This window comes from Rhinolophus sinicus, chromosome 17 (genome assembly GCF_057876585.1).
Source record: "Rhinolophus sinicus isolate RSI-liver-muscle chromosome 17, RSI-T2T, whole genome shotgun sequence".
Lineage (NCBI taxonomy): Eukaryota > Metazoa > Chordata > Mammalia > Chiroptera > Rhinolophidae > Rhinolophus > Rhinolophus sinicus.
The window spans coordinates 198,215,640-198,359,818 of NC_142517.1; the positions used below are offsets into that span (position 1 = coordinate 198,215,640).

Genomic DNA, 144,179 nt, shown 5'->3' on the forward strand with positions numbered 1-144,179 from the left:
TCCCAAGGGAGAGATAACTGGCGAAGCAAGAGAGTAAAATTCCTTTGAAGATGGACCACCACCTGGTCAGAATGCAGTATGTGAATCAGTACCTTTCACTCTTTCAGATTCAGGTGAGGAAAGGCTAGAAGGGAGGAAAGAAGATAAGCATAGTCTCCCCTTATAGACCAGGGTGCACAATCACTTAATCAATGAAAGGCAGTATAGATAGCCTCATGGTTACAAGCACCAGCTCTTTGACCTGGGTTTAAAGCCCAGATTCTTTGCTTATAATCTGTATGTCACAAGGCAAATTACACAACTTTTCTGGGTTTTAGATTCCAGACTTTACAGGGCAGACAATACTACCCAACTCATAGCATTGCTTGGAGGATTAATTGAGAATAGGGATGTGTAAAATGCTTAGAACAGTGTCATGTCACATAGTACGTGCTCAGTAAATGATAGCTATTAGCATTGATTGAGTGCTTATTATATACCGGGGAACGTACTAGATGCTGAGGATGCAGAAATAGGAAAAGTAGAAGAAGTCCCTGTGCGTACAGAACTTACCGTCAATTGGAGTCTTATTTGTACAAATATCCTCATGGCATATGTGGTCCAGAGGCAAGAGATACTGTTTCAGAGCTGTCCCAACTTTCACTTCCCCTGTGGTGATGGGGAGTTTATTTATGACAAATACGTGGAGTCTGAATGCATGCACATAAAAGTCAAAAAGTGATTCTCAAATGTGGGCAGAATCACGGCTGCCCAAATAAATCACTGTTACTGATGGGAGTCGTTAGGGGTGGAAATAAGTCTGTAAATCACCGGCTTTAAACTCAGGAGGTGCTGAGTGTGCCAAGATCTTTGCTCCTGGCTTGGGAGTGGCTATCCCAGGAAAGGGAAAGAGTGAGTTGAGAGGCAGGTTTTCCACAGGGAATTCTAGCTGTGGTGGTATTGGGTTTTCTTTCTCCTCTCAGTCCCATTGTTTCTTTCTCTTTTAACCCCTAATAGAAATGGGGATTTAGCATCCCAATGCATTTTTAGTATTTGTCAGGAGAGGATTGACAAGAAGGAGGTTTAATGATCTGAAAAGCCAGGAAGATCTAAGTCTACTCTTCTGAAGGGCTGAGTTACTACTACTAGCAAAGAATCACCCCCCATTTTGGAGCCCAGAGTGAGTTTCCATGATCTTGACCAATAGCCTTCTCTGCTAGACGGATGGAAAGGTCACTCAATAGAGAAAGTAATTATTTTCTGCTGTCCTCTAGACTCCACATGTATTTCCCAACAAATACTGATATGATTAATTTCTTTAGGATGATATCCTTTAGCTTCACACCCCTGTTATGCTGGGGGAAGGATGAAAAAGGTTAATTCAAATCTTGATTGAAATTCTATTGGCTGCAACCTACTATCTTCTGCCAGTCCCAATCTACAGAAGTTGAGTCAATTACCTATGATTATTCTCTGGCCCTAAGGAACTAGACTCTGCCTTGAAAGGAATAGTTAAAAACAAACCAGAAGCCCACCCCTGGTAGAGTATGCATTAATTCTGAAACAGTCTGATGTACGTGTACGTAGGAGTCCCTACAGAGCTAGGCTCTCTGGCGACTGAAAATGTAACTTTCTGGGACATCAATTTATCCCATCACACAATGGGGAGCAGAACATTATCTTATTACGTTCAGCAGGAAGCAGACTGCTGGGTTCCATTCTTACTCATTATATGGCCTTGGACATATTCTATCACCATCTGAGACTCAGTTTTCTCAACTGACAAATGGGGATTCTAATACTTACGGGATTTTTATGAGAATCATGAGATGTATTTAACTTGGTAAACTTTGAAGGAGCATACAAACGTAAGGGGTTGATATGTGTCCTACACAGTTTCACGCTCCTCTTACTCCCAACACGGTGGCTGGCAGCCAGGGACCACACTAGTAGGGTGAATTGAATAATTAGTGTGATCTGATTTAAGCATTAATTTTTTTTTGTTTCTTTCCTCTCTATTGCCTCTTTTAGAGCTATCATTTATTACAGCATGGCCTGAGTGATTCATCTAAATTATAAATTGTAAATGTACCCATGCTGTTCCACTGATTTAAAAATCATCAATTACTCCTAATTGTGCACTGAAGGGAATTCAAGCCCCTTACCTGCCTTTTGTCTCGTATCTCTTATTCTGTGGCCTCACACCTGAGGTCTACTGGTACCACCTTGCTTCTATTCTGTTCCTGCCCCATCTTTCCCTACCCTGACACCAACCCTAGAAACACAGGGCGTTTGATTTAATGGTTTGGTGGAGTTAACACATGATACTCTCTCTGTCTTCAAGGCCCTTCCAGCATCCTTTCAGCTGGCTATCATCTCTTAAGGTTCAACTTAACTATCACCTCCTCTGGAGTGTCTTCTCTGAGCCCCAGACCCAGCTAAGGGGCCAGTTTCAGTGGTTCCAGGGCCGCCTGGCCTCGGTCTTCTTGTAATGCTTGCCACGTAATCTTGAAATGATCTGTTTACTAGACTCAGACCTCCTTGGTGCAGGCACAGTGTCTTATGCATCAGTCTCCCTGCTATGTAGTGCGATGCTTGGTAGGTGCTCAATAGGAACTGAACTGAATTCTTGAAAACTCTTTGTATCAATTAATGCACAACCAAAAAAAAGAAAAAAGAAAAAAGCGGAAGCTACTCTGATTATCAACAACAGAGGTATGATAGAAGAGCTGAGAACAGGGGACAATGAGGCAAACCAGACAGTAGCAGCAGCAGAAGTTGCTACCACCCTAAGGAGGAGGTGGAGTTGCCAGAACAACAGGGTTGGGGGCCTCCAGATAGAAGCTGGAACCAAGGAGGTTCTAATTGGAGACAGAACTGCCAAAGATGATGCCCAAAGTAGAGAGACCAGGAGAGGAATGCCTGGTGTCTCCCTTCCCTCGGCCCTCCATTCTTCTGCCATTTGCTCTCATTGGCTGATTCCAGCTGGAAGTCAGCCTCATGATGCAGCCCATGGAGGGCAGCCTCCCTGTGATGGAGAGCAGGGCAGGAGAAGGGTGATGAAAGGATCAAGGGCGAACAGGCCTGTGGGACCACCTCACTCTGGAAAGAAGTGTGAGGCAGAAAGAAAAACTACCTAAAGTACCATATGTATATTCATTTATCCCTTTGATCAGTGTTTAGTGCAATTGTTCATGACTGTTTTTGGGCTGTGACATATATATAAAATGATGGTGATTTGCTGACACGTCCCCCTGAATGTCACAAATGTGCCCAGAGTTATCAGCCATTGCCAGTGCACATCTCTCTTCCTTTCCAACTCAAGAAGGACACTGGGATTCACAGGCGTGAAAGTGTCATTGTTATGGGAGACAGAAAAGAGTAAATTGGTGCAAATAAATTACCTGTGACAGGGGCACATTTCATTACCAGTCTAACTGCCACGAAGGGATTCAGAACCACAGGCATGGTTAGAATATTCTTAGATCATATATAAATGGGGCAAGGCAAAGTCTAAAATTGGAGTGAGAAATTGAAGGAGGATTCCAGAGAATTCATGTGAGAAGGACTTTTGTCTCAACTATTTTTATGTTTCGTCTTAAAGGATTCTTTTTCAATGGACAGTTGCCTTAAATATGAACCTAAATTTGTCTGTAGAGACATTGTCTATATCATACAAAGATAAAAAATTTCAAGAGAACAAAATGTTATGTGGACCTTATGTTCCATAAATGGTTCAACCTACACGGATATAGTATGTTATTCATACTGTGATTCTGACGTGGTCTGGCACCCATCCCCCCATATTGTAACTAGTTCTTTGAAAACATAGAAGAATCCCTATTTTTTCAGTATTGGACAATCCACTTTTTTTCTTTTTTTTTTGGATTAATCTGGGCTATTGCGGAATTCCACAATCATTATGTTTAAAAAGTTAAATCTTTTAAAATGATCCACTCACAAACAATGCCCTTCCCTCTTCAGAGTTGGCGTTATATTTTTAAAATTTGGGGAAGAAAAAATATAAAAGTAACAGGATCTTGCTGGCATTGGTGATTATGTAATCACGTGGCTCCTGAGTACATAAAATATCTCCTATTGTTGAAATCCTTGTTTGCCATTTAAAACTACAGAAATTCAAGAGCGCTCCATTTTATCTTCAGCACGTTGCATATCAGAATTTTAAAAAGTATTTATTTGTTTCCGTGCCTGTTGGCATTCTCCACCCCCAGGGGTGAGGAGGGCTGTGGTCCTTCTGTGTTGTTCTTTGCTCTAGAACAGTACCTGGCACACAGACGTGGCTCAATAAATATTTGTTGATGACTCACCGCTTTCCTTCTTGCATTCCTCTGGAATGAAATACGAGAAAGCTGAAGAAGCAATTGACCTTTCTGACTAACACTTTCCTAGGAAGATGTTGTCTAGACCTCGCTCTACTCCGCTGAGTGGGACCAAGCCAGGAACAACCTCTAATGTGTGCAGACAATCAAAGAAGGGGGAGCCTGTTAATTGCAAGCTGTTTTTCAGTGTTGCCAAAAGGTCACCACTATCAATTATGACATATATTTGAAGAGAAGGAAGTCCTGTCTATATGGCAATATATTCCACGATGCCTAATTTGTTTGCTGTAATAAGGCCAGGCTCAGTTATTGATGAATCCATCATCCGGGTCTTGTATGCTGATGACACCTCCTAAGTTTCTCTCTCAAGATAATGGTATTGCATACTGAGATTGGTGCTGGGCCGTATATTATTAAGCTCCATAAACACGTTGAACATTAATTGCTACTGCTGTGCAAGAAAATAATTTTTTTTTCCTCTTTGTGGTGGAGAGTTAAGTAATTTATACAGGATGACTCAAGCCGTGTCTCTAGGCAGCCTGCGAAATGCTGCTAAATCAATCCATATGGCTGGTCTCTGCGAGAGAATCAATTCTATGACCTGCATGGGTGAATGATACGGGGCTTCGCAGCCTCACTGAATTCTTTCTTGCTATAAATGGACTAGCCCTTGAGGTTATGTCTCTACATACCTCATGGGGGAGAAAAAGTAGAAACAATTACAGGGTCAATTGAAACAAAAAATAAATGCTCATCTCAATTAATTCAAATGAATGGAACTTTTCCTAGGTTTTCTTTTCTGTGTGTGTTCCCCCTGCAGGATCCAAATAATGGTCTTAATGCTCCATTTCACTTTTCTGGCACCAACACAGGCTTGGTTCAGAAGACTAAACGGCTTCTTATAAAGGCAGGGGGTGGGTTCTGGGACACGGGGACCTGAGCTGTCAGTTCCCTGGAGAACCAGTCTATGAAGTCGATGCCAGCCTTTGATTACTTTCTCTGTGTGTCTTAGGGCCTTGCTTTAACTCTTTGACTTCAATTTATTTTCATTATAGTTTTATAACTAATTTATCACCTTTAAAATTGTTTCAAAGGGCAACTTATGAAGAATATGATCAAGGAAAGCAACTGTTCTTTCACTCCCTCTCTGTCCCCCCGAAGTCCCAGCTTTGCTCCTGGCTTGGTTTGTTTGTACTGCATTGGCAAATAATAATACTCTCTGAAGTACAAGGGCTCACCTATGTTTTCTAGACAAAAAGACACATCTTAAATGGTAGATTCAGAGTTTAGCTTTCCCAACACATCCACAAATGATGTTTATATAGACTGGCAGACTAAAGAATAACCTGATTTACATAGATTTATCAAAATTTGATAACCTTTAGTTTTCAGCAGAAGCCAAATTGGACAATACCTTGGATTTCCCTTAATGGGCAGTGGGAAAAAAAAAAAAAGATCCAGTGAAGGCAGTGCTGGCTCAAGCCACGTGAAATTTTCAGGCCTTGAGTTTCCAATGGCAAGTGTGAATGGAAAATTAGGGCAACCTAAATTTTGACTATACCTTGTAGAGGGCACTTGTTTTCCTCTCAGTTCCTTCATCCAACCCTGGTATCATCATTTCTCCTTTTAATGGGAGGGTGTGAGGGTTCTTTGTATATTATTTTATTTGATTCTGGTTTGGTAGACAACTGCAGTAACCATTATGCATGGACATGGTCATGTGATCCAGGCCTGACTAATCATAGAACCCTCTCCTTGGTTATGGTGATTGGCCCAGGGATGGGTTTGTGACTTGAACCTAGTCAATGAGAATTTTTCCATGGCACTTTATATATATGGACACACTCTTTTTCCTCTCTCACGTTCCTAGCTGAGATGATATAAGCCTGCAGTTGTCTAATTGTACCTTCCCTAGGACTCTGGGCCCATCCTCACTCATCAAGGAAACAGGCTGTAAGGAGAGAACAAGGGCAACATATCATGCGAAGCAACGGTGGGGGGGGAGAGAGAGAGAGAGAGAGAGAGAGAGAGAGAGGGAGAGAGAGAGAGAAGGAGGGGAGGGGGAGCAAGAGTGAGATTGAGCTAATGAAAATGTTTAAGTGACCATATACCAAACTTCCTGGCAGCCAGCTCCTCCTCTGGATTCTCCTTGTTGTGTGTATCCATTACCCTGCAGCTGACTTTGAGTCAGTTTTTGGTCGTTTGCAACTAGAGAAGTTCAGGTTAATATATTCACCCCATGTTAAGCACCAATCACTGCTTTATTTGCCTATGGAGTACCATAAAGTCCCAGATTCTTGGGAGAGCCAGGGCTCCAGAGAAAACAGAATGACTCGGGGGCTTATCCTGATGGCGGAGAATTCTAGACAGCTCTGAAGCAGACAGTGAGGAGAAAATGGCAGGAAGTTACATTTATACATCAACCTTAGACCTAAGTAACTTGTCATCTCAACTGACCCCCTGATATTCTTTTGTCATCCCCTCAGTCTTTTAGGACATGACTTTTCTTTCCCTCAATTCCTTTTTATCTCTTTCTTTCTTTCTTTCTTTTTTTAATTTATTGAGGTGACAATTGTTAGTAAAATTACATAGATTTCAGGTGTACAATTCTGTATCTCTTTCTTTCCATATGTAGCTGTCTACAGTTGCTTCTTTAGTTTTTGCTTGTGTCTCTTATTTCTGTGTACCATATTTTGAGAGATATATACATGAATAGTAATTATTATGAAGCATGGTGGCTATTGCCTTTGAGATACTGGGTAAAGAGTAGGAGAAAATATAACTCTCCTCCCTCTCTATGAATGGTGGAGAGCTAGTCAGCCATGCTCATTTGCTCATTTAGTGATCAAAATCTTTGTTTTTCTTTCCCCTGACCTCTGACTTCTGTAGATTTATAACTCTGCTTTGGGAAGAAGGTTAGCTGCCTTCTCTGCAGCAGTCTCAAGGTCTGACCTTCGGCTTGCAGGGTGGCCTTGGAAATGTGAATCATGGCTGAGAAGACTTGACAGAGAGGTGAGGCGGTAAGCAGCTTCTTTCTCTTCACTCTCCCTCAGGAACTATATCATCATCTTTCCGAGGGTTCAAGGTCCTCTCTGCTGTGTGCTGGCTCATTTCTTGGATATGTGGCCATTTTCGAGAGCTAGAGAGAAGGCACGCAGAGGACAGGAGCAAGCCCTTCAAGGTGATTTGAAGTCTGAGGTCCTCCACGTATCACTCTTGTTGCCAGAAGTGCACTTTCATCTTAACTTTTATTCAGGAGGGTGTGGCAGAGAGTGGTAGGAGGGCGGGACTCTGAGTCTGAGACAGGGATGTGATATCAGATTTGCTCTAACTAGCTCTGAGCCGCTGGGCATGTGCCTTTTATTTCCTGACTCTCAGATCAAGCATCTGTGAAATGAAGGAGACGGCAGTTCCTGCTTGTTGTGTGAATCAAAATAAAAATGAGGCAATAAATATGAAAGTAGTCTGTGGATGGAAGAGAGTAGCTCAAGTACAAGGCATTGTTCTTATTAAGATGCCATAGTTTAGAAATAGCATCTTCTAGGAGTACATAACAAAATGAAAATCATTGTTGGGAGATGTGTATTTGGAAATATTCTTTTTTTTTTTTTTTTTTTACTGGGAAGCAGCAGTTTGAAGAGGTAGAAAATGCTGCATTCAAAGTCTTTGTGCAGTTTTAAAATGAAAAACTGTATGTCTATGACAGTGGGACAGATGAAACCTATAGTTTGAGCTAGCATGTGCATGCATTTTTAAAGAGTAATCATTCTACTTAAAAATATATATTTATTAGCTTGACACATTCTGAATTATGGATTCAGACTGTATAATTTCAGAAAGCTCAATGTCGCCAGGCAGACATGTGCAGTTCCACTGGTTATTGTGGCCACACTTCAAAGTTTTTCCTGGGGAGGAATTGGAACATTGGTTTTCCACTTTGCCACACGTAGATCTTTACACCACACACATGCGTGTACACACATACATACACACATAACACATGCACCCACTTGACAAATGACAAGAGAATTGAAGTTTCTGTGATATGGACTAGGGTCATTATGAATCATCTCAGAATTCGCATACCCAGGAGTTTAATTTTGCGTCTCCGGTGAGGATTGCCACGGCCCTTGGCCATGAGGTCAGATGATGAAGTTGATCACGGGCAGGATAACTGGACATTTTCAAACCCTCGGGGACAATGAGGCCAGGAAAGGATCGTAATGTTCAGATTGAAAACTTCACAGGCAAAGACATGCCCTGTTTCACAGCCCTGCTGATCTATCACAGAACTGCTCAGAGGTTGTGGGCATGTGATGACCACTGTGATTTGCTAGGATTCTCTGCCTTTTTCCATGGAGGATTTTAAAAATAGCTCCAGGACAGTTAATTAAAAAATTTTTAAAAATTCTTTATGCCAGAAGAGTTCTGCAAACAAAGTTCTTTTGACTCAGCTCCTTTTCCAGATCAGTCGAAGGCCAGGAGATAACCACCTGAGAACAGGTTATAAGGGGAAGTCAGAAGACATTTGAGATCTAGAGTCCACCAATTTTTGCACATGTGTAAAAGATGGTTCTATCAACACAGGGAAGCCAGGACATTCATTAATGCAGAAGAATTTTAACTAGTCAATTACTAAGAATTCGGTGGAATTATTTGGCAAAAATAAACATAAATACATGGTAGACCACAACAAATAATTAGATGTGCACAACAACACGCAGTCCTTTGAGTACTTCCCTAAAAAAGGAAAACAGCAAAACAAATGTATACTTTACTGGCTGAATCTGGTTAAGAAGGAATAAACAAGAGAATTCCATGGCAGGCAAATGCTCCTGTTGCAAATTATTTTTGTTTTCTGAGCATAGGCTTAAAAGCTCCTGGGGTTTATCAGCTCCTGGGGTGAGAAAAGGGAAGGAAGGAGGAAGAGCTGGGCGAAGAGATGGAGAGAAAGGGAGTAGAAGGAGAGGAAGAAAGAAGAATGGTGGAAAGTTGAAGGGAATACTGAGGAGAAGAAGGGAGAGGGGGTGAAAGAGAAATGCAGGAGCTGAGGAAGATGGGTGCCATGAGGCCACCTCTGTGTTTCACCCCAGAGAGAATGTAAAACCCCTTTGGAGGCTGGGGTTGTTGGGTTTAGCATGTTGGGTTTAACAATGGGTTTAGCATGTTTCCTCTCAGCATATACACTGGGGGTGCCAAAAAATGTATACAGGTGTACACTTTGGTCAACGTTGCTTAAGCAGTAGTTCACCGTAATCAGAAGTGTCTGGATGCTGATGGTAACTGCTTTGAACACTTCTTTTCTTTTTTTTTTTTTTTTAAAGATTTTATTGGGGAAGGGGAACAGGACTATACTGGGGAACAGTGTGTACTTCCAGGACTTTTTTTCAAGTCAAGTTGTTGTCCTTTTAGTCTTAGTTGTGGAGGGCGCAGCTCAGCTCCCTGCCCAGTTGCCATTGCTAGTTGCAGGGAGTGCAGCCCACCATCCCTTGGGGGAGTTGAACCAGCAACCTTGTGGTTGAAAGGACACACTCCAACCAACTTAGCCATCCGGGAGCTCAGTGGCAGCTCAGCTCTAGGTGCCGTGTTCAATCTTAGTTGCAGTGGGTGGAGCCCATCATCCCTTGTGGGACTCAAGGAGTTTAACTGGCAACCTTGTGGTTGAGAGCCCATTGGCCCATGTGGGAATCGAACCGGCAGCCTTCGGAGTTAGGAGCATGGAGCTCCAACCACCTGAGCCACCGGGCTGGCCCTGAGCACCTCTTGTAATTGCAGAAGTCAAACTTGACTTGTATTCATCTTTTGTTATTGGTATATATTGAGTATTACAATTTTAATAGTTTGTCTTTCTTAAAATGTATATACTGTATATTTGTTTGGCACCCTCTGTACATCTCCCTCTTTAGCTTCTGAGGGAAGCCCAGGCCTCAGGTGGAACCACATAAACTTCCCTCAGATCTGTACCCTGCACTCCCTCAGGAAGCTTTTGCTCAGAGAGAACCCCCTACCCCTCCACACCTTTCTAATGGGTGACGATGGGGAGACCCTGAGGGCAGGGCTTCATGTTGAGTTTGGTCTGTCTTGTATGACCCCTTCAGAACATTTTCCATGAGCAGGAAAAACCGGAGCTTAGATTACAGGTCTGAGCCTAGTAGGAATCTAGAGTGGAAGCAAATATCCAAGTTTTATCATGAAGATCTTCTGGCTGTAAAGCACACTGGAGACGTAGATCCTAAAGTACAAGCTGCAATCCATCCCTTCATCTGTCTTGCAGAATAAAGTAGACGAAGTGAGATACATATGCTCACAAGTGCTTTCAAAGGGTACGATGCTTCAGAAATGCAACTTACTACTATTACTGTTTTGTGTGGAAGATGCTGTACTTCGGTTTTTACCTGGTTTAATCCCATTCATCTGATTTGATTGTTTGACTATAAACCATTAACTGGAAACATGGAAACTCCTATTCTTTCCACTCTACTATTTTGTTATCATAGGCTATCAGGCCTCAGTAATGGACATTTATTCTCATGTGGTCCTAACGGAAGAAACTGAGTTTAGAGCTCAGAAACTGAGGTCCAGGGAGGCTAAATGGCCTGCCCAAGCCCAAATTTACAAAGGTTTGACTCTCTGCTAAGTGTCCCTGACATCATACCGTCATGCTGCTCCGGAATGATGCTTGTGTGCGTAAGACTCTGCACTTTGTGGAGCTCACCCCCTGGACCCCATCTCTGCTTTGTTGTGGGGCCCAGGATGCATCACATGTAGGTTGGCTAGTATGGACCATTTAGTGTTCTCTGAACAACAGGTTCTAGAGGATTTTGGAAAATGAGTTGAGCCCACTTTTTACATGAACCCAAAGAGTTAAGGTCTAGCTGAAAGGCAAGTGTTGAGGTTATTGACAGTATACACAGGCAGGTAGGTGGCTTTGGAGGGGATCTTGAGATAGCCGAGTGACCGTAGAGCTGGGTGGGCAGTTCTGTGCCTGTGGGAGCAGGAAGGGTCCTAAAAGTCATGCAACCAGGAATCTGGAGGAATGTTCCATGAAGAGATGGAAAGCCTGGGAAGAAGCTTAATTAAGGGCTGGGAATTAAGCCTGGAAGAATTTAGAGCAGTGGTAATAATCTTGAACCCCCACAGTATTCAAACTTTCAGGCATAGGGTATAAGGACGGCCTTGTGGAAACCCAAAACTCTTCTGAGCCTTCATCTTCAGGTTGCCCGGCAGCTCCCACATGCACAAAACTTCAGGAGGTGCCCAGGAACTGCACAGGTGGCGACAGTGTACCTGCTGGCTAGAGGAAGAATAATTCCTCCTCTGCTTGGCCTGGCGAGTGTTCTCCTTTGTTTCAGAGGCAGCTTTTCCAGGCAGAACCATGGTTGTAGTTGGATGAGGAAGAACGTACCCTACCGATCTCATTTTAAAAGTCTTGGGAAATCAGAACTATAGAAAGAGGTTACTTTATGGAAACCATCACAATATATTCTTGGCAGATTGCATACGGAGACGAGAATTCCCACACAATATCAATCTTTTGGATATCACCCCACATCACTCACTGTCACTAGCATGGGGGCAGGGTTTTTTTCCTTAGTCTCCTGCTGCGTGCTATGTGCTGTGTTCAGAGGAATGGATACTTGCTACCAGTCATCTCAGTCTCACTAAGGACACTAATCACTAAGGATGCTGGCCGGCCGTTCTGTTTCTATGGGCAGTGGAGTCTGGACCCATGATGTCCCCTATGGCCTCAGGACCTGACCTTGGCCTTTACCAGCATTCTACTGGAGTGCTTTCCCCCTAGTTATGGATTCTGTGTTTCTCCTCCTTGGCATAGGCTGGTCCTTAGTGACAATGTTCCACATTGGCCATTTGCTCGCACTTCTGCCATTCCTGTATCTTCTCAGCTTCCTTCCTAAAGAAAAACCTTCATTAGCCATTATCACCAGAAACAAAAATTCTTCCTCCTTTGTGGGGTCTTCCATTCCAGGACGGGTTAACGTCCAGCTGAAAGTTCAGAACACGAGAAAAGTTCTTCCTACCAATCTCCATTAACGACCCTTGAACTGACTAAAAACTGGGATGGGAAGTCTAGGACACATGCTCTTCTGTTTGCAGTCTCCCCCTGTATATACATATCCTGTTCTCTTTCATTCTGAGTGGGTGCTTTGCCTGGAACTGTCTTGGGAGATCCTTCTCGTTACGTTTTCGTAACCCAGTGAGGCCCTTCCTTGTTCATGTCTTTTGATGAAATAAGAGCCGATCTCTGAAACTGAGGTTGGCTCTTGAGGTGGCCCAGACAGCCTCCAAGAGCCAATTCCATTTCAAGTTTACTCTTCCTTACAGACTGGGGGGTTTGAGGTCAAAAAGGTCAGGAAGGCTGCGGATTGTTTAATTAGTGAATTAATGGAGACCACTATAGGCATTTTAAACAGGAGTGCATTTAATAGAGGGAATAAAGGGCTTATAAAGGCCCCTGAGCAGGTAGGCACTCCTAGACTGGATTCTCAGAGATGATTCCCAGAAAAATATGGAACTGACCCACCCGGGAGGGAACCCTGAGCTCTGTAGCTACCACTGTTGGTATATTCAAGAGCACATCACATATTTATGATTCAGGAATCAGGAAGCTGGAATCAAGAAGCTGCCATCCCTGCTGCCGCTGTGTAACTGCCTCTCTATGATGCCCAATAAACTGGAGGATGGACCCTGGAATGCTGTTGTAAAAAAAACATCATGTTTTCTGGACCATGTTTGCCAGGAGGAAAGCAGCCAAGAGGAGCAGGTAGGTGGTTGCCACCTCCCTCCTGTCTTTAAAACCTTACAGGAGTGCAACCATGCTTCGTGCAGAACCCTCACTGCAGGAGACTCTGAGAACACTGTTTTCTGTTTTCAACCCCTCTCACTGAAAGCCTGGCGGCCTAAAGGTCTAGGGAGCTAGATTACAGCATCTACCTCAACTGTTGATGGGCTTTTATCACCTGCTGCATCAATTTTGAAAATTATGCTATCCTTACAGAGAAATATATTACAGAAAGAGACTTTGACAATGGTATATGATAATGTCATTTTATAGGTGGACAAACTGAAGAGAACAAAAGTGACTCCTCTAAAAACTACCCAGATAGTTCTTGGCAGAGTCAGGGCAATAATGCCAGCCTCTTGGTTCTAGGTTGTTTCCAATTCAGTGCTTTGCACAGAAGAGTCTATGGACCTGCAGGGAGCACATGGAGATGTGCTAACAGTAGAAGAAATCAGGGCAAAATGAGGTTAATTCAGTATTATTATACTTGGAGATTATGGAAGAAATGCTATTATTTGTATTAAAACAAAGAGCTATGTCATGTATACACATTTGTGTTAATAAACATGGAGTTCACTGTAAGGATGAGATGGGAACAGACAGCTTCAGGATTTTCTTCTCATAGTACCTCTTTACTCCCTGTGCGGCTGGGGAGCATTCTGGGAAAGGGTTTGAGGAGCTCTACAGCACCCCATGCTGCCTTCTTTTCTCAGATATTGTCCTACTATACTTTGCTGAGTGACATGTAAAAATTAGTTTCATTTCCACTCAAATAGTGCTTCTTTTGTTAAATCTTCTCTTAGTCCTTGTTGTAATTAATTGTTCCCTTGGCACTCCCCAAACCCCACATTTATTGCTGGATTAGAGTACAAATCACAGTGTACCTTGTTTCATGGTAAACTCTGTAATTCCTGTCTCCTCGATAAGGGTGTGAGCCCCTCATGGGTAGGGACAGTGTTGAGACCAGCACCCAGTACGGTGCCTTTGCATATGGAATAACACGGGCAGTGCTTCCTCTGGTTCTCCCCTCATCCTTGGGGAGCTTCAGAGGAGACTTCCCTGCCCCTTGCACTTAGGAAGGGCCATGTGATGAAGTCCTGCCAATGAAATGAACAGAAGTGACATGTGTTATTTCTAGGCTGAAACAATGAAAAGGTCTTGTGTGACCCTACAGCTTTTTCTTCTTTGCTGTGTTGACTCCGAAGGATGTTGAGAGGGCAGAACCAGAAGGGGGAAAAAAAAATAGGAGAGCTGCCTTGGAGAGATGCTCCAACCAGAAAAGAACTTTGCATAAGCAGGAAATAACCATTTTCTGTATTTAGTCACTGAGACTTTAAGATTTGTTTGTTTCCCTAACACAGGATAGACCATCTAGTATGGAATTGCATGGAAAGTCTAGATAGCTACCGATGCATCTCCTAGAATGATACAGTTTATTTGCAACTTCCATTGTCTTTCACATGTAACTTCTCTTAGACCCTGAGAATTCTGAAAGTACAGCAAGTTGTTAAACTCTGTAGGGTTCATGGAAACAAGTGGGCAGAAGTCGTCACCCAGTTCAGTTGTGCCTTGAAAGGTCTAAGGCCATTTGGAAAGTCATGAATATCCCCAGCAGGTGGGAAGGTACCATATTTCATCCAGGAGTTGCTGTCCCTTTGACACCTCAGGGAAATTTACAACCCCAGTAGCTCACCTTCTCCACCTTGGCACATGCTAATTTTCCTTAATGGAGTTCTATGGATTCTAGAAGCCCAGTGAAATGCTGGTTTGCTCAATGACTTTTCACTCCGTGGGTACCAATTTTACTTTGTTTATGTGTGATTGGCAACATAATGTATTTATTACAGATGTGCATTTATTTTGCATACATACATTGTGATCATATATATGCAACATTTGCAGATTATTTCCAGGAACTTAAAAAAAAAGGAAGACAGTAGGTGTTTCTAAATGAATTTATCTTTTGCCGTATAATCTCTGACAATATTTTGCCACAGCTGATAGGGATTTTTATTCCAGCGAGACCTCAGGCAAGATATTTCTCCTCTCTGTGCATCCATTTCCTTCTCTGGAAAGCCGAGTGGTACTTACACTTCACGTTACGTGGGGATTGAAGAAAATGTTTGTAATGGATCTAGCTCAGTGCTTGGCAGTTTGTAGGTATTTAATAAACAATAATTGATAATGGTTATGTACTACACTTATGTAGAACTTCATTGTTTAAAAATACTTTATATTTTTTCAAATTTCAATTCACCCTCACAATGGCTTTTTTGGGGGGGGTAGAGTTTATAATCTCCATTTTATAGCAGAAGAAAGTGAGGCTCAGAGAGGGCAAAGTGACAGACCAGGAAGTGAATAGGCTGAGACTGAAAACTAGTTTCCTGACTCTGGTCCTGCTGCTCTACCCGGGAGGTACCTTGAAGCAGTGCTAAAGAGCAGAGCTGGGCGGAACGCATTCTGGGATCAGGAGCACGATGCATGGCCAAAAGTGGGAGTTTGACCACTTTTGTGGCCGCTGTAATTGTATTATATGTACCAATGGCTATCACTTGTGCCTCCAAGTTACCTATTTTAAAGTGATCCATCAGTGACCCTTTGGCCATATCCAAGAGACTTTTGTAAAATTGAAGCTGATGTGTTGTTCAGACTACACGGTGTAAATGACTATCGATAATCAAAGTATTGGCACAGAAGAGGAACAAGTTACTGAAAACTATACATGTAGTTTTTGTATAATCACCCACTGGACCAGAGGGCCATTCTTTGCATATGGAAATGTTAGCAATAAAATATGGTCCTTCTTTGCAGCGTCATAGGAGAACCAGAGGTTTGTTCCTTGAAGTTAAGATGCATCACATCTCACTCATGTGCCTCTCTGTTTTTCTGCGATGCCAGACAGCCAAGATATTAACTTAGATCAGGATGGAGCATAATTGTGCATGTCAATATTTATCCTCCCTCCACACTCAAATTAGCCCCTCTAATAATCAAGCTGAAAAACACACCCTCCTTGTTACCTACTCTCTTGCACCCAACAGTTTTCTGATATAGTTATGCATTGCAATCAATGCAAAAACACAGGCGTTTGAGTTGCCCATCCATTTAGCAAGGGATTTGGGAATAGGATCAAAGTTGGTTCTATTTCAATAGGGTCCCTAGTGAGCTGTTAATTACTTGGGTTTCAAATCAGATGGCATTTGAAATAGAATATTGAATTACACCTGTGTTTGGGGGTCAGTTTATCTTCTGATACGAAGATAGATTTGTGGCAGGAAGGAACAGGAGGAAATGAAGTTAGTTTTCTTCCTGTGTTTGATGGCGAAGGTCTTTGTTGCTGAAATATTCCTCAGGGCTTTGCATACTGGGTTAAACCAATGGGGAAAAATTCCGTTTCAGGAACTTGGAGCAAGAGCAGACCTCCAATTATCCCTCAAGCAGATTAAAAAATGTAATCTTAGACTTGTTAATATGAAATACGACTTGCATACATATATATGTGTGTGTATATATATATGGTTTTGAGTACTTAAGATGATTTGAAAACCAGTTTGGTGGCAAGCAGAATGGTGGAATTAATGTTTCTGACCTCAGTATTCTAATATTTATCTCAAACATTTAGATTTTAATTTTGGTGAAAATAAATATTTTTGTTTGCTTACTAATTTATGCTTGTCAGAAGATGCTATCTTATTTTGGAATATGTCACTTGCTCACTAACCTCCGAACATGCCCACCTCCTTTCCATTCCTTAAGCGCCCAAGCCCTCCCCTGACTCTCTATTGCATCTGTCTGTGGTGCTCATTTCCTAGCTCTGTGTGTCTTACCTTTCAGGTTTACACTCCAATTTCACTTCCTCCCAGGGGCTTTACCTCCCATTGACTCTGCCTTAGCACTGTATTTTTCCTTCAAAGCATGGATCATGGTTGGCATACATCTTACTTATTAGTCACACATATGGTCTTCTTGCTCATGAGAACAGCCAGGGGCTTGTGTTGTCTCACGTACCCGCACATCTGTAATACAGCACTGTACCTGGCACACTGAGAGCTGAGTGTCCATATTTATTTAGTGAATGAGTGAATAAACAGATGACTGAACAAATCGTGGCTAACCTCTCCTTTTCACAGAGCACTGATCAAACCATTAGGGGAGTATGACATTCAGGTTCAATCCTTCTAACTTAAAATATAATTTTATGAAACTGGACAGTAACTGAAAAACTGTAACAAAGCTGTATTTAGATTCCACCATTTTGGCTGGAGAACATTCTGCCAGTACCATGCACTGAACTGTTAATGCAATAAAACTGCTGTGGCTTCTCTCTTGGTTTCACTCAGTGTGGATCTTTGTTTCTACCTCCTTGTGGGTTGCTCCTCTTGCCTCCTGACACCCTTGTTTTTATATCCCACCTTTTGCTTTAATTTCTGTCTCAGAAAAACTGCTGACAATTTCCTCATGGGTTAGCTACAAAATAAATACAAGCTATCTTTCTGTTATCAAATTCATAATGGCTATGACTAGTAGAACTGATCACAACAAAATAAAACTGACGACTAAAATGGCTCATGGTAGAATTTGTTATTGGCTAAAAATTGATGGCAAAATTAAATCTTCTTGACAAAATTTTGACATGCAAAATTTGATCTGGGAAAATTGAACTTTATGGAAGTAAAGAAAATTCAAAATGGCAGAAACCATAACTGTTAAAATTAGATATGGCTAAAAAAAACCTGATTTAAAAATATTTTTATAAAATTTCTAAGGAAAAGGATTGATGCTGACCAAATAATATCAGCGAAATAAAAATAAGGACAAGATAAAAGCATTTATATTATTTAATCAAGGGAAGATACGGCTCAGGGAGCTTAGTCAATAAATCTTAAAGTACCGGAAAGGCGATTTATTGTAGTGAAGAATGGACAGCTGTTCTCCTTTTTCACTGATAGAAAAAGAAAGATCTGAGAATACAGCAGGGAGTTTAGAAAGAACTTCCTGTCCAAAAGGGGTTGGGGGGCCCTGGAATGCATTACCAGAAGAGCAGGGTGGTGTGGGGGAGTGAGGTGGGAGAGTAGAGTGTACTGGAATGTGTGTGTGTGTGTGTGTGTGTGTGTGTGTGTGTGTGGTGGGAGAAGCTGGGGAGCCCTCTCTGAAGTTTCTGGAAGAAGGTGTAGTGGAGAGCTATCATTCTAAAGTGGTTTAAGTGCATTCCTTTCTGACTGAAAACACAAAGATGAATTAGGAGTTTTTCTCTCTGGAATACCCGTTTGGGCCCATATTTCTATGACTCTATGACATTTTAAAAATTCTGTTTTGCTCGTTGGTAATACAGTGAAATGATGCTGTTTGGAAAATAGAATGATAAGGCCTTGTTGAGAAGTTACTTTGTATCTCACTATTAAAACTTTTAGTTTTGTTTAAATGTTCTAAAAATTGGTGTTCTTTTTGACCTAGGTTTTGTAGCTCCAATACCTTTTGGGAATTAGTTTTATGTATGTGGAATTCTGTGAATAAAATGGTCATTGTAATGGCTATTAAGGATCATTGTTTTAAATCTGGAATAATAGAAGTGGTCATTCCATAGGGGGAAAAAATCTAAGGATTGAAGAAATAAAAATGATCTATTGTGATACCAAAAATGTAACTGTTAGTTTTATGAGAGAAAACATATGGGCCATGCAGGCAAAGAATCTTTGACGAGAGCCTCATATGTAATAAAAGAAAGATGCAGAAAATTAGATGACTGATTGTGATTGCTAGGGCTACAAGTTTGTAATAAAGGGTTGTACCATAAAGTTGGAGTGGGAGACTGAATGGGAAGGAAGGACCCGTAGAGTATCCCAGAGGATAGGCAGTAACTCTGATCAGGATGGGAAAAGTCATTAGTGTGAATGGAAACAAGATGGCGGCTGTCAACAGTAGGTTGAGGTTGACCTCCCTTGATTAATGGAAGGGTCACTGACTTTTCTGCTTCTAGTGTGTGGGCATCATATATGAAGCAATAACTGTAAGAAGGAAACCATGGCATTCAAAAAGAAAGAAGAAAAGATATCTAGTAAGTAGAAGGATGCTGTTGATTAAAGAGGGCTTGAGAGGAAATTCTAGGGTTGTTTCCAAGTCATTGAGTTCATTGAAATCCCGGGAAATGCTGGGAGATTGAAAATAACAGTGAGTGCACCCCAAGCTAACCTCTCAGAAAAGTTATAAACCATCAGTGGTAGTTGACATTACTGGATTTTTCACACTGAAGCACTAGAAATTCTAAGTTATTGTTCACTACATCTTGGTCTGATGTTAAGTATAAATGATATAGCATATTTCTTTTTTCTTTCAGTTTTTCTTCTTTTACCATACATAGTTACTGAAAAAAATTTTTTTTTTTTTGTGATGAGAGCTTTTAAGATCTGTGCTCTTAGCAACTTTCAAATATACAATACAGCATTATCAACTATAGTTGCCATGCCATATATTACATCCCCATGACTCATTCATTGTATAACTATAAGTTTGAACCCCTCACCCACTTTGCCTACCCCCACCCCCTGCCTCCTCAACCACCAATCTGTTCTCTGTAGCCTATGTGCTTAGTTTTTCTTTTACTTTTAAATTGTTATAATTTATTATTATTATTTTTTAGATTCCACATAAAAGTGAGATCACACAGTTTTTGTCTTTATCTGTCTGACCTTTTTCAATTACCATAAAACCTCCAGCTCCATTCATGTTGTTGCAAGTGGCAAAATTTCTTTCTTTTAAAAAAATATTTCATTATATATACCACATTTTCTTTATTCATTGATGGACACCTTGGCTCTTTCCAGATCTTGGCTATGTTAAATAATGCTGCAATGAACATGTGGGTGCAAAAATCTTTTTGAGTTAGTGTTTTTGTTTTCTTTGGAAACTACCCAGAAGTGGGATTGCTAGATACTATGGTAGTTCTATTTTTAATTTTTTGAGGAAACTCCATACTGTTTTTATAGTGGCTGCACCAATTTACAGTCTGACCAGCAGTGCAAAATGGTTCCCTTTCTTCACATCCTTGCCAGCACTTATTTTCTCGTATGTTTTCGATAGTAGCCATTCTGACAGGTGTGGGGTCATAGCTCATTGTGGTTTTGACTTGCATTTCCCTATAGATTATTGATGCTGAGCATCTTCCCATGTGCCTGTTGGCCATCTGTATGTCCTCTTTGGGAAAATCTATTCAGATCCTCTGCCCAGTTTTAAAAATCAGGCTGTTTTTTGCTATTGGTTGTATGAGTTCTTTATATATTTTGGATAGTCACGCTTTATCAGATACATGATTTGCAAATATTTTCTCCCATTCAGTAGTTTGCCTTTTATTTTGTTGATGGTTTCCTTTGCTGTGCAGAAGCTTTTAAGTTTGATGTCGTTCCACTTGTTTATTGTTGTTTTTGTTGCTGTTGCTTTTGGTGTGACATCCAGAAAATAATTGCCAAGACCAATGTCAAGGAGCTTACCACCTATGTTTTTGTCTAGGAGTTTTATAGTTTCATTCAAGTCTTTAATCCATTTTGAGTTAATTTTTATGTATGGTGTAAGATAGCAATAAAGTTTCACTCTTCATATTTTTTAAATATAACTTTGTGGGAAGAATAATTGTCTTGTATTTCAAACACAAGGAGTACAGGAGAATTAAATATATGCCACCTGTTGATATTCTATGAAACAGACTACCTGGGGAAATCATACCGGTTTGTACATGTTATGGTACCACACCAGGAAGACAATGAATATTGTTCTCTCTGCTAGCTTAGAAAATAGTCACATATTTTATTAAAAAAAAATAGCAACTATTGTGGTGATGATACTGGTTGACGACAAAGTCTCCTGGAATTGGATTAAGCTATTAGTGCTATTTGTTGAGAATTAGGAATTACTAAGGGAACCATATGGATATATTTATATGTATGTATATATAATTTGGCTTTTTCTTTCTACCTGGTTCTACTGAGTTTCCTATAATGATTAGTAATAAAGTTGAATATTTATTTATTTGTTTATTTATTTATTTGTTTTAATAAAAGGGTTTGATAATGATTTTATATTTAAAGCCATAATTGAGTGGATTAGACTTTTTATTTGATTACATTGCTATTTAGACCTCAGGGTCATAACCATGACCTATCCATCTGGTAGTGATACCCTATTTTAGGCCACGTATCAGTATTGCAGATCTAGGTTTCTAAATTAACAGTTTATGCTATGGCATCTCTTTTCTTCTTTGAATAAGTAGTGTTTGATCAGGCAGGAAAAATGGAGAATTGACCTGAAACAAAATGCTTTAGTACTATGCGTTCTTACATTAATTATGCATCTAGCAGAGGTCTGGCTCATCAAGCTAGTTTTGCACAACATTTAGAAACGTTTATTATGGACACTCACTGAAACTAAAGGTGAATTTCCAAAATATTTATATTGGTCAGATTAAATTGCCTTATCTCTACTTCTTTTTGAATAGATTTTTTTCTTATTTTATTCTTATTTTCATTTCTAAATTGTTTGAAGATAGTTTCCCCCCCCCCCCCCCGCCTTTGAAAAGCAATGTTAACAGGTCAATCTCATATAAATAGGATTACAGCCTATGAATATTTTTGAAAACTAGCATCCTTATCTGGATTTTCTGTTGTCTCCCGAAACACTGCTCTCTGGGAAATTTCAACATGGAAGAAAGAAAGTTTTAGCACCAATTTTGTGCCTGAAACACAAGAGAAGATGAACAGACGTCTGCTGCATTAAAAAAGGACATAGGCATGCATTAAACCCCTTATGTCTTACTTTTTAATGATGCAATTGTGAATTATGTTCTTGTTGCATTTGTAATTAGAGGCTGCAGCAGATGGTGAAGACTTATTTTAAAGTGATGTGTCTATTAAAATAAGCCACACTGCCAATGATTGTTCACTGTAACAGCATCTTTACGCCCCTAAAACACTCCGACTCTTTGTTGATGTGCAGTTGATTATCACAGCTGATTACATATGTGCACATATTTGCTTGAAAATGTATCAGGGATATTTGATATGTGCAATACTTTATTTTAAAGTGTGTGTTATCACAATTATAGATAATGAAGCTTTCAATGAATTATTCAGTCGCACCATGTACAAAGGGAATGCACTGATTTCCCTTTTCAATAAAATTAGACATGAATCTTTCTAAACTATTGAGGCTAATTCACCCTACACAGTGGGAGAAGCCTTGAATGGAGAGTGGGGAGTTTTTGCGTATTCAAAGATTCTCTTCTGCACATTTTTATAAAGAGCAATTTTGTTTTGGGTGAACTCAGTCCACAGTTAGTGACGGAACCTCAGGCTTAAAGTGGGGGTGGAGAGAAATAGGCACTGAGACAGGTCGAGGTAAAAATGGAATAAAGTAGGTTGTCAAAAGGATGGTACGTATTTGCGTAGTTTATTTAATCTGTGCTATAAACAACACCCACATCTCACTGGCTTACATTTACAAAGATTTATTTCTCTCTGGTTACATGTGATCATAAAGGGACTCTGCTCATTGTAGTCCATAAGGACCTGGCTGATGGGGGCTCTGTCTCAACATAGGCTCCTCACTAATGGGAGTAGAGTGTGGTCACTTACATACCAGCTTTTAAAACTTCTTTCTGGAAGAGCCTCATGACACTTCCACTTTTGCAATAAGAATATTTAATTGGCGAGAGCAAGTCATATGACTTAACCCAACATTAAGAGGGCCGAGAAGTGCTGTCCTACTGTGTGTCTGAAATATTTGGTGAACAATAATCATGACCACCTTGTGATGTAATTCTCTGCAAGGCTGTGTGCTCTTGAGACACTTTCTCTGCTTGGCTATTCTGACTACTCTATTTCTATCATCCGGGTCCTGAAATATCATCAGGTCACCTTTTTTATGTTCAATAATGTGTGGAACTTTTAGAAAAGGGCGTGTGTTCCCTGGAGGGACAGAGGCATCTTCCAGATTAAGATTTCCCAGAGTCTGTTCTCTTAAGAGGTGTTAATGAGAAATAAGGATTCCATGGTCAATTTAGTCTGGGAATCTTTGGGTAAGTTATACAAATTTCATTACTTCTCAGAGCCTATAATATGTTAATGTGAACATCTATGAGGCCAGCACAAACATGCATCATTTCTCTGTTCCACAGACTCTCTTTTTTGGAGAGCTTCCCATGGGATGATATTTTGTGGGAACACGTTTTGGTAATGCTGCTCAGGTTTCTCCCATTGGTCCCTGATTGTATATTTGGTCATCATTTAATTTCTGGTTTGATGAACAGATCAAGGTACTGGGAGGGTGACATGCCTAGAGAGGACATGGCAGCTCCATGCCACCCCCACCCCCATACCTTGCTCTATTCATCTACTGCATTTGACTGTTCCTTAGTTGTACCCTTAATAATACACCAGCAAACATAAGCAAAGTATTTCCTGAGTTCTGTGAACTGTTCCAGAAAATTATCCAAACTGTAGAGGACATTGAGGGAAAACTTGATTTATAGTAATTGGTCAAGAGTACAGGTAGCTCAGGACTTGCAACTGGCCTTGAAGTGGGGACAGTCTTGTGGGACTGAGCCCCTTTAACTTGTGGGATCTGATGCTAACTCAAGGTAGATAGTGTCAGGATTGAATTGAATTTATTTGTTGGACATCCAGTTGGTAGCTGTAGAATTTGAGAACTACTTGTTGGTATTGGAAAACATTGCAGAATTGTTGGTGGTTATCACCTGGAAGATGCAGAAAGCTTCCAATGCCACACCTTCTTCTCTAGCCCTCACCCTCTTCTTAGCCTAAAAAGGAAGGAGCATGATTCTGATGGATGTGAGGGCAGAGGGGAAATTTTGCAATAAGAAAATATTGTGTTTGACATGAAGACATGAGTCGGCATGACAGGGCTGAGCTAGGACTAGACGTTCTAGGGTGGGGAGAGCTCTATGCCATGATTCTGTACTCAGACGATCATTATAATAATTTCTGCCGTGTGTGTGTGCGCGCGTGTGTATCTTAATGGCAGAAATTATTTCAATGGAATTATATTTCATTTTTATATTATGTTGTTTTTTTTTGTATATATATAAATATATATATCGGGGGTGACAAAAAATGTATTCAAGTGGACACTTTGGTCAATGTTGCTGAAGCAGTAGTTAGCTGTAATCAGAAGTGTCTGGACGCTGATGGTAACCACTTTGAGTACCTCTTTTAATTGTAGAAGTCACACGTGACTTGTATTCATCTTTTGTTATTTGTATATATTGAATATTACAATTTTAATACAGTTTATTTTTTTTTTACCTTTTTTTATTTATTGTGGTGACAATTGTTAGTAAAATTACATAGATTTCAGGTGTACAATTCTGTATTACATCATCTATAAATCCCATTGTGTGTTCACCACCCAGAGTCAGTCTCCTTCCATCACCATATATTTGATCCCCTTACCCTCATCTTCTATCCCCCACCCACCTTACCCTCTGGTAACCACTAAACTGTTGTCTGTGTCTATGAGTTTTTGTTTCTCATTTGTTTGTCTTGTTCTTTTGTTGTTTTCAGTTTATATACCACATATCAGCGAAATCATATGGTTCTCTGCTTTTTCTGTCTGACTTATGTCGCTTAGCATTATACTCTCAGGATCCATCCATGTTGTCACAAATGTTCCTATATCATCTTTTCTTACCACCAAATAGTATTCCATTGTGTATATATACCACAACTTCTTTATCCATTCATCTATCGAAGGACATTTTGGTTGTTTCCATGTCTTGGCCACCGTAAACAAAGCTGCAACGAACATTGGAGCACATGTGTCTTTATGTATAAATGTTTTCAGGTTTTTTGGGTAGATACCCAGGAGAGGGATTGCTGGGTCATATGGTAATTCTATTCGTAATTTTTTGAGGAACCTCCACACTGCCTTCCATAACGGCTGCCCCAGTCTGCGTTCCCACCAACAGTGTATGAGGGTTCCTTTTTCTCCACAGCCTCTCCAACACTTGTTACTATTTGTTTGCTGATGATAGCCATTCTGACTGGGGTGAGGTGATATCTCATTGTGGTTTTTATTTGTATTTCTCTGATGTTTAGTGATGTTGAGCATTTTTTCATATGTCTATTTGCCATTTGTACGTCCTCTTTGGAGAAATGTCTCTTCAGGTTGTCTGCCCATTTTTCAATTGGGTTGTTTGTTTTTCTTGTTGTTGAGTTTCATGAGTTCCTCGTATATTTTGAATATTAGCCCCTTATCGGAGGCACTGTTTGCAAAAATCTTCTCCCATTACGTTGGTTGCCTCTTTATTTTGTCGATGGTTTCTTTTGCTGTGCAGGAGCTTTTCAGTTTCATATAGTCCCATTCGTTTATTTCAGCTTTTAATTCCCTTGCCTTTGGAGTCAAATTCATAAAATGCTCTTTGAACCCAAGGTCCATAAGTTTAGTACCTATGTTTTCTTCTATGCAGTTTATTGTGTCAGGTCTTATGCTTAAGTCTTTGATCCATTTTGAATTAATTTTGGTACATGGTGACAGATAGCAGTCCAGTTTCATTCTTTTGCGTGTGGCTATCCAATTCTCCCAGCACCATTTATTGAAGAGGCTATCTTTTCTCCAGTGTATGTGTTTTGATTCTTTGTCAAAAATTATCTGTCCATATTTATGTAGTTTTATTTCTGGGTTCTCAATTCTATTCTATTGGTCTATGTGTCTGTTTTTCTGCCAATACCATGCTGTTTTGATTAATGTATCCCTGTAGTACAAGCTAAAGTCAGGGAGTGTGATACCTCTAGTGTTGTTCTTTTCTCTTAAGATTGCTTTGGCTATTCAGGGTCTTTTGTGGTTCCAAACAAATCCAATGAATTTTTGTTCTATTTCTTTAAAAAACGCCATTGGATTTTGATGGGGATTGCATTAAATATGTATATTGCTTTGGGTAATATGGCCATTTTAACTATGTTGATTCTTCCAATCCATGAGCATGGAATGTCTTTCCATTTCTTTGTGTCTTCTTCAATTTCTTTTAAAAATGTCTTATAGTTTTCAGCATATAGGTCTTTCACATCCTTGGCTAAGTTTATTTCTAGGTATTTTATTCTTTTTGCTGCAATTGCAAAAGGAATTGTTTTTTGTATTTCTTTTTCTGAGATTTCATTGTCAGTATATAGGAATGCAATGGACTTTTGTACGTTGATTTTGTAGCCAGCAACTTTACTGTTTTCGTTGATTGTTTCTGATAGCTTTTTGGTGGAGTCTTTAGGGTTTTCTATATATAGCATCATGTCATCTGCAAAGAGTGACAATTTAACTTCTTCATTCCCAATTTGGATGCCTTTTATTTCTTTCTCTTGCCTGATTGCTCTGGCAAGGACTTCCAACACTATGTTGAAAAGCAGAGGTGATAGGGGACAGCCCTGTCGTGTTCCTGAACGTAGAGCAAAGGGCTTCAGTTTTTCACCATTAATTATGAGATTAGGTGAGGATTTGTCATATATGGCCTTTATTATTTTAAGGCATTTTCATTCTATACCTATTTTATTAAGTGTTTTATTCATAAATGGATGTTGTATCGTGTCAAATGCTTTTCCTGCATCAATTGATATAATCATGATTTTTGTCCTTTATTTTGTTTATGTGATGTATCACATTGATGGATTTGCGGATGTTGAACCATCCTTGTGCCCCAGGGATGAACCCCACTTGGTCGTGATGAGTAATCTTTGTAATGCATTGTGGTATTTGATTTGCTAGAATTTTGTTTAGGATTTTTGCATCGGTATTCATCAGAGATATTGGTCTGTAGTTTTCTTTTTTTGTGTTGTCCTTACCAGGTTTTGGTATCAGGGTAATGTTGGCCTCATAAAATGAGTTGGGGAGTACTGTTTCTTCTTCAATTTTTTGGAAGAGTTTGTGCAGGATTGGTATTAGATCCTCTTTGAAGGTTTGATAGAATTCACTAGTGAAGCCATCTGGTCCCGGACTTTTGCTTTTGGGAAGGTTTTGGATGACTGATTCAATTTCGTTACTGGTGATCGGTCTGTTTAGATTTTCCAGTTCTTCATGGGTCAGCCTTGGAAGGCTATATGTTTCTAAGAACTTATTCATTTCTTCTAGGTTGTTGAATTTGGTGGCATATAGTCCTTCATAGTATTCTTGGATGATCCTTTGTATTTCTGTGGTGTCCGTGATAACTTCCCCTTTTTCATTTCTGATTTTGTTAATTAGTGTCTTCTCTCTTTTTATCTTCATGAGTCTAGCCAAGGGTTTGTCAATTTTGTTAATCTTTTCAAAGAACCAGCTCTTTGTCACATCAATTTTTTTCTATTGTCTTTTTGTTCTCTATTTCATTTAGTTCTGCTCTGATTTTTGTTATTTCCTTTCTTCTGCTGACCTTGGGTTTCACTTGTTCTTTTTCTAGTTCTTTAAGGTGTAACATGAGGTTACTTATTTAGGATTTTTCTTGTTTCTTGAGCTAGGCCTGTAATGATATAAATTTCCGTCTTAAAACTGCTTTCGCTACATCCCCAATATTTTGGTAGTATGTATTTTCATTGTCATTTGTTTCTATGTGTCTTTTGATCTCTCCTCTAATTTCTGCTTTGACCCAGCCGTTCTTTAGAAGTATGTTGTTTAATCTCCATGTATTTGTGTTTTTTCCTGCTTTCTTTTTGCAGTTGATATCCAATTTCAAAGCCTTGTGATCAGAGAATATGCTTGGTATGATTTCAATCTTCTTAGATATGCTGAGGCTGATTTTATGTCCCAATATACGATCTATCCTTGAGAATGTTCCATGTACAGTAGAAACAAATGTGTCATCTGATGTTTTAGGATGAAGTGCTCTATATATGTCAATTATGTCCATTTCATCTAATGTGTCATTTAGGGCTGCTATTTTGTTATTTATTTTATGTTTGGATGATCTATTGATAGCTGTCAATGATGTATTTAAGTCCCCCAGTATAATAATGTTTTGGTCAATTTCTCCCTTTAGTTCTGTTAGTAGTTGCTTGGTATATTTCGGTGCTCCCTGACTGGGGGCATAAATATTGATGACTGTTATGCCTTCTTGTTTTATAGTCCCCTTCACCATTATGAAATGTCCATCCTTTGTGTCTTGTTACCTTTTTCACCCTGATGTCTGTTTCATCTGATATCAGTATGGCTACACCTGATTTTCTCTGGATACCATTTGCTTGGAGTGTCAATCCCCAGCCTTTCACTTTGAGTCTATGCTTGTCCTTGTAGCTGAGATGTGTCTCTTGGAGACAGCATATGGCTGGGTTTAGTTTTTTGATCCAATCTGCTACTCTGTGTCTTTTTATTGGTGAGTTCAGTCCATTTACATTTAGGGTGATTATTGATATGTGAGGATTTCCTGTCATTCTATCTTTAGTTTTCTGGTAAAGCTGTGTCTTCATTGTTTCTTTGCCTTTTTGTCGTTGTCTATTATTTCTGTGTGGTGGTATTCTATGATGTTTCCCTCTGTTTCTTCTTTTATTACAGTATATGTTTCAGTTCTGGATTTTTTTTTTGAGTGGTTACCCTTAAGTTTATGTAAAAGAAAGTTTGATATTTAGAGTATTCCATTTTTTTCAGCACGCTTATTTTCTCCATTCCCATATTCAGGTTCACGCCTTTACTCCCCCCCTTTTTATGTTTTGGTTGCCACAAATTGTCCCTGTTGATGGTGGTCGATAGCTTCCTTTAGTATTTCTTGCAGTGCAGGTCGTGTATTAGAAAATTCCCTCAGCTTCTGTATGTCTGGAAAGGTCTTTATTCCTCCTTCATATCTAAAGGATATCTTTGCTGGATACATTATTGTTGTCTCATAATTTCTCTCTTTCAATAGTTTGAATATTTGGTTCCACTCCCTCCTGGCTTGTAGAGTTTCTGCTGAAAAATCTGATGATATTCTAATGGGCTTTCCTTTGTAGGTTACCGTCTTTTCTCTGGCTGCCTTGAGGATTCTTTCTTTGTCATTGATTTTAGACAGCTTCAATACAATGTGTCTTGGAGAAAGCCTGTTGGGATTGAGGTAATTAGGTGTTCTATTTGCTTCTTGGATTTGAGGATCCAGTTCTTTCCACAAGTTTGGGAAGTTCTCATCGACAATTTGTTTGAATATATTCTCTGTTCCCTTCTCTCTTTCTTCTCCTTCTGGTATGCCCATTATTCTTATATTGCTCTTTCTGATGGAGTCAGAAAGTTATTGTAGAGTTCTTTCATTTCTTTTAAGTCTCTTTCTTCTTCCATCCATGTAATTTCCAGGTTTCTGTCTTCTATGTCACTGATTCTTTCCTCCATCTGGTCAACACTACTACCTAAGCTGGTTATTTCATTCTTAATTTCTTCTATTGAATTCTTAATCTCCAGAAATTCTATTTGATTCTTTTTTAAAATTTCAATCTCTTTCGTAAAATGTTCATGTTGTTCTTCGATTGTGTTTCTGAGTTCATTAAACTGCCTTTCTGTGTTTTCTTACATCTCGTTGAATTTTTTCAGAACTGCAATCTTGAATTCTCTGTCATTTAAGTCACATGTTTCCATATCTTTCAGTTCCTTTTCTGGAGACTTTTCACTTTCTTTCTGAGCTGTCTTGTTGCCTTGGTTATTCATGGCAATTACTGATTTATTATTTCTCTTCCGAGACATCTACAGGAGTGGCTTCTGCAACAGGTTGATTGGAAGAGGTCTTTCTTTTGTTTTCCAGTACTTGTGGGTAGAATGTTTATTTTCTCTTCGACTGTAGCCTTTGTTTCTCTCTCACACGGTAGTGCTATGTTTTCTTTGCACTATTCCAGCTTCTCACACAATGGTGGGATTCCCTGGGAGACGGGCTTCTCCTCTGTTAATAGTTCGCCTGGGTCACAGGACGCAGTGTCCGTGTGGGTATGCAGAGAGCTTTTGAAGTTCCAAAGCTCTTCCTGCACCAGATTCAGAACCCGTATGTTTCAGCAGTTCTGTTTACTCTTGCAGGGATCCGCCCAGATAGGTGGGGCCAGGGTGGGGTGAGTTGTGAGAGGTGGCCCAGAGCAATGGCAGCGACCATCACCACAGCCAGTCCTGCTTCCATAGCTCCCTCCCCTTTGTCGGAACTAGTTGGGCTGTGAATTTGTGTCTGTGGTCCACACCTCTCAGAACATCAAATATTCTGTTCTTTTGATCTGACACTGCTACTTTTCTGTTTCTAGCACCGGGCAGGTGGGGGCGGGGTGAGCTCTTGGAGGGTAGGGAGGGGGCGGCTAGTCTCAGTGCCTAAGGCTTCCGTTTTCTGCTCGGCAGTGAGGGCTTAAACCATAATTTTCAGCCTTTTTCCCTCAGTTTTTTCTCCGAGGTCTCTGCCGTGAGCGCTGTTCAGCCGTGTTATATGCTGCCCCCTCAGCCCAGTGGGCCGTAAGCGGAGCCCTAGCAGTCCTAGTTCTTCCCTCTCCCAGAGCTGCGGTAGTTCCGGGATGCAGCGAGCTCGGAGCACTGAGCTAGATCTGCGTCCTGCGCCCGCGGGGCTCTGTCTCCGCACTTCTCCCTTCCCTCCTCCTCCCACTTGCGCGAATCTTCCACCTGTAGGTGACTTTGGTAGTCGGTCTCTTCGTCTTGCCTGTCTGCTGTGCAGGGAGTCCTTTGTGGAGTTTTTGTTGTTCGATTCATTGTAAATTCCAGGGGAGATTTACAGAGGCGCACCTCACGCCGCCATTTTGATGACGTCCGACTTAATTTTTCAATATGGGGAACTGCTAGTTTTGTTTTCTAAGTAGTCTTCCTCAGTTACACAACTTCAAGGTCCAACATTTATAGACACCTGTATCTGCTCAACGAAAGTCCTGAAAAGGAATAGCTGTTATCATATCAGCTGGTCCAGTGTGAGTGACAAGAGCCACTGGAAGAACACCAGCCAAGGCAATTAAGATTTTCGATAATAACTTTTAAAAAGAAGAAAAATTACAAACGCTCATGGCCACAAAGATTTAAAACATCATTTGTTTGTGACTTCCGTATTTTGCCATAGGTAGAAAGAATAGGACCATGGAGAGAAAGGGGGGAGGAAGGGAAGGAGGAAGTGCAGAAAACAAAGGAAGGAGCTGAGATCATTCTTAAGAAAAGGTACAGCTACCAGACCAGCCAGAACTAGATTTCAGTGGCTGAGAGCAGATCAAGGATGCCATCTTGCCCCTCAAGGTGAACTTTAGCTAATTATAATGGATGACAATATTATTAGCATTGCGGTTGGGGAAAATCTCCACTCCCTGTGTCACCATGACAGTTCTGACGAGCCAAATAAGACAAAAATCCCACTTCCCGATGGAAAGTGGTCAGTGAGGACCCACCGAGGAATGCCTATAACGCTACTCCTAAAACTTGAATATTTCATGCCCTCGTTTTAGAATAAACGCCTAAGCCTCTTTGTTCTTCGGAGCAGTTGATCTTCTCCTGGCCTGTCTACTTCCACCATTTGGGGAGTGTAGTATCTTCTTTTCTTTTAATAAATTCACCACTTGTTTGGCTCATTTGGTGCATCCTTGAATTCTTTCCTGTGTTGATACCAAGAACAGTAATTTTTTGGCAACACACAGGCACTTTAAATTCTGACTTGGATCCTGACCCTATTCCATGGGAGAAGGTTCAAAGAGAATGTTTCCTGCTTTGAGGTCAGGATCTTGATTTCCATCACTCTCTCCAATTTCTGCACCTTGTTTTCAAATGCCCCTTGATGCCATTTCCACATGGGGCTTTTGCTGCACAAGCACCCCTAAAAAGGTCCTCCCTGGGCTCTATTGAGAATGAGGCCTGGCTAGAAGAGAGGCTATGAAATGACGTGCTTTTGTCAGCTGGAGTATCAGAAAGGTGGACACGGGTCTTGTAAGCATATGTCAGCTTTGAACACATCCTGTAGGACCATATAGCACAAATGTCCAGGGGGCATGACTGGCCATAGGTCCATATCAACCCAAGTAAGGGCAGGGTTCAAGCCTGTCCCTCCACACAAAGGCGATTTGATTGCAAATTGTGAAATCATACTTCTATTGTCAGCACTAACCATTCAGACGAATTCAAAAACATAGTCAGAAACAGCTGTCAATGGATGATAATGTGTTTAACCTATTAATAATGTGTTTAATGGATGATAATGAATTTAACCTATTATTTTTGAGCAATTGATGGAGTCTCCACTAATTTTTCCAGGAATAGATCAAAGAAAACCAGCTTACTTAAACTGATAAAAGGTGATCCACAGAATACATATAGTAAATACTTAGTTAAGAAAACAGAGACGCCAAATGACAAGTATAGCCAGCCCGCTGGAGATGATACCGCTTCTCAGAAAATACCTAAGAAGGAAGCCGGAGGAGAGGGAAAGAAAGAGGGAGGGTGAGAGACTGCTCCCATCAGCAGCATTACCTACTACTTGAATCATTAGACCTCCTTCTCCTCTCTTGGTTCCATCTTTCCACTTTAAAGAAAAGTGCTTGCTGGAGGATTAGGCCAACTTTCCTATTTAATAGAAGAAAAAAGGAAAAACAAAGGAGAAACACCAAATGCATAACAATGATGACCTTCAAACAAGCGAGCTTAGAGGTCCGGCCTTTGCTCTGTGCTTGTAGCAATCTCTCAATAACTGATTAAAGGATTAACCACCCAATTTGTTCAAAAGAACACAAGATTTATATACTTATAAGGTCCGGGAAGACAGACACCTGAATTAGCATAACAATAACCTGCACCGAGGAGTCAGATAGAAAAGTAATTCACATTTGTAGTTGGAATTTTAAAACGAACTACAAAGTAGAAAATAGAGGCTACCTTGTCACTAAGTGCAACAGCATGAGGAAGCACGCGTTGGTTTTATCTGTAGTTCTTGAGCAAACCGGTCTAATTAGAAATGACAATCGTGCAGGCTAACAACTGACAGATCTACACATGTTCTATCTGGCGATCGTAAAGGGATACCATCCAATTCTAACCAGCATGAAAAGCGGTGAGTTACCAGATGCAGCAGAGCAGAAAGGATGGTGAACACCACCCAGCATTTGGAAGCGGGAAGGTGGTGCAGGGCGGGGGCAGACTGGACTGGAAGTGTGTCATTACGAGCAGTGAGCTCACCCTGGGGAGGCAGGTGTTCGAGAAATAACATAATCCCAGACTATTGTTTTAAATCTGTCCCCACCATCCATTGTGCAGAACTGTTTGCTCAAAAGGACAAGAACACATTCCTTGTGTCAGTACAAGTGAAACACGCCCTTTTGGGGAGGGTTAGACGACTGGTTCAGGTATGGGAACTGGGGTGTTGGTCCCAGAAGAGCTCTTCCCGAGCAAGTTCATACAAGCAGATGTGCCCCTGGGAACAGGAGCGTGGCTTCAGGCTACTCTGTCTGCAGATGTCTGATAGTCCCCACACGGAGATGAAAGGGCAGGAGAAGCCACTGTCACTATGACTGAAGTGCCACAAAACCCACCTTAGGACCAGCCTCTGGCTGCTGGCTCTGCCCCCTAAGCATGGTACAGGAAAGGAAGTGAGGGAAGGAAAGAGGAATTAGGATTTTAGTATCAGAGAGTGGGACCCTAACAAAGGAAATTTTATCAGGTTTGTCTGACTTTCCTCAGGGCAAGGAGGTATTTTGCCAGTTCTTAACGTGATCTTACATTTTGGCTCTAAAAGCATGTCTCCTTCACAGGATTTCATCATCCTCTGCCCTTCCAAGCCTTCCCTGAACGCCCTCACCTCCTTCAGAGTCCAAGTTCATACTCTCTGCTCAGCTACTCCAAACTGGTTGCTCCTGCCTGGGCTTCCCCCGTCTCTCTCTGAACCTGCCCCCACCCACGGCTCTGCTGTGCGGCCTTTCTTCTTCTTCTAAAGCCTGCTTCAAGTGCACCTCACAAAGAAGCCTTTGCAGAAATTTCTACCACACTCTAGTACAGTAACTTTAACCAACTCCCCTGAGTGGCTGCCCATTCGTCTGACACTGGTTGGGTTGTGTCCTTTCACTGTGTCGTTATTAGCGATTATTGTGTGCCTCATCATGGGATGTCCCCGCCACACACCCCACCAAGGGCTCTTTCCTATGCTCTAAACTTCCTCCGTCTCCAGCACTGAGCACTGCCGGAGCTATAAACTTATACACGCCCTGCCTGTCTGTCTGGGCCTATGTGGGGAGATCAAGGACACACAAAAACAAGCAAATCCAATTAATAACAAGCTCAACACACAATCATGCTCATCATCTAACCCACAGGGGAGGAGCTTACCCTAGTGACTGAGCTTTTGCTCTTTCTGTTCTTGCTTTGGTTCTGATGGAGATACGTAAACCATGTTGTTATACCCACCACTTCTTATTTTTTTTTTTTTAAACTACATTTGAATCTTCTTTCTGTGCTATCGAGATATAAGCCTGTAATCATAGGATTCCCAGTTTCTGAAATCAGAACCCAATGGCGCAGTCTAACAAGAGAATTTTTCCTATTTGTAAATTAATGTGAGAAGTAGTCTAATGATAGAAATTAAGTCCTCTTTATTTTACATCAAGCAAATCATCTTTCTAGACAAGAATAAAAATTATATTAATTTGAGCATTTAGAAAAATTGATGACATGTGATCACCAAAATCAAGAACAAAGAAATCCTGTCTAATTCATGTAATTCTTTCAGTGCTAGACGCCATAGTCATCCAGAAAATAAGTCCTGTGAATGGTAAATAGCATTCTGAGATTAGTGAATGAAGTACTCATTGATTGTTTATTCTATTTTTCTGACCCACCCCCTTTGCCACAGAAGAAAAATATGAAAGTGTATCAGTCTTTTGGAATGAATTCCTGGCACCCCATCAAAACTAACCAAATACCAAAGAGGCTTGAGACTGTCTGAGAGTGGACCAGAGCCAGCCAAGGGAACAACTAGAATCAAGTCGAGAGCTTCAATGAATGGAAAATAATCTTGGGGTGGGGGTGGTAAAATTCAGAGACTGTGCCCACCTAGCAGCATCATTCTAAAAGACGTTACAATACCACTGGGGCTTCACAATATAGGAATAGCTCCCAAGGGATCTTTTCGGTGTGCTGATCAAAGTGATTTCCCAGTAGGGAAGCTTTGAAAAGCATCACAAAAGTGAACAAGATTCTCAAACCCACCTTCTCTTCAAGCTCCCCAGCCTCTTGGTAATAAGTTACCAAACGGGGCATTCATACAGCAGCTTCAATGTCAATGGTGAACTCTATGGAAGTATTTGCTGTTTAGCACTTGTCTCAGACACAAATGGATTTCGGCACTTGGGTTCTATAAAGCAGTGGAGGAGAGGTCCCAAAGAAACATATTCATGCTTTATAATATGAAACCATTCTTCTGATCATGTTCCACTAAAAGGAAGAAAGAGATTCACTGGCATGAAGTAATTTCCAAGGTCGGCTCAGTGACTTTTCAGCAAACAATATTCCTGGCATCATAGAATGTTAAAGCTAGGCAGGGCCTTGGAGGTCATCTCACCAACTTCCACATTTTCCAGATGAGGAGCTAACATCAGAGATAATCAGCCATTTTCACAAGGTGACATAGCGTTATAGGCAAAGCCAATGTTAAAATAAAGGTCTCCAGACTCAACATTATATATTCAGCTGTATGCTGCTGCCTTCTTCCTGTTAGCTAGGAAACCACCCTGACACATCATCTCTAGGGAAAATATAATAGTCACTGACTTAAAGAATCAAGACTGAGTGAAGGTCTTACAGAAACTCACCTACCTCAGTATCCCCAGTTAGATTAATGGTTTGACTATTTCGATTCATGGAGGCACAGGAGTCTTTTACCATCTAAAGTTATTCATTCCTGTCAAGAATAAGCAGATAGATTCAGGATTGTTCTAAACACTGAAATTATGAAAGAACCCACCAATGGATCCCCACTTCCCCGCTCTGACCAGAAACCCCTCACAAGCATTTAACAGCCACCCACCAGCTTACACCAACTGTCTCCTGGACAAAGAAGCTACGTGGAGAATGCATACATGCTAAATTAGGCATTCGCAATCAATTTTCACAAACACTGATAATGCAAACAAAAGATGTCTTCAAAATCATCTGATGCGCTGTGACCCCGGGTGCAGCATTTCTAAAACAATTCTTCGACGCTCAGGTAATTCAGTCTATTACAAAAGAAACTTCATTATTCAAGTGAAGGGATGCAACTCTAAAGAACCCTAGCTGTAAGGCCTTCAGGCTCTTCTATTTCTTGAATGTTCCAATTTGACTATGCTCACTGGTGCTGCCCTGCTCCTCAAACACACTGACCCAGGACGAAGAACAGCTGTCAGCTAACCCTGCATTAAACGTTGTTGGCAAATGCTGAGAGTCCAGGGCTCTCCCTTTCATGTTGTCATTTGAGCAAAAAGACAGCTGCTCACTATTACATGCAAGATGCCCTTCGTCTACGTGGAGAATGCGGTGAAGTCATTCCCTTATGACTTCATGCCATTCCCTCCAGCATGCACCCGCATTTGGCCTGCAGAGGTGAAAGGGACTAAAATTCCACTCAGTGAACCATGTTTATGTAGGTCAACAGCCTGTCCTTTTCACACTTTTCCATGGTCTCTGGAACTTCCCGTCCCATTTCCCTATACTCCCATCTTGACCTTTGTTTTTATTTCTTGGAAAAAGAGTGACAAAGGGGAAGTTATGAAAGACAGAGAAGACATGGGTAGAGTGATCTTAGCTGTTCAGACTCTCTTTAATTCTCATCTGAAGGGGTTTGTGGCACCTAAATTGGTTGATTTTTTGTTGGTGTTGGTATTGGTGTGTGTTCGTATGCACAGGCACATGTGTACGTGTGTGTGTTGGACATTGTTTGATAATCCCTAAGACCTAACACACAGAATGTGTTGGGTAAAATTTTATTAAATTAAATGGAATGCAGTGGGATTTGCATAAATTTATTGTGGGCTCAGGTGACCAGATTCGTCATTTGCAGTTTATATTAATACCACCCTGGACTTTTTTGTGACTATCCCAAGAAATCATTTCCTGGTTGTTCACATGCTGCAAATCCAGATTGAAGGATGGAGGAAGAAGGGAGAAGAAAATCAGAGAAACGGGAATAAAGCTGAATAAAATAAAAGTGGAAAACACAAGACCCATAATAGGAAAAGAATGGACCAGAACTCAAATTGACTGCTTTTAATAGAAGGCTCACCAACTCCTTGAGATTCAACTTCCTTATCTCTAAAAATAGAGAACATGGCATCAGACTAATAGTGTTACTGTGGAGGAGAAAGGTATAATCTCTGTATAAGTCATTTAAACACCATAGAACACTAACAAACAAAAGGAATAATCGTTACAGTCACAGAGTGGTTAAGAACATGGTCAAACTGCCTAGGTTCATCTAATCATAGCTTTGCTTTTTATTAGCAAATAAAAAGTTGTGTGTCTTTGGACAAATATGTTAACCTAAATGAATCTAAGTATCCTCAGCTATAAAATAGGAATAATTACAGTAGCCACTTCTCATGAGGGTTTTTCTTGACAAAATCAGATAATCCATAAACCTAGCACAGTGTTTAGAAATACTTATAAATTATTCAAAACCATTAACTAATTTTATCATCATTGTTGTAGTAAACTAACAATAATATAATAATAACAAACACTTGCGTAGTGCTTACCATGTGCCTGGTTTTCTCTCTCTCTCTCTCTCTCTCTCTCTCTCTCTCTCTCTCTCTCTCTCTATATATATATATATATATATATATATATATATATATATATATATATATATATATATATATATATATGAGCCTCTGTAAATCTCCCCTGGAATTTACAACTAATCGAACAACAATAACTCCACAAACAACTCCCTGCACAGCAGACAGGCAAGATGAAGAGGCTCACTACTGAATTCACCTAAAGGTGGGCGAATTGCGCGAGCGGGGGAGGAGGGAAGGGAGAAGTGCGGAGACGGAACTGCGCGGGTGCAGGACGCAGACCTAGCTCAGTTCTCCGAGCTCGCTGCATCCCGGAATTACCACAGCTGAGGTAGAGGGAAGAACTTGGACTGCTAGGGCTCTGCTTATGGCCCACAGGGCTGAGGCAACAGCATATAACATGGCTGAACCCAATGCTCACGGCAGAGACCTCAGAGAGAAGACTGAGGGAAGAAGGCTGAAAACGGTGGTTTAAGCCCTCACTGCTGAGCAGAGAAAGGAAGCCTTAGGCACTGAGACTAGCCGCCTGCTCTATACCCTCCCAGAGCTCGCCCCGCCCCCACCTGCCCAGTGCTAGAAGCGGAACAGTAGCAGTGTCAGATCAAAAGAACAGAATATTTGCTGCTCTGAGAACTGTGGACCGCAGACACACATTCACAGCCCAACTAGTTCCGGCAAAGGGGAGGGAGCTGTGGAAGCAGGACTGGCTGTGGGGGTGGTGGCCGCCATTGCTCTGGGCCACTGCTCACAACTCACCCCACCCCTGACCCCACCTATCTGGGTGGATCCCTGCAGGAGTAAACAGAACTCCTGAAACATACGGGCTCTGAATCTGGTGCTGGAAGAGCTTTGGAATTTCAAAAGCTCTCCGCATACCCAAATGGACACTGCTCCCTGTGACCCAGGCGAACTATTAACAGAGGAGAAGCCCGTCTCCCAGGGAATTTCCTCATTGTGTGAGAAGCTGGAATAGTGCAAAGAAAACATAGCACTACTGTGTGAGACAGAAAAAAACACTGCAGTCGGAGAGAAAATAAAACATTCTACCCACAAGTGCCGGAAAACAAAAGAAAGACCTCTTCCTATCAACCTGTTGCAGAAGCCACTCCTGTAGGTGTCTTGGAAGAGAAATAATAAATCAGTAATTGCCATGAATAACCTAGGCAACAAGACAGCTCAGAAAGAAAGTGAAAAGTCTCCAGAAAAGGAACTTAAAGATATGGAAACATGTGACTTAAATGACAGAGAATTCAAGATTGCAGTTCTGAAAAAACTCAACGAGATGCAAGACAACACAGAAAGACAGTTTAATGAGCTAAGAAACACAATCAAGAACAACATGAAAATTTGACCAAAGAGATTGAAATTTTAAAAAAAGAACCAAATAGAATTTCTGGAGATTAAAAACTGAATAGAAGAAATTAAGAATGAAATAGCCAGCTTAGTAGTAGGGTTGACCAGATGGAGGAGAGAATCAGTGACCTCGAAGATAGAAACCTGGAAATGACACGATGGAAGAAGAAAGAGACTTGAGACTTCAAAGAAATGAAAGAACTCTACAAGAACTTTCTGACTCCATCAGAAAAAGCAATATAAGAATAATGGGCATAGAAGAAGGAGAAGAAAGAGAGAGGGAACAGACAGTATATTCAAAGAAATAGTCAACGAGAACTTCCCAAACTTGTGAAAAGAACTGGATCCTCAAATCCAAGAAACAAATAGAACACCTAATTACCCCAATCCCAACAGGCCTTCTCCAAGGCACATTGTATTGAAGCTGTCTAAAATCAACGACAAACAAAGAATCCTCAAGGCAGCCAGAGAAAAGAAGACGGTAACCTACAAAGGAAAGCCCATTAGAATATCATCAGATTTTTCAGCAGAAACTCTACAAGCCAGAAGAGAGTGGAACCAAATATTCAAACTATTGAAAGAGAGAAATTATGAGCCAACAATAATATATCCAGCAAAGATATCCTTTAGATATGAAGGAGGAATAAAGACCTTTCCAGACATACAGAAGCTGAGGGAATTTTCTAATGCATGACCTGCACTACAAGAAATACTAAAGGAGGCTATTCAACCACCATCAAAAGGGACAATTTGTGGCAACCAAAACATAAAAAGGGGGAGACTAAAGGCCTGAACTGGAATATGGGAATGGAGAAAGTAAGCGTGCTGAAGAAAATGGAATACTCTAAATATCAAACTTCCTTTTACATACACTTAAGGGTAACCACTCAAAAAAAAATACAGAACTGAAATATATACTGTAAGAAAAGAAGAAACAGAGGGAAATATCATAGAATACCACCACACAGAAATAATAGACAACAACAAAAAGGCAAAGGAACAATGGAGACACAGCTTTACCATAAAACTAAAAATAGAATGACAGGAAATCCTCACATATCAATAATCACCCTAAATGTAAATAGACTGAACTCACCAATAAAAAGGCACAGAGTAGAAGATTGGATCAAAAAACTAAACCCAACCATATGCTGTCTCCAAGAGACACGTCTCAGCTACAAGGACAAGCATAGACTCAAAGTGAAAGGCTGGAAATTGACACTCCAAGCAAATGGTATCCAGAGAAAGTCAGGTGTAGCCATACTGATATCAGATGAAATAAACTTCAGGGTGAAAAAGGTAACAAGAGACAAAGATGGACATTTCATAATGGTAAAGGGGACTATACAACAATAAGACATAACAGTCATCAATATTTATGCCCCCAGTCAGGGAGCAACGAAATATACCAAGCAACTACTAACAGAACTAAAGGGACAAATTGACCAAATCACAATTATACTGGGGGACTTAAATACATCATTGACAGCTATGGATAGATCATCCAAACAGAAAATAAACAACGAAATAGCAGCCCTAAATGACACATTAGATGAAATGGACATAATTGACATATATAGAGCACTTCATCCTAAAACATCAGATGACACATTTTTTTCTAGTGTACATGGAACATTCTTAAGGATAGACCATATATTGGGACATAAAATCAGCCTCAGCAAATTTAAGAAGATTGAAATCATACCAAGCATATTCTCTGATCACAAAGCTTTGAAATTGGATGTCAACTGCAAAAAGAAAGCAGGAAAAAACACAAATACATGGAGATTAAACAACATACTTTTAAAGAATGACCTGGTCAAAGAAGAAATTAGAGGAGAAATCAAAATATACATAGGAACAAATGACAATGAAAATACCTCCTACCAAAATTTTTGGGATGCAGCCAAAACATTTTTAAGAGCAAAATTTATATCATTACAGGCCTATCTCAAGAAACAAGAAAAATCCCAAGTAAATAACCTCAGGTTACACCTTAAAGAACTAGAAAAAGAAGAACAATGGAAAACCAAGGTCAGCAGAAGAAAGGAAATAACAAAAATCAGAACAGAACTAAAAGACACAGAGAACAAAAAGACAATAGAAAAAAATTAATATGACAAAGAGCTGGTTCTTTGAAAAGATTAACAAAATTGACAAACCCTTGGCTAGACTCACGAAGATAAAAAGAAAGAAGACACTAATTAACAAAATCAGAAATGAAAAAGGGGAAGTTATCACGGACACCACAGAAATACAAAGGATCATCCAAGAATACTATGAAGGACTATATGCTACGAAATTCAATAACCTAGAAGAAATGGACAAGTTCTTAGAAACATATAGCCTTCCTAAGCTGAACCATGAAGAACTGGAAAATCTAAACAGACCGATCACCAGTAACAAAATTGAATTAGTCATTCAAAGCCTTCCCAAAAGCAAAAGTCCGGGACCAGATGGCTTCACTAGTGAATTCTACCAAACCTTTAAAGAGGATCTAATACCAATCCTGCTCAAACTCTTCCAAAAAATTGAAGAAGAGACAGTACTCCCCAACTCTTTTTATGAGGCCAACATTACCCTGATACCAAAACCTGGTAAGGACAACACAAAAAAAGAAAACTACAGACCAATATCTCTGATGAATACAGATGCAAAAATCCTAAACAAAATTCTAGCAAATCGAATACAACAATGCATTACAAAGATTATTCATCACGACCAAGTGGGGTTCATCCCCGGGGCACAAGGATGGTTCAACATCCGCAAATCCATCAATGTGATACATCACATAAACAAAATAAAGGACAAAAATCATATGATTATATCAATTGATGCAGAAAAAGCATTTGACACGATACAACATCCATTTATGATTAAAACACTTAATAAAATAGGTATAGAAGGAAAATACCTTAACATAATAAAGGCCATATATGACAAATCCTCACCTAATCTCATAATTAATGGTGAAAAACTGAAGCCCTTTGCTCTACGTTCAGGAACATGACAGGGCTGTCCCCTATCACCTCTGCTTTTTAACATAGTGTTGGAAATCCTCACCAGAGCAATCAGGCAAGAGAAAGAAATAAAAGGCATCCAAATTGGGAATGAAGAAGTTAAATTGTCACTCCTTGCAGATGACGTGATGCTATATATAGAAAACCCTAAAGACTCCACCAAAAACCTATTAGAACAATCAACGAATACAGTAAAGTTGCTGGCTACAAAATCAACATACAAAAGTCCATTGATTTCGTATATACTGACAATGAAATTTCAGAAAAAAGAAATACAAAAAAGGAATTCCTTTTGCAATTGCAGCAAAAAGAGTAAAACACCTAGGAATAAACTTAGCCACAGATGTGAAAGACCTATGTGCTGAAAACTGTAAGACATTTTTAAAGAAATTGAAGAAGACACAAAGAAATGGAAAGACATTCCATGCTCATGGATTGGAAGAATCAACATAGTTAAAATGGCCATATTATCCAAAGTAATATACAGATTTAATGCAATCCCCATCAAAATCCCAATGGTGTTTTTTAAAGAAATAGAACAAAAAAATCATCAGATTTGTTTGGAACCACAAAAGACCCCGAATAGTCAAAGCAATCTTAAGAAAAAGGAACAATACTGGAGATATCACACTCCCTGACTTTAGCTTGTACTACAGGGCTACAATAATCAAAACAGCATGGTATTGGCAGAGAAACAGACACATAGATCAATGGAATAGAATTGAGATCCCAGAAATAAAACCACATAAATATAGACAGATAATTTTTGACAGAGAAGCAAAAAACATACACTGGAGAAAAGACAGCCTCTTCAATAAATGGTGCTGGGAGAATTGAATAGCCACGTGCAAAAGAATGAAACTGGACTGCTATCTGTTACCATGTACCAAAATTAATTCAAAATGGATCAAAGACTTAAGCATAAGACCTGACACAATAAACTGCATAGAAGAAAACATAGGTACTAAACTTATGGACCTTGGGTTCAAAGAGCATTTTATGAATTTGACTCCAAAGGCAAGGGAAGTAAAAGCTAAAATAAATGAATGGGACTTTGTGAAACTTAAATGTTTCTGCATAGCAAAAGAAACCATCAACAAAATAAAGAGGCAACCAACGTAATGGGAGAAGATTTTTGCAAACAGTGTCTCCGATAAGGGTCTAATATCCAAAATATATAAGGAACTCATGAAACTCAACAACAGAAAAACAAACAACCCAATTGAAAAATGGGCAGACGACCTGAAGAGACATTTCTCCAAAGAGGACACACAAATGGCAAATAGACATATGAAAAAATGCTCAACATCACTAAACATCAGAGAAATGCAAATAAAAACCGCAATGAGATATCACCTCACCCCAGTCAGAATGGCTATCATCAATAAGACAAATGTGTTGGAAAGGCTGTGGAGAAAAAGGAACCCTCATACACTGTTGGTGGGAATGCAGACTGGTACAGCCATTATGGAAGGCAGAGTGGAGGTTCCTCAAAAAATTACAAGTAGAATTACCATATGACCCAGCAATCCCTCTCCTGGGTATCTACCCAAAAAGCCTGAAAACATTTATACATAAAGACACGTGTGCTCCAATGTTCATTGCAGCTTTGTTTACGGTGGCCAAGACATGGAAACAACCAAAATGTCCTTCGATAGATGAATGGATAAAGAAGTTGTGGTATATATACACAATGGAATACTATTTGGCGGTAAGAAAAGATGATATAGGAACATTTGTGACAACATGGATGGATCCTGAGAGTATAATGCTAAGCGAAATAAGTCAGACAGAAAAAGCAGAGAACCATATGATTTCACTGATATGTGGTATATAAACCAAAAACAACAAAAGAACAAGACAAACAAATGAGAAACACAAACTCATAGACACAGACAATAGTTTAGTGGTTACCAGAGGGTAAGTGGGGTGGGAGGTGGGAGATGGAGGGAAGGGGGATCGAATATATGGTGATGGAAGGAGAACTGACTCTGGGTGGTGAACACACAATGGGATTTACAGATGATGTAATACAGAATTGTACACCTGAAATCTATGTAATTTTACTAACAATTGTCACCCCGATAAATTTTTAAAAAAAAAGAAAAAAAGAAAAATTAGTCAATTCCTGTAGGAATAAAACTCCTAATGATGATGGTAGTCTTAGTTACCAATTAGTGAGCATTCACTGCCTTTGCTAGTGCAAAGTGGGCATTACTATCTGTCAGTCTGCAGAGAATAATGTGAGGCTCATGACAGTAAAGCTAGCCAGGAATACAAGAGTGGGGATTCAAGTCTAGATCTGTTGGCCACAGTGATTGGTTCAGAGGTGGTCACATGACCCAAAGCAGGCCAATGAAAGATTTTAGGAATAATTGCAGGACTCTGGGAATCCTGAAAAGTTAATATAAACTTGAACATTCTGTGATCAACTCCTAAAGGAAACTTGTCTAAGAATGAAGCCAAAACAGAGGCAAACACAAGAAATAGAGAAAATTGCATCCCTGAGGACATGATTTCAGGACCTGGATATAGCTATGCCTGAAGACAACTACCACTGGGTTGTTTAGTTCCATTGAACAATATATATATTCCTTTCTTTTTTGTTTTAAGCTTCTTTGTTGGAAAAGGTCGTCTCATACACTCATGCAGACAGTCTTTCAACCCTCACTTGGCTATATAATACTGGGTTTTGGGCCTAGAACATTTCCTTGCCAAGTGTAGAGTTCCTACAGCCTGTACTTGTGTCGGCATATCTTTCTGTTTCAGATGCAGTGTTTGCTCTTTTGTTCTACTCAAGCAGGTATGTCATATGGCCAACCCTACTACTGTACTGCATCTGTCCTCTTCAGGGAGGGAACCGGGTGCGTGCAGGCCAGTGGCTCTGCCTGTGCTGCTGGGACGAACCTGCTAGCTGTGGGGGATTGACACCCACCACTGGAGCGGCTCTTGCTCATGCCCTTCTATGTGTGAGTGAAGGGTTGTTCCATCCAGTGCTTGACTGAGGTATGTCCTCCTAGCAACTCAGGTGCAGTGGACAGAAGTGTTTGGGCTTCTGCTCCTGGTGATAGGCAACCGCTGTCATGTGCTTGGCACTCTTTGAAATAGTTTTCTGTCTTGAAACTGAAAACTGAAAGGATCTTGGCAATTCTCTCTCATTGCCAAACTTTCGCCAAGTCCCCCAGGTAAACCCAGTAATTTCTCCTACGCTTCCCTCATACCTGAATGGTGGTTGCTTTTTTTTTCTTCTTTTTTTTTTTTTTTTTTACATATCTGTCCTTCACTAGACTGCAAAATCCTGCAGAGCAGAGATAATCTCTCTCTCTCTCTCTCTCTCTCTCTCTCTCTCTGTATGTATATGTGTGTAATTCATGCCTCTAGGCCCAAACTGACTCCAAAAATGCAAAGTAATCTTCACAATTTAAACAGGAAATTCTTTAGGTAGCTTTATGTATCAAGATGCAGGTTCTCCAACCCCTCCCCAGTATATTATAATAACCCCTTCTATGTTTGGTACTTACAGAAGCAAAATATTGTGTTATGTGTCATTTGTTCTCTCCGAGGAGATGTCTGGCCGGAGCATGTAGGAACATTCTGATAAATCCCTGACTTGTTAGGTGGTGAAGTTGTATTTTTCAAGAGCTAAACTCGATTTCTAACTTTATTACGACAGAGATTAACTTAACAAAATAAAACTTAAGGCACGCAGAGCCATTATTTTCTTAGTGAACCTCTGAGCACTTTTTGAGTACTGATTTGAGCCTAGCTATTTCCTAAACATAATGACATACAGAAGAAATATGTGGGACACGCTCATGGAACCAGTTTTAGACTGGAGAGGCATGAGAGCTGGTGATGTTAGGAGCACTAGAAAGTCTGTCATACCCTCAGATATCTTTTCTTTCCCTATTGCCTTTACAGTTTTTTCCCTGACATTGTGAACAAGGGAAATCCCTGGAGCTCATCATCCATTTGCACCTCGACTTGATTTAGTTTACTCTGCTTTCCTCTCTCTTATCCAAAGAGATCAACCAAATAAGGGAATGGGGACTTTGCTCTGGTGGCCCGACCATTGCAAAGGGGATAATACTAGGCGAAGGCAGTGGGCATCTGTATGGGGCCGAGTTCTTATTGCTAGATTTCCTTAAGAGGATGCTGTGTACCCAACCATGTTGCTCAGCAGAAATAGCACCAAAGAAAAGATAAAGTCTGCTTATTTTGAAATTTTATATCTGGACCATGAACGTTATCTGGATCATTGAACATTAGTGACTACAGGGAACTCAGTGATTGCTTGGTTCAATTCTATCACTTTGTAAAGAAGGAAACTATAACCCTGAGTGGAGTCGACCTGCCCCAAACACGCTTCTAGTGCAGTGTGGGTCCCATTCCTTCCAGTCGGGGCTCTTTTTACAGCACCAGAAGCATCAGAGCAGCGGCGCTAAGAGCCCATGCTCTCCTCTGCCGTGAGGCTGTCTGCGTTTGACTCCTACTTCTTGAGCTGTTGGTGGGCTTTGAATGAAGTTTTTTTTTTTTTTTAATTTATTTTAAGTCTCTTTGTGTCTCAGTTTCCTCATTTATAAAATGAGGATAGCGGTAATAACTACCTCAGTGGGCCGTTGTTGTGAAGATTAAATGAGTTGATACAAGTGAGGCACAGTGCTTATCCATAGCAAGTACCCAGTAGATAGAGTTGGTTATTATTATCCTCATTGGTATATTGCCTTCCAGGTTGTGGTTTCGAGGCTACCAAGAAGGAACCTTCTGCTATATTCTAGCCCTAAACCCCAGACCTTCCCGTATGCACTTGCCATTGCCTCACACTCTGTCATATAAGTTAACTGTGCTCCCTGCCCCTACCTCCCCCCCACCCCCCACACACACTCTCACATTACACAGTTGACAATATGGCTTAAAATGCCAATATCCCTGAGAAAGGAATCATGATAATTTACTGCCGTCCTACATTAGGAAGAAGCAAGAAGTAACATTGGATCCTTTCCCAGGAACAGGTTTGCAAAGAAGAAAGATCACAAAGCTTTGGGAGCCTGGAATGTTAGGGGGGTGGGGAAAAGGGTGGCTCTAAGGGGTGAAGGGGTTGAAGGTACAGAAAGCAGTTTGTCCAAGGCCAAGCTCATCAGCATCTTTAATATTTGTGATCTGTTTTCATTCTTGTCCTTCCCCGGTTTTTTCCCTGTGGCCCCTCATGTGGGAATAACTGTGCATCCAATCTTTGATTCCCTTTTACCCATAAAACTCTGAAATGCTGTTGAAAATTGCTCCCCATTGTATAGGGGGAAGTGTAGCTCAAGGATGCTGGGCCCAGAGCATCTCAGGGAGGGACTGACTTAGGCCAGCGATTCTCCACTTCGGTGCTATTGACATTCGGGGTGGACACCTTTTGCTGTGGGGCTGTCTTGTGCATTATGGGATGATTAGCAGCATCTCTGGCCTCTATTGACTAGATGCCAACAATACTCCTCCCCACCAGGTTGTGACAACCGAAATGTCTCCAGACATTGCCAAATGCTCCCTGCGAGCCAAATTGCTTCCAGTTGAGAACGGTTGGCTTAGGCTTTCCTAAGACCTGTTGATTTTATTCTCCTTGATTAGCCAGACTGGACTCAGGTCACTGGGGTCAAGGACTTACTGGCTTCTACTCTCCACAGGGAGATTTCTCTTCTACTCCCCCACCTTCCTCTGGAAAAATCTACTTGGGCCTCAATTTACCCGCACCAGCTGCTCCCCTATGATAAGAGAAGGGTGTTTTCTCCTGCGTAGAGTTGGTCAGCTGAAAACATAGCAAGCTATCCTAGGCTGGAGGACAGGCTGACGCCTTGATGCCCACGACCCTAGCTGTCAGCTGGGGTCACTCAGATTTTAACAACCAGATAGGATCACATCAAACTCCTATTTCCCCAGAAATGTATCAACCGCTCCACCATCACCCCACCCTGTATTTCTGAAAATTCCCCAACTTTCATCTTTGCTCTGGGGTCCTATGACCAAGCTTGCTTTCTCTGGGCTTCACCCACCAGGTCATAAAACTTAGTATCTTTTTTTATTTCCTGTCATAGAGTTCACTCATGTAACAACATTAGTTTCTAAAGCTTTTTCAGGGCAGACAGAGAAATGGCTTATATAACAAATCCCACCAAAAAACCCTTCAAACCATAAATTAGATATATCTCTTCCCTAACCTCCCTTTCAGCTTTTCCACCACTTGATGGGGTAGGGGTGCTTAGGTTTGCTTTTTCCTAGGCCCTCCCCCAGACTCTGTTATTCTTGACTTTCTCCCAGATTTCTATCTGAAACAGATTTTTTTTTTCTATGTTGCTTTAAAGTAGCCATTCTCAAAGCGTGGTCTTGGCAACACTCTAGTCCCTAAGATCCTTTGATGAGGTCTTCGAGGTCAAAACTATATCATAATAATAATAAGTGGCTACTTGCCTTTTTTACTCTCATTCTTTCACAACTGTACAGTGGAGTATTCCAGAAGCTACATGATGTGTGATGACGTTCTATAATGAAATGTGTCAACATTCATTTGAAGCAGAATTTTCCAAATGACCAATGCATGGTGTTACAAAGTCATGCATAAATGAAAGATCCATTCAAAGTGTAAGAGACTTCAGAAAGTAAGTTTGTTTATATAGTTTCAGATTGTTCATTGCAACTGGCCTTAGAGAAACTACCACTTGCAGAATTTTAGTGTTACATCAAAGGAAACGATCCACGACTATCTGAAAAGACTAATAAAGTATTCCTCCCTTTTCCAAGTACACATCTGTGTGAGGCTGGATTTTCTTCATCTACTTTAATGAAAACAACATATCACAACTGATCAAATGCAGAAACAGATATTGAGAATCCAGCCTGTTCTATTAAAGCAGACAATACAGAGCTTTGCAAAAATGTAAAACAATGCCACTCTCCTCACTAAATTATTTGTTTTGGAAAAATATAGTTGTTTTCATAAAAATGTTACAGAACGTGTAATGGATTTATTAGTGTTATTTTTAAACGAGTTAGTTTATAAATATTTAAGGGTGTTTTCAGTTTTAATTTCTAATAGGGCAACCACTAACAGATATGATCTACATGAACAAATACTCTTTGCGGTCCTCAATAATTTTTAAGACTATAAAGGGGTCCTGAAACCACGCTTTTGAGAACTGCTACTCTACAGCGACTTATCTCATTGGTTGCTATCCCAAGTCTGCCGTACAAATGTGTGAAGTTGCTCAAGCATTGACTACTTCCAGGCACTTTGTTAAGTGTCTTACATGAAACTTAACTGTTGTTAACCCTGGGAAGTAGGTATAGTTATTAACTCACATTTATATTCACAGAAACTGAGGTTTAGAAACTTGCCCAGATTCACACAGGAAGTAGTAAAGGGAGAATTGAAATTTCGGTGTCTGACTCCAGAAGTCTCACTCTTAACTTTACAACCCAGCTCAGCTGGGGGTGGGGGAAGAAGAAGAAGGAGAAGGAGAAGACGACCCCAGGAAATAAATTCTTTTTCATGAACATACTCCACTTTCCTCACAGAGCAGTGGGTGTTATAGATTCACTTTACAAACTTTGTAGGTAGACTCCTTTCGCTGCTTCCTCAGTCCATCTCTGGGAGGTGACGCTGACCCCACCCACCCTGGGGCTGCAGCCTGGTAAATAAAGCTCCCAAGTGCATCTTTCTTAGTGCTCCTTCCACGGTTGGGCATGGACGGGCTTTGTTCTCCGATTGCCTGGCAGCCTTTCTCTGTGCTTCTCTCTCAGCACTTCTCAGTCTCCAAGTCGCTTCTGAATGTGTATTTTTCAGTTCTCCAGGGGAGGCTGGGCTATCTGTCGCTGGCTGAGCCTGAGTAAGCACCTGGAGCGCAGAGATTTGATCAAGTGCGCCTTTGGCAGCAAAGCCAGGCTCAGTGGGGGCTCCTGACACCCGCGGTACGTGTCACAGCCCAGACTCTTAGGCAGGAGGTGCTTTGCTCTGGGCCCTTCCAGAGCCCACAGTCATGCCCACGTGGGTGCATGGAACAGGAGCCGCGGGTGTCATTCAATCATTGGTGACCACCTTATCACAACTGTTTTAAGTTGCAAAGATGAAGTTTGAGATGCCTTCACTGGGAGGGGGGAGGGGTCTGAGTTTGTGTGAAGGCTATCAGTATTTCAAGACGCACCATCTGGAAAATTCTCTCATAATATGAATACTGTAAATATTTATTTAAACTTCCTCCACCACCCGCTGCTATTTCAGAAGCAAGAAAATTGTTCAAGAGGCCAGATTTTTTGCACATAGTGTTCATAAAGTATACTATGGGCAGGGGGAGTGTAAACATCTCTACCTTGCAATTGAACTCTTAGCAGAAATCACTTCTTTGTGCCTGAGATAACGTTTTAGGTTAGAAATGGAGAGCTGTGGCATTTAACTAATTTGCCCAAAGTTACATAGTGAATAACTTGGAAATCAGACAGAACTTGGTTTAAATCTCAACCCTGATTGTAGTTATTTGTGCAATTTCAGCAGGTTGCTTAGTCTCCCAGCCTTGAGTTCTCTGTCTGGAATATGAGGGTAGGATTGTTGTGAGTATCAAATAAAATAAGGACTAGCAAGTTCTGAGCAGTGTTTGGCACAGAACATGGGCTCAGTAACTTCGGCTATAATGATAATTATACGGTTACCTAGATTATTGTTTTACAGCTTTTATCTGTTCTCATGAGCATTCCTTTACTTGCTGGCACCAATGGACAGTAACTTGTCCATGTTCAGTCAGTGCCTAGCATGGTACTTGATTTTTGGGGTATTGACTAAGTGTTGAATGAATGAATGAGTTAATGAATGAACAAATGGACAAATGATGAGATCGCAAGATAGGAGATTTTCATTGATCAGGGAACGTCTGAATTGAAATGCTGGGAAAGCTTGCTGAAAATATCTGAGGCTCAGCAATGATTGCTGTGTGCAAACAGTGACGAACTAGGTTGAAGAAAGCCCTGCAGCAGGAAGACAGCCCGAGGGCAGAGTCTCTAACTGACTCACATGGGCACCCTTACACAGGTGACTGACTGATGGCAAGTCCCAGCTGCAAGTCTAATTACACTGTCTGTCTGTAGGTAACTTTTAAACTACCAGGTGATTTGTAGGGAATTGGGAAGCTCCTTTCAGCCTCCAAAATCTGCCCCAAGTTTTCTGAGTTTCTGTCAGTAGAGAATGATTCCTTTGCATTAAGTAGGGTTTAGGGTAGCATAACTGCAGTGAGATTGAGAAAGAGAGAGAGAGAGAGAGAGAGAGAGAGAGAGAGAGAGAGAGAGAACACCAAAAGTGTATTTCTTACTTTTTAATCACAATGGGAGAGCGAATATGTACAGGGGTGCCCATCTACCATTAAGGCACTCATCAACCCGTGTTAATGGAGGTTTGTCCAGTCACCCTGGGTTTTATCTCCCTTCCAGTCAGCTGCATGGGGGAAAGAGCAGAGAGAAGAGCTGTATGGAAGGTGTTCATGGGCCAACTTTGCAGTAGCACTTATCACTTCTGTCTCCATTTCGTTGACCAGAACTCAATTATATAGCCACAGCTGTCTACAAGAAAATTTGGGAAGTAGACTGCCTGGCTGGGCAACTACTTTCCAGTAACAACTGTGCAAAATAGGAAGAGAAACCAAGGTATTCGGCAAACTGTGAACTGTCTTTCTCATATCTTTGCAGGAGGCAATAGCTCTGGGAAAGACAGTTTACTGTAAATTAGTTTGTCCCCAGCAGAGGAACGATGGCCTCAATAGGAAGGCTTGATTTCAGAAAAGGTTGGGGAGAAAGGTTCAGTGCTACCGCAGCTGAGTGATGCTGGCTGTGGGATAGATAACTGGAACAGACTTGTTGTCTTCAGGTCCTAGACTCCTGGGAAGGAGAAGTGGGGCTTTAGAAGAAGGCAGGAAAAAATGTAAGATAGAGACAAAAAGGCTTTGAAGTCACAGTTTTGCAGAGGATAAGAAATAGCTGCCCTACAGAGAAGCAAAATGGTGCTTGTGGGCGGCCTTTGCAGTAAAGCACTTACAAGCCATTTGGGGGCTCCACTCAGGTGCCACAAACTGTGGAAGGAGAATAAGGACATCCTCCCCTCCCCCCCCTCACTCCCCCCATCTCCCCGCCCCCCCCCCCCCCCCACACACACACTGCTTTTCCTCCTCCAAGAAGGAGAGTCAGGCTCATTATGTCTCTAGGTGGATTTTATAGTTCTGGATTTGAGCCTAAAAGTTGCATGTGGTTTTCAAATACTTATTTTATCACACTCCACGATTACTTCCATTATGTGTGGCTAACATTTGAGTCTTTTCAGATTTAGTAGGGATATAAAAGGTTTAAATAAGCCCAATATCAGATGTGTCTGGGATTCCATTTCTTGCGTGCACACTGTAAATAAACGCTGATGAAAAATATTTTAGTTCCAAATTCTGCCACCCCAAATCCTACAAATATGCACATTAAAGCCCCATAATCCCATAAAAGCCTTTTTACTTGTAAATAACACTATCTTGTTTTCCATCTCAAATTTCTTCTCCTGTAATTACACAATATTTGGTTTCCCCTTTTTAGGCAATTCAAATTAAAACTTATTTCATTTCATAATTACAAACATTCATTTTGAGTAAAGACTAATCTGACGGGAATTTGGTTCTAGTGATATTATAACCCAGACTTGTAATAGCAAAGCAATCCATCTCCTGACTAATGTCTTGGAATCTTTTAAAAATCTACTCCAGCTAAACATTTGCATTTGGAAAGTTTTAGCCTTTTCCTTGAAATAATAATGCTTTATTAAGAGCACTGTGTGATTTGATTTTTTAAAAATAATGATTTAAATCAAAGACTTCAAGATACAAAGAATTTAAAGGGTGAGCCGTTTCACCCTCTTAGTTTCGGGTTATTTTATAACTCCCATGAGTTCTGGAGTAGAATGTTGCTTGGAAAATGTTCATTATTAAATTCATTTTCAACCGTTTCCTGAAGAAGGAGAAAGAAAATATTCTTTGTCTGGATATCATGATAGGTGGTAATTTTGAAATATTAGATAAAGTGTATGTTATTACTATTCTGAGTAAGGGTAAAGGAAAAAAGCATGCTGACTGGACATTTAGGAATGGGTAGTTAATATCTAGAGAAACATAATGTTTACTAACTAAAAAGCATGTTGCAAAAAATGCCAAATAGAGTGCTTTCAGGGTGATTACTGTTTATTCATCGTAAAGTAAGAACCATTCCAAGACGTAGTGATTTAAAACAATGATTTATTGCGATCTTTCACAGCTTTAGGGGTTGATGGGCTCAGCTGGGCAATATTTGCTTGTTGGGATCCCTTATGTGGTTGCAGTCAGATGGTGGCTGAGGCTGGAGGCATCTGAAGGCTTTTGGGCTGGAACGCTCTCAGCAGCTTCAACATGTGACTACCTTGGGCTTCTTCAGAGCATGGTGGTTTCAGGGCAGTCAGACTTCTCATAGGGCAGCTGATTTCCACGCAGAGTGAGCACTCAGAGACAGCAAGGTGAGGTTGCAAAGCTTTTCCTAATTTGTCTTTCAAAGTCCTGCAGAGTCAGTTCTGCTTCATTCTGTTGGTTGTGCGTCACGGGCACAGTCCAGGTTCAATAGGAGGTGATTATCCAAGGTCGTGATTAGAGGGAGGTGTAGTTCATTGCAGGGCCATCATTGCAGACTGCTGCCACCATCACCAAGCTATTGATCCGTTTGCCTACTCAGATCATTTGAATGGGTGAAATTACTACACCTACTCAGATGGGTGTTTGTCTTCTGAAGGATTTGATTTGGTAAAAGCTATGAGGGAAGGGAGCTGATAAAGGCTCTTTGTCAGGACTACCTCACACTATTCAAATGACGTGTGTGTGTGTGTGTGTGTGTGTGTATGAGAGAGAGAGAGAGAGAGAGAGAGAGAGAGAGAGAGAGAGAGAGAGAGAGAGAGAGAGAGAAAGAGAGAGAGAGATTGCACAGTATTTTGGATTATCCTTATTACCTTTGCAGTTTGATTTAGGCTGGGGTCAGGAAGAGAGAAATATTAAGTGCCCACTCTGTGCCAGGTTCTGTGCCACACACTTTAAACATTTCACAGTTGGGAGGCTATTAGTGTAGTGGTCACGTTCAAATCCTCAGTGGCTTTGCCACTCACAAGCCTTGGGACTTTGAATAAGGTAAGTTACTTCACTGGGCCTCAGTTTTCTTACATGTAACATGTTTGAGGGGCTTTTGTTCGTGGAGAGAAACAGTTCTTTCTGTACTTTTTTAAATGCCTAATTTATTAATCTTATTAATTTATTAATCAATGAATCTTTGAAAAAATGAAAGCTCAGCGATTCTCTTTATATACTTTTATACAAGAAATACATAGAAAGACATGAACTCAACATGGGAAACATGTAAACAGTAATTACTGGTTAAACCTAAGATTTCTAAATATTTAAAATTATGTCTAATTTATCATATACTTGTAAATATTTTAAACACATTAGAAAGCTGACAACACTCATGCGATAGTAACATGACATAGACTAGGCCCCAGTTTGGAGCAAGTGACTCTAAAATATGCTTACCAGGTGCTAATCGGGATGTTTACATCAAAACCTGGTATAAAAACAGTAATACACCTGTGTGTTTCCTTATTATCTTTATTTTTATTCTGTTTTCTTTTTCCCTGGCAGAAGGACTTGGTGCATTTACTAACCTGGAGACTCAGAGTGACTTCCTCTGACCTATTGCAGTTGTAGATGCAGCCTGCCCTCCCTTTGTCGCTTTGCCCCACACTCTAATCAGAGCTCCTAATTTCCTACCCCTGCTTTATTTTTCTGCACTTTTCATCAACTGATGTGCATTTTACTTATTTATTTGTTTAATGTCTCTATAGCCACTCAAGAATGTAAGCTCTGCATGGGCAGATATTTTTGGTCTCTTTGTTCACTGCTGTCCAGGGTCCAGAACAGTACCCAGCACATGGGAGTTCCTCTCAAAGATTTGTTGAATGAACAGATGATGAATTCTGGACCAGGATAGTGGTTAACTTACGAGACTTGGCTGTCTCTTCTGTAGAGATTCTGATTTGGCTACCCAGTTGCGTAGGCTCTGAACCTAAGTCAGGTGCTGGCCGTTTTATGATGAACTGTTCACGTTATTGGCTTTGACCAAGGTAATAGTTTTTATTCTTCTTGATCAAGCATTCCTCCTGAATCACACTGATTTATAGCATATCTTTACAGAACCTGGTAAGTACGTTTTAGAGTTGCTTGCTCTGAACTGGGTCCTAGTCCATGTCAATCACATCTAAAGCTTTGGGTTACTTGGATGCCTTGAAATGTCAAGTTTCTTTCTAATTGACCCTTAAGACCTACAATACTAAAACCTACATCACAAAGTTGAAAGGATTAAAGGAGATAATCCGCGAAAGGTGAATAGAACAGTGCCTGGCACATATTAAACTCTCAATATTATTACTGTTATCGATAAAGCCATGTTTTCAGTTATTACCCTTGCTACAAAGAGACCCTTTGCTTTCTCCATAGGTATTTAAGAGAAGAAATTCCTTTGTCCCAATCTGAATGACAGGACATGTGTGTGGTATATTTTCACCTATAGAATCAAGGGCCATTGATTCTCACAATGAGGTGTGAACAAGTAAATGATGAATGAATGAATCCTCGAACAGTCAATGTCTGCCCCCAACTTCCCCTTCCTCTCTCTGCACAGCTCCCTGACGACTGGAGGTGCAAAAGTGAAGAGGGGACTAATATTTGTTGAACACATAATATCTGCCATGAATTTTGCTGGGTGATGTACAACTCTTATCTATACCAACCAACAGCCAACCAAGTTATGAGGTTTTTTTTTTTTTTAAGAGATCCATTTTTTACATGCATTTTATGGAAATGGAAACGGAGGCTTAGAAAAGTAAAGTTACACAGCTAGCAAGCATGAGAACAAGAATTAGAACTCATATATGACTGACTCCAAACTGAGTATTTTTTTCCCATTATACCTTGTTTTAAGGGGAGCAGAGCATTCCTGAAGAACATGATAATGGCTTCTTTCAATGTATTATGGCTTTGGCAGTTGACTTATCTTTCCAATCCCATTCAGTAGGAGTTCATTATTGAGCCTCTACTCAATTTTTATGGAGTAAATTTTCCAAATGAAAACTTGCATCCAGTATGGCCAGATACCTAATGTCAAAAACATGAGTGCAAATGGCATTTATTTGTTGAATTGACTGTAGAATTATTTAAATATAATAGTCTGTTATGCTAAAATGTAATTATGCTAATATTTCAAGAAGATGTAGTCCTAAAAATGGAAGTCATAAGTACACATTTACAATTAATTGGATATTGTGAAATTTTACTCCAAAATGATTGTAATAACTTACATCTCAAAATGTTTTTGCTTATATAGATGTCTTTGGCTTTTAAACTTTCTACCACTATTTTTGGCAAATACTGCTTTAATGGGCATTCATTTGTCAATGAGGTTATGTCTTTTTTGTTGTTTATTAGCTGCACAATTTCATGTGTTCTCTGAACTCTTGTTTCTACGTTTTTTTTTGCCCATTTTTATATTGAGTTTTTTTCTTATTTATTTGTAGATTTTTTTTTGTACTAGAGCTATTAACCCTGACCATTATATGTTACAAATGTTTTTCACATATCCTGTCATTTGTCTTTCAACTTTGACCACAGAATCCATTTTCCTAGCAAAATTATTTTGTAAATGTCATCTCAAGAGAGAATATGATCTGTTATGAATGTTGGTCTGATAATAACAGAAATAATACATATGTTTAATGAGTGAAATAATAATCACAGGACTAAGTTATCCTCTGGAAAAAATACCTAATTCAGTATATGGGAGCTCTAAACCTAGAAAATATAGCAATATAATTTTTCTTCTGTCGAAAGTATAATAGTATATTACGGACAGCAAAATATAATAATTTTTTGGAAAAATTTACCTCAAAATAGAATGAAGACAGGGATATTTAAGACTGTAATAGCAAAACATGCTCAGGTTCCAGAGTTGTCATATCAGGGGAAAAAAGAGTGTAAAGGAAAATCTTCCCTGAGTGGCTCAAAAAAGCCCATTCCAAGAAAAACTTTTTCCTCTCTACCAGACAAACGTATAGTAGGACAATCTCCTCTCACACAAGCATGGATCCGCCCACCCTTGTCTGTCATTTGTCACCATTGGCCCCGGAGAGGTCATTACTAAGCAGTCTGATTGAGATGGCAGCAGTGGGATAGTGGGATGTCTTGGTTCTCCCACTTATTATCTGTATGGACTTAAACGTTTTACTTAACTCCTTAGCTTCAGTTTCCCCCTTTATATAAGAAGAATTAGAATGTCTAGTCACAGGGAATTTGTGAGGATTAACATGAGATCAGATATATGAAACTATTTTAGAACCCCTACATTGCTATAAAGCATCATTTATTTGATATGATAGTCCATTGATAGCATCATTTTCAAATAATGAGTAAATTAATCAGTTCGGTTGTCTTTCACTGAGGAAATGAGGTATGGGAAGAAAAGAAGACGGGTTCTGTTTTAATAGGCCTTCAACTCTATTAATTATGCTCTGCATTTATGTAACACTTTAGAGTTTACAAAGTACTTTCACTCACTGTGTTATTTATACATTCATTCATTCAATCATGAAACTATAACAGTGATAAATAAGACAGAGTGCTTGACCTCATGATTAGAGAAAAAATAAGTACAGAGAAGAGTAAGTAAACACACGCAAGTGATAAGACTTGGGCTGTGGAGGAAGTAAGCATGGGGGGAGGATGGGGAACGACAGGTACTTTTGGAGGGTGGTTGGAGAATGTCTCTCTGAGGCAGTCACAGTCAAGGCATGTTAAGAGGTCCTGGGGCAGGAAAATGCTTAGCGAGTTCAAAGAGCAGAGAGTGCTGGGCAGTGTGTGTGCAAAGCAGGAAGCGCCTCAAGCTGAGGATGGAGAGACAGCCTGGTGCTGGATCCTGGAGGGCTCCCTAGGCCACACTAAGGAATTTGGATTTTATTCTAAGTGCAGTGCAAAACCACTGGAGACTTTTAAACCAGAGAATTTCCAAATGTTGAGAAGATCATTTTACTGCTCTGAGAATAGATTGGAGGGGACGAGAATAGAGGAGGGAAAACCACTAAGGAGGCTGTTGTATTAGTCAGGGGATAGAGAATCTTTCTTTGATTATGACCAATGGAATGTGTTAGTTTTTAGGGCAGACACGTAGACTCTTCACTTACCTAACCCCATCTTGTCTCCGTGGTCTCGGGGATTTGGAGGAGGAGATGTTATTTCACCCAGTTTCAGGATGGCCATGTTCTTTATTTCAGTGGTTTTGAGAGTCAAATGGAAATGATCGTGGGAAGCAAGCAATTGTATTGTGGATTTATTTCAGCTGAACTGTCCTAGGTTATCCACATCAAGCATCTCCAGTTTGGGATTCTGTATTAGTTTGCTGGGGTTGCCATTGCAAAGTACCACAGACCGGGTGGCTTAAAGAACAGAAATTTATTTTCTCACGATTCTGGAAGCTAGAAGTCTGAGGGTCAGCAGAGTTGCTTTTATCTGAGATCTCTCTCCTTGGGTGCAGATGGCCACCTTCTCCCTGTGTCTGTCTTCACATGCTCTTTCCTGTGTGTGAGTCTGTGTCCTAATCTCTTGTTTTCATAAAGGCACCAGTCATATGGGATTAGAGCCCACCCTAATGACCTCATTTTAACTTATTTGCCTCTTTAAAGACCCTATCACCAAATACAGTCACACTCTGAGGTCCTGGGAGCTAGGACTTCATCATATACATTTTAGAGGGGCACGATTGAGCCTATGACAGATTCTAAGACGAACTTTGTGTTTGGGGAATTGGCCATGGTAATGAAAGTCAGGATCTATTTAATTCATTTCTGGCACATGCTGAAATAGTTGCATTTTTCGTTAAGTCTTAAAGAAAAAAAACGTGGTTTCCTTTTATAATTAGTGCCAACTATGATGACTTACTTAACTACCTTCTCAAAAGATTGTTCAGTACATTCACTACGTCTTTCTTAGACCACCAGGTTACCTCTTATAAATAGCCATGTGATTTCTGCTCTTTCTTGGAAAGTCATATTTTAGCTTCATCAAGGTAATTTTTAGGGAAAAATGCAATGAAAACAAACACGAACTATTGTTGATACTCTGCATTTTGCCATTATGTGCTTTCTCTGTGATGTCTAATTGCAGGAGTCAATTTCTATGCACATTTTGTAACTGACGGTTGGAGGCACTGCCTCCTTGACTGAAGCAGTGAGGGACTAAGCCACAAGTTGTTCAAAAGGGATTAGCACCTCTCTCCCTGGACACAGCTCAAGCCCTTGAAAAAATGAGATTATGAGGAAGAGGTGGTCAATGAGAGAAGTGACCCAGGTTGGTGAAGACTATGGAAAGCTCAGAAGTCCTCCTGTGGGCACTGCCTGGCCCTCCTCTGCGACCTCACTCATAGGTAGTACTTTGGGCTTTTCTTTCCCTTGGCAAAGAGAGAGATTTATCGCCATATGGAAGTCATTTGGTATTCAAGTGTCTCATGTAGATTTTGGATGAGCTAGTTTACAAAGCTTTGAGACACTCGAGGTACGTGCATGTTTATGACTCTGTGTGTCCTATGGAGTCCCAACCTGTGAAAAAGCTCTCTGTCCGCCATACGCATTACCATGCTCAGAACTAGGAATACCTGTGGGAAGCTTCAGGAATCAAATTCTGAAGCCTTAAAAGAAATTTTGAAAACATTTTTTAAAAAGGAAAAAAAAATTAAAATGTAAAATTGAAAAACCAATTCCAAAGCCAGAGAGTTCTTTTTCACACCTTGGTGTTGGGCTGAGAGCTGTGGTATTGGGGAGATTCTAATGGGTCACTTGGAACAAGTGCTTGGTTATAAGGGTGACTGCTTTCCTAACCTCAGAACTGTTGAGCTGAATAAAGTGTCATTGACACCTGCCATATCATACCTATCAGCCTTCATGCTCCTATTGTCTGTATCATCACTCAGCCTTTGGAAATAGCTTGGTCTTTGTATTCAGACCAAAAGTCTGTTTAAATGCTAGCTCTGTCTGCTGTTATAAGCTCTGTGAACTTGGACAAGTTCCTTTACTTCTCTGAGCCCGAGTTACCTTATCTGTAAAATAAGAGTAATAAACAAATGACATTGCTGATGTAGTAAATAAAATAAAAAGAATGTGTTTAGAGCACTTAACATAATTCTGGACACATAGTTACTATTATTGTTGTTATTGATTCTAATGTAGTATAAATGGAAGCCCCTTAAGATAATTTCTAGCGTGGAGTAATGTTCAGTAAGTAGTAGTAATGTTTTTTTAACTTTTATTATTTTATTGTCACGGGAACCCTTCAAAACTTCACATAAATCTTCCACCCATCCTTGTACGTTTAAAGGAGCCTGACTTAACCAAGCCCCAAGCTGCTGATGCCAAATGAAAACAAGCCTCTGACCCACAGCTCCAATGTCAGCAACTGCCTTGAACGTGCTCATTTCCTTTTGACTCCCCCATATCAGCACTGTTTCTTGCCTCTGGCTTCTGATTTCTCAGTTTGGCCTTGCATTCTCAGCACTGTGCATCCCTAGGACCTGGTGGCCAGCCAGGTCTTTCTGTTTCAATGTGGGGACTCTCTGAACATGGCTTACCTCAACTTCTGACTCCCCCATGCGATCCCCGAGGCTTCTGCTGTCCCTGGCTTCTGTTGGGTTCTTGAATTCTCAAGGAGACCTTGGAAAAATTCTAGCCATGGTCTGGGTTTGGTTATTAGGAAGTCCTTGATCCGTCAAATTGCCTTGTTATTTATTATCTCAAAATGATTATTTGGCATGAAATTCCATCCTGGACTCTAAATTCTGCTCCTCGATAATGTCCCTTTTTCTCTACTAGTTAGCTTGTAGGAGGATTCTAAAGTCAATTCACCTTTTCCCCAGGGTGAGAAAGCTGCTAGCAATCTCTTGTTCTTATAGTATTAGCAATATTTTGTCCATTCTGCCCGTCACCTATTTTTATGAAGATTACTTTACAAGGCCTGGCCTAATGATTAGGAGAATCATTAGTCCAATGGGTAAAGCTCATGGAAATATGTTTTGTCTAACTGCCCTAGTTCTATGCCAAAATGTTTAGAAAGGAGACCGTGGTTCTTGCCAAAGTCCTGAGTCCCAATGCTGGCTCATGAATCCTGCTAGGTACAGGGTTAGCCTGCCCTAATTTTAATTAAAATGTTGGCTGTACAGTTGCTTGATGGCTGCACTGTTTCTTACCAGTTTGAATTCAATAGCCTTCCATCACTTATTACTATTTAATATATACACTGCAGCAAATCCTTACCAAAATAAGCTCAATAACTAAACAGGTAGGTTTAGCTTTCTAAACTGTGAACTTCCTCTTATACAGAAGCTTCCTGGTAACAATTAGTAAACTGTGGTCATGCTGCTTAGGTCTCTTGGGATCTGAACAGATTTTTATTCCATGCAGAGCAATAGAAAGGTAGGAAGCTTAAAAAGAATGCGCGCACACACACGCGCACACACACGCGCACACACACACACACACACACACACACACACACCATTCAGGAAAAACAACCCAGCGTTTATTTCAGGGTCATTGCATCAGGCAGAAAGCTGCCTTTTAGCTGCTTCCATGCTTTCTGAAACCTTTCAAGCTACAAGGAGAGTGATTCTGGTTTTTGTGGCTAAAATGCTAGAGAGGATGATTGGTTTCATTAGCCAGGGAGGAGTGATAATATGCTGCAATACTTCTCCTGTTATTGGGCACTTTATATTAATAACTCATGATGGCTGGAGTGTTTAGGTGTATATTTCAAACTCAGTGTAAAATACCATGCCATTAAGAATTTAAACACATTCTAATTTAATTATGGCCAAGAGCTGGTTCCAAGCGATCTCGTGTTTTTGTTGGCAAGTTTCAATATTGCAAATTTTGAATATGGAAAGATTTATTTTTTTACTCTTTAGTCCTTTTATTCTGGATTGTTAAAAACCGTAATCATTTAAAAGGGCACACATTTGGAAAATGAAGTGCAATCGAAGTTATGGAAAATCCTAGTTTTCTTCAATACTATTTTGTTTTCCATTTTGAAATGTGCCAATTTTTTTTCTGCCCATGATATATTGATTACCCACAAGTTCTTTTTACCTTCTTTTTGTCCTTAAATGACTTTCCACTCCTTGAACGGCTACACTCTTGTCACATAATTTTTCTATCAATGCCTAAGAAAATGGGGGAAAAAAATCTACCAGTTGAAAAAGTTATCAGAAACTGTCATTTAGTTAGCATACAACTCAACTTGGGGTATGACAACTAGAGGTGATTTTCTGGGTCCTGTCTTGTGGGGGCTCCTGTGCAGTGACTTAGCCAGGCAACTATAAGGCAAGGGGAAGGAATTAGCACAGGACAGCTGGCAATAAATCATATCTGGGCTCAACGTGTAAACTCAATCATGTTTCTGCAGCTCCAGCGTCCTTCTGTACACTCTCTAAGCTAAGCTCTTTCGGTGGCCTTTGATAATCAACTTAAGTAGGCCTAGCTTATATAAATTATTTTAAAGAATAAGGTGGAGGAGAGGAGGGTCCTCACTGAGGCATTTCCTCGAATCTTGAACACCCTGGACTTTTGGCCATTACTCTTCAACTTTTAGGAATAAGCACAGTTATCAGTGGTCTGGAGAACTGGTGAAAGAAGTGGATCTAATGCCCATGCATAGCTTATATACCTAATGGCACTTTTAGAGCCAATTCTCATTAATCTCTGCCATCTCCGGCCATGGAAACCTGAGGATCTCCAAATGTAGTAGGCAGTAGGCTCTCGAAGTATAAACCTCAGGTCTCTGAGTCCTCTCTACCTGTGAATTGGTAAGGAAAAATGGGAGGATGGACTCCTAGGGTGGGGCAATGTGTCCTGATAAATTTTTATTATAATATTTAATTTAGAAAACATACAATTTGGAAAAGGAACAGCATACCAGTCTAGTACTCTTATGCAACTACAACATTAAAAAAAAAAATACATGTTTGGTTGGGGAATGACAACGAATCTAAAAGATTCAGATGTGGGTTTAGGGGGAGAGTGAATTTAGATTTTTGGATTTATAATTTTTAAATACAGAGGGTACCAAAAGAAATGTATACACATTTTAAGAAAGGAAAACTGTATTAAAATTATAATAATATATACCGATAACAAAAGATGAATACAAGTCACGTTTGACTTCTGCAATTACAAGAGATGCTCAAAGTGGTTGCCATCAGCGTCAAAATACTTCTGATTATGGCGAACTACTGCTTGAGCAACATTGACCCAAGTGTCCACTTGTATACCTTTTTTTTTTGCACCTCTGGTATATATATCAAAGATGTGTAGTTTGGAGAAATGTCTCTTGCTTTGATGGTTTTGAGTGGCAAGTAATCATTTTCAGGAAGTGTGTAGTCAAAAGGACTGTCCCTTAGGAAACAAGGACTCCTATCTGTATGGTCCTTTGCTGCCCTCTCATTTCAGGGGTTCCCCCTGCCTTGTCTGCCCTCAGGTTGTTAGAGTTGGACATTACACACTTTTCTGAGACAGCTGAAAAGACCTGTAACATTTTTGTCAAATTACTTGCAAAAATCCAAAAATAATAGTAAAATAAAAATATTAAATTTATATCTAAGAATTGTTTATTGACACATCTCTCTACCCCATTAGCCTGTGAGAGCACTTCAAAGACAGACATTCTGAGCTAGTGCCTAGCTTAGAGCAAGCTCATAATCAATACTGAATAAATTAATTAATAAACAACTTGGTTTTGGAGGAGGGATGCATGAACCAGATGAAACTGCCCACACATGAAATTACAATGCTGGAGAAGAGAAGTCAGTACCCGGACAAAGTGTATTTCTATAGGATGCCACTCGTTACTCATCTGTATTTTAGCTATTTGTGCTGTTAATGTATTGGACATTTCCTCTTCTGCTTTTTTCTAGTTAGCCATTTATTATAAATATTTTCCCATGTGGATTCAAAACCCTCATGTTTTATATATAACATATATATAAAAAACATGAGGGTTTTGAATATTATATATAAATATATAATGCATATTAGATATATTTATATATAATATATACATGTAAACAGGGTTTTGAATAGTACATATTATATATATATATATATATATATATATATATATATATGTATATATATATATATATATATTTTTTTTTTTTTTTTAGTTTTTTAATTTTTATTTTTTTTTGAGGAGGGCGCAGCTCACAGTGGCCCATGTGGGGATCAAACCAGCAACCTTGGTGTTATTAGCCAACTGAGCTAACTGACCACCCCTCATGTTTTATGTTTTTAATAGGTGAATGAGCCCTATTCCATTGAGTTGCTATAGGATATTTTTCTTAAACTTTATGTCCTGTTGAATTATTGGTGTGAAATTGTTGAGTAAGGGGAAGTGGACATTGTGACTTTTGCTATTAATTGCCTTGTGATAAAAAGAAAAGCTAGCACAAATTTACATGGCAATAAGCATAGAGGAGTGAACTAATTCTCAGATCGACTTTACCAGCACATCCCCTCCAGAAGCCACTTTCAAAATGCTACCTCCCACATAGCACACACCCCTCACCACAAACACCCACAACCATTTCCTGAGGCTTGCCTCTATAGGACACCAAACAGTCAGGGGTAAAGAAAAAATGCTCCAAATGTTTCCAGATGTCGGAATGTGTGGCATAATTTGGCGTCGAAATGATTGGTGTTTTCATTTTTCAACTAGATGTTTTGGCAAACTGCAAACACAATCTTAACACAGTAAGTAAGTTTTTTCTTCTCCCCACAAATAGACAAATTCATAAAGTATTTAATGAGCACATACTATGTGTCAGTTACAGTGGTGGGAATTATAGAGAATGCCAAGGCTTCAGTAAGTTACAGAGCAGATATGAAGAATTTTAGGCTTTTATGGAAGATAAATATGCATATGGCCTGTTTGGGCAAATGTCTTATTGCAAATACTCATACTTTCAACTAAGGAGATTGTATTTCTCACACACCTCTTTAATATGTAAATTTAGTATGCTAATTACACTCTGGACAATGTGTCACTTGTCTACCAAAATGGAGACACAGAAGGAGCCCACCTAAGCTCATGAGAAGAGGGCAAAACAGAAATGTGCTGTCCCTTCTCAGGGCTCATTCTCCATCCTCTGGGCTGTGAGAATAGACTTGTCTTGTGAGTGTGCACCCATGTCAAAAAGATGCAGAAGGAAATTGTATCCACCAAATCTTGTGTTTGGGGTTGTCTTTAAGTTTAGTTGTTTCAATCACATAATCTCAGTGATAGAGGCAGACATAGGATAAATTAATCAATCAATATTTTTCAGTGCTAACCTGATCAAGGGATGGTTCCAGGTGCTAGAGAATATACATGTCTGTACCTCCAACACAATGCTTTAGGTAGGTGACTAATTGGAAAAGTCTACAGGGAATAATCTGATTTGAATATAGAATATCCAATTACTAAGATACATTAAGATAAAATAGTCTATCATACTTCTTTTCCAGATGAAAACCCAGAGACTCAAAGGAAGAAAGTAATTGGTTCAAAGTGATACAACTCATGATGTCATGGTGACAAGCAAAACACAGTGTTTCAACTCTTGATCTCCTAGACTGCTGTTTTATTTTTTTCCCAATGCCCAATATCCCATGATAATTTCCTAGTGAGGAAAAGGCAGTGAATGGAGGAGAAGAAGTGAACGTCTAGAGCACATTCGTTATTGAGCAACCACTATTTCCCAGATGCCTCTCCTGTGGAGAGGTTGCCTCTCCTGTGGAAGGTCCCAGATGCCTCTCCTGTGGAAGGTTGCAAAAAATGGCCACGGTTGTTCACCTCTTCCTGTATCCATACTATTTACTATGCAACTTTGCAGCAGCTCCTAGCAAGACATGGAGTCAATTTCCACACCCTTTAAATTTGGGCTGACTCCGAGATTGGCTTTCACTAATACAGGTGGCCAAAGTGTCAGTGTGCCAGAAGCCAACTTAAGCCTCAAAAAGTTTGTGTGCTTCTGCTTTCTTGGAAACATCTGGAGAATGGACCTGGACTAGCCATAAGGTTGGAAACTATATGGCCCAGTTACTCACTTATTCCATATGACAGCTAGACAACTGTTAGACCTGTGACTGAAGCTATCCTAGACTAGCCACCCCACAGCTCACCTGCCACCTGACCACAGACATATGAGTAAGCCCAGAAGAAGTCAGCCATGCCTTCCCTAGCTCAGCTAAACTGCCCAGCTGGACAATGAGAAATGCTCAGGTTTAAGCCAATGAATTTTGGGGCTACTTGTTCTTAAACAGATAACAGCTGTAATGGTGTCTAGTCATGTGATCCTGACTTTGCTCTGGAATTCCAAGCTATATGTTTCCCAGGCATCTGCATCTTGAGTGGCAGGAAGTACCCGGCACACATTCTCCCTGGCTCATCCAGCTTGGGTTTATGCTGAGCACCGGGCAAACTCTCAAATGCACAAAGCCTGTGGCACCAACATGGGTATTGCCCTGGTGAGGCCCACTCCTAGGGAGCTCATCGGAGGACATGGTTAGTAGCAATGAAGACTGTGAGGGAGCCAGAGGGCACGCTGTCTCCGGGGTTCTGACGCACTGAGCCTTTGTCTGGGGCTTTCCCACGGGCATCAAGTGCTGGTCTGCTTAATACTGGAGATGCAGCTTGCTATGAACTGAAGCGTGTCCCCTGAAATTTATCTATTGGAGCATTAACTTCCAATTTAATGGCATTTGGGACTGGGGCCTTTGAGGGGTAATGAGGTTTAGGTGAGGTTATGGGGGTTGGACCATCTCATGGTGGAATTGATGCTATTATAAGAAGAGACCAGAGAGTCTCTCTCTCTCTCTCTCTCTCTCTCTCTCTATATATATATATATATATGTATATGTATATATATATTTACATATATATATATAATTTCTATATATAATTTCTATATATATACATATATATGTGTATATATATATATATATATATATATATATATATATATATACACACATATATATACATATATAATTTCTCTCGGCAAGAGAGAGCAAGAAGTGAGGAAACAAACTCGGAAGACAGCCCTCACCACAACCAGACCATGCTGGCACCCTGATCTAGGACTTCCAGCTTCCATAACGATGAGATAATAAATTTCTGTTGTTTAAGCCACCCTGTCTATGGTATTTTGTTATGGCATCCCAAAACTAGTACACAGCTGTTTCTCGTTAGACAGATGTTTGGCACTGCTTCAGGGGAAAATAATCTGAATGATTAAATGCATTTTTCACTCCAGATGTTTTGGCAACGTGAAGATGCAGCCAATATGTGCTTGTGGGACGGCCCCACGGCTGTCCTGGGGAATGGCTTCTGGACAAAGGGGGGAATGCTGGGAGGCGCCAGAGGCACCTCCCTTTCCTTCCATGCCAGGGAAGCACATGTTCTATTTTTGGAAAGAGGATACTACAATTCCATACGTAAACTGTTGGTCCTTGGAGATTTATGAAATACATACAGCCCCCTTATTTTAGGTGCAAAGAGACTACATTAAACAAGCCCTCCTGTGGCTATGTCATTGTCCTTTTTCCTTCAGGTGCTGGTATGTCAGTGTCTTCTTCCCGTCAGGTCCTGGTAGCCATAATTAAATTTGTCGTTGAAAATTGCAAGAAGTGAAATCTGGGCAAGGTCAAATGAGTGAGGAACAGAATACGAAACAATGAACGTGGTGAGTAGGACTTGTACTGAAAAGGATCCCCAGTAATTACACAATCATAAAAGGCAGGTCTTAATGCATAAATATTAGGTATGGACAATCGTGCCATCCTTTCAACTCCCTCCCTTCCCAAACCCAAGAATTCTGTTAATAGCAATTCTAACTTTCTCACCTGTGACTTGGAGAGTCATGTTTGCTGACCACACAGAGGGGAATTCTCTACTGTAGGCTTTGGAAACTGTTTCTATAAAGACTGGATAGTGCATATTTTTGGTTTTGCTAGCCACAGGTGTTGCAACTACTCAACTTGGCTGTTGTCACACAAAGGCAGCCATAGACAACACTGAAACACGTACACAGTTAAATGAGTATGGCTGTGTTCCTCAAACACTTTATTTACCATAAGAGGTGGGCAGGCTGGATTTTGCTCCTGGGCTATAGTTTGCCAATGTCTACTCTACTGAGTTAAATGCATCAATGTTTCTGAGATGCTTTAAGCATGGCTATTAGTTTTCTTTGTCTGTTGTGTAGCAAAGCAGCAGGAAGTACTTACTAAGGAGAAGTGGGTTAATATGTGGTGAATTTGAGACTCAGTCAAATGAAATAAGAACAGGGGTTGGTTGAGGAGAACATGTAGCCCCAGCATTTGGCAAAGAATTGCTTTCAAGACTGTATGTGTTTATCAGTCTGGCTGCTATAACAAAGTACCATAGGCTGGGTGGCTTATAACCAACAAAAATTGACTTCGCACAGTTTTGGAGGCTGACAGTGCAAAATCTGGGTGCCAGCACAGTGGCAGAAAAGGGTTAGAGAGCTTTCTGGGGAGGCTTCTATAAGGGCACTAATCCCATTTACGAAGTCTCTGCTCTTATGATCTAATTACCTCCCAAAGGCTTCACTTCTAAATACCATTATGACACTGGGGGGTAGGGTTTCAGCATATGAATTTTGGGGGGACACAGACATTTAGTCCACTGTAATGTGATTCTCTTGCGGTGCCAGGAAATCGACATGTCACGTCTGTCAGGGAGTAGGCCATCCCTTTCTCTATTACATCAGCTTTATGAGCAAACCATCTGTAGATATTCTGCATGCATAAGCTACCTTGATATCCTGTACCCTGCAGTATCTAGCGGAATATGGGGCCATCACTGTAACAAGGCAAAGCAAACAAAATTCTGAACCCCCAGGCAAAGTGTCGTCTTGCATGATCTAGACTAATTGTCCACACTGAAAACACGCCTGCCTGAGTTACAAACCTTTTCACTTAGTCCGGGTTACACTGGCTTTCCGTTGCTATATTAGCTCAGTGCAGGTGTGTGAAAACATTTGAGCATGATGAATTGTTTCTCCAAGAGCCAAAAAGGTAAATGATGAAAGAATTGTATAGAAAACATGTTAACAAGATATTTTATATTAGCTCCAAGGAGCTAGATCAATTACTATGATGTGTTACATGTTCAGAAGTCAGGAAATTCTAAATTATGGTTCCCAGTATGAACGTAACTCAGCCCCTTTACACATGTAATATTTTATGTGACTGTATATGGTGTTAACTTTAATGCTTTAACATCTATGCTTAATGTGGCAACTATAAATTTGAATTTTTTGACTTCAGAGGTTGTAACACTTAACCATACAGCTGCACTGACACACTTATTGCATTCAAAAAGTTGGTACACTATTTTGAAAAATATACCCCTATATGGATAGGTCTGGTCTGTTGTTATCATGCAGGAATAGGAAAAAGAATGTGGCCCTGCCTAGGTCATTTGAACTAACAGGAATATAACTGAATAATTTTAACTTTCTGGTAGTTTCTACATGAAATCCTATCTTGAGGAAGAAGGATTTTCTGAACATTGTTGTGTCATTTATTTCAAGAGGTGTGACCACCCTAGAGATGGTGTGGAAAATGAAAGACAAGTTCAGAGTTTAATTCGAGGTTGAACTATTTACATTGTAATAACTGTAAATGGAATCCTCTTTTGTTTAAAACCCAACATAAGAGTCAGAGAGGAGGTTTATAAGTGAAAAATGTGCATGCCTGGGGTATAACCAACTTTCCGTGAAACTGGTATCAGGGTCATTTGTTCCTCCTAGATATGTTTCTTTGCTACTGCGTGCACATTGTTTTAGGCAAATAGGTTTCTCTAGTTTCAGAGAAATCCATCTCCTATCTCCCCTCCCCCACCCAGCCCATAGCACTCAAGGCTACAATTTCCCCTGAGTTGAGCAAATAAGCTGGGGAACACCTGTCCAGGCCACTGCTGGCAGGAAGCTAGAAGAGCCAAGAGGGAGTCTGTGCTCTTAACCACGTTGCTATTATAATTAGTCCCAAGTTCCTTGTTCTTGGGCCAGGTACTCACCACACGCACACCTACATGTCGGTACAGTGAGTGTGGATTTTATTTCCTAAACTCAGGTGTGTAGGAAATGTAGCTTTAAATTGTTTTTTTTAATCGACTTAATTTTAACTCCTTAATTTTAACCCATCCTACCAGACGGTATTATATGCTGCTCACCAGAGCCATGCTTTAAGTAAAGGATGCAGAAAGGTTAAAAGTAAAATAGATAAAAAAGATATATGAACATGAACCAAAAGTAAGGTGGTATACCTATACTAATATCAGACAAAATAGATGTTAAGGTAAAAAGTACTACCAGAGATAAATGGGAACATATAATAATGTTTAAGGGACCAATTCAACAGAAATAATAACCTAATAACATAACCTCCAAAAGTAACAAGCAAAGCCTAGCTGAAGTAGAAGTAGAGATTGACAGATCTACAGTTGTAACTGGATTTGTTATAATAAGCAGCTCTTCTAATACAAGTTATTCTAATACAACTATTAGAATCTGCAGACAAAATATATGTTGAGGATTTAGACGAGATGACCAACATTATCTACCAACTCTACCTAATTGAAATTTATAAAACTCTATACTCAACAACTGTATAATACAAATTCCTTTCAAGTAGACATGGAACATTTATTTACCAACATTTATTCATATGCTGGGTTATAAAGCAAGTCCCAAAAATTTCAAAGGATTATAATAGTCATGATATGAAAGCAACCTAGGCATCCATCGATAGCTGAATGGATGAAGAAGACATCTACACACACACACACACACACACACACACACACACACACCACACACACACCACCCCCCCCACCCCCCCACACACACCACACACCACACACACACACACACACACACACACACACAAATGGAATATTACCCAATCATAAAAAATAATGAAATCCTGTCATTTGCAACGTGGGTGGACCTAGAGCATATTGTGCTAAGTGAAATAAGTCAGACTGAGAAAGACAAAACCATATGATCTCACTTATATGTGGAATTTTAAAAAAACAAAACAAAAAAACTAACAAGACAGAAACAGATTCATACCGTGTTTCCCCGAAAATAAGTCCTAGCCAGACCATCAGCTCTGATGTGTCTTTTGGATCAAAAATTAATATAAAACCCAGTCTTATTTTACTATAAGACCCAGTCTTTATAATATAATATAATAAATATTAATATAATATAATATAATATAATATAATATAATATAATATAATATAATATAAAATACCCAGTCTTATTTTACAATAAGACCCGGTCTTATATAATATGATATGATATGATATGATATGATATGATATGATATGATATGATATGATATGATATAATATAATGTAATACCGGGTCTTATATTAATTTTTGCTCCAAAAGACGCATTAGACCTGATGGTCTGGCCAGGTCTTATTTTTGGGAAACCACGGTAGATACGGAGAACAAACTGATGGTTGCTAGAGGGAAAGAGAGAAAGGTGATAGGTAAAAAAGGTGAAAGAGAATAAGAGGTACGAGCATCCAGTTATAAAATAATAAGTCACAGGGATGTAAAGTACAGTACAGGGCATGTAGTCAATAATTTCGTAATAACTTTGTATGGTGACAGTTGGTTACTAGACTTATCTTGGTGATCACATCACAAGGCATATAATGTTGAATCACTATGTTGTATACCTGAAACTAATAATATTATATGGTGATTATACTTTAATGAAAAAAATTCAAAAGATTGAAACCATGTATGGTATATACTCCAAGCATAGTGCAATTAAACTAGACATAAATGCAAAACAATAACTAGAAAACCCTCGCTATTTGAAGATTAAGAAATACACTTGTAAATAATCCATGGGCCAAAGAAGAAACCACAATAAAAATTAAAACCATTTTTCCACTGAATGATAATGAAAATACAAAATAAAACTTGTGGGATAAAACTAAAGAAGTGCTTTGAGGAAAGCGTATGGTCTTAAATAAACATGTCTGAAACAAAAAAAGGGTAAGAAAGAAGCAAAACTACGACTTATCAAGAGTCTGCTATGTGCTAGGCACTTCATTTTCTGCAATACACTGGGCTTGTTATGGTCAGGCAGTGAAAACCCTGAGTTTCTCTAGTCCTATAATTCCCTGTAAATTGAGTGGATTTGATCATGTAGCCAGCCCTGCAGCAATGCCTGTGGTAGGAGGAAGCGGTGTGAAGATTGCTATATGTCTATGTGCCTTAGGCTAGGGGTGGGCACTACCCAGACCCTGTAAAATGAGATTAGGGAAGGGGACAACTCCCAGAGAAAAATCAAGGCTATTTCATGAAGAAGGAGAAATGGATGCTGGGTTAAAAGTCATCGATGGTCACTGGAATTGCATAGAAAATATCATAATCTCTTGTTTAAAGGTAGCGTCCTCCCCGCCCCCCGCTTGGATCCCCATGTAAAACTTATTTTTTAAGCTAAGTGACAGAATTATAAATCCACACTTTCATGCCCCTGGAGAGGCAGAATAAGGAATACAGGGCAAAAGAATAAAAAGCCAGCTGGAGAGAGAGCAAATTTCAGGGCCATACAAATAGAGCAAGAAGCAATTTTCTTGGTGGTAAAGCAGCCAATGGATGAAACACTGTACTTAAGTGAACTTTGAGTAACTGCATAAACTAGGGCTGGGTTTTCATTTTGGCAAATAGTACAAAGGACTCAGATATATAAAATTGGCATATCTCCATAGCTGACACGGGACACGAATTGCACAGGTCTAAATTAATTAGGTAGAATTGGAAATTACTGTTTAAAACTCATTATTACAGTAGTTAGTTATATTTAATTTAGCTTTATCCTCAGTTGTATATACAGTTCATTCCAATATGTAGATGAAATCAGTTTTAAATTGTCCTTTTAAGGTATGTTTTTATTTTCTTTCAAAGCCCTGAGTTAGAGCATTCTTTGGTTATGCTGTGTGTCTATATCTGAATTAGCTAGAAAGAGAATCTGATTCTTGTAACGAGACAGAGTAGGCAGTGACTCTTATAATCTCTTATGGGAGCCTAAACTCTAGACCAAGGGATCATAACGGAGAGTCAGTCTTTCTGGATGAGGTTTATAGTACTCGTTCATCACTGTTAGTTCACTGCGGTCATAGCATTTGCAAAACTAAGTAACAATAAAAGCTATGGACTTCAAAGGGCAAATGTGAGACCCAATGTTTAGTGTCAGGGAATTTGAGAGAAGAGTTCACTGTGGGCTGGAGAAGACTTCATAAAAGGGGTCCCTGGCCAGGCACCTGACGGGAAGGTGACGTAGTCCATTCATGCCAATGTAAGCTCTTTCTAGCATGCATCGCAAAGCTCTTCCAGCCTCTACCCATTACCCAGTTCCAAAGCCACTTCCGCGTTTTGAGGTGTTTGTTGCAGTATTACCCCACTGCTCAGTACCGATTTTTGTCTTAGTTGGTTCGGGCTGCTATAACAAAAATGGCACAGACTGGTGGCTTACAAACAACAGAAGTGTAGTACTCATAGGGCTGTAGGCTGGGAAGTCCAAGATCAAGGCGCCTGCAGATTCAGTGTCAGGTGAGGTCTTGCTTCCTGTTCTTAGATGGCCATCTTTTCACATGTTGAAAGGGGGAAATTTAGGTCTCTTCACCCCTTTAAAGCCACTAATCCCATTCATGCGGGCTCCACCCTCATGACCTAACCACCTCCCAAAAGGCTTACCTCCAAACACCATTGTATTAGGGGTTAGATTTCAACATGGATTTTGGAGGGTCATAACCATTCAGTTTATTGCAGGAGGCAAGTCTTAATTAAGAGGAGTGTATGACAATTAAAGATAGCATCATGGAGAAAAATACCACAAAGAGAAGTATGGAGGACCCAGATTTGATATTAGATACCTCTTGAGGGGGACTGCTCAGCTCCTCCAATTCTGTTTTTTTATTTTTATTTTTTTCAATTTTCCTCTGGAACATATGAATGGGCTTCCCAAGAAGGATGTCTATAATACATGACCTTGATTCTCTGCCCATGACTGATTAATCTATTCTGGGTCTTAAGGACTTAGAATGGAAAACTGAGAATCACAGAAATGGGAAATCCTTGAGCTGAGTCTCCACACTGATAGATGTATTAGAGAAATGTTTCTCAACCTTTTAAGGAGCCTTTTTAGACATTTTTTTCCTAACAACTCCCACCTCCATGAAAATTTAATACCACAGATATACTGTATATCTGTGTATGGATTTTATATCAAACTGTGTGTTATACATAAAAGTTTGCCCTTCCTCCAGGAATCAGCTTTTGCCCCCTTGAGGGTAATATCCCCCCATGCAGAATGTGATTTTTAGAGAGAAAATTCCTGATCTCCTCTAGATGATCCCTACCATATCACTGTTTCCTGACTTTTCTTAGCCTTGTTTGTTCAACTCTTCCTTGAATTTTGTGAGATAGATTCCTCTTTTTAAAAACATTCACTTCCAGTTACTTGCAACCAAAATAACCTATAAAGAAAAGCAAAAAATATCAACTAATCAAAGCTTTAAAGCAATTCTATTATGTTTAAAACACCCAGGGTCTACTTCTGGGACTTTGTGTCATGATACTTCTTATCATATACGTTTTCATATCAGCACCTGCTTTTTGTATGGAAAAAACCAGATACTGGTTTTTAATTCAAATTGAAGGCACTCTAAATACCACGTTTAAACCTACATGTTATAGAAAAGGCAACAGGAAATTGCTTTGAATAATGGAAACTATATCTGTGTCTGAATAATTTAAAGATACCAAACCTATTTTCATTTGCATGTTACACATGTATACCAGCCATCCCACAAAATGCTGAACAAGAGAGTCAATAGCTGAATTTAATTTTTGCACAGAATTTTAAAAGCTGATAGAAATAGAGGACAGAAGGAGCTTATCTCATCTCATGCTCTATTATTATACCATCAAATCAAATCTGAAATTAGTATGTAATTTGTTGTCTCTTTTAAGAAACTTATTTTGAAAGCATGTATTTTTTTTTCTTGAAAATTTATTTTAAGTTCCCCTTGATAGGACTCAAGTTATGAGTTTTAGATTAGATTTTCATTTCTGACACTTGGTATATATGTTTTTGTTTTCACTTTTGCTAATAGTGGAGATTAAGGACCCTATTTTTTTTATTGTCCTTATACTTTGTTAACTTATTTCTTGATGGTCAAGCTCTTGTTCTCTTTGTGTTATTCTCCTAGAGTTGATGAATCTTTATTGCAGCTTTTAATTCCTATCCCTGTCGCATGTACATGTATGTATATATCATTTTCTTTAGTACTTTCCTATTTTCAATGATATCCTCCTGAAATCTTTAGATTATTTTCCCATTGCACTAACTGTTAAGCATTTTTTTCTCAGTTTAAAGTACTTCTTTATATTGCACTTGTATTATTTTCTCTACTATGTAATTGTTAATAATCACAAAATAGAAAGTAGAATCAAACAGTTTTCCTCTGCATACCTGGTTTTACATTGCTTCTCTAGCAGCTTCACATAGTCTGTCTTCAATAAAACAGGTGGGTTCCAATCCCTCATTAACACAGACATTGAAAGGAAGTGTGGCTGATCCTTACCTTAGGAGGCGGAGCCAATTTAAAAAATAATGTTTAGTAATGTAATAGATTAAAATTAAAGCCTTCATTCGTTGAGTGCTTTACTGGGTAGGCTTTTTATGTATGATCTAACTTAATCTCAGGACAGTGCCAAGATATAAACTTGCAATTTCAACACCTCGCAGGGACACTTAAAGAAACGGAACCTTACAGAGGTTGTCTGTAAATAAATGTCACAGGGCTGGAGAATGGTTGAAAAAAAAATCAAATTGAAATAAAATATATGTCTATATAATCCAGAGGCCTAAGCTCTTTCCACTCAGGTAAAGATTTTTGGAAATTTTAAAAATATTAACTTTTTAACAAATATCCTGTAAAAGGATAGCAGGTCCATGTAGATTTATCAAAGAACTTGGGGTGTTAGGGGGTATACATGTGCCTGGAGCACAATAAGTACTTACTCCTTGTTTACTTTTGAATAGAAGATTGACGAATGAATGAATGAATGAATGAATGAATCAATGCATCAATGATTTGGAAGCTAAACTGTGTCGTGGAGTCTTTTTTGAGTTAGGTAACAAGTTAGGTGGCTTCTGTTTTTGATGTACTTTGCATGTCCATGCAACTGATATTGCAGAGGTGTTTCAGTTGGGTGAAGAAATGCGTGTTTTGTGTAGGTGACTGTAATTTGCCCCCTCCCTCTGTGTCTTGCTTTGGCTCCCACACCAGCCATACTAACAGCCAGGGCACCTGCAGCCTGCAGGCTCAGCAGTTGCTTTGGAGGATGACAGCAGCTGTCAGCTGAGGGCCCAGGGGGTTTCTCTCCACCAGTGATCAGATGGTCTCATCACAAAGAAGGCGTTGGAACTTGGTCCACTTCCTGGGCAAAGAAGAGCTCTCTTCTGGTTAGGATGTAATCAAGCTCCCTCTCTAATTAAATTGCACACGGGCACTTCCAGTTACTTTGAGCTGGTGTCTATTTGTACCCATCAGCACATTGATTGGATGTAGGCTTGAGGGGAAGGGGACCACATTTCCCATTGAAGAGAGCAGAATTGGCCTCCAAGAGGCATAGAGACAGTTTTCATTTTTATTTTTATTTCAGAGACCAAATTGCAAGATTCTGCAGCAGCGAGGAGGACTGGCTAGAGAAGTCGGGAAGAAGACCTGTGAATAGGTAAGTATCTGAGCAATTATTGTGGGTCACATAGGTACGTTTCCGTTTATGGAGGAGCAGATAGGAACCATACATGTGCATCATGGCTGTCCAGCCCAATTCCCAGAAGAAGGGAAGCCTAGCTCTCTTCCTGTATTGTCCTGTCCTGTTTTGCGTTCACTTATATTCAGATTAACGATATTTATACAATATCTACAAGGAGCTAATTCCTGTGCTGGATGATGTTGTGATGACATAAAAAAAAAAAAAAAATCATGAACTAAGTGGGATGCACAGGCAGAACATTTTTACATGTATAAAACTTACGTGGCAATGGGAGATGGCATATATTGAAATGATCATGACACAGGCAGTCGATGACACCTGCAAGCTGTCATGGACTACAAGTTTCATGAGGACAACCACTCTGGAGCTTCACTGCTGTATCCCCAGGACCCAAAATAGTACAGAGCTCAAAATAAGGGCTCACGAATTTGTTGAATGAATGAGAGAATCGGAGCTTAGAGAAAGCAGAGACAGTTAAGAGACTGGGCTCTGGCTTTTCGGTCATGGGTACACCCCTTGCTGTGTGCCATTGGGCTTGTTTCTTAATCTCTGCAAGCCTCAGTGTCCCAGTCTGTAAAACAAAGTTAAAATGAATACCATACTGTTATGAGAATGGAATGGGATTACCTATTAAAGATTAGCACAGGGCCCAGTATATATATATATATATATATATATATATATATATATATATATATATATATATATTAAAGGCTCAGTACATTTAGCTGTTTTTGGTATTAATGCCCAGAGTGTCAGTTGGGATTAATTTTATTTGGAGATGCTGGATTAACGGAAGACCTGGCATCTACTCCCAGCTCTGCCACTAGCAAGATGTGTGATTTGGGACAAGCCAGTTCCCTTCTCCGGATCTCCAATGCTCATTTATAGAAGGAGGCTGATGTTCTCTGAGGCTGCATCCAGCCTTTTCAGCTTGTTGTGGAGCTGCAAAATCAAATGCCTACAGGAGTCAGGCAGGTAATAGTAACAAACAAACTGAGTCAAGTGTGAGAAAAACTTGACTTCAGCATCTGGGACAATGGGGAGGGTGGAGACTCGGTAAACTGGGCACTTCTGTTGAATGCTGCCTTGGGGGGGTGTGCTCTTACCATACATACATTCTGAATTTTTTGGAGAAGCTGGAGATCTACCTTTTCTATGAATTCTCACAATTTTGGAAAACAACAACTAAATCAGTTTTGTGGTAATTTGTTTTAAGTATTGTTTGGGTCACTACTTTGTGAGTCAAACAAAATATGTCTGTGGATCGCTGGTGTGCTGCTTCTGGTTTGGGTCCAGGAAGATAAGAAACCAGGGTCTGAAAAATGAGAGTCTTCAGGGCAAGTTTTAACAATAGCAGCAACCCTCACTGACGCGGACACAGTGGCTTTCCCTCTGCTTTGCAAGTAAAGCTTTCTAGGGGTGGGTGATCCCATGCCTACCAACCCAGAAAATTACCTGCAGGAAGTAAGAGGACTGAAACTCAATCTTATTCCTAACTGGGTCAGAAGTACTGAGGTTCCCCTTTCTCTCTCTCTCTTTTTTTTCCCCCCAGCCTCTTTCAAGCTGTTTTTAGTTGCTTAAGTGTGTTGAGAATGGCCTAAGATTCCTCAGACGGAACTAAAGCTAACACAGCCATGTGATAGTTTTTACCTTAAAGCCAACTCTAAATGGAAGATTTTAAATCTGAGAAGGGGGACGACCTCTCAGAATTTCGATGTTGGTAGAAGATGTGGCATAAAGATGTCCCTACCCCCAGGGGTCTTTGATGTGCCTTCTGCAAGATGAGAGTTAGGAGCCTGGGGTTTCCCCACACTGCTGAGAATCACAGTCGTGGGATTGGAAAAGAAGAAATTCATTAGTCAAGACAGGGCAGGGCCAGTCAGGACTGTGAGAGACCCGGGCTGCTGGTCCAGTAAGAATGTCCTTCTGGAAGATGGGGGTCATTTTCTATAGATGGAAAATTTATCTTAATTCAACTGACTGGCTTCATGCAGGCATCAGGGGAAGTCAAACTGAGCACGATGTGGTCTTTAGTTCATCCAGCTGCCGACCAAATCGATTGATTTTTTTTTTTTTTTTTTTTTTTTGTAACTGCAGCTTTTCATTTGGCATCATAAAGACACAACCTAAATAAAGCATTAGCCTCTAGAATATGTTTAAATTGAATTTCTGGATACTTTGGCATGTGTCCAGTTTTAAATAAGTTCTGATCTAACTGTATCTAATCTCTAATCAAAGGATCCTAGTCTATGGAACATTCCCGTTAATAATGATACCTTAGACATCCATTAAGTTGGGACATTAATTTTATGGAAATTCTCCAATACATCTCCATTAAAACTTTTTTTCTGGGCAAAATTAGTAATAAAAGCTTTTAATAAATGTCATAAATATCTATGCTCAATCAGACTATTACCCAAATTAAAGCCAGACCAAAATAGAAAATAGTTACTTCTGCTGAAAGTCATGACCTTCAGAAGACATTTTGAAGAAAGAAATCACATACTCTATTATTATTCAAAATGTATTTATTACAAAGAATAATTGGTAATGGGAGCAAATTACTAATTATTTGACTACTGTGTGAATTACCTCGTTTTGAATACCTAGTATCTCCTGCAATAAATTTTATGGTCTGTCCACATTGTGAAAACAGGCTTTGCAGTGAGGAAGGTCAAAGTTTGAGTCCTGTAGTTTTTTTCTGACTAGTTCTGAGATCCTGAGCCAATTATTTACCTTTCTTGAGTTTCAATTTCATCATCTTTAAAATGGCTCAGTAATACCTAGTAGGAGTGTGCTGAGAATGAAATGAGATTAGGTATGGAGAGCATCTAGTACTGCACTTGACCCACAAGTGGTGTGACATGAGTGGAAGCCATTACGGTGAAATCCAGGATTGAGGGGCAATTAGGTGTACAGGTTTTCCTAGGGTGGGAAAGAGGATAACAAGGAGCAAGCGCTGGCTTTTATTCTCATTGATACATTGAAGCAACTACAACCCCTTTCCTGCCCTTCTTTGGCGTTTTCTTCCCCGTACTCTTGGTAATTAACTGAACTAGAAGTGACACTGAGATGTAAATATGTATGTGCTCCAGTCCTTTTCTTTCCATTTAAAGCTGTGGATGTAGAATATAATTACCATATAATGTTTGCCCAACTTGACCTGGCCCGTAGAACCACAATAAAGCAAATGTACCACTTCAGAAATGTATGTGGTAGGAGTTTACCTGGAAAAGTGGAAAGACAGGGTGTAGAACCAGATTCACACTGGTTTTCCAGCTGCCGGACGGGTGTTCACTTGCATTGGGCCTGTGTTTGGCCACTGCCTTTGTCCTCAAGCTTCAGGCATCTGGCCCTTGAATCCTTTGTTTTTTCACTTTTGGGCTACCATCTGAGGTTTTTCTAGAGAGATGGTCATATTTTGGAAATACATTAGAAATCATCTAGTCAAGGAAATTTCAAATTGTTTTATAAAGACAGTAGAACTCTTTCTTTAAACAAAATCTTATAAGGAAATGTAAATGAATAAAAGATGAAAATTACAATTGGTGTGGTGTTAAGCCAAGATTGGAACGGGTTTTTCCGTTCATCCTTTGTTCTGTCCCTCTGCTCTTTCCAAAAATAATAGTTAGAAAACCATTAATTCTAGTTTGATTTTCTCTGGAAATAAATTCTGGGAGGATAATTGATCTGCTCAAGGTCACCTAGTTAATTAATGGAATAGCGAGTCCAGAATAGGTTTGCTTACTTGAGGTGCTGCGTGAGGATCATATTTGGAGTTCTTTTGTTGGACTATAACATCAGAGAAGTCTTTTCCCCTTATCCCCAGTACCCTTGCTTACCATGTCGCTCGTGTAATCTCAGGTCAATACTTTTGAATGCAGCGAAAGGTACAGTTTACACAAGTAAATATAGGCATGGAGGCACTAATATCAACAAGTAGTCGAGGCTTTTATTCAGAATCCCCTTTGTTTTCAATGTCTCTATCTAATCACGCACATTCTGTCTGAACCCAATTCAGGATAGAAAATTTTTTTTTATAGCCTTTTCACTTATCCAGCACCTTTCTCTGGCTCCTGCTTGCTTTTATGTCTGACTTAAATGTAGCTCTTGGACTCCTGAGAACCCAAAAGTTCTATCCCTTGCCTGTCTTTTCAGGTTCTAGACCCCCCTGGCTTGTCTGGGCGCAGGTCTGTTCAGGAGGAGTCCTACCTGAATTTGCTCATTCCGTGTTGTAATGTAAAACCAACAAACTCTACCGAGAAGCAAACAAGATTGGATTTGACCTATTACAAAGTAGAAAACTATAGAAAATTTAGAACATGAAGCTAAGTAAATGGAAAAAATAAAAATTACCTGCAATTTACCATAATTCAACACTTTTAACACTGGGTGTTTCTTCACTCTTCTTTTTCTTCCTTGTTTTTTCTTTTAATAACAAACATAGACTTAATTTATTAAAAGAGACTCCTACTGTAGAACAATTTGATTTGCACACTCTTCCTTTTATAAACGATGTTGTTACAAATACCATGTAGCTGAGGCTTTGCCCATTCCTCTTGGATATACTCCTGGGTGTTGGCTATCTGGGTCATTGGGCATGTAAAGTTTTAAAGCTTTTGATATCTACAGAGGGTGCCAAAACAACATATGTATACACATTTTAAGAAAGGAAAAGATTGTATTAAAATTGTAATACTCAATATATACCGATAACAAAAGATAAATACAAGTCATGTGGATACATTTTTTTGGCACCCCCTGTATTTTCTGTTCAGTTTTGATCTTTCTTTTGAGCTAAGGTGTGGTTCATTCAATCTTTTCTAGTAGGAACTCTTTTTTAACTTATTACTAATGCTCTAAGTAATCTTTCTGTTTTATGACACAAACTCCTGTTCTGATTATAGCTTAAAAAACTCAAGTGACATATTGTTTCAAGAAGATTATAAATGTGTCTTTCAAGCATAGGGAATGGAAAAATGAAAACAATTTGAATTATACAACTCTCAGGCCACTGGCATCGTTCTTTTTGTTGTTGTTTATTTTTGTTCTTAGTGTTTTTATGGGTTGCAATTGTACACTTGCACTGTGAGCTGGGGCATTTGCTGAGTACTTCGCGGTCATTATTTTATTTACTCAAACAACTAAAGATTCCCAGTTGACAGATAGGAAACTGAAGTCCATCAAAATTGCACCTTGCCAAATGTCATCTAGCTAATATGGTTGGCAGAATAGTGTCTTCCAGCACGCCTTTATCCTTACCCCTAGAACCGGTGAATAGATGGCAAAAGAGACTCAGCAGATATGTTTAAATGAAGGACCTTCTGATGGAGAGGTTATTTCGGATTATCTGTAATGTAATCATAAGGGTTCTTGTAAGTAGAAGGAGGAGGCAAGGAGTAAGAGGAGCTGTGATGAAGGACGCAGAGGTCAGAGTGACGTGGTTGCTGAAAGGGGCTATGAGCCAAGCAATACAGGTAGCTTCTAGAAGCTGGAAAAGACAAGGAGTCAGCTTCTGCTTTGGGACCTCCAGAAGGAGAAGTAAACTTTCCCAGGATCATGTAACTAGTGCAACTGTCACGCAGATGACCCCAGAGCCTGTGTTCGTTTCATTTTCAACATGCTGCCTGCCCAGACATTTTAACTATTTATAGAGAATAAAGAATGGTTTTAGCCAAAGCTGCTGCTTAAAACAAAGTTCTGAACTCTTTGGGTGAAACTGGTTTGCATAGAAAGACTTTGCTTCCCATACCCGTGGAAGCTGCTCTATTCCTTAGAAATGTGTCGGTGAGAGTGATGGCACAACTGTCAAGCTCTCTTGCTGAAGTGACAAGTGGATAAGATTGGCATTCTGTGTCTTCTTGGCTGATTTTAATTGTTCTTTTGGTTGGCGTGCATACAACTTTTGTTCTAAAGTTGATCATGATAGCCTTCTATTACCCCTTTTATTTCCATGAGAGATATATCTACATTAAAAAAAATTCCATTACATACACATCTGTGGTTACTCTCTTATTTTTCTAAATGTAATTATCCAGCTAGGCTAAATTATGGAAAAGAAATTATAAAAATCTTTTCCTGCCAACAATCTGAATCTGGCCAGCACATTCTTGGTGGTTTACATGCTGGGTATAGTTTCTCTTTATTCTTTTTTCTCCCCTGCCCTGCCCCCAGAACCCTTTTAAACTCTAACATGCTTTTTAGTGGAACTGACATTTCTTAAGGTGGTTCCTTGAGGAGAGTGGCCGACTGGTATATTCATATATACTGTGAAGGGTTAGGTATATTTTAACTTTCATATTAATTTTGAATTATCGTTACATAGAAAACAAAAGCATATATGGTAGCTTTTATAAATTATGAGTTACGTGCAGAATGAAGTCATATTTGAAATCATAACTGGGATTTGAAATGTGCTATTAATTAGCCTATGTAATACATAATCAATCTATTTTTAGTGAGAATAAAAATAATTGCAACAATTCTTAAGAAAGTTGGCTTAAGCTAAAAGGAGTTTAGGTAGAACCCTGGCAATTAAAGAATAAGAGACTCTAAATGGTTTTGAGTTACTCATTTTTGCTTGGTCACGGACCCTTAGAGCGTTCTTTTCACTCATGCATCATTGGCAGAACTATAAGCTGGTCTAGGGTTCCTGGAGAGTAACTGACAATGGTAAGTAAACTTAACTGCATGATTACTTTATATCTCAGAAGTTACACTCCTGATTAGACACCGTCGAAATGCTTGAAAAAGTTCACAAGAGCTAAATACAAGGATGCATCCTGTTTGCTGTTTGTTCTACCGAGCGTTGAAAGTAATATGGGTGTTCGTCATGGGAGGAATGGCTTTGTAAAATATGTTCTATGCTTCTGATGGAACACAATGGTCAGAAGCCATGTGCTGTATTTCCACACAGCAACATGGACACCTGGAAAATCATTCTGAGTGAAAAAAAGCAACTAGAAAGTATGTGGTCTAAAGGAAGACATACTCAGTAGCAAGGAGAAGGCTTCGTCGTTCACTCACTCTTCACAAGGAAGAAGATGCTGGAGCCAGTTGGCCTTGGGTGGAATCCGGCTCTTCTAGTCTGTGATTTCCTTCTAACTCTGTGACTCTGATCAAATGATGTAACCCCTCTCGGCTCCGTGTCTTGCATGGTAGAATGAGCCTCCTCCTAGGACTGACTTCACAGGGCTTAATGAGGCTTAAATGAGTCGATACATGTAAAGTGCTTAGAACAATGCCTGGCCCATCATAAATACCACATGATTAAGAGCTACTGCTATTCGTCTGTTCAAGAAATGTTTATGAAGTATTACACATGAAAATGCTCTGAGCTATACACAGTGCTTTTATCATCCAAACAGGAATGGGGGAACTGGAAAAAAAAAAGTAGATATGGAGCTAGGAACTAGGGCCACATAGTCGAAGATTCTGCAGACTTTGGGATTGTCACGAAATAGCAAGGTATTCAAGCAAATTTGGCAGTAACTTTCCTTTGATTGTGGAGATAAGTTGAACACTGAGCAGAATACACAGCTTGGAACTGAATCTTACCAGCTGGCTGGAGTGTATGGTGAAATATTTCTTTGGGTTTTATAGAAAGTAGCAGCCACCCATTTCTGCATCCTGGCTGCATCCACACACCTGGTCCTCTGAAGTCAAAGCTTGTGTGTCACCAGGACTTTGCTCCTAGGTTCCTGGTACCCAAGGAAGTCATGCAGGGGCAGCCAAAGAAGGTGAATGCTTGGGAGGACCTAGAAAAACTGAAAAGAGTATCCTATTCTTGGACTCATATCCCAAAGGTAGTTTTATAGACCTTCATCAGTTATGGCCTAAAGAAATTCAAATCATTTCTACTCAGGTACAAAGAGCCACAGAAGGGTCCCCTCCTGCATTCTCTCAGCATGTTCTAATTTTTAGGCTTGGCAAGAATGGTTCACTCAGCCGTCCTCCACCCACATGGCAAACTGCAGCATCCTGCACAAACAAATTATAGCAGTAAATAAGCCTCTATTCAAAGTACAGAGGTCCTTTTATCTCCTCTCTAGTTCTTGGGAGTGGCTGGCTCTAAAATGTCCTTGGGGGTTAGTTTGCCTCCATTCCAGCAGAAGCACAGCACTGAAATGTTTACTGGCCTCAGTTTTTCTGTTTTGTTTTCCCCTTTACCCTAAACCAATGGTTCTCAAACTTGGTGGCACATTAGAATTATTTGGGAGCTTTAAAAAGTACTGATGCCTGGGTCCACTAATAGAGATTCGGATTTAAATGGCCTGAGGTGGGACCTCGCGTCAGGATTTGTTTTAAAGCAGGCTGCTGCAGTAAGTGTGAGAACCACTGCCTTAAATAATGACTCCTGTGAGCTTCTCAATGGCAGTGACTGTGGTTTCATTTGCATCCTAATTTAAAAGGTAGTGTACCCTTGCACACAGGTCACTGAAAGTGAGCGGGCACACAGAGAACCATCCTCTAAGAGCCCCATGTTAACCCGCCGAGCTGCTAGGAACTTTGGCAATTTTTACAAAGTTCAATGTTCCCATTGTCAACATAGGAAATGTCCAAACCTCTAGAGAATTTTTATGAGTTTATTTGAGCGAAACTGATGACATTTGCTAGGAGGTAAAATCTCAATGGATTGAGAAGATGCTCCAGAGAATGGAAGTTTTGCAGCTTGTTTTATACATTAGAATGAAAGAAGGAGAGATAAGGAGAGTTACATGAAATCCATTGGTGGTAGGTTAAGGAGGGCAGGAGAAAGCAAAGCAGGGGAATCTCTGAGGCTGGATAAAAAGTAAAAGGGGGAGATACATACTTCTTTTACACTGGTAGGCACAGGTTAGTTCATAATTAACATTTACAGCACACAGAGATGGTGTGTGGGGAACAAGGTGACAATGAGGGGTTGTGTGGTCTGTGCTCTGGTGCCAGAGGTTGTTCCCTGAGGGGTAGGAAAGGAAAATTACTCTGACATTTGAAAGACATGTTATCCTAGATACATAAGAACAGTGGACAAGGCTCACTTAAGGTAAAGACTGACCTTTGTCAAAGAAGCTACAGGTCTAGGACGCGACTACTGCCACCTCCTGCTTTCAGTTAGGAATTTTTATGGTCCGATCATCCCGTACGGTTACTTTTTATGCTCAGTCTTTGAGTTTGTGGGTCCTGCCATGCTGGCATCCCCTGAGCTTGTCAGGTTTAGTATGTGTCCCCCTTTTCGTTTACACCACCACTGGGGACTGAGGAGACAGGATGAATTGCTGGATCTTGGAGCTCCTTTTGAGGTACAAATAATAGTGATGGAACCTGAATCCTAAGAAAGTCTAGCCAGTCCATAATTGCGTGATTTATTCTTTCCATTAAAACTGTTCAGAAAAGATCTTAATGGAAGTTTTCCCTGAGAAGGAAAAATATCCCTTTGCTTTTTGTCTACAGATAAAAATTACAATGGGTATAAAATTATATGTATATTGTATTTATATATATTATATTTACACCCCCCCCCCCCCACACACACACTTTCATACACATCTTATTGAAGCAGAGACCAGGAACAAAGGCCTGAAGTGGGTGGAGGCCAGGTACATTTCTATTTACTCCTTGTAATACATTTTATTTTTCAAGAAGGAAGTTTTAAAAACTCAAACAAACCAGAGGCTATTGCAGGATCAGTTGGAGTTGTGGAGGTGGTTAAAACCTTCTGGGTGATCTTCATAGGTTCCGGTGAACTGTTGCAGGTGGTTGAGTTCATGTAGATTTCATTTAGAAAATTGCTTTTCTTTTATTGTTTTTATTTTCCTGATCTGCTATGTTCAAATACTACTCCATCTGCCAAAGTTCGTGGACCCACGTAGGTGCCAGCAAGACTTCCCTTGAGGAGCCAAGTTACCGATGTCTTTGCAGGCGGTGCCCTGCCTCTGACGCTGCGAAGTCAGTTACTGGAACTAACACCAGAATCACTATTTTGTCATTCAGCTGCCCACGAATACTGCTGCAACTTCCAAAACTTGTGTGGGGGCCTCTTCAGTCATGGGTAGCCCTGTGTGATATGTAGTACCCATCCTGTTCTAAGTATACACCCCAGGAAATCCAAAGGTACCGGATGGAGAGACTTTGCACCTCGGCAGGTGCTGTTTAAACACTTTTCAGTCGTATCCAAACTCCTTATAGATGTTCCTGGAATGGGTTACCCATTAACCATAATGGATTGTGGATTTTTAGCATCACTAAATAAATCTGCATTGGTAAGGCAAGGCTTTTTTTTTTTTTTATATATATATAGGAGCATTAAAAAACATCAGAGTATATGATCTGGGATGAGCAGATACACCACTGAGAAATGGGACTTACTCTCAAACCAGAAAGAGTCTATATCTTCTGAAATGCATATTCTTCCCATCTATATAAACCAATTTCCTCTTAAATGTTATTTCTATACTTTAGATGGCTAAACAGTATCTCCCTGATCCATGCATAGAGTGCTGACAGATTGAATAATGCCCATCATCTCATGCTTAATTCCATTTTTAATACAATAGCTATTAAAATAGACCAACAGTTGTTATTTCAAATACACATCAGTTTTGTGTTTAAAATAAAATACCATTTGGAGCAAGGTTTCATAAAATTATAGAACTGAGAAATACTTGAGATATTACTATGTCTGGCCTAGCTTAATCGCCTTAAAATCTGCCCTAACAATGGACTCCACAGATCTGTGCATAAATGGAGCAGCCTTGTAGAGGCTCTGCATTCCAGGAGTCAGTTCCACTGCTATCCTGTGTCACCTGCTCATACGACTCTGTCGTTTTTTCCCCCTCTAAGTCAATACCTTTTACTTGTTGTCTGGCTCATTTTCCTAGAGCTTTAACTTTATGGATTGACTCTCTACCTTTCAATAGCTTCCAGCCCGGGGCCTCCTTTTCTGGCTTCTGAGCTAATTACTTACCCCTGGAGTTAATTATTTTCTTCACAGCGAGAAAGAAAAGTGCAGCCCCTGACTGCTGTCAGCTTGGAGCTGTCTGGCTCTAATGGCTAGACCATGGAGTTCTGTGAGACGTAAACAATTTCACAGAATATCAGTATCAGACAGTGCTACTCTCTGGTCATGGACGGAGCACTACACAAACAAAACCACTCTGTAAACATGTCTGCACACAGCCGAAAACAAGAGCACTGTCCAAACCAATAGGGACAAACATTCCCATTCTGAGCCTCCTGTGAGTGACTGCTGCTTCTTTACCAATTGTAGCTTTAGTCCAGCCCTGTTTCTCCTGTCTACTAGTAAAAAAAGAAGATGCTCAATGATGGAATTATCTTTGCTTTCTGATAGCATCCAATGCAATACGAAACCATACTTCCTTGAGCCTCCCTGAAAAGCTCCAATCTTACTACAAGCTCATCCTAAAATGTCTCTCACTGAGATACCCGTCCCTCGGTTCTCCCTGGTGTGGGGTCTCTGTCATTGCAAAGGGCCAGGAAACCTAATTCTGTTGAATGTCAGTGTATTTCAGGGGGTTTGTGGCTGGAGGGCATTGGCGAGGGAGACTCTATCTCCACGAAATATTCATTTAAGGACAACAGGCTTCTTGACATATCTACAACCTCCCAAACACCCAGTACCAGCCTCCTAGGCAGCCCCACCAGTTGGCTCTGTCCTGTGAGCAGACTAGAGCAATATAACTGAATTCCTTCAACTTTCAGATTCAAAACAAAACAACAATAAAAACCAGACCACCAAAAAAAACAAGGAAAGTTGTGATTTTCCCACTTTCAGAGCGTCAGGTCGTTAGTGACAGAGCTGTGATTAGCACTCAGTTTTCTCACGCCTGGTTTGGTGCCTTTTCTGCTCTGCCATGCTCTTCAAAGCACTGTGACTCCTCAGTATTATGTACCTATGAGCACTGAATTCCGTTTACTCTCCGTATCTACTGAATTGAGTTTGGTTTCTACTCTCCCCTTAGAAAACACTTTAACCTTCACATGCTGGGCTTTGTCCAATATTTGGATGACCCATAAGTCACTTTTAGATTTGATTTTAAACGTTCCTATGGGTACTTTTGGTGGGGGCATTAATTTCTTAGGTGTGAGAATCTTATTTAGTGGCAAACTCTTGTCAAAGCTGTTCTTTTCTTTTCTGCTCAGATTTGGCAGTTAGCTCTGCGCAGCAGCTAACCAAAAAGAGGTTTTTAATTTTTAAAAAAATCTCTCACCTTCCACAGTTCAAGGAGAGAAACGTTCAGAAAGGAAAAACTGAAACAAAAATTAAAAACTCCCTTACCTACATTCAGTGTGTCATTCTCCTTGAAGAAATGGCTGCTGTGGGACAGGCTTCTCCCAGATACTATTCCTCGCTCCCGCATTTTTACTTCCCGTTATTTTTTCCTCTCTACATTGTCTATTCTGAAAGAGAATTATTTTAAATACATTGTAATTGTACCATCTGAATTTATATCAGAGCCACATTGCCTCTTGAAAGGACTTTCTTAAAAAATATACATTTGAAGAGACAGAGAGTTTGTTTACTAAGAGCCTGAAAATAAAGCCAGGGAGTTTTTAAATAGGAAAAAACCTGAACCCCACTATCAGAATAAAACTAGTTTCATTATTTTTGTATTACAAGTGAACATTTTCAACGTATTTGTGACAGTGAGTAGGTACTAATTGACATCCTACTTTTCCATTTAACATTATATAATAAAGGTAGTCCCATGTTATCAGATGTTTGCATTATATATAATGTCAAAGAAGCAGGATATTACATGATGTTAATGTAGCATAAACCTGTTTTGGACATTTACTTCTTTCCAAATTTTGAGGGTTTGTTTTAGGGGGGTGCGGTTTGGTCGTATAGACAAGTCTGCAGTAAATATCTTTGCGCACATAGTTATTTGCTTTTTCTGAATTCCTTTTGAAGGTTAATTCTTGGAACTTGGATGATAGTGTTGCTTTGTATTAGAGACTGGGAACATCTCGATGGCTCTGCTTGTGTCACCATATTGCTTACCAAACGGTTATCGGCCACCAGCGGCGAGTGTACTAGCATCACTGAAACCTCATCAGGATCGCATGTTACCATCAAAACTATTTGCCCCTTGATTTTTGAACTGTAAAATGACACCTCTGTTTTACTTTATTTTTTCCATTATAAGGGAAAATTATCTTTTACTGTGTATGCTACTCTTTGCAATGGTAATTTCAGATTTTCCTGCTGACCTAAGGTAAATAGCTTATTTCTTTTTTGCTCCATATCTAGAGTTGTGCACTATGGTAGCCTTATTCTCAGGCTGAAAAAAAGCCAGATTTCTCTGGGACTTGGGAAAATGAGAAGCAGAGAGGGTGTAGTCTTTGTCTGATAAAGCAATGGGGCCCTCTAATACGCTTCTTTGTACCGAGAAAGACCTAATCTACCTTCCCAGCTTTTATGGGTATTTTAATTTTTCATCCTACAATAATTTTTTCTCTGGTTTTCTTTGGCTATAATATTTATACTGGGCAGTTGCCTTGCCTTCGTAAGTTGGGAATAGTGTATATGTAGCTTAGCAGACTTTCTTCTTATTTGAAAGGAGGCCAAAAGAAAAATTTCCTTTTGCCAAAGCAAGTGGGAGTAAGCTTTTATTGGAAGAGAAGTTGCACTTACTGTGAAAAGCCTACATTGTATTTTCTACATATTTAACAATGTTCCCTTTTAGTTGGGAAGAGCAGGATGGTTCTTTTCTTAGAAAAATCAACCATCTTTGAAATGATGATACGTAGTCTCTGGATAATACACTTTGCTTTCTAAATGAAAATCAAGATTATGCAGACAATGGAATAAACAATTTATTTTAATTTTTATTAAATTTATTGGGTTGACATTGGTTAAAACACTGTATAAGTTTGAAATGTATAATTCTATCATACATCATCTGTACATTGCATTGTGTGCTCACCACCCAAAGTCTAGTCTCCCTCCATCCCCGTATATTTGATCCCCTTTACCCTCATTTACCACTTCCCTCACCCCCTTACCCTTTGGTAACCAGTAAACTATTGTCTGTGCCTATGAGTTTGTTTTATAAGTGATACTGGGTATTTCAGAAAATCTAGATCTTCTGTCACTATAACATTGTCTATCTACATGCAATCTTTCAAGTAGATACGTAAAAAAAAATTGTAACTTTTTTCCATAGTTAGACTTATTCTCAGTTTTGTTGATGGTGGAATGGGGAACTTGAGCTCATCAATTAAAGATGACTCAATCTATGGCATTTCTAATCATTTCTTCCAAATAGTTATTTGAAAGTTCAAACTCCCAATCAGAGCCGTTCTTCTTTCTTTTAAGAGGTCTCCTATCCCTTTGCTTCATCCCAATGGCACATAGTACAAGAAGAAGTTTATATGGGCTATGGGGGAGCAGGTGGTGGTGGTGGTGGTGGTGGTGGTGGTGGTGGTGGTTCTTCTGGGTCCTTGCTGGATTCCTCCAAGAGTTTCTTTATTCCCTCTGGTCACTGGCGTCCTATTCTAATGCCTGCTGAGTGTAGCTGGACTCATCTGGTCTTCGGGCACCACGTTGGCCCATGTTGCTGAAGACCGCCTTCCACGCCATGGCATGTGTATGATCTCAGTATTTCCATGTTGGCCTACCAGTCTCCATAGCACCCCTCCCCACCAGGGCTTTCTGAGACTTCTGGGCCTCCAGATGCCACACTCAGCCACAAAAAGCTATCTGGATACCCACCTCACCATTTGGCTTCAAGCCCATATGGTCTTCTCGAGGAAGCGCATGCTTTCTACAGTGTGTGCCCAGAAAAACAAGGATCAGGCCCCCTTCCTAGTGGGGATCATCAAATCTAGTCCGAGAGCTTCCACCACTTCCTCCCCACCCCAGGTTTATCCCTAAGGTAAAACACCTCACCTGGGTATGACCTCTTGCTTCTCCTTTTCTTGCTCTCCTCTCATGACCTTCTCCCTAGTGTTACAGACTCTGTCCTTATTCGTTAAGCCCAGTACTTTGTCTAGTGCGAAGCACAGAGCAGAGGCATCAACATAAGTATAATGAAATTGGATAAAAGGAAGGCATACCTATGTGATACTTTGTCTGGCTTCCAGATAAATCATCCAGTGTAGGAAGAAAAATAAATAAATAAAGGGAGTAAGGGTTACACTCCCCTAGAGTGATAAACTGAGAAAGGAAGTACAAGTCTGCGTTACATTTCAAAGCAAATTGGCAAGACATATGGGTTGCAAGCACATTTTTCAAGGTCTATGATTCTTTGGTGAAATTTTCAGAGGTTGCCCTAGCCTATAGTGGTCTCTTCCTTCCCGGAGATCCTGTGTCTCATATTAACTTCTTTTGTTTGATATTGGTTTCCTGTCTTGTGCTATAAACTGTATGAACATTTGAAGCAATGTTCATGTTTGATCAGCTTGATCAGGGGCTCTTTGAGTGAGATTATTCCTTGGATCCTCTTATGTCTTTCTTTCACGCAGATCTGGGAATCAGCTCATCCCCCTTACCTAAGCAGAGGCATCAACATAAGTATAATGAAATTGGATAAAATGAAGGCATACCTATGTGATACTTTGTCTGGCTTCCAGATAAATCGTCCAGTGTAGGAAGAAAACAAATAAATAAAGGGAGTAAGGGTTACACTCCCCAAGAGTGATAAACTGGGAAATGAAGTACAAGTCTGCACATACGAGAATCCCTCTCGTATTCTGAGGTGCGGCTGTAGGTGCTTCACATGAAGCCTCAGGGATCGTCCTCATCCTCCAGCCCCTCATCCTCACCACTTTGCTTGGAGCCTCTGACTCCTGTCTTGTTACTCTCTTGTTTCTTCTTCCCTTTTTTGCTTCCTCAGACTGAGGCTTTGGTTTCATAACCTTCTCACTCACTTCTAGTCTCCAGCTTTGCCCTGAGTGTTTGTCTTGTCTTACGTCCTCAGTTAGATTCTTCCATAAGGACGGGATTACATCTTATTTTCTTTTGCATACCTCTCCCTGTCAAGTCCTATAAGGTGTTTAAACGCCACAAACTTTTGTTTATTGGTGGATTATAGACAGCGGGAGCTTGTGAATGCCAGACTTGCTCATCTAAACCTTTGGAGCAATGTGCTCTCAAGAGCTGTGGAGAGGAAATGGGATCTACTGCCTCTGGTCAAAATCATTAGATATTTTCCTTTAATTTGCCTTTGCTTCCTCCAAGGGGAAAATGAGGTGAATAAATGGCCTCCATCAACCATACTGGTGTAGTTTGATGCAAAATGTAATGTGCTAACTTTAGTCACGCTTTCAGCTTCTTAGAGGTGTGTGCTATGTAAGAAGTATATGGATGTAATCAGGAACATTTAAAAAAATCTTATGAGGATTTATTTTTCTAAAAATATACTCTTCCTTCCCCTCATAAACCTTCATTAAAGCATGTACTTATTAATCTTCCCCAGGGAAATGTTTCCATGACCAGAGTGAAGCTGCAGTTTGGCACACGCCCTGTTTCTTCTCTCTTATCTCTGTTTCTCTTTCACATACCACACATTACCTGATAATCTCTTTTTATCCTCTCAACATACCTTTACTGAGCACCTAGTCTGTGTGAAGCACTGTGCCAGGCTCTGAGGACATAATGAATACAAATAGTGTCTCTGATCATTAAGGGAGGCAGACAGACGTGTATTCATTTATTCATTCATTCATTCATTCATTCAACAAATATTTATAGAGTTGGCTATCTGCCAGGCACTCTTCTAGATTCTGAGACATAGTGGTAAATAATTAACATAATCAACTCCTTTAATTCTCTGGGAAAAATGCTGAAATACAGACATGTGCAGGATTCAGTGAGAACAATTTCCCCGGGGGGCAGTGCTGGGGCTGTGTCTCGAAGGATGTACTGACAAGAAATAATAGAAGTGGAGAAGATAAATGAACTTGTATGGGTCATGGCCACTGGAGTGCCATATAATTCTAGAAGAGCAGAGAGATGGGACAAGCAACAGATTAAGGACCAGGAGTCTATAGGCAGGATGGATGGATTGTTTTATGAATATAAAACACATACCTAATAATATGAAAACAAACAAACATTTATCTGGTTGAAGCTTCCTCCTCAAAGATTTGACCCACTGTGGGGTGTGAGAAAGCTTTGCCTGCTCTGTTTACAAGAGGCATTTGATGCTTATTATCCAGTCTTTCTGTGCGAGCAACTGTTGCAGGATTGGAAAACTCTTTGCATTAAAAGCAGCAGCTGCACAGTATGGTATTCCTGCATTTTTCTCATAGGCAGAGGGCGTTTTATTACTTCAAGATGCACGCAAAGTATTATCAGAAGGTATAGGAGCTTGGGAGTTACCAAAATTTCAGATGATTCGCAAGCGGGCTGTTACAGACCGTGACATCTTGATTTAACACTCCCCTGGCTAAGAAACAAACCCTGCAATTTTAAAAAACTGTACCCATGACTATGTTCGAGTGACTTTTGAACCATTTGTATGTAATTTAGGATTTATTGCATTTCTTTGAACATTCATATATAATTCTTAAAGCTTAAGCGTTGCTTTGTGAACGATCAAATATTTATATAATTTTTTTCCAAATGTATTTATTATTTACTGTACAGTCTATGAAATATTTACACTGATTTTTAAAGAAAAATATGCATTATTTACATTGCCTTGAATTTTCTCTTGATGCAGGTGAAAGGACAACGTAGAAGGTTGGAAGCCCCCCAAGGATGCCTCTCAGTAACCACATGAGGCTCTGTCCCTCAGGAAAACACCTGGCAACGGAATTATGTAATGAAAGCCTAGTTTGGGACCACCCGAATTTCCTTGGAGCCTATACTTCCTCTTAATTCTTGGGTCTCAAATGGCAGGAGGGAAAGTTGGAACAGTTTCTACCAACTTTCTCCTCATCCTCCCAGGTTCCCAGGTGCCTTTCACTATAGGATGAACAGCACCTTGATTTTCTCTCTGGGACCCAAAACATGCCCAGCTGCAGAATGAATGATTCTTTTCTAGAAAGTGGAGTAGACTTGTGGTCCCCAGGCCCAAATTATAGTTATTAAAGTAGAAATGTGTTAAACTAAATAGTCACCAAAGAAACATACTTGAATAGGACCCTGAAGCCGATAGTTAGATTTCTTTCAAGGTAGACCCTAAGTGTAACTGACGACAAATCTCAGAAACCAGGCGTGGTGCAGATTAATAGCAGCTGTAAATAAAGCCGATGTAGGTCATGTGGCACAGAGAAGCACAGAGGTAAGATCTTATTATCAGAAAAGAGGGTTTAAGAGTGGTCTTAGGACTGTTAAGACATCATTTTGTGAAATTGATGAGTCATGTGAACATCTGCCTAAGAACTCATATGACTATTTGTTCCTCAAATGATATTTCTAATGCCATTCAAATACCTATAAAATAATTTTGTTTGGCCCAAAGAGGATGTGGACCTCCTAGAGAAAGTTGCATGACAAGTGAGGAGAAAGTAGAGCAATTCGCAGAACTCAGAGAACAATCCACTTTGTTTTGCTGAATTATGTGCTAATGGTAGGCCTGGAAATGGATTCTCGGCTTCCACCTTATCCCAGGAGGTTCTGAACAGGTAAATCTAAGATGCTCACTGGTGATCTGTGTTCTTAAAAGTATGCTTGTTGATTCTGCTCATCAGCAAAGTGCTGGAATCTTAGGAGGAAAACCTTCTTTATGTATTTGTTTGTTGGAACATACTTGGATGATGCTCAGTCAAGTAGAAAATACTTATTTTGTGTCCAGGCCTGTGGCTGGTATATGGGGATAAAAAGAAGGGTAAGACTTTGCTCCTTCTCCTCAAAGACTTTACATTCTAGTCAAGGAGACAAAACCAACACATGTATATTAGTCAGGATAGCTACAGTAACAAACAGCCCTCCTTCCCAGCCTCAGAAACTGAAAACAAGGTTTATTTCTCATTAAGCTACAGACACTGCATGGATATCAGGGGATTCTGCTCATTATCGTCACTCAGATCTAGGCTGATAGGGCCCTTGTCGCAACAAATGCTTCTAAGACCAGTGATTGGGCCTGGGAAAAGAGCTCTAAAGAGTCTCTCGCCAGCGATAAATGCCGTTGTCTGAAAGTGATATGTCATTCCCATCTATACACTGCTCGTTAGCCAGGTTACTCATGTGGGCTCCCCCTAACTGTGGGCTCCCCCTATCTGAAACAGCAAAAGGGTTGGGAGTGTACAATTCTCCTCTGCGCCTAAAAGGAAAACTGATTATTGACATAGTATGAAGGGTGCTATACATACATACTAAATGCTAAGAGTATATATATAAAACACACTATGGTACACGTTTATAATATATATATATATACACACACACACACACACATATATATACACACATACATATATATGATGTGTATAAGTTTAAGATATATATATATATATATATACATATACATATATATATATACACACACACACACACACACACTCACACACACACTGGGGGTGCCAAAAAATGTATACAAGTGGACACTTTGGTCAGTGTTGCTCAAGCAGTAGTTTGCCGTTCTCATAAGTGTCTGGATGTTGATGGTAACCACTTTGAGCACCTCTTGTAATTGCAGAAGTCATATGTGACTTGTATTCATCTTTTGTTAGTGGTATATATTGAGTATGGTAATTTTAATACAGTTTTCCTTACTTAAAATTTGTATACATTTTTTTGGCACCCTCTGTGTGTGTGTGTGTGTGTGTGTGTGTGTGTGTGTGTGTTTATATATATATCTTAAATTTATATACATCATATATATTATATATTATGTGTATATTATATATTATATATAATATATGTATATATATGTGTGTATATATATAATCAAGTGAAGAGTGAAGTCTATTCAAGAGAGAACAGTAAAGGGAGAAACTATCTAGGAAAGGTATAGGGTGAACTTGGCCTTTATTGGTAGGTAGGATACGCAGAATAACAATAGCAACAATATGTATTTGTCATGAAGTATATGCCATGTAGTCCAGAAATGGGGCAAAAAACAATAAGTCATAGTCTAATTTCATTATAGCAACTCTCTGAGACCGATACTATTTTTATCCCCATTTTATAGATGAGGAAATTGAGGTTTCAGGAAAGTCAAGTTAGTTTTCGAAGTTCTCAGAGCTAATGAACAGTGGAGCCAGGATGTGAACCAAGAGGGTAGTAGGTTATTTAGAGGACAGAGAAAATGTGAGTAAAAGCAAGACAATGGAATGAGCATGGCGTATTTGTGGTGCAAGGAGGAGACCGCCCTGATTCAAGCACCAAGGTGGTCTGGAGTGAGCAGAGAGGACTAACGGTAACTGTATTTCCAGTTCTACTTATGCTACAAGCAAATCTCCAAGACCTTTAGGGAAGTAAGTATGTTTGTGGTCTTCAAAGAAATAAAATAAGATTACTGCCCTTGGAAAATAACTTTTGACTTTTGGAGATTTGACCTTTAGTTTCTAACACGCTTTAAGGTATTGCCGACCTTTGGGATTATGCAGAATTTACTCCTGTCACTGATTTATAAACCTCCTCTTCCCTTGCCAAACTTTGATGGAAATGAGAATGACTAAAACTGATGTATGTAGAAATTTAGATTCCTGGTTCCTTTTTTTTCAAGAAGAACATCATGAAACTTATTTGTGAATGGAAACAGATTTGAGTGATGGACACATATGATAATTTGGAATAGTGAAAACAGCCATGTCCATCAATTTTTGAAATATTTACAGAGAATGATGTTTACTGATGTGGTGCTAAATTGGAGTCCCTGCTGACTCGACATGTGTGTGAGTTATCCAGCCCTGAATTACCGGGCACCTGAATTACTGGCTATTTCTCTTCACACAGAGAGGAGGAAAATTGAGGGCAGGACCAGCATACTTCAGATAAAATAAAGTAGCACAACACAATAAAATTCTCAAAAGGAGACCAAATAATTCCCCAAGAACAAATACTAATAATTCAGAAAAGTTAACTCTTGAAAAATATGGATATTAGAAGTCAAAGGATTGACTTCAGTTATTTGATTAATGATAATAATACTAACATTTACTTAATTCTTATTATATGTTAGGCCCTTGGCTAAGCAACTTGGTAGGCAATTTTCTTATTTAATTGTCCTACAACTCTGTGAGGCAGGTGATAGGCCCATTGTGAAGATGAGGAAATTAGGACTTTGAAGGAAAAGTAACTTGCTCAAGGTAACAGAACAAAGAAATAATTAGGTTAATTGTATATGTTTCAGTTTTTCCTTTTAAAAATAAACCTTCCAAAATAATTCACTTATTCAGCCCATATTTATTACGTTCTTAGTATGTGCCAGAGGCTATGCAGGGCTTCCAGATGGATAGATGAGTAAGACATAGTCCTCTATGAACACAAATAAACAGGTGGTGATAATAAATTAACCTAAGCGGAATGAGAGACCCATATACAAGGTCTCAAAAGAAGGAGGGGAAGTCTTCCAGAAGGACAGTGTTACAGGATTAGGTATTCGCCAGGGAAAACCAGGGAAGGGGCTTCTAGGCAGATCAGAGGACCGAAGCAAAGACCCAGAAAGGGCGGCAATTTGGGGTATGTGGGATCCCCAAAGAGCAATCGTTTGCTTTAGTGCATGAAAGATCAAGGAGTGACAAGAAACACAGAGTTGAGCCCAGCTCCCAGGTGTCCTGTGTGCCCTGTTAAAGCCCTTGGCACTTATCCTGGGAGTGAGACAGCCTCTCAGGGATTTAAGACAGGGGTAACCTTAGTGCTCAAGGTCAAGGGCTACAGATGTGAGTAGGTGAGGGACAATATTTGGAATTTCCTGATCACTGTCTTGAACAATCTGTCCTTTCTCTTGTTCTATGGTGTTTGAATAATATCAGTATTGACACTCCCTCCTTTCCTTACTCAAAAACAGGGTGTGTGTCATCTTCCCTTTGTGCTTTCTTGCCAAAGCCATGAGAACATGCCTGAGGGAAAACACTGCATTTGCTTGTAATGTCACATCCTGATGTAGGAGAGTGAGACGAGCAGTTGTGGGGCAGGGTGAGGAGGGAGGAGGCTTGGTTGTGGTTATGCCAATCCTAACGAGCAATCCTGCCTTTTCGTGGTAGCAAGATACCCATTGTCTATTGGCACAGTGAAATTCAACGCAGGATTACCAAGATTGATGAGAAGGGGCCATTTCTAAACCCAAAATATATTCTGCGAAGTCACTCGTATTTGTTATATCAAAAAATAAGTGTGGCGATGCTTTCTATCAGGATTCAAGGGCTGTAGAGTACAGCATGTCCAAGAAAGAAGGAAGCCACTGATACATATCCTTTTCATGAGAGAACACAGTTTTTAATCCCTGAATGAGCTTTTTTTCTTTTTTCTTTTTCATACAAGTATAACAAAAGGCTTAGTGAGTTTGCAAAGAAAAACGATTGTCTTACACTTGCTCCACAAGGTCACACAGACCATTTCTGGAAACTGGTCCTGAATGAACTTAGGATAATCAAATGCAAATTTACTAGAATGTAGACTAGCATCACACAATAAAATTCTATTACTACATCAAAGCTGACCATAAAAAAAAAAATGCAGCAAACTGGAAAGAGATGTCTGACCCGTAGTACTGAGAATTGTGGGTACTTTGGATTTTAGCTGAGAAGAAATTCCAATGTAAATACTGTGATGTTGAGGTGAAATTTTATTTTTCAAACTCACACATTTGCAACTGCCATCATGTAGCCAAGCCTGGGTACAGTACAAGTTCTTGTTAATGATCTTAAAACAGTTTCCTGTTTTGTGCAGAGAAAGCGAGCGTGTGCAAGCGCATGCGAACACACACACACACACACACGCACACATGAGCCCTCTTCTTCCTTTTTCTTCATAGTCAGTTGTTCTGATAATCATGCTGTGTGCTATTTAGAGAGCAAACGCCTGTCCTATTGTCCTTGCATGCTGAGTTAGTCCAAATTCTCCTGAGTGCTGTGGTCACGTGATATGGAAACACAGATGCTGTGTGCTGAAAAACTGGCCTGATCTGAACACTAGAGAGACTGCCTGGCTGACCCACAGGTTTGCATTTTTAAGGCCATGAATGCACTTCTCTGAATTACGAGTCACAAAATTGTTGGTGGCAAATCACCACCATGGCCACATAACTCGTGAGGAGGCCTAACATTGGGCTGCCATCACCCTGGTGCCATATGTTTCTTCCTGCTCTGCTGCCTTGGAAAACAGAGAGAGTTCAAGGGCAATCATTTCATTTAATCAAACTGCAGCAGTAATGACTTATTAGAAGCAAAATAAAACCTGCAAAGATGAAAACACACACAAATACAGACACACACACACACATTTAAAGTGAAAATATATCAAAGAAAATTTTTTAAAATGTAAATTACTTTCATTTATGCTGCAAAAGCAGCCATTCATGTTTTATAGAGAGCTAGCTGATATCTGCAGAGCACATTATCTGACCTAGTATAGATGAAGATGTGACAATTAAGTTTGTGAACTTTTTGCTAAGATGTTGCTAACAGTTTTTGGTATCAGAGGGATTATTCATTATGAATTTGGACCAACTGGACAAACAGTTAACCAAGTTTGCTATTTGGAAGTGTTAAAAGGCTGTGTGAAAAGTAGATGGCTTGAACTTTTCGCCAACAATTCATGGCTTTTGCATCACGACAATGCACCAGCTCACACAGCACTGTCTGTGAGGGAAATTTTAGCCAGTAAACAAATAACTGTATTGGAACACCCTCCCTACTCACCTGATCTGGCCCCCAGTGACTCTTTACCTGAAGATAAAGGAAATATTAAAAGGAAGACATTTTGATGATATTTAGGACATCAAGGGTAATATGATGACAGCCATTCCAGAAAGAGTTCCAAAATTGCTTTGAAGGGTGGACTAGGTGCTGGTGTCAGTGTATAACTTCCGAAGGGGAGTACTTCGAAGGTGACCATGGTGATATTCAGCAATGAGGTATGCAGCACTTTTTCTAGGATGAGTTCGCGAACTTAATTGTCAGACCTTGTATATGTTTCTGACCAATTTTGCTCTTTGTAAACATTGTCACTTTGTTATATGGCTTTTGAGGTTGAGGAAGACTTTAATCATGCTTGAATTTGAAATATATAAGGATGTATATCTTTGGCCTTTCTGATTTCATGAAAAGTTGACCAGGTATAAAATTATTGGACCACATTTCCTTTCTCTCAGCATTTTGTAGTCAGTTTATCACTGCCTTTTAGCATTGAGTGTGGCTATAGGAAAACCTGAAGTCAGCCTGATAAATTTTTACTTTCATAGTAGATTTGATGTTCTTGACATGATGTCCACAAGAGTCTGGTAACTTAACCAGGGCAAGTCTGTATTGATTTTTGTCAGAAACATTCGTCCTTGGAACATTCATGTGGTCTTTTAATCTATAGATTTTGGTCCTGTCATATTTCAAGAATCTTGTTTTTTCCTTTTATATCTTTAAAAAAATTATTTCCATTTCAGATTGTCTAATCATTTCAAAACACCAATTATGTATATGTTGGATCTTTGCTTGTCTTCCAAATTTGGCATTTTCTAATTTTTAATAATCCTCATTTTCTTTTTCATTTCATTTTTATGATTTCCTCATTGATTGTTTTCCATGTCCTTACTTTTTTTAGCAGGATTCCATGAAAGTTTGAAGTGATTTGCTTGACAAACTTCTTGAGTTCTATTTTGTTTTTAGTAGTCCCTGCATTTTGGTGTCTATTTTTGCTTAAAATCTAGAAAAGGGGGAAACATCTGAAATGCTGGTCCTGCTATTTACTCCATTCAGAGTTATTCTTTTGCAAATACCTCCACTTTCCCTGTAGATAAAGCATCTGTTAAATTTTAGTAAAAGTCTTAAGTGTCTATTTGATGAAAACTGGTCAAGTGGTGCCAGTGATGTCTTTCTTTGTACCCCAGGACATAGAAAATTTCTATTCATTTAATATTAATGAAAGGAAAAATACATTTTCTCTATCCTAAATTATTAAACATTGGTTAAAAATGACCAATTTAGCAGTGCAGGTTCTCATTTACTTTTTAGCAAATAGCATGAGGGGAAGTACATCTCCTCTTGTCATTGCTCTTGTACGTCATTTAATAGAACTTTTAAAAGCTCAGTCCCTTTGAAAGTATATTTAGTGTTTCTTGTCATTTTGTGTACTGTCAGCTGGAAGAAAAGCTGCAAGGTCTCTTAGAAGTGATTGGTTGTTTTTTTGGGGGGGTTCTTAAAAATGAACATTCTTGAAGAATGCTTACGCTCATTTAAGAAGTAGATTTAATATGCTGCTATTGATATAAAAAGTGGTAATTGGACAATTTATCAGCCTCATTTTTGTCACTTTTAGAGTAACTAAACCAATCAACAAATTATTACTGAATGACCACTTTGTTGAATATTTTGTGTCATGCAACATAACTAAAACTATTGTTTTCCACAACATATCATCTGTATCACTGACAGGGGTCATCGTCTTATTTTTAAACAATTGATTGTCTGTGTAGTTGACCTGATTTAGTCAATAAGACAACAGAAAAGTCAAGAAAGGTTATCAGAATGAATCTAACATACAAAGGCATGCAAAGACTCCCCCAGACTATAGCTAAGTTTTGCTATTTCTTGGATTGTTTACCTTTAATTTGGATTAATTTTAGAACTAGGTGCCTGGCCTTACTTCTTCCATCTCTCCCTTCTTTCTTCCTCCCTTACTTTTATCTGGTTTGCTCTGTAATTTTAGGTTGTGTCGTTAGGATGTTTTTGTATCAGTAAAATACAAAAATAAATATTATAGTTCAATATGACTGATGAGATAATCCTGCTAAGTGAAAAATGCTAATGTATTTTCATGTGGTTTTTATTTAATGAGGTTATAATCTTTCTTTGGCCTTTGTCTGCTGAACTTCATCCCCATCAAGTGTATTTTAGCACTGTTTTTAATGGGGAGCCAGCAGTCAAGTGGCCATATAATTCACTGGACTGTTGAATACATTCTGGCTTGAGTTTGGCTGAAATCTCTGGTGTGGGTTGATATTGCCAAATTTTGGAGACATCTGTGTCTGATATAACACTCTGGTCAGTTTTTGAGACTCAGGCTTTGGCCCAATGTTTCCAGGGTTATAGCAGCCTGCTGGTAGAGTCATACCCTCAGGGACACTTTAAATGGCTCAGTTGTATTTAGCACCAGAAATGTCTTGGAATATGTAAACCTCTGAGTGTGGCTGCTAATGAAAATATTCTTTTAGGGATTCAGAATGGGACTTATCTTAATAAAACCAAAACTTTGGACATGACCAATTCATGCATATAGGCTCCAAACAGACTCCCCAAATTGTGTCTACACTTGAATTCCTTCTGAACCATTTTGAAGAAGGTACTTATATAGATACAAATGAAATCTGATATAAATCGACATAGGAGTTGAATTGCAACCAAGCAATAGTATAAGGTAATAGAAGCTGGTCTTTTATTCATCTGTCTTCCCCTTGCTCTATCCTTTATTTATTCTTGTATTCTCTTTCTCCCATCAAGTATCTTTTAAAAATAAATCAATTTTCAATAAATTGATAAGTGAATAAAAGTTATTTATAACATACTATGAATTCATACTGGTGTACTATTGTTCTCCTTTTATAGTATAAAATAAATTTTGACATTATCAAGTAACATTTACTTGTTTTATTGCAAAAGGGTCTCTTTCATATCCCCAGAAATCACTTGACTTTGGCAGGTCTGCCTGACCACTGGTGTAGTAGATTCTGCAGAGAAAGTATCCGTCCCACCACTAGAGGTATAATACACATCATTATCAGCAAACGTGTGTTGCATGCTTACTATGTAGCAGATACTAAAACAAGTGCTTTGTGTCAATTATTTTACTCAATCTTAGCAATGGTATGAGACATAGGTACTATTATTACCCCCATTTTACAGATAAAGAAACTGAACACAGACAACTTAGGTAAATTTCCCAAAGTCACACAGCTAGTAAGTAAGTGGTCGAGGTGAGATTGAACCTGGGCAATCTAATAGGAGAACCATATTCTTACCTATCACCATTGCTCTCCTACCACAAACTCACCACATATTAACAATGGCCCCTAACCACTTCCTAGAGAGGAAGGTGGAAATTTGAGAAGAGTGATGGAGTCTGAAGGTCAGAGAGGAAAGGGCCTCAATGATTACCTAATCCATCCCCGTTATGTTATACACGAAGCAAAAGAGGATCAGGGATGCTCATTTATCCACCCAGCCCTCATGGATGACTAGAATCCATTTCTGTAAGTCTCTCTCTATTATAAGAGTTATAGGGATGAAGGCTCATTAAAGATTCATGTTCTATAGATAAATTTCCCTGCAGTCCTTTATTTAATTTGGCCTAGTGCATCTGGGAATTGACTAATGTCACTGTAAACATAGAAGGCTCACAAGTCCAATTATGGGAAAGAAGGAAATCATTATTGATGAGAAACTGGAAGAACTGAACCCCGAATTGGATAGTATCACCCCAGTGTCTCCAACTTCTATAGGGCAGTCGAGTTTGTGATATTCTTGAAGAGCAAAGACATACTTGTGGAAGATGCAGATTTCCTGGGTTGAGTTACAGAAGCAGTTAAAATTCTAGATGGCAGAATGCAGCCACTAATGTGAATACTGCAGTTCAGTGGAGCCCCGAGTCCTGCCTTTCTGCTGAGATCTCTTGTATTCAGAGATGTGGGCTTCCTTCTTTTCTTTCCTTCCCAAAGCCTCTTATGATGGGTATTTTTAATTAGGACACTTCTGATGCACAAACGGGATCTACTCCTGACAGCTTCCTTCTCAACACATGTTTTTCCTCTCATTCATCCATCTTACTTGTCAGCCTCCGTTTTCCTCTGTGACTATGTTTGAAATGCTGTCCCACACATCCTTCCATTACAGAAAGGAAATTTGACACCTGGGGAGACAATATTTCCTCTTACTCTCTAACTGTGTGGAGGGCACGCTGGCTATTTCTCAAAATAGCACAGTCAGCAGAATTGAGAACATTAGTGCTTGGTAGTGGAAACCAAGGAATTTTTTTTTTTCTGATGAGATGCAAATTGTATATGCTATATCTCCCATCAGTGAGAACATCATTTTGCCTTGAATACTTAGTTACCCAAGCACCTTCAAATCAATTAAGAGGCTGTGATGACACTGTTTGACATCCCATTAGCCCTTGCCTTTAGTGAGGTGTCTATTAGAAGCAGAAATAAAAGTGATTTTGCCAGTCAGAGGTGTAATTCTAAATATCCTGGTGTTCCCAGTCAGATGAAGAGTCATGCATTTGGGTATTTTGTTTGTTCCCTGGCTGTTTGTCTTAACAGCTAATATTGGGTTAAATTTTGAGTTTTGGGAAAGCAGGGACCATATCCCAGGTGTTCCTATGACACAATGGTGCCCAGGGCAATATCTTTTCTAATAGCAGAACCAGAGATTATCCCTGTTTCACTGTTGATTCATCAAATATGTAATGAATGGCGTGATATGTGGGCCCTGTGCTCAGTACTCTTCTGACGGAGAAGGACTTTGGGGTTTATTTAACATAATTCTTCACCATGAGCCATTTGTTCAACAGGAATTATGGAGGCCTTACAGTGGTGAGCAGAGACTACAAAGGCATGCTTTCTGATTTCCAGGGGATTCTAGTCCAGTAGAAGAAAGTGAGTTCCAGAAATGCCCGGTGTCATGCCTGCAGGTACCCACATCAGTACCACAGAGAGCGGTACCAGATTTGGGTCTCCTTCCTCAAATACTTAATGTGCATTTGAGGCTTAGCATTACAGAAGCATGGCCTAGGGGCTCATCCCAGTCACCTTGGATTCAAACTCTTCAACAACTGCTGTAATATGTATTTGTCAAATTGAATATTCATGGTGTCTTGAACAAGAGCTAAAGTGGTTCAATTTATTCTCATAAACTTTTATCATATGAATTGCTCTTAATTTTCTGCTTATTAAAGAGAATTGGATGTATTTTAGTGTAGTTTAACTATAGTAGAAATCTTAAATAATGGCAGAATCAGATGGTTTATGTGGTGAAATTTGAAATCTATTGAAAGATCCTCAGAGTCTTAAAATAAACCTTACCAGTCTACCACTGTACCTAAAACTCGACCACTAATGGATTGCTTTGGTTGTCATCTTGAGGAGGAGAGGACTGGTGGTAAATCTTCATGTAGGGAGAGCAGGTAGGAAAATAAATGGTAGAAAAAGTGTAGACACTGTCCAGATTTAGAACATAAAAGTCACTCAATGATTGTTGCCCAAGTGATTGAGTGAAAGTCAAGGTACACAGTGTTACAGAAGTGCAAAAGAGGAGCGAATCCTTACGAGGGATGGAAGAAGTTCCTAAAAAAAAATGACACTTTGAACATTGATGGATGGGTTGAGTCCTAATAGTAAAAAATTAAAGGGGAAGAGCATTTCAAAGAGAAGAAGTATCACCAACAGTGGTTCACAAGGTGTGGTCCAGGGAACCCCTGAGGGTCCCCACAACCTTTTCAGGGGTCCGTAAGATCAAAACTGTTTTCATGATAATACTAATATATTATTTGCCTAAAGAAGGTAAAAGAAGTATTCAAGGTATTCATGAACTTGTCGATTGCTTGAATATAAGATTGAAGGAGGGATCAAAGACGACCTCCAATTTTCTTGCTGTAGCAACAAAATTATCAGACACATTATTCAAGGTCTTAAGTGGAAAGTCCTGGGCTAGATGCTATTGTTAAAATGCCAGGCTACCTAATTTAAAATCCTGGCTCCAATGGTTCCTAGCTGCGATGGGGACATCACTTCTTCGTGCTTCACTCTCCTCACCTGTAACCCCGGGATAATAGTCGTACCTACTTTATAAGATTCAAGTGATATGAATTCACTAATCAAGTGCTCAGAAAGATGCCTGGTGCACAGCAAGCCCTTTGTAAATGTTCGTTAAGGAAAATATGGGGTATAGGAGAGAGGAGGATGCAGACACTGAGTGTGACGGGAGCCCTGGCTGAACACGAAAGCACAGGAAGGTACGTGACATTGACTGAGTTGTATCATTACAAATGGGTGGGGGCCCCTAACCCCAGTCTTCAGTTCCCATACTTACTTATCTGTGATGGAGGCTGGGGTTGTAGAGATTGGCTGTTTGAAATCTTGGGGAAATTTTTCAGAAGACGTTTGTTGTTGTTGATTAAATTTTGCTGTCAAGTTAGTCAGGTGCTTTAATTAATCCAGGACTGCAAAGAGCAGAGGAAAGTGATCATCTGTGAGCTGGGGTGGGGGGTGGGGGCTGGGAAGGCTGTGTGGACTGATAAGGACTGGAGAGGGGACTGACTGGTGGGTTCGCCTTACGTTCTACCTTTAAATTCGTGTGAATTTTTTGTTTTAGTCTGTAATATATGTGCATTTATTTTGGTATATGAAGATGCTTTAAATTACTTGCCATTAAGGAAAAACTGATGCTTCAGAAGGAGGCCCCGTGCTTCTTGAGTACCCCAGCACCCTGCCCATCCCCCTGCCTCAGTGGTACTCTGACTCGAGCTGTGCTGATTTAACCCAATTATACAGCCCCAGTAGGGGAAAAAAAATGAACTCTGTGTATGCTTTAGTTCTTTGCAGGAGAAACAATGAATCATAAAGATTAATTGTGTCTTTTCTTGCGAGTTTAATAAATAATATCAGTTTACAGGAAGGATGAAAAGTTGATATATGTATTAATGCTGAGATAAAAATGCTATAGTCAAAGATTTGTACAAAATGTCGTCTTTAAATGTATATGGTGGGGGCGCTTTTATTTTAAAATTCACAATGAGTTGAGTTTAAGCTCGGCAACATTTTCTGCAAAGGTAATTAAGATACCTCCCCCATGCAGTTACCCCCCTTCACCTTCTCCCCCCACCAGAAAAAAAAAAAAAAAAAGAAAAAGAAAAAAAAGAGGAGTAAGAAGTTCTACAAATTTGAATAACTTCATGTTAAGTTCCAGGGAAAGAAATTTCATTTGGATTTCAATTATAAGTACATTTTCAAAATTTGCTTGAATATGTTCCTGCTCATACACAGGGGCAGACGCAGCTTATATGTAACAGACAGGTCAGGTGGTCATCGTCTTGATCATATAGTTAATCTTGGCATTGCAAATGGGGTAGGAGCTGACGCGTGTGCCTCCTGACAGGATGCACTACGAAGTAAGAAGTACTGCCTAGCAATCATTCTCAAAAAACCTGTTTCACCTGAATCTCATCCAGCCTTTAGACCTAACTTCTAGTTTTCAGGTTATACAGGAGCTGGAGGATAAAGTTAAATGACATCATAAGGAAACAAACAGACAAATCCAGACATGGAAGCCTTTATATGACAAGTGAACTAGCTCTTCAAATAAAATGTGTGTGTGTGTGTGTGTGTGTGTGTGTGTGTGTAGGCGTGTGTTGGGAAGTGTTTCCAGTATCTTGATTAGATACTAGTTAATAAAAATAAAAGTGTTTTAAGTGTCAGTTGGGGAAACTTGAATATGGTCTGGATATTGGAAAAGAGTAGAGAATTATTGCTAGTTTTCTTAGGCTGGCTAATGCTATTGGAGTTATATAGGACAAAAACCTTATTTTTAGGAGATGAGTGCTAAAATATTTAAGGAGTAAAGTGTCATGACATCAGACAGTTACTTTAAAATAATTTAGCAATAAAACTAGAGAAAGAAAGGAGAGAGAGAATGAGAAAGAGATCTTATTAAAAATGATAAAAATATTAACAATTATTGAATTTAGGTAGTGCAAATATAGTTGCTCATGGTATAATTTTTTAAAATTTTCTGTACATTTGGATATTTTGTAATTAAAAGCTGGTAAAATTTTGCTCTAGACAAAACTGATATATATATATATATATATATATATCACTATATATATGCCATGGGTGCCAAAAAAATGTATACACATGACTTGTATTCATCTTTTGTTATCAGTATTTATTGAGTATTACAATTTTAATAGCTTTTTCCTTTCTTAAAATGGGTATACATTTTTTTGGCACCCTTTGTATTTACTTATTCAAACAATTGTGGACTATAATTTGCACACCCAGCGCGTGGCAAGCACCATGTTAAATGTTGGGAGATAATGGTGACAATGACCAATAGGACCTCCTTGTTCTCATGGAATTTTGGTTTGGGTCAGAACAGTATTAAACAGTGAGACATGCAAGTAAATGCATAATCAGGTATTGCAATATATGACAAAGAAAAACAAGGGTAAAGAGTCATGAGAGTGACAGGGAGGATGTGATTTGGATGAGGGTGGGGTGAGTGACTGGAATGTTCTTTCTGGGGAAGTGGTTTCTTTCAAAGAGGCCCCTTGGGACCCTTTGGCCCTTAGCAACGTCTCCGACAGACAGAGTCCTGTCTTCACACTGTTTCTTCAGCGCTTCCTCAAGACACGCTAGTAGCATTTTACTCCCCAAGCATCTAATCTTGGCATCTCAAGTAGATGATTAGTGAGTTTAGCCTTTTGTTTTATTCATCTCCACATTCCTCAAAGCCTCATGCGACACATGAGGGGTCAGTGGTTGTTAAAAACTAATCCCTTGTGCAGCTCTTCATATCTTTGAAACTCCTTTCCTATGTATGACCTCGTGTGATATGAACTTTAAAATAGTCTGGGGATAGTTCCTTTTCTGGGTCAACTTGACTATGTGACGGTGCCCGGTTGTTTGATCAAACACTAGTCTAGATGTTGCTGTGAAGGTGTTTGTGGATGTGATGAATTTGCAGTCAGTTGACGTTAAGTAAAACAGATTACTCTCCTTAATCTCGGTGGGCCTTATGCAATCAGTTGAAGAGCAGTGCCTTAGGTTTAAGAGCCATGACTGAGGTTTCCAGAAGAGAAAGCAATTCTGACTTCTGACTGCAATATACGAGTAGAAATCCTGCCTGGGTCCAGTCTGCTCCCCTGTGGAATTTGGCCTCAAGACTGCAACATCAACTCTTAGACTTGCCATCCTCCACAATTGTGAGAGCCAATCCCTTAAACTCACTCTCTCTCTCTCTCTCTCTCTCTCTCTCTCTCTCTCTCTCTCCCTCCCTCTCCCCCTCTCTCCCTTCTTCCCTCCCTCCCTCCCTCCTTCCTTCCCTCCCTCCACATATGTATTTTTATCCTACTAGTTCTAGTTTTCTGGAAAACCCCGACATGTACATACCCTAAGAGGACAGTTACTATTCCCACTTTACAGATGGCTAAAGACAGGAACAGAGAGTTTAGGCCATTAATCCAAGGCTCCATCCTAAGTCCAGGAGACTACAAGGAAGCAGAGTCCCTGGGCTTCTAACTCAGAGCTTTCCAAATGGAAGGAGTTGTTGACCAAACATCCATCTGTTAACCAAGAGCTTAAACGTCTGAGAGTAACATTTAACAACGTTTCTTCTCTCTGGCACCGTATTGGGTCTGGATGCTAAGCCAGGTGACAGTGAAGGGCTTTGGAGATCCACACACATATTTAACAACCATGGTTTCGATGGCCTGGCTTAAGAGGACATATATGCTTTCACCTGAAAAAAACAATCACTTCACTGTAAATGTGGACGGGACAGCAAGCCATCAGCAAACTGAAAGATTTTTATCCTTTGCAGTCAGTAATAAAAGCCTGGAAAGGATTTCTCCTGAGAGATTCTGTTTTTGATGGATTTTCTTTGTTTACAATGAACCTGGGACTTAAATATTGTAGCCTATCCTTGCTTGACTGAAATAACTGAATCACGATATCTAGGACAATAACTTCAGTGTTATTTGAAGTACCTGGCCTGAACCTTGACTCTGTCACACTAGGTGGAAAATTAAATGAGAAATGATTATAGCCTGGTGACTCCCTTTATGGGGGATTTTGGAATCTCACAGGCAGAGGAGGGGGTTTGCTCCACCAAGTCCTGGGGTGGCAAAGCCCACTGCAGGTGGCACAGGGAAAGACTTAATCTTCTCCTTGTGAGGATTAAATTCCTCTTCAGTGCCTGGGCTGAGCTATTCCCTCCCGCCAAGGGTGGAGTTAGATCCCAGTATCCAAGGGTAGATGTAGGCATAAGTAGGCACTTCTCTGCTCACACATCAGCAAGTTATAGGAGTCTGAAATTCTCTATAGAGGCTGCTACCTACAGGGGAGACAGGCTGTTATGAATAGCAAAGCTTATGTGGTCCTTCTGTAAAAGCTGCTTTACAGTCTGTGGCTCAGTTTGCTTGTCTGTGAAATGGGAATAATTCTCGCTTCACAGAATTTTTAAGAGGATTAAAGAACACTTAGCATGAATCAGTGACATTTACAGAAGACCAAGCTTGGACCAGCTCTGGGACAATCATTTGACATTCCTTATCTTACTTACGTGTCACAACAATTCCATTCAGGGAGGTGCAGTTTTTGGTCCTGTTTTAAACATGAGGAAACGGTGCTAGGCAGATTGAATACCTTTCCTATGGTCCTTTAGTGAATTATCAGCAGACAGTACCTTATATTCAATGAAAGATTCAGAAGAAGCTTGCCAATCACTGGGAGCTCAGGTCAGGTTGGTTTTCCTCTCCATGTTGTTGGTCCCCAACCTCTTCAGTTTTTGATCCTCTTAGGGTTTCTTAAGTGGAATTCCAACCAGAGTAACAGAATGGGTACAGTGTTCCTGCTGTAGCTAATGGGCTCTCCCTGAGGTTGGGCTGAAAGCAGCTGGGGATCCTTCCATTGCCAGAAATGGGGGCAGTGTAGGTCTTATGCAAAGAGAAATAAAGTCATTTAATTCTGTAAGTGCCACTCCTGTTCTGTGTTCCTAAGGAATTGTAATCTTCTGGAGGAAAGGGAGCAAGTCTGTTAGCTTGCAGTAGCCTCATGAGTTTTATGTTAAACCAATGATTTTTGCTGAGGAAGTTGCAGTTTCCTCTGACGATAATCTGCCCTGTTCATTGCTTGTGTCATTGTCAGACTCAGCTTGTAGGGCTTTGCGAGTTTTCATGAAAAGCTTTCTTTCCAGGCAGTGAGAAAGTTTAAGGTCAGGAGAAGGACACAGCGCTGAGAATGTAAAAGCTCACGGGATTTGTTGAGTGATGAGATGCTCTCTAGCTCATAGAAAAATAGAAAACCCTTTCTTGCTGTCAAACTTAAAATGTATCGAGACAAGTGGAAAACAAACACAGGAAAAATTATTCCGAAAGCATTCAGCTTTCAGGCTTCCCATTGCACTGAAAAAACATTCTCTATCAGCAAGGGGTAGGAGAAGATGAATCCTGCAGTGAATTGAATAGGAAGGAAGGAGCCACCCAGCATACAGAGGAGGAGACTGGACCAGAATGTAAACTGAAGGCATGAGGCGTTGTCATCATCCTTCTTAAACCCACTGTGTGGAAGAGGTCGTGCTGAAGCCTATGAATAGTGAGGGTCTATACAACCACCAGTAAACTCTACTCTGTATCTAGATATCGCGTATGCGGAAGAACAGTCTCCCAAGGGCATGGCTGGCTAATTGTCTGGAGCCTGCATGAAGAGAGAGAGGGGATTGTATGACTTGCTCCAACATATTACATTCAGCTGAGTCCTGATTCAGGGCCAATATTTCTGTTCAGTGATGGCTTGTTGCCTTAGATCTCTCCCTGGTGGAGTGTATCTCCCCGAGGAGATATAGTGATACCGCTAAAGAGCAGTCCATAGACTTAATCAAAACACTGGAGCACTTTTCCATCTCAGGATAGAGACATCTTCTAGAAAAAGGGGCACAGGACTGAGTCACCCTCTAAAGCTAGCATTGCCGTGGAGCAGGTATTTGACTCAGAGCATATCAGTTATACTCACAAAAATGCAATTTCCTAACCTATAAACTGAAAGAAAATGAGGGCTTTCTTCAAATTATAACCAACCAGAAACCCCCATATGTGCACCAAATAAATTCAGAGCATCTGTGGTTGAATAACAGCTGAGGGACCAAGGATCCATCACTTACCTTGTATTCTGCTCCCTTTTACCATCCCTTCAAGTGGTTTCACCAGATCTTTAGGTGGCGCAATTCTCCAAATGGCCTTCCAAGTTAACCCTCCTAGAGATCCCATAGCAGAAATGCTCAGTTTTTATTACTGTGGTTTTAGACTTGTGTGCGTTCTCCTCAAATTTCCATAAGAGAATGACCCTTAAGGTGAAGAGGATAGAAATGTACAAGGGGATGTCCGTGTCCTGTAATGTCTAGACTTTTACAAAATTTGAATCCCTTTCCGTTCTGTGGAAATCTGTATTGATTTTTGTTCAAATTCAAGTATATTGATACTATGTTATTGCACGGACCATTGTTGTATGTTGTTGGTTAAAAAAATATTCACCATGTTAGTCAGTTGCAACAGGACACTGTGTGATGACAAAGGCTTATGTTGTAGCTGTTTTGTCCTGACTGAGAGAAGGCAAAGAGCGGTGTGAAACTAATAAAAAAGCAGAGATTTGTGGAAGGAGTTGTGGATCTGGTTCTTGAGTTAAGGCTCTCACCAGACCAAACTGTCAGGTGAAAAAACAGGAAGCAGAGAGCTGGAGACATTTGAACTATTGGATTTTTTTGTTTAAGGATTGTGTCTAGGTTATGAATAGAGTTTATAGAATCATAAAGTATTGAACTTTTAAAGCTAGAAGGGATCAAAATGATTTTCTCCCGAGAGTGGCTTTAGTTTTTGAGAGAGGAGCTTTTCCTTTTTCTTTTAATGAATGTTCATATATAAGCAAAGGATTTTGATCTTTTGAATAGCCACTTGGGGAACATTCTTTGTAATGTACATGAGGTTTAGGAATGACTGGTAAAGGCTTTCTGGGAAAGAATGGAATAGTACATTGAAGTAAATTGAGAAATCGGAATAATTACCCTAAATTTATCAAGATAATTTCATTAATACTGGTCATTATCAAAAATTGTTTTGAGGTCACTAAAACAGTCCTCAGTTGAACTGGAATTACTTATGCAACTTTAGTGATAGTATTTCTATTACCTTTTTATTTGAAAAACAGAATGCAATCAATTAAGCCACACGTTTAGGAAAAAAGGTCACATTTTAGCAATTATTTTAACATTAAAGAGTATTACATATAGAGTCACTGTCAGTTATTAGAAATAATTACATATTTTCTTGGGTAATTTATTGGTAATTAAAGTGTCACTGAAGCATAAGATGCTTTGTTAATGAAAAGATTAAAAAAAAATACCTTTCATGAGTTTGTCATATTTTGTTGAAATGTGGTTCAATGTTTATTATCATAATTTCTGATTGTTATTGCATAACCTTGAATGGTATTAATGTACAAATCATGAGTGTAAGCCAAATAATAGCTCACTAAGTAAAAAATACATCACATGAGGTGGTGCAATAGCAATCAAAATTATGATAATAAACACTAAACCATGTTTCAACAGAGAAAGAACAAAAACACTCTTAAAATATTTTTACTCTTGATTTTGAAAGAATTCGTGACAGTAATTACAAAAGAATTACTGAAGAGGGAAAAAAAAACCCCTCAAATATTGCACTTTGTTTTCAAATATTCTATACTGAATAGCAGAAACAAACAAAACCGTAAACAGAAGTTTTGTGAATAAAAGGATTTCCAAAATGAGACTTTTTGAGTCAATTTTTCACATCTGCTATATTATGGAAATGACAGCACACTGTTTTCTGTTTTGAATCTAATAATATTAACCCACCCTTAGCTGAGCAAGGGTTTTTACTTGTTACTTTAGAAGGAGGTGATGTATGTATTTAAATTTACTCACCTTTCATTTACCATCTTTCTTTTGACCAGTAAAGATGTGAAGAGAGTGAATGGGTCAATGTGCCCTCTTTTTTCCAGATTTATAGGTATTTCCTGGGAAGAGAGGGAGAAACTCAGAACACCTCATAGGAACACAAGTTAATTGGGATGCGAAAGGGGTGTGAACCTAAGATGAGAGGATATAACATAGACCCATTTCAAAGATGGGAAAAATTAGGAGTTGATGCAATGGTGTGCTAGAGCTGACACTTAGAGTAGATTTTGCAAGAGTAGATTTTATGTATCTCTTTCCAACTCTACTTTCAGTGACCTCCCTCATGTTGGTAACATGAAATCAGCCATAGTAGGAGTATTTACACTATGGAAATTGACAAACACTACCAATGAGAGCATTTTTTTTCTTCCAGGAGCCAATTTTCCATCATACTACTCATGGGGTGAGAAATGGATCATGGGTTTGAAAGTCACATCAATCAAAATAGTGACCATTCTAGAGGTCAATTAGATCATGTCAAGTAGAGGCAAGCACTTACATTTATTCACCTTGTTACAAATGACCCCTGGTCTGATTCATAAGCCTGAATACATTTGGAGAGTCTGGTCCAGTGCTTTTGATTTTACTCTTGACTATTCACATAAAGCTCCCAGTAACCATATGGCTTTAGTCGCCCCTCCCTCAACATACTCCCATTAATCTTTTTTCAAAACGCCAACAGAAATGGATGTTCTACTAAGGCATTTTTGTAGGACAGGATCTGTGCTCATTGCAATGCAACAGTCACTTGACTTTCTAAGGTGTCATCATCATTCAGTGAAAGATCATGCACTGCGTGATGTGTAAGGCACCCCACAGTCTGGACCCAGGTTCGCTTTGCATCCTTACTCCCAATTCTCCATCACACTAGTGCCTTCCTCTGGCAAGCCTCCTCTCTCACTCTCTTATGCATGTTGCTTGTATGCATATGTAAGGGCCTTTGCCAAGAAATCTCCCTCCCACCCTCGCTCCCTCCCTCCCTCGCTCCCTCCCTTCCGCCCTCTCTCCCTCCCTCCCTTCTTCCCTCCCTCTTTCCTTCTCTTTACCACCTATCTAATCCTCCAATACTCAACTAAACTCACACCTCCTCAGAACGGCCTTCCCCCACAAGGGCTCATCTTATCAGCAATACTTATGGATTTACATGTCATACTACCAAGCACAGGGGCCTTTTATTTAGTGGTAATTCAGTAAGTATTTTTGAACAATTTGGAAAGTACAGTTCCAATGCCCCCTCCCCCCACATCCTAGAGCCAAGGGTTTCCACTAACCTTGCAAAAATTCTGGGAGTCACTCTTTTCCTAAGTGAGGAGATGAGGGGAAAGTGAAGAAGAAAGGTGATCTATTCAGGGTCAGGTTATACTTGAAGTTCTTAGAACTCATTAATTTGGGATTAATATTTGTCCCTCGATGAGTTGTCATTATAGCTTTCTGCTATAGAGAGGTTGGTCTAAGATCATTGACACATTTTCTGGTTTACAACCAAGAATTGAGTCTTGAAAAGCCATATTTACTTTTTGTCTGATCGTCAAGGGAGGGGAGTTTAACTGGGAGAACGTGTTAAGAGCATTTTAGTATATTTGCAATCCTAGTTATTTATTTTCAAGCCTTCTTGTTTTTCATCTTCAAATGACCTCATTGTGATTTATTAATAAATATTTACATTTTCAATATGGAATACTTAAATAAGACTTTCATTGAGATGTCATTTTTATAAAATTGGCTTTTCTGTTAAAATCAAAAGTCAACTGATTTTTTTGTTATTGTTAATTCAACTTTTAAAATAAAATGATCTCGTTCCAGATGGAAGGTTTTAGAGAGATTTACTTAGGGTTTTGAAGTTTGCTAGGCCCACATCTGACCATCTAATCACTTCCCTCTCATCTCCTTGTGTTATCAAACTTTTCTGAAAGCCGATTTGTGTCCCTGGATAAAAGTCTTGTTTTCATTTTGCTGGGGAACAACATTGTTTTAAACATTTCTGTCTCCTCACTTTGCTCAAATGTGTTTCTCTTGGCAGGAATCCTAACTTGTCTGGATTCACTTAGGTGTGGGTGTGACATCAGCTTTCCTTCAGCCAATATTTTGCATGACCATGCCAGTCTGGAGAGCCAAACTCTCTCCTGACTGAAGATCACAAAACGGCACAGACAAGTGCTCAAGGCACTTTCCTGAGATGATGATTTAAATTATCATGCTCTCCTGGGGTCCTTGAGAAATAGGCCACTCTCTGATCATTTTTGAGCACTTGCCAGCATGCCTGAAATATGAGGAGAGGGAGAAGATGTGTCTGCTTTTCTAATTAGTTTTTTCCTCCAGTAAGTCATATCCCCTTCCTTTTAAGTGACGGAAAACATTAGGGTTCTTAAGAGATGCCTATTTTCCACTGGGGTTTACATCATTGTTTTATCTAATTATTTCCCAATTACGAATAATAATTAAACCAAATGGTGATGCAAACTGGAGCAGTAACAATATATCTTCGTAGAAGAGCTCCCCAATGGAGTTAGAGAACACCACGGTTGAAAATTCTTTGTTCTGTCTCAACGGTCAATCTTCAAGAATGTAAAAGTTTTAAGTCTTGATTTTTAAACCAAGTCTGGTGCCCCTTGGCCCTGACGAGTTCCATCTTCAACTGTTTTTGTCATCTCAACACTATTTTAGCAGTTGGAATAAACATAGGCATGCTACAGAAGTAGACCGTTGTTAACTGAGTCACTATTGATGGAAAATGTCCAAGGATGATCCTTAATCTAAAGTCAAGAAAGCTGAATCTAGAGTGATTATATGTCTGAGTTTGCCAGAAACGGTCCTGGTTTATGCCTCTTGTCTTGGCGTTGTTATGCATGGTGCCCCTTTTCACTGTCAAAATGTCCTACCTCACATTCTTTGATAACTTGCTAGGTGAACAAACATGAGATTAGACTTAGTCACTATTTATTGACATCTAATTGCAAGATTCTGGGTCTTAGGTCATTCAAGTGGCATTTCTCAACCTCAATCATCTTATTTAAGATCAAATAAGAAAAGAACAAATGAAAATATGCACCTTTCATAATAGCTGTCAATGTGCAAACTAAATGTGTAAAGCATCTAGAAGAAAGAAGAGACTATCTTTAAGGCCTTGTATAGGCAAAGAGTTTTAAAATGAGACTTCATAAAAATTACAAAACTTTTGGCTCTTCAAAGACGCTATTAAACAATGAAAGTCACAGATAGGGAGAAAATATTCACAATACATCTGTCTAACAAAGTATGCTTACAAACCAGTGATAAAAAGACAAATCACCCAGTTTTTTTTAAAAAAATGGGCAACGACTTGAACAAACACTCAAATAAAAGAAAAGGATATGAAAATGGTGAATATTCATACGAACAGGTATTTAATATCAAGGAAGTGCAAATTAAAGCCACAATATATTTTCAATCTGTTAAAATTGTTAAAATTAAAAATACTTACACCTCAAATTCTACTGAACAACTGAAACTACCCTACTTAGCTGATTGGGAATATAAAATGGTACAACCAGTTGGGGAAATTGATTGACAGTTTCTTGTAAAGTTAAACATGCACTTATACTATAACCTAGCAATTCCACTTATTAGTGTTTATCCAAGAGACATGAAACAGATGACCACAAAGGGCTTTGAACACAAATATTGATAGCAACATTATTGGTCGTAGCTCCAAACTGGAAACAGCTCCAGAGATTGTCAACATGTGAATAGATAAGCAAACTGTGATATATTCACGCGATGGAAACTATACAGCAACAACAAAAAATTAACTTCAATTATATATAACAACATGGATGAGCCTCATAGATATTATGCTGAGAGAAAGAAGCCACATACAAAAGAGTTCGTACTATGTGATTCCATTTATACGAAGCTGTAGGATAGGCAAAAGTAATCCATGGTGCTAGAGATCACAGCAGTGGTTGTTGCCTGGGGCAGGTGTATGTGTTTGTGGAAGGGGGGCTATTCAGTGAAGTGTGGAAAGCAGAACCTTCTGGGTGAAGGAAATGTTTGCTATCTTTACCCGGGTGGTGTATGCACATGTGTATACATGCATTAAAAAGTCATTGAGTGTACACTTGAGATGTGTACCTTTCCTTTATGTAAATTGCCTCAACCCAATACTGTAAAAGCAGTTTATTACTCCTTCTCAGTTTAGCAAGCACATTCTCACACAGTAGTGTTTTTCAAATATTATTTCTAAGCATCACAATGGTTTCTTTAAACAAAATTTTATATGGAATTCCAATATATAAAGTAGATAAAAGCAGAGCTGCTGGAGTTGAAAGGAGCAGGGGGTCCTGAAGTCCATCATGCCACCTGTCCTCTGCCCACCTCTCCACCCCGGTACTATACCCCATTTCTTTAACAACTGTGATGGAAGCACTAAAGGTTTTTATTTTATCAATGACACAGATGAAAAAAGTGAGGCTCAGAGAAGTTGTGACTTGCGTAAGGTTAATGGTTAATAAATAATATAACAAAGACCTGGAAGCCATGACCTGTGACCCATGATCTGTATGTTGTCCCGAGTGAACATCTGGGAAGTCTAAAGCAGTGTTCCACACATTATGAGGAAAATAAAGTAACCTAAACATTGCTCCCAGTTACCAAAGGGTTTACAGTCCCTTTGGAGAGGTGAGATATACAGGCACACCTTAAGTGACAGAGAGGCATGGGGGACAGGCCGTCATCAATCTTCTCCAACCTCATCTGGCTTGGGCATCATGTTCGATCAGTAGAAGGACCTATATATAAGTGAGGAGCTACCATTCATTAGGACAACAGAGACCCTCTCCGGGTATTTCAATAACTGCCAACGACCAGTTCGGGGCTGTCTTCTGCGCTCCTGTGGTTAACTTTTGTAGATTCTTAGTAGGAGATGGAAATTAGGACATGGGAGAGGGTTGTTCAAGGTTACCCTACCTTTTCACTGTCTAGTGTTGGTGAATCATCTACACCAAGCTTTGAAGTTTTATTTCCATGTGATCATCACTCACTATTGCTGAAAAACTCCTTATTTTCCCATTTAGTAGGGCCATGTCAAAAACACTGACTTGGATGTTTTCAGATCAGTGGATGCTGAAGTTTCCGTTCTCAAAACGTTCTCCTCACATGTCTCTGCATTTCCCATCCCATAGCAGCTGGCTTTATTCATTTATTTATTTTAAAGTTCAATTTGTGATGCAGTTAGAAGAGACTGTCAGCAAGGGAGAATCAAATGGAAAGTTTATTTTTTTTCCCCCAGCGGGTAAAATCTAGACAAGAAGAGGGACTGCTGGCAGGGGGCTTATTGGATTTATTTGGTTTATTTTTTTCTAAAAGTCCTTCCCTCTGAGAGGACAAAGTTCTTCTTTTCTCTTTAAGTGCAAAGCCCAAAGTGGGAAAATTGTAAATTTGATTTAAAATATTTTTGATGTGGAAAAGAGTAAAGAAAACAGTGATGCTGACCATGAATTTTCTTTAATTTAAAGGGAGAGAGATTGGAATTCCCATGAGGGGACTGTTTAGATTCATATTTAATTTTTTTTAATGTGTCATTGGGTGTACGTTGATTTTGACAGATAAAAGACAGAATTAGGAGCTCAACCAACAGACATGGGATTGGGCCGTGGAAGGGATGAGAGGCTGAAACCAGCCTAGCCTTGCAAGCAGAGTGACGATGGCTCGGGAGGCCATACGAAAATCCCCTGTCTCAACAATTGTCCTTTATTGGCCCTTTATTGGGCTTTAAGTTTCCTCCGTTAGGAATTTTTCATAATTTGTGTAGGAGTTATGCAAAAAATTAAACAATGAAATCCCAAACCAAAATAAAATTTAAGAAAACTTCTATGGTCAAAAAATTTGGGAAAACTGAAATAAATAAAGAAAACCTGAAGTCTTCATCACAGGATTTCTCAGGACCTGAGGTGCATCTTTTCGTGCACCTCATGCAGCTCCAAGCAGAAGAGATGTAGTATGGAAGCATGTAAGGCAGTCTAAACTTAGCTGACCAGAGGATTTTACCCATTTACCTCCCAACATCTCTTGGAGGCTGATCCTTGCTGAAACATTTTGAGGAAATGCTCAAAATGAAAAAGCATTGATGAAAGCATTGAAAAATGCTGGTTAATATGCAAATTAGAACAGGGAGGTGATGATATTTGAAGGCGTTATTAACCAACCTGATGCTGACCATGAATTTTCTTTAATTTAAAGGGTTCAAATTAGTTTTTCAAATTAACTGCAAGTGCCTTACAAAACTCTTCTGGAAAGGAGGTGGGCTGAAATAAAATGACAGGGCCAGAGGGTATCAATTGAGTTAACCAAAAGGCCTGGAAAAGATGGTGGACTGATAAAAAAGAGAACATTTCTGAATTTTAAATATTTACCAGTTTCTATCCATGTAAGAAGTATCAACCTAGAATCAAATAAAAGAGATGTTCATTTGATTTACTTAAACACAGAAGAATCCTACAAGCCAAATTATAACATTTCTATATTAATTTAAAGCATAAAGTCAAGTAAATGATTGCCAGCAATAAGTAGAGTTGTTTACAGTTTTCCCAGCATTCAAATGTGTTTTTTGATGTATAGAGAACTGACATTAAAATTTAGGTTTAGCTGGTTCACATTGACAGTTTCAGTGGCACCAAATCTGTTTTCTGTTGTTTCCTTGCGCACAGTTAAGTGATATTTCCCAGTTTCTCCTCCCGCTAAGTGAATCTACATGATTGGATTCTGCCCAGTGCAATGTGGGCAGGAGTGATAAATGCCACCTCCAGTCCTGGCATCTACAGAAAGTCCTGTGTAACCCTCCATTTGCTCAATGCTTTCACCTGCCAGGTGTATGTAACTAGGGCAACGAGATGGCAGAGCCACATGATCGCAGCAGCCTGGGTTTCTGAGTCACAATTTGGAGGAGAGTCACACAAACATTCTTACTAGACTTTGTATAGGTTAGAAATACATTTTTATTGTGTCAAGCCACTGAGATTTTGTGTTTGTTAGCCCAGTTCATGTTAACTGTCCTAGTCAACACCAATTCAGAGAATAAGAGCACGTTCAATTGTGGAAGCTAAATCTAGAGTAAATTGCCAGTTGTAACTCATTTCTTTCATATTGGCTGTAACAGGATGCACCTCGTCTTACTCCTGCCTTATCCCATGGAAAGTGCTTTAAAATCATATTATTTAGCATTAGCTCTAAAGCATTCCAGCTTTCTAATATTCTCTCACTGGTCTACTGCTCTCCTCTTCCATCTGCTGTATTGAAAGTGACCACCCTAAACTCAACTGCTCAAATTCCAGTGTGGTGTGTGTTGGGTCATATGCAGCATACATGGCTGTGGGAGTCAGTTTCCCCAGTGATGAAGTGAAGAACCGCTCCTCAGAGGATGCAGTCTGAGCAGAACCCAGCCAGGGTCTGCTGACCTAGTGGCCTTCCACATATTTATACATTGGCCCTTAGCCCAGCCCTGCACAGCTGGCCATTAACAGTCCTCAATACTTTAGGAACTTCTCCCAAGAGAATTCCATGAAAGTAGGAGTTGGTAGGAAAACAAAGATGAAATTAATGTCAAGCTTGCTTAGGAATTAAATGAATTTTCAGGAACAGGAACTTGGCCAGGCACAATATGATTCTGTCTCCTAACAGTCAGAATTGAAGAGGCTAGGGATTACTTGCTTGCCTGTTTACATCTGGCGAAAGTCTCATTTGATAAGAGTATATGTATTTATTTGATGGAAAGTGTGAATGGCTTCTTTTGGGGAGTAAATACTGTATTTCCGACCCAGAGGAACTCATAAATTCACATGTCTTTTTTTATTGCCAATGACGAATTTCAATTGACAAGTCAGGTATTTTGAAATGTGTAAGACGTAGTCCTATAAAAAGGAATAAATCTAGGTTTTGTGACCTTGGAAGCTTATACAATTTTGACGGACTTTAAGAAAATGAATACAAAATTAGATATGAAAGTGTTTGTTTAGAATGAGAAATGAAGTCACAGTGAATTACAAATTTAAAAGTTGACTGCTGTAAAAATCACAAAATCCAGGCACATTGTAGATCTATTAGTAGACTGATTAACAAACTTCTATAATACTTTTTCCATACATTTTTGGTAGTATGTTCTTTTGGTAGTATATTCTCGTTATGTGATAATTAGTTTGTAACATTTTCTGTAGAAGAAAACAAAAAAGATAATTCTATCTCTTCTTTAGCATATTTAGTATCAGTGGTTTAAAAGTTTATCTGGTCTCATACCTTGTTATCGGCAAATTTATTAAATTATTAAGACAGTGGAAATGTAATGGCTGTGGGCGATGTCATAGGGGTAGTGGACGGGGCAGGGGAGTTGTCACTGTGTGAGGGATATAAATGATAAATGACTAACTATTACATTGTTTTGTGCACCTGAAACTAATAAAAACAAATCTAATCATAAAAAAAATTATTAAGATTTCTAGATTTGAGGAAACTTCTATTATAGTCCTTTCATACATGAGATGTCACAACTGAAAAAATTTTTCCACAGACTAGCTTTTGGCTCCCTCCTTTCCAACCTTGCTTCTTGTCACTACCCACCACTCGTTCTTCTGGTGCCTGTGTCATATCACGACATGGCCTCTGGCCTTGGCCACTGTATCAGGATGCTGGGTGAGTTGGCACAGTGGGTAGTAGTATTCCTGGGAGCCATTTTTGCATTGGGATGGCTAGCAATAGTTTAATCCCACATGGAAATTATGGCAAACAAAATAAATATATCTCACAAAACCCTCACTAAATGTATTGTCTAAGTCAACATCCCCTGAACTATGTATTAAAAATGTCTGTGGCCAGTATTTCCCTTAGACTCCAGTAAGAAAGCCCCAATCCTAGATGCTGTGCCTTAGGGGGCCATGAACTTTGAAGTGCTTTCCTCCAAATTGTATTAAGTTTCTCTCTGGTTCCTGAGATTGGCTGAGACTGGCATCACCATCTGGATGAAGCATCCAGCGCTGGGCCTGCAAAGGCTCTGGTTCTCATTTTCACCTTTGGGATACTTTTACCATCTGCCTTACGTAAAGGGTTGACCAGATGCCCAAAGATCTGTGGGACTCAGATTTAGAGTGACCTGGTGGTGAGTGCATTGCACTCACTAGCCAGTGTGACTTTTTTTTTTTTATGGCATCTTGTAATATTGGACCACCAGAATAATGCTAGTGGACTGACTTGGGGCGACTCTCAATCACATCTGACACAGAAGGAGTTTGGAGCTCTGAGCTATTGCTAGTCCACTTGAGCTGTGGGTATGGGCCTATGTATGGGCTCTCACCAGTCCTTATTCTAACTATTCTAACTATTTCTCACATAGGCCCATAAATTTTATAAGATGTTTTTAATAAAATTATTTATATAGACAGAGGCCCAACAAAACTATTTGCCTGGGGCTCTATGTATCCTATAGGTTGCCTGCCTGTGGCTACTTTAGCACAACCCGACAGAAGAAAAATGTGAAGAGGGTAAGTTTGATGGAAAGAGATGCCAGTCTAAGCTGATGGAGGTAAAAAAGAAAAAAAATTGGAGGTGAATTTTATAGAACATATGGCCACTGAATACCCTGTTGAGTTGGCTCCCAGAACCTTGGATGGGGCCCAGGCAAGTGAGGGACCCTGAAGTTTCACTGTAAATCTACCCTTGCTAATTAACTGGATTCCACAAAATGGTAATATTCTTATAGACTATTAGTGATGCTTCATCAAGACGATGGGTTTAGAGTTTATTTAAAACTAAAATCATTTTAAGAACTTTTTTTTTTTTGCATAATCCTCCCTGCTGCATCCTACTCCAAACCCTGCAGAGTGGCTTCCCCCCTCACACACACAGTTGACAGTAATAGCAAATACAGCAGAATTTGATTAATTCATCTTATATGTCCATAATTAATGTGAAAGGGCCAACAGTCTCTCAACTCTCTTCTCAGAAAACATCTAATAATAAAGTTCAAGTGCAGTTTAATATGCCCTAATTTTAAGAAATATAATAGCTGGAGAATTACCTTGAAAAGTTAGAAGTGCTATGCAAATGTAAAGTAGCCTCATTATTATTGCTATTATTAGTGGAGTATCTATAAGCTAACATTCAGTTATTTGCTGCATTACAAAAATAAAAAGTAAAACAGTCTTTCGACATCAGTCTCTCTGTGTTCTCCGAGGGTTCATATCGGTCTTGTTAGTTAAATGGTTCTTTGCACCTAGCCCCATGCCTGGTACTTGGTGAGCACTCTTAAGTATTTGTTGAATGAATGAATGAATAATCTCCAATTATATATTTAGGTTATTTCACTTTTTAAAATTCTCTGCTATGAATGAACAGTTTTTTTAAATACTAATTTTTACTCAAATCTATGTGTTTTCTAAGGGTGAATTTCCAGAGGTTAAATTTCTACACCACAGGCTTGACACATTTTTCAAGCTTTTGATATTCATTGCCAAACTGCCTTCCAGAAATGTTCATTCATTTAACAAATATTTATTAAGTACTGATTAAGGGCTGGTGACAGTTCTAAGTGCTTGGAGATACAGTGATAAATAAAACATTCTGTCCTTGTGGAACTTCTATTTTAATCATGAAGAGAAAGATAAAAGATTACCAAATAAACAAATGTATGATGTCATTTCAGGTAGTGATGTGTGTTATCAAGAAAAATAAAGGAGACCAGAGAGTTTGGTTTGTTTGTATTATTGTTTTTGAATACTCACTTAACTCTTCTGTTCATAAGAGTGACTATGGGAAAGGGGATGAATAGAGGGAAATACTGTAGAGAGGGAAATATTCAGAAAATGAATGATTGACAGATACTGTCTCTGAATTGGTGGTAATTTCTGAGGACCCAAAACAATTCTGTGTTTCACCAGTCAACTGGGGGCTTGTGGTCTCATGCAATAAATATAATTTAGACCCAAGTCTTTCTCAGAAATAGGTCAAGTGGGTCAATGAACCCTCCTGTAGCTATTTCTCCAACTGTCAAAGGTATAATTGGAATAGAGATACTCATACACACGGGCCCAGTCACCTGTGGGGTAAGGTCCACTATGATAGGAAGGGAGTTAAGATTAACTCCACTATCAAAGATTTGTCCCATATTCTACCACTCAAAAGCAACTGGCCTGCTAGGATGTAGAATGACCAACTGAAGATTGAGTTATTTTTCCACTGAGGTGAAAACTCATTGGGGTTCTATCTTAGAAGGTATGATAGAACTAACTAGTAATCAGTACATGGAGTTGTTTCTCCTACAGCCAAAATACATGGGTCCCAGAATGAAGGCTAGAAGCAGGCATGGTTCTTCTTACTATTATTCTCGATAATCTTTTTGCAGAATTTTTACTTCCTGTCTCTAGAATGTTCAGATCTGCAGTTTTGATGGCCTCTGTTCTCAAGGGAGGCATGCTTCCCCATGAAGACACAGCATTGGTTTCACTAATTGGAAATTGAGACTGGCCATTTTGGCAAAGAATGGGATATATCCTACTGGCTGGGGTAATTGATCCCAATTATCAAGGGATATTGGGTTGCTGCTATGTGAGGAAGGCAGAAAGCAACACAAAGGAACCCAAAGGATTCCCTGGGCATCTGTTCGTCTTTCCATGTCCTCTACCAAAAGTCAAAGAAAAACGGTGGCAATAAAAAGGTAGGACATGGAGAATCGGGCCCATCAGGAATGAGGATTTAGGTCATACCACCAATTAAAAAAACCTCAACCAGCTGAAGTGCTGGCTGAATAGGAAAGGAGTAATAAAAGAAGTGAGTGAGAAATACCAACTATAGCCTGTGACCCATTACAGAAATGAGGACTGTAACCCATCTCCCATATTCCTGGGGTACATGTACCACCTGGGCAGTGCCCATTTTTCTGAGGGGCCCACTCCTCCTCCAGTCTTCTAATTTCTTCTAACCAACTTCTTCCCTTTGTTTCCCAGCCAGGGGGGTGGGGAAGGAACTGCGTGTTTCCACTACTATTTCTTGTTACTTCAGTGTTCTCTTTCTGCTCTTTTAGTTTTCAAGAATTATTTTAATGTAATCATTACATTAAATTCTCTCTTTTGAAAAAACTGTGTGTATTTTCTGTTTTCCAGATAGGATCCTATTACCTGAACTATACATCCTCATCCATAGTCACGTGTTTTGCTGGGCCTCCTTGTGGGCAGGTTCAGTTAGTCCTCTGCCTGTCCATGTGACGTGTGTTGGCCAATGGAATGCGAGTAGATGCTATCCGATAAGGGAGAGCCTTTTGTAAAAGCTAAGTTTTCTATTTTGTGATGGGTGTAGGCCCACATGGAGTTGTGAGAAACCCATGAACCTTTGATCTGGTTTCTCCCGATGGTAACATCTTGCAAAGCGATGCTGTAATATCACATCCAGGACATTGATGTTGATACAATCCAGAACTCTTCTTCAGGTTTCCCTAGTTTGGGGCAGAAATGTTTACAGCAATCACTCAGCTTAGCTCAGACTCTTGCTATCCCCCTCCATCATGTGAGAAAACCAGTGGACCAGAGCCACAGCCAACCTGCTGCCAGCCAGGAGACTATACATCACATGAGCAAGAGAAGCCCCTTGGTGGTTGTGAGGATGGAGAATCTGAGGTTGTGAGTTATCTTAGCTTAACTGATCAATAGAGAGAAAGATGAAGGAGAGGGATTCTTCTAAATAGAGGGATCAGCCACGATCACTGGAAAGTAGGGACATTTGAGCTGAAAGCGGCCTGGAGTGAGGATACCAGTTAGGGAAGTGGCTGGGGATGATCATTCACACTGAGGTGGCAGCAGGGGCTGAACCCTTGGTGGAATGGGCTTGGTGCCTGTGCTGGAGAAAGAGCGGGAGCTCGTATGATGGAAGTGAATGCAGCGAACAAGCAGGAGACTAGTCTGAGATGCAGTGGCCTGACATCACGTAGGCCCTGGCCAAAGGGGAAAGAAAAGGATTTTATTCTCGGTGCAATCTAGATAATAATTTTTTGAGCCACATTTTAATACTATGGGTAGTTCTAACAAGCAAAGACTTCTTCCTTAAATGAAGCTGAAAGCCGCCTCCTGGTCACATCTTCCTTTGTACACTATTTCTATCCTTTGTCTTCTATGGACAATTAGTCCCTTCTCATGTGACCAGGCTTCAGACGTGTGAGAATGGTTGGTGATTGTCTTGTCAAATCGCTTCACTTCAGGCTAAACAGTTCCACTTAGTTAAATTACGTAGGTTACCTTGTGTTTCACCGAGTGTTTTTGGAGAACATTTTAGATGTGAATTCTGATAGTTGGTTATGCTTGCAATTATATCAGTTATATTCTAAATATTAGAATAATTATATTCTAATAATTATATCAGTAATAATTATATCACTGGCTCCGAAGGTAAGACTATCTGAAATCTTAGAGGTACCACATGTACTTATGGGGGTATATCATTTGTGTATGACTGTCTCATTTACTACATTATCCTGAAGAGATGAGTCCAGGGATGGGAATTTGTAAGTGGTTATTTGACTGACCCAACGTGATTTTCCTATTTAAGGAAGGAATGGGAGGGAGTAAATTGTAAGCCACAGAAGGCAGTCCTTTAAAGCAGTGATAGCTACCCAAACTTGAACGTGCTTAGAAGACACTTGGGGATCTTGTTAAAATTCAGATTCTGAATCAGTAGACCCCAGACACTGGATTTCAGTGGATGCTGCTGGTGCGCAAACTACTCTTTTGAGTAGCAAGGTTCTAAAGAATTCACCTTAGTAGAGAATTACTCTGCCAAGGCAGAAGCATTCTCATCGACCCATTGGACACTTAATGTAAGTGGATCCCTTCAATCATTTTAGGGTGTTCCTGGATGCCAGCAGAACCATATTGGATATCTCAGAAAAATTGCCTTTTAGCCATTTCTAGGTTCAATACCTAGAAACTTTACAGATATGATTAACTCTCAAACTGCTCTTGTTCAATTTCCTGTGTAACTGCATGAGTGTCTCTATGGGACAGTGATGTGATTGATAGTAAGAGGCCAATAGACACAGTTATAGAATACAATGTTTCCCTAATGGCATAGTATATGGAAACTGAAAATTGTTACAAAAGCAGGAGACAATAAGGTATGCTCTCAGGTGAAGCCTTCCCAGGTCCCTAGGTCTCTGTGGGAACATACAGCGGCTGCTGCTACCACCTGCATGGAGTTAGAGTTCTTGCCTCTATTGGGGTGCAGTAGTATTCGAATGTCCTTTGCTGATGTTATGAAGACTCAGCCTGTCTGTGTGCCAGCTCGTGGTACCAAAACAACCTGGGAACCTTCATGAGTGTTCTCTGTAAAACCAACCGAATCAGAGATCAGTTTCTCATGGGTAGTATCTCTTAGCAGACCTATACATCAGACCTGCCCAAGGTCCATTTCTGCACTTATCATGTGGACAAAAGTGGTTAGATCATAAGGTCTGATGGAAAATACCTGCTCCGAAGACAGCAAAAGAGAGCAAAGCCAGTGCCTTATGTTTCCCCTTAGTTCATCATGTTTTCCCTTCTAAGTCACCAATATGGCAAATGATGCAAGCTTAATTGTGCATTATTAGAAATATTCTGGTATATAAAAATATTTCTCTAGGGATATTTTTCCTCTGAGAAATGTTAATTAAAAATAGAGTGAATTCATAAGATCATAGAATGCTAGAGCTGGAGATTACCCTAGAAACGTTCTAATTCATTAAGTTTACTATTAGGTCATTATGACTTATGATTATTCTGAAGACAGAAGATAAAACTTGGTCTCTCTGTAGGCTTCACCTATAGCCATTTCTAAGCCAAAATACTACGGTGGACAATCTGGTTCAATCTCAAATATCGTCCCATCCCAGATGACTCACCTGACTCTCAGTTTATGTCACTCTCCTGGTGGCTGTTTTTGATCTCGTGTTGAGAATGTGTCCTAGATTGGCCCAATTTAAACAAAATTTAAACAGAATGAAGGTCCAATGAATGTCAAGGGACAAATTTTCTTTCCTCTTCTTTCAAATGCTAACAAAGATAATCTGTATCCACAAAGGGAAACTGCCTTAGGATGAAAGCAACAATACATATGACTGGACAGATAGATCAAAAGAACTCGGGTCCTTTTGAAGGAAAAATATTGATCACTGATTATACCACTCTTGGAGCTTATTCTATCTGTGGATTTCCAATGCTTTTCTTTATTATTTAAACCAATTGGAGTTAGGTTTTCAGAAAATATAGTGGTTAGAGCGTGGACTCTGGAATTAGACTGCCTAAGTCCAAATCCTGGCTCTGCCACTTACTAGTCATATGGTTTTAGGCAAATTACTTAAAATCTCTGTGTCTCAGTTTTTTTCGCTGTTGTTTATTTATAAAATGGAGATGAAAATAGCATACAAGCTCCTATTGTTACTCTGAGATTAAATGAGTTAATGCATGTAAAAACCTTGGAAAAGTGCCTGGTTAATGCATGTACTAAACAAGTGTTGATTATTATTATTACTGCTACTAATAATGCTAATAATCATCTGAAACTTTTTATCTATTTACTCATGTATTAGTTAAATAGATATTGAGTAAGCACAGTGTACATGGTTGTTTGACTGCGTTGAGATTTGAATAGTGGTTTATACCCACCGTTTAAACATTTAAACTCCCTCTCTCCCACTTTCCCTCCCTCCTTCCCTCCCACCTTCCCTTCCCACATTCTTCTCTTCCTCCCTGCCTCTTTCTTTCCCTCTTTACTTTGGGATTATGAGATAAAAATGGTAATATTTTGGCTATCCAGATATGAAAACACTGTAGGAATTCTGTGATTGAATTTTTCTGTTGTTTATTAAGTTTTCCAGAACCATAGTTTTTCTGGGCCAAATGGAAGGCTTTCTTTATTGCAGATCAATAGAGATTTAGCTAATCTGATTCACTCCCAAAATGGTCGTGTAAAAATGCATTCTTTACCATCTAGAGCACTTTGGATATGAAATTATTAGGTAAAGCCTCAAGAATGAAAAGCAGACTCTCTGGCTCTAGAGAACCTTAAAATGAACAGCACAGGGAATTTTGGTTAATGAAATACCTTTTGTGCTGATGTAATGTGTTATAAATGAAGGTGAGTGTCTTTTCTTCCTGGTCTCTTGGTAGGCATTCTTACTCTGTAACTCCTCAGAGAGAGTCCCACAAAACATGGCGGTTATGTCGATCTGTGGCATCATCAAAGTGTTTGCTCTCTGGTGACTTGGTGATTGACCATCTTGGAAGATGTGGGGAAACACCACAAAGTAGGGTTCCTAGAATCTTTAACATGAAACTCATGCCGCCAGAGAATTAAAGCTTTTAACATATGTCAGGTGCTAGGTAGCTTACCTTCAATCCCTTTAAGATGACATGCCAAATTTCCCTGGATATAGAGAAAAATAATATGAGTTTTGTAGAGAAACTTCCTCTGGATTCCCATAGGAAATGTGGAAAACCATTCTTGGACTGAGATCTCTTGACGATCGTATCGGTATGTTTCGTTTTTAGGGCTGTGGTGAGCCCATTGAGTCCAGTGTACGTAGTTTACACGTCCCTCTGCCTTTGTGAATAAGCTTTTTGGACGGGATTTTGTTGTGTCGTAGCATTAAAAGAATGTCATTTTGAGAGTGGTCAAGTACTCAGTTAGAACCTGGAAATCATTGTCTCCTAAGCCCTGAATCTAGCTTCACATTTGCCACTTTTCCTAGATATCTGCTCACAGGTACTAAAGTATATGTGGCAAAGGTGGGTGCTGCAGTGCTTGAATTTGTCCTTTATTTCTTGTGGTGCTGAAGCCACAGGGATACTAGTGACATAACTAAATGAGATGCCATATGTCACAGTGGCTAGTACTGTGCACCTGAGATGCGATAATAAGAACCAAGAAATCCTCAGTTTTTAATTTCTGTTCATCATGGAATTTTCTATTTTGGAATATAACAATCTCAGATGTAATTTTCTCGTACTGTGTTTCCCTGGAAAATAAGACCTAGCCGGACAATCAGCTCTAATTTGTCTTTTGGAGCAAAAATTAATGTAAGACCCAGTATTATATTATATTATACCTGATATTATATTATACCTGAGATTATATTATACCTTATATTATATTATATTATATTATTTTATATTATGACCTGGTATTATATTATAGTAAAATAAGACTGGGTCTTATATTAATTTTTGCTCCAAAAGATGCATTAGAGCTGATTGTCTGGCTAGGTCTTATTCTCGGGGAAACACGGTATTATCATAGAAGTGCCAGAAAAAGCATTGCTATGGAAATTCTTTTTTCCCTTTTTCTGTGGGAGGAAAAACACACATAAAACTTTTCCATTTCTCACCTTCCATAAAAATAGTTGATGTTGACCCCTAGGAAAACACGTAACTGTTGTGGTCCTTTCTCCTTAATATTCCTCAGAAGCACAGTGAATGTTTAATATTAATCATAATTTTCATTGGTGGTGTTCCTTTGCCTATGAATAACATGTTGGAAAGCTTTAAAATGGCTTGGAAAAATCAGGGAACAATGCTGACTGAGACTGAATACATAATTCAGTGGATAGGAGCTCAAGTGTAGTATCTTCTGCTCACATTCTGGAGACAAAAAGTCATAAAATAAAATTTTATGACTATTTAGTGCTTACCATTTCGCCTTCATTGTGCTAAGCTTATAAATATATATTTCATTCATGCCTCGAATGATTATATGAGTTTCATATTATTATAAATGATTAAGTACTACTATTACTATTAACATTTAGAGATGAGGAAACTGAGAGCTCGTGAGACTCACCTGACTCTTAAAGCTAATACATGCTGGAGCCAGAATTTCCAAAGCCTGGGATGCTCTTAACCAGTATGACACACTGCTCCCTGGTACAGAAACAATGGGTAATTTCTCTACCCAATGTAAAACACTACGGAAATGAACACAGAGCACTTTTCCATTGTTTGGTTTCTTCTTCATTCTGCTTGAAGTTCATTTCTCTTTTGGAGTTGATTTAAACAAGAAAAGGGAAATCATTAGCATGTCTCCATATAGGAATGTGACAAATTAACTTTTGCATTATTGGGTCAATCCACTTTGAAATTTTTGATCTGTCCCATGAACGTTTTGGAGATAAGCTTGGTCTCATTTTGTTAAAATAACCTCTAAGCCAGGTAGGGTTGCAGTCATACAATTAGCATATTTTATCTGCAGATAAAACAGATGTTTAAAGCACAGCAGAGAACAGTGGAAATGGAGGTGAGGTGAGTGGTCGCAACTATTACAGGAGTTTGTGGGCCTGTATGACAGCGTTACGTGATGATGGAAAAGCAAAGGATTTAAGTCAGAACTGGGTTCCAGGAAGGACTGCTACTGACTAGCTGCGTATCTGGGCATGTTTCTTAGCTTCCTTCAGTCTTCATGTCTTCACCCTATAAAGACATTCATAGTAATTACTTGATGGGATTATTGGGAGTACTAAATGAGATGCCATATGGCATTGTGGCTAGTAGTGTGCAATTGGGGCAGAACAAATAATATTGGAATATGCAGTTTGACACTTTTATAAAGTCTTGGGGAGATGATTGCTAACTTTTCTTCTTGAAAGGCTATTTCTAGTCATTGCATTAAATTTGCTTATTTTTGTACTGAGATATAGATGAGACATGAAATGAAAGATAAAAGATCATTTTGTAATTAGTTGTATTAAACTAATATTCCAGAAAATAATTCTTGGTTAGGCACAATGCTTACCAACAACAACAACAACCACAACCACCACCACAACAAAAATACTAATAAAACCCAAAGTGACAGATTTTGGCAGCCTGGCCATCTGTCTTACGATTTGTGGTGGAATACAGGTTTGTCAGAGTTGCAAACTGCTTGAACCAGGCACCAGCAGAATTTTCTGAAAATCTGTAGTCAAAAAGAGCTAATTTTGCATGATTTAAGAAGGTGAGGAGACCAGGGCACTGTGTCTGGAATTCTCTGCATAACTCTCCATTCCATTAGATGCCTAATGGAAGCTTGGTGATGATGGTAAGCAAGTTGTCCTTTTGCATGTGAGAAATCAGGTGGTGAGAGAGAAGCCCCACCTGCCACTTTCAAAGGGGACCATATGTCATGGTTGATCAGGGCTGCTCTGTTTCCTTTTCAAAAGAAGGAGCTACTGGTTTTTAAGGTTGTTTCCTTGAAAATTAAACTGGAAGTTTGCATGCGAGGAAATTGAGTTTGATTTATTCCTGAATAAAAAAATTAAAATACAAATCCTTCTGGGCTGAAAAATATTTCATTAATTCAACAAAAGCTGAATTCCCTTCACTTAGGGTTTAAGTCTGTATTCCATTGTTATGAGACCAGTTTGTTGTCAGCATTCTCTTATGATCCTTCAGTCACCATCCAGTGGATTACTTTGGAGTCCACAAATAGAAACTTCAAATTTCCTTAATCAAATCAGACGCATGTGAAAGGGCTCAGTGAGGTCTTGGGATAGAGCAGAGCACATGAAGTGTTAGGCTGTCTCCCTATTTTCATTTTTCCTTCCTTTTTCTTCTACCCATGATGTGAAACCTATGTTAATATGCAACTGATTTTTAAGATGATTTTAAAAACGATACTTTGAGCAAACAGTAAAGCAAAAACAACAGACAGTTTCTTTCACTCTATGAGCTATTTTTATAAACCCAGAAGATGCGTTGGGTCACTTATGGCTTCCTGGGGAGTTCTTCTTAATTGAATCTCAATGAGGTTCCATTTTGTTCAATCAACACCTTAGAGAGAAAATTATTTGTATCAACTTGTGGCCTACTTTTGCTGTTTGTTTTGACGGTGGTAAGCTGTTTACAATTTGAAAATGTATCATTGATTGATGTAGAACATTCACAAAAAGCTAAAATTTAATTATAAAACACAATAAAACATATTTACTTTTATTTCTCTTTTCCCAGGAAGAATTTTATGAAACATTTTTTTTCCTTTTATATCCAGATTGGAAGAACATTTTTAAATGATATAATAAAAAATACTGCCTGAAAAATGATAAATATATTCAACTTCCTTTCTTCCTTCTTTTCTTCCTTCCTTCCCTCCACCTGGCTTACTATATGCTTAAAATCTGGTATAAAAAAGTAAAAATCCAAAAAGTGACATCAATTACGCACAATATACGGGCACAGATAAGGCAAATTCCCACATAGCAATGACTAAAGAACGAATGTGTTAAAGGTCATGGTGAAGGAAGAGAGAAATTGATTGTTAGGGACTTAGTCAGTGTCTCTTATATGCCAGATATATTATCTTGGACATTAAATATAAATATGAAATTGTAATTTAACCCTTATAACCACCCCAGGATGTAAATGTCTTTTCTCACATTTTATAGATAAGGAAACTGAGGTACAAAGAAGTTTAAAACAACAACAATGACAACAACAAACGTGTCCAACATCACATTGTTAGTGGCAAATCCGGGATAAAAATTCAGTCGTATTTACCCCAAATTTATACTCTTTCCACCAATTTGAGCATCTGAAAAGCATTAATGTATTAAAGCTTTTATAGACAGGATCAATTAGAAAAGATATGGGAGGCCATGGGCCATATTCTTCATTTAACAGGGACCCTAGCTAGCCAAAAGGGATTCATACATTTTAAATTCTACAAAGGAGATTCCCGTATTTTCCACCTAAATCCTATTTTAACTTTGACTATCCTCAGCATTGTCTTTATTTATATCGTCGTGCAATATTCAGGCCCATTTAAAAGAATACTCATTCTAAGAAAATGGAAAATAGCTGGTTACCTCCATTAGATCACTATTGAGGTGGAAAACCTCCAGTTACTTTGTCTTTTCAATTGAGGTCTGACCTTTTCACCCTGTTTGTGCTTCTCCTTCAATGGTCTTGCAGAATCTTCATGCTTCCTTCTAAACTGAGAAGAAACTTACTGGAGTTTAGCCCCTATTAAAACATATTTCATTATAAGAAATGATTTGTTGGAAAGATAGGACAATGGTGCCTATATCTACATATCTCAGTGTGACAGGGACAGGCCTAGAGTAGGTGCTTGATACATATTATTGAATTAATAAACGAGTAGTTTCTTTTGAAAATTGAAGCACATTATTGGTCAAATCTGATTCTTCATGTCTCTTGGTTGCTGTGCTTTTTCAGGACAGGTAGGTCCTCTCTCCTTTGTGTTTCTTCAGTTGGTGGCTCCTGTTGCTTCTCTCCAGTGAAACTGCTTCACTTATCCTTTTCTCCTTCAATTCTCTTTATTTCTGAACACTCTTCAAATAACAAGGGCGTTTGATCTTCCAATGCAAAATGCCAGCCACTCTAGGTTTGCGTCACCTGCAAAGCTTAATGTTCTGCTAACTATTCCATCATGCAGGTCACTGGCAGAAACATGGAATACCAATATTTTTAAGTCAAAGTCAAGAAAAAACCCACGGGTGATGCTCTCCCTCTGCTCCTCAGGTTGACACCGAGCTATTGATTATCCTTCTGAGTACAGCCTCTGTAATAACACAGTGGATTACTCTTGCTATCTGTCAAGTATTGTGGCCTCCCAAGGAAGCACGGATGATGTATTAAAATAGTTTATTGGCATAGAACATCTTTAGTCGCAGGAGAACAAGACATTTACACAATAAGTGGGTGGTAAATCACATTTTTAAAAATTGTTTTTAAATGCTATTAGGTACTGTTTAGAGGAGACCTATAATAAAACCTATTGTCAAATGAAAGATCTCTAAGAAAAGTTAATAATTAGCCCCAAATGTATTTCCTTGAGATTGGCTTTTTTGCAGCAGATTTTCTCAGAGGAGCTCGCCTGTACTCCTTTCCCTCTGTAAATTTTAGAAAATCCATAAAGCCTAATAGCTCTTGGAGCTGTGTGTAACTTATCTGAGGATTAATGACTCAGCCTCAGCCCCCTTTTGCCAGTGTCCCGGACTCCCCTCTTAGACCTCACAGCCTTGGATGCCTTGAAGAAAAATGGCTCACCCACCCAAATCATCCATTATGAAAGCTGGAGCTTTCCAGTTTGCTTACCTTTCTCGCATTGAGACTTTGTTTAAATACAGTAAGGCTTGAGAAGTTGCTGGTGGAATTCATTCTAATTCTCTGTCCTGCTACTGGAAAACAGAAACACACTGGACATGCTCCAGTGAAGCAGGGTGGAAGCATGGTGAATTTGTGGTTTCTCATTTAGCCCTCATTTAAAGCAGGCACCTCTGTGGACGTCACTAAGCTCACAGATAGAGTACGGGAGACGTGCGAAGTCACACGCAATATTTTGTGAGTATGTGTGCCACTCCCCCCCTCCCTCCCCAACGGTTTCCATCAGATCCTCAGTTTTCATCAGATCAGGAGCCAAATAACTTTAAGAGCCACTATAGTATGAGCATCTTTAATCATCATCCCCTTACCCTTACATTCGTTGTTTGATGACTTTTAAATATAAAATATCTTTTTTAAAAGTTTAAACTTTATTAGTCATCAAAGAGATGTCAATATACTTGCATGGCGTTTTAGTTATCACGCTGGTGAAATTGCAAGAATGACACTTCTCAGTGTTGACATCGAAGTAGGAAAACAGACACTCATTCTGCTGGTGGGAGTTTATACTCTTAGCGACGAATTGGCAAAAGTCTTGGCATATACAAAGGATGCATCAGCAATTTTGTTTTGAGGAATTTAGCCCAAGAGAAAGAATTGGACAAGTATACAAAGATACTGGTCTCAAAGTGTTTGTTACAGTATTGTTTATAATAGTGAGAAATGTATAACTGCGATCACGGGTTCATTTCGGTCAGTTGTGGTGCACTCATAAAATGGATTTCTACCAAATAATATAGCTGTACAGTTATCAATATGGGAAATAGACTTATTTTATGGTAAGGAAAAGTGCTAGTTACAAAATAATATGTGAAGTATTGACAGAAACTGTAATTATTGGTTACAAATGGGAAAGCAGTCTGAAAGTACACAGAAAATAGTCACCAAAATGATATTTGTGCTTACACCAAACTAGATTTTTAGGTGTTTGTTTTCTTTTTGCTTACTTTTAAAATATATACTTTGTCAACGAAGGCATAAAACATAAATTATAAACATATACGCAATGAAATAACAAAAGATTATAAAATCCTCAGTGAAATAGGATATGTTTTGAAAATAGACGAGGATTTTTCTGCAATGATCTAATGGGTAAGATTTCACCTCCTTATTCTAGACATTAATTATTCACTTATTTAGCTATTGATTTGTAGAAGGAAGAACATTTCTTTCTGAAGAGATCGATTTGTGTATATATTTTGTGTTTGGGTGCTATGTGCTCTGTCTAGGATCACTAAATGCTTCATTAAAAGCAAGAAAGATGACATGAGCTTCATGTAGTGTTTTATTTTTTCTTCCCCCTAATCCCCACTCCAGCACAGGGATGAGAACAACTTTTCCATTGAGTTAGTGTTTGATTGACTTGAGAAAATAATAAGAGTTGAACATTTGCTTATTTCTTCATCAAAACTTTCACGGTACTTACTAGGTTCCACTCACTATTCCAAGAACTTTGCAAATATGAACTCCTTAATACTCTAAGCCACCCTAGAAGTGAAGGCTTACTATTATTGTTACCATTTTATAGATGAGGGAATAGATGATTTACAGCTAAGTAACTAGTCTGAGATCAAGCAACTGACGAGTGTAGTTGACCATTTATCCTCAAGTTGGTAATTACAGTAACATATATGACATATGAAACTGAAATAACCTGAGGAAGAAGGAAGAAGGAAACTGAAATTACACTAAGGAAGAAGTATGATGCAGCCACAAAAAGTGATTTTGATAATTTTTAAAGGGGTAGGAAATGTTTCCAATAAAATATACATCAAGAAGGCAGATTATATAATTAAAACAGCAATATCACAAGTTTGTGCAAAAATGGCTAAGCATAGAAAGTAGGAGAAAAAAGATCTGTAAGTAAATATAACCAGATGATAATGGCAGTTACTTCAAGGAGGAGTGAGATTGTGAATGATTTTAATTTATTTTTAATCACTTTCTAATTTTCTACAGTGAATAGAATGAACAATATTACTTTAAAAGTTATGGTTATTTTTTTTTTCCTTCAAGTTCCAATCTAGCAGAAAAAGTGACAGATCGAAGGAGAAATGGCACAAAGATTTAAAATCTGGAAATATGATGTCACATACCATTGTGTGTGACCATGAGCAGACATCGTAGTGTCACTGACTGTCAGTGAGTTTATGGGTGGCCATTGAATCTTGCCAAAACTCCAATCTTGAGGGAACATGCATGGTTTCTTTCCTCCAATGCTGAAATTCTCTGCTAGGCTTCTCACTTAGTTGAAGTGCAAGAACTGAAAAGTGCAAAGTAAGAATGAAAAGGCCTGGAGTAAACAGCCGATGCCTATCTAAGTAGAGGGCTTTGAGGTTTGCTGGGGGAATCGCTATCAAAATATAGAGTATACCATTCTACCCTTAAATGTGAATTTGCTTCCTTGCTTTTTCTTATCTATTCAAAATTCTGATGCATGCAACTAAACCACAATAATGTTTTGGTAGGAGGGGTAACACATTCAACATACTCCCACTAAGGCGTAAGATCAACTTTTCTTTACCCAGAAGCACAGACAGCTGGAAATAGCAGAACTGAGGATGGGGCTTTGGCCTGAAAGAAAATCATTTACTCTGAGACAGAAATGGAAGTCGACCTGGTGATTGAGATGCAAAGGACATGATCTGCTCCAGAGCTGCGATGAGAAAGTTAGGAGAGGTGTTTTAGGTACATAGTATAGCTATGGATGTGGGTGTGTATGTGTGAGCATGAGATGACAGCACAGTAACACCCAGAACACTGGGCCCTAGGGAAGAATGGAACTTTGAAAGTGGGTGTAACTTGGCAGAAAAGAGAGAATGTTTTTCTGTGCCTGGGTGAAGAAAACCCTACTGCAAGGCTGTGGCAGTGATTCGGGGACTATAAGCACATCTCTGTTCTAGAGAGGACTGGACCAGGTTTCTGGGTTAGTAGGGTTCACTGACAGTGCATAAACATACCCATAATTCATCTGCCTGTGGAGGTACCTTAGAGTATTGCCATGTTCATGTTCAATGGCGATACTCTAAGGTAACTATCTCTCTTGTCGGGCACTTGTCTCTTTTTAATCTTGTCTTGGAGTTATCATGGAAGGAAGACTCCAGGCAAGAAGGAACAAGGACATTTCTAGTGTTACCTGGCATTACAAGTGTTGAAAGAAAATGCCTTTAAGCACTTGATGGGGTGCCAGCTTCCATAATGGGGAAATTTTGGACCACCCTTTACTGCATTCCTCTGAACCCCTAATTTCTACTTGTTGACACTTTGTAACTATTACACTGTTCTTTCATAAATCTGTTCTCCCCTTTTTCCTCTCTTTTCCTTGAAGAACTTACACAAATTTATGGCCTCAGCAGTCTTGACTTTGGTCCTAAGATTCAACATTCAATCCCAATTCCCTTATACATACTCTTTCCCCGAAAATAAGACCTTGCCAGACAATCAGCTTGAATACGCTTTTTGGAGCAAAAATTAGTATAAGACCTGGTCCTATTTTACTATAATATAAGACCGGGTATAATATAATATGATATAATATAATATAATATAATAATATAATACCGGGTCTTATATTAATTTTTGCTCTAAAAGATGCATTCGAGCTGATTGTCCGGCTAGGTCTTATTTTCAGGGAAACACAGTAACATATCTAATAGCATAATAGCATTAGATACAGCAGAAGCGACATGAACTGTTTAGTCAACTTACTGGTTTAACTGATGTTTTACATTCCTTCTTGCAAACACGTTCAGTGATATCTGTGACCTGATGAAGACTCATCATTTATTTCTGTATTTTCCAAGAGCCTGTTGTGTTTTTTCAAAAAATACCTATTTATACCCATTAAAAGTTACTACATATGAGCTCCCATCAAAAAAATGACTTGGTTTTGGAAAATTAAGTTGAATTTTTTTTTTTTAATTGAAGAACATTTTTTAGTAATTTGAAATTTGAAACATTCCCATGAAGCAAAAATATCTGAAATAGTTAGGAAAAGATAAATATAAGAATATGTTTATCATACAGTCCTAAATAATCCCATTTTACAAAAAAAATTACAGAAATTTTAATACTGTCCATTTTGTTGATCCCTCAGGATAAATTTTAGAAGTTTGCAAATGTCTCTTCAGTAAAAAAATTTCCACTAAAATATTTTCAGAAAAACATTTAACATAAATTTCTATTATATTCTTTGAAACATTCTGAAGTTTACCAACTTCTGCAAAAATCAGAAATTGGCTAAATGATAGTGAATTTGACATGATTTAATCAATTGCTTTAGAATGAGTTCATAATTGAACTAACTCAAGTCCTATTTCTTGGGGCAGCTGGATGGCTCAGTTGGTTAGAGCATGAGCTCTGAACAACAGAGTTGCCAGTTTAATTCCCACATGGGCCAGTGAGCTGTGCCTTCCACAACTAGATTGAAGATAACAAGCTTCCACTGATCTTCCAGAGGGTCGGCCGGATGGCTCAGTTGGTTAGAGTGTGAGCTCTTAACAACAAGGTTACTGGTTCAATTCCCACATGGGATGGTGGGCTGCACCCGCTGCAACTAAAGATTGAAGACAGCGACTGGACTTGGAGCTGAGCTGCGCCCTCCACAACTAGATTGAAGGACAATGACTTAGAGCTGATGGGCCCTGGAGAAACACACTGTTCCCCAATAAAATTTATATATAAAAAAAGTTCTATTTCTTTTCTTTTTTTTATTGAGGTGTACTTGACATAATATTTTATCAGTTTCAGGTGTATCATGTAATGATGCAATACTTGTGGATATTGCAAAATGGTCACAACAATCAGGCCAGTGAATTGTTTTGAGAGACTTGAGAACAAGTTGCTAAAAAATATACCATTAAACTTAAAATGGATGCATAGAATAAAAATAAGTATGCATTTCTCTTTTTAATCACTTCCTGTTTTAACGTTTTCAGTTAATTAACTACTGAATCTGACCATATGGATCTGAAAGCTTTTAATGTGTGCCTCGAGGGAGAATAGCACAGTGATTCCTAGTATGGTCTCTGGTACTTGTCTGGGTTCAAATCCTGTCTCTATTTCTAATGAATTGTGTTTAATTTTACTAATATGTAAAATGAGGATAATACTAATTTTTATCTCATGCAAGGATGAACTGTGTTAATTCACGTAATGCACTTTAAGTAGTGCCTGGCATATATAGTAAGTTCTCTATAAATACCATTCATAGATAATAGCAGGAAATGAGGAAAGTTAAGATGGCAAAGTGATCTAGAAGGAAATCTAAGCAATGCCTTTGATATCATGTGATTTGCAAAGTAAGGAGCCATTGCCGCCACTTTTCTGAGGAAAGACAATAGAGAAGATAATCCTCACTGCTGTAATTAATAATAATACTGACAGTATAAATGATAATAATAATAGCAGCATTTTAATGATACACTAACAACTCTTGAGTGTTTGTATGACTTTTCTCTTTGATCCCTTGGAATAAACATAGGAATTAGAATCAGGTCTCCAGTTTTAATCCTATTTTTGCCGCAAACTACTTAAGTGATATCCGGTCAGCCATATTCCCTCTCTGGACTACAGGTTTCTCTATGAGAAGTTGGAGGTAATAGTATCTGTCTGTGTACCTCATGAAATATAGAGTAATAAGGGTACAGAGAAGTAGGTAGGAGAGAATGGATTGGGGAGAGGGTGGGGTCCCAGAGTTAATTAGGTTACCACGTGACAGCTATAAGAGGCTGGGGGCTTTTTGGGTGGCTGAAATTTAAGATGTATTCAGTTTTGTTTTCCCCATAGGCCATATACCTGTTCATGACTTTAGCTCTGTGATTCACATTTATTGTATGAAAGGGAATGGTTTGGGGCTTAAGTGATAAGATATGGGTCAGAAAAAGACACGGAATCTGGACTTATTCTGCATCTCTTTGTGGAAAAGTTTATGCACAGAATAGCTCCTCCGCCATCTTGTACTGGAATTGTTTTGCATTTAAAGGTGTTGAGAAGCCTGGTTGCCCATTGTTCAAATAAGGTATATGTCAGTGATGTCAACACGATGTGTTGAGGAAGTGTCACATCTGTCTGCAATTGGCTACCTCTCGATAGGAGAAACACCGCTGGAAGCCTGGAGACCAGATGTTGCTTTCAATCAAATAGAGGTCAAGCATCTTTAGATGAAGAATGTCTGCACCTCCCCGTCCCTGGCCCTAAGAGAAACATGGAAGGCAATTTTGGTGGAATCATTATTATTTTAGCTCATGTTTCTATTTTTCCTAGTGTATGACATTACAGCCAATGTCAGGAACAGAGCAACCAAAATGGCTGCCCTTGGTCTGAGGACTATGAAGAAGACATCACAGCCGTGAGATTCCTGTTCACAGGGTTGCATGGCTTGGGTTCCACCCTGGATTTTGCCACTGCAGATGTTGAGGGATCCTGGAAATATCACTTGTTTTCTCCAGGCTTTAATTTTTAAACTGAGTAATGAGAACATTATTATAGATGATTTGTGTTATCCTTTCCAGTTTAATATTCTGCAATTATGCAGATACAAGGGAAGCCTGGTCTTGGCTAAGCCTTGGGACAGCCACCTGGAAAATCAGTACAGTGATGTTTCCAGGACGAAAAGCTCTTTTGGTATTTCCTACTAGTCCACATGGGGAAAACAGGTTAAAACAGCTGGTTGAAAACACGTTCTGAGCCAGAGAGTGAGAAATGACCGATTGTGAACTTAATTTTAAAGGACTCTCTAATTAAACCTCTTAGAGTCAATAAAATATCTCATTCCTTAACTAATCCTGCATACTGGAGGGATTTAGGAATTAATATATATTTCAGGAAGGTTTGCTTCTTTCACATTTGTAAAGGTTTTCTGTTAGGGTAACAGTAAAATGGAACAGGAAAAACATCCAGGTTTCTTTCTAATTCAGTTTCATGCCAATAACTACATGTATATTGAGCATCCAGTAAATGAGACATTGTTTGCTCGGTACTCCTAGGGATTGAACACGACATTGTAAAGGGAGGAATGG

At 39.4% G+C, this 144,179-nt stretch overlaps 1 long non-coding RNA gene across 1 annotated transcript; it reads left to right on the plus strand.

Moving 5' to 3' along the window:
• Positions 1 to 12,945: 12,945 nt before the first annotated feature.
• Positions 12,946 to 96,528, plus strand: LOC141568293 (uncharacterized). The gene is made up of 3 exons (XR_016019719.1): positions 12,946 to 13,101; positions 77,096 to 77,167; positions 94,885 to 96,528. It is a non-coding gene; the product is annotated as an uncharacterized LOC141568293 (long non-coding RNA).
• Positions 96,529 to 144,179: the final 47,651 nt, after the last annotated feature.